Source organism: Lathyrus oleraceus, chromosome 7 (genome assembly GCF_024323335.1).
Source record: "Lathyrus oleraceus cultivar Zhongwan6 chromosome 7, CAAS_Psat_ZW6_1.0, whole genome shotgun sequence".
Classification (NCBI taxonomy): Eukaryota; Viridiplantae; Streptophyta; class Magnoliopsida; order Fabales; family Fabaceae; genus Lathyrus; species Lathyrus oleraceus.
Window position 1 is genome coordinate 526,594,012 of NC_066585.1, and position 144,179 is coordinate 526,738,190.

At 37.7% G+C, this 144,179-nt stretch overlaps 3 protein-coding genes across 3 annotated transcripts; 1 reads left to right on the forward strand and 2 right to left on the reverse strand.

Annotated features, from left to right (window-relative positions):
• The first annotated feature begins 2,411 nt into the window (after window positions 1–2,411).
• LOC127101013 (CASP-like protein 5B2) lies at window positions 2,412–6,437 on the forward strand. The gene is made up of 3 exons (XM_051038320.1): window positions 2,412–2,753; window positions 5,242–5,374; window positions 5,874–6,437. The coding sequence occupies exons 1-3, from the start codon at window positions 2,620–2,622 to the stop codon at window positions 6,072–6,074; spliced, it is 468 nt and encodes a 155-aa protein (XP_050894277.1). The 5' UTR covers window positions 2,412–2,619; the 3' UTR covers window positions 6,075–6,437.
• A 7,300-nt stretch (window positions 6,438–13,737) lies between these two features.
• On the reverse strand, window positions 13,738–97,452 carry LOC127104773 (uncharacterized). The gene is made up of 5 exons (XM_051041929.1): window positions 95,406–97,452; window positions 94,823–94,893; window positions 94,490–94,750; window positions 94,067–94,400; window positions 13,738–13,826 (listed from the first exon to the last, which is right to left on the reverse strand). The coding sequence occupies exons 1-5, from the start codon at window positions 97,096–97,098 to the stop codon at window positions 13,738–13,740; spliced, it is 2,448 nt and encodes an 815-aa protein (XP_050897886.1). The 5' UTR covers window positions 97,099–97,452.
• A 16,375-nt stretch (window positions 97,453–113,827) lies between these two features.
• On the reverse strand, window positions 113,828–115,325 carry LOC127104774 (uncharacterized). Its single transcript, XM_051041930.1, has 4 exons — window positions 115,019–115,325; window positions 114,840–114,929; window positions 114,502–114,512; window positions 113,828–114,415 (listed from the first exon to the last, which is right to left on the reverse strand). The coding sequence occupies exons 1-4, from the start codon at window positions 115,287–115,289 to the stop codon at window positions 113,828–113,830; spliced, it is 960 nt and encodes a 319-aa protein (XP_050897887.1). The 5' UTR covers window positions 115,290–115,325.
• Window positions 115,326–144,179: the final 28,854 nt, after the last annotated feature.

Consider the following 144,179-nt stretch of genomic DNA (forward strand, 5'->3'; position numbering starts at 1 on the left):
ACCATGAGCCCGCTCATCTGAGCTATGAACAAATCATTAGTCCCAACAAATAAAATTGAGACTCGTCTCTTTCACAACAACAACATATGATTCATGCACAATATAATGCACTACCACACTAACTCAATAACGGATTTATAATTCCACATCTAACTGTAAATAATAATATCAAAGTAGTCCACACAATTGGACTATCCACCGCAATCTCAATTATATGTTAATCACATAATTATCTCCTCACTAACACAACTCAACGTCATTAGATTAATCAAACAAAATTCATCAAAACACACCAACCAACAGCCAAACATTGATCGCACGACAAAGCAACACCAAAAGTCCAACTCAACATGCCATAATGCACCCACTAACACGATGACTGGTAGGTTGTCACCTGGGTGACGCCCGTCATCACCCTTTTTCTCTAATTGTCACCTCTGTCACTATCGGCAAAGCTTAATGCTTTCCTGGAGACCATGACCGTCTCCCTGTCAGACCGCTGATGTCCGTCAGCGTCTTAAGGCACATGATGACTAAGCCGTCACGCAGCTGACGCTCGTCAGCTCTGTTACAAAATCAGAATCACATTCTGCTATGGAGTTCAGTTCAAAACTCCGATTTTTCCACCCAGACCCTCCAATCGATCATAAGTATTAGAAAAATAACATGTTATCATTACAATATTATATACCATTTGATTAACACGTGATTTCATCAATTAATCACAAGTTTTAACACTTTATTCATCATATTCACGTCAACCATATGAACACAACTCATAGCATTTTTAGAAATACAAACATCTAATTTTCATGGTAAATCATCACACGAAATTCAAAATAATTACAACAATCACATCATGTTATCATAATAGTTTCATCCATATCATCAAACATTTAACATCGAAAGAAAATATGGAAAAAAAAATCTAATTGAGATTAAGGACTTCTCCATATCCATCATGTATTTAACATCATATTTAGAGTAATCCCCCTACCTTGAATTTGTAGCAACAACTCTAAGCTTTGACTATGCTGGTTTTCTCCCAAACCCTTGTTCTCACTTTGCCTCTTTTTCCAAAATAATATGCGGTGACCACTCTTAGAGTTTCTAATCCCTTTTTATTAAAAAAAATTAATCTTTTAATAATTGTACTTTGCCCTAACTTATTATAATTCTCACCACTTACCTTATTTTCCTCGTAGTTTCTATTTTCCATTTAATTTAATACTACTTAATTATCTAATTATTTAATTAAATAACTAATTACTTAATTATCTAATTATTTAATTAAATAACTAAATACTTTTCTACCAATCCAACATAGCATAAACATGTCAAAACATCAATACATCAATCAAATATATATAAAATTTATTTAATTAAATAAATAAAACATAAATTCACTTAAATAAATAATTTAAAGAAACAAGATGTTACAACTCTTCCTTACTTATAGAACTTTTGCCTTTGAAAATTATCTGAACTAAACAATTCTAGATAAGACTCTTTCATCCGACTCTCCAGCACCCGCGTCATGCTCCCACCGGCAGGTCCTCCCTAAATAACCTTCACCAAGACGATCTCTTTACCTCTTAGTCGTCTCACTTCTCGGTCATTGTTTCACATCAGTGATGCCTCCATAGTCAAGTTATCTCTCACTTGCACATCATCCATTTGAGCCACATGAGACGGATCTGAAACATACTTCCAAAGTTGAGACACATGAAGCACATCGTGAAGATTAGAAAGAGACGGTGGTAAAGTCGTTATGTAGGTCACTTCTCCTACTCGTTTTGTAATCTGATAAGGACCAATAAAACGTGGCGTGAGCTTTCGAGATTTCAAAGCACGACCAACATCAGTCACCAGAGTAACTCTCAAATATACATGATCTTCTCTTGGAATTCAAGTGTTTTTCTCCTCTTATCATAATAACTTTTCTAGTGGCTTTACAAAGTTTTCGTTTTTTCTTAGATTTGAAACAGAAAAGATAGGTGAAAAAAATACAAAAATTATCTTTGAAGCCACGCCTCCTATGAATAAGCAAGAGTTTGTAAATTTATATTTGATTCAACCAACAAAAATGAAGACTTTTTCACTCGATTTAGGCTCAAGAATTTTGAGGAAATGATATGAGCTCTTGAAAAAAAGTGAATAGTACTTGAATTTTCTAGACTAAAAAAAGAATAGTACTATAATTTTATTTTTCACTTTTGCCAAAATAGAAAATAACAATGTATCTTTCCTATAGAGAAAAAGGAAACAACCCACCCACTCCTACTTGCAGCAACAGGCCAACAAAAACAATTTAAAAACAAAACTTTCTCAATTACAATAAAAAACAAATAAAATGATGGAAAAAAACACTTCGATATTTTAACATTTATATCTAATTTATTTTGTATTATTTTCATATTAATTTATTTTAATTTATTCAAATACACAAAATAAAACGTAAAATTTCACATTTCTTCTCTCTCTGTCTCTCTCCAATGGATACAGAAAGCGGAAGAGAAAAATTCCCATAATCGAACAATTTCGAAAATTAGGGTTTCGTTTCTTTTTATTCCTCTTCATAAAAGCTACAGAAGAAAAATTTGAAGCAGAAGAAGGAGGATGATGAAGAGATTGTTGGGTGGACCTGGAACAGTGAGTGGATTCTTGTTGCGGTTTGGACAATGTGCATTTGGTGCTGCTTCCATCAGCGTCATGGTTACTTCTTTTGGCTTCTCTACCTATACCGCTTTTTGGTTAGTTTTCTTTCCTTCTTTTCTTCGTATTTTAAAGTAAAGATTGCATTTTTATGCTTGTTTCTGTTTTTATTTTCTTTGACTTGTTTTGAAATTAAGGTTTTTTTTTGGTTAGTTTTGGTGTTGGATCATTGTTTGTTTGCTCAAAGTGGTTATACTTATTTTCTTTGCTTTTGATGAGACTTGTATTGTAGGGCTTTAATTAGGGTTTGTTGGTTTCTGAAAATGAATAAAGGGTTGCATGAAAAGGATGTGACTGATGATCAATCAATGTTATTGCTAAACATAAGACAACGGATTACTAGGTATCCTTTCCACTTGAACCAGCGGGTTAAGAGAATAAAAAGTAAGACAACGATGTTCTATTCATTCCAAAATTTCCACTTTGTACTTTTCCAACTACTTAACCGAGGAGGTCTTTGTTAGGGAATTGAGTTATTGCCTTGGATAGAATTACCATTATGATATTTTTCAAGTTGAAAATGTCATGATTTTGTTAGTGATGGTAGCTTGGGAACATGTAAATGCCTGATTATCAGAATGAGTTCTGCATTGTAGTTTGCACATATGTTATGGGTGGACATTGACTCTCATCATGCATAGGTGACATACACCGAGTATGCGTGTGAAAAATGTTGATCATTTGTATCCGATTGCGGAAGCTGTGTAGATATGAGACAGAATGTTTATCAGTATGTTTTTCTGTTAAATATCACTGGTTGATGCGAAAATGTGGGCTTCTTAGTTGATGTTTTAAGGATTTTAATGGCTGCAATTTCCGTTGTCTACCCTATGTGATCAAGAAACTTTCGTGTATGTTTTGATGTGTATTGTGACGTGGACTAGGTTTTTTGCTCCTCTTTTCAGATGTTTCTATGGTTAAAAGTTGAAAGAAATGAATTACACACTACTGCCAAATAAAAAACCTATAGAGATGATTGTCAGAATGCATAAAGGAGATGCGTTTTTTAATCATTTTCAGACCTTAATTTGAAGAAAATATAATTAATCATGGAATCTACTTGTCAACTTTAGGACATATTTGTTGTTGTGTTCTGCAGTTTTAAAAATGGCTTTCTTGCATATTGTGTCACAGTAAGATCTTCACCACATTGTGTATGACATTTTTGGGCTATGTCATGACATGTTTATATGCTTCGAGTTTCCTGAGAAATTAATAGAGCTATTTAAGTCTGTTAGCATTTTAGATTCTTGGTGGTGTCAAAATGATTATTGGCCCATGGACTGACATCCGAACACTCTTGCTCACTGGGAAGTTCATCCAACCCTGTAAATAGGGCGGGCTGGGTTATGGTTTTGAGAGTGTCCCGGCTTTCATAGTGGATTCATCAAAATCCACTATGCTATAGTGCCATAGCACTTCAATTGCCGCTATTTGACAACATTGACTAATTCAAATCCTAATCTATGATTCTTATCCTAATAATAAATAGTTGGGTCTTATTCTTTGATTCTTCTAACATGTTGCAACTTGGGCTTTTGGTTTCCTTGAAGCGCCATTCTACAAGAATTGTGGCAGGCTCATATTGACAGTTCTAAATCCAATCTCTATTATGAATGCAAAGTATCTAACAGTATCTTCCCTATGTGTAATTTGGAGTATTTTAGATTTTCTCTTGAGATTAGTTAATATATTTCATTACATTTTTATGTTTTATTATATTACATACATATGTACATACACGGTAATGAGTCTAATATTGGTAACAAAAGCTCAAGTTTATATTTTGTTACAATCCCTTTGCTTTAAACCAGTGTTAATTTAAGTTTATATAGTTTCAATGTTATATTTTCTTTTTCCCCATCTAACGCTCTTTAATTTGGACATAATATCACCACAATACTATCCTATGTGACTTATCACTTATTCCACCAATATTCCTTTGTTGAGTTTTATAAAATCTGAAACACTATGGTAATAATGCCGTTGCTTCCGTGATCCTTTTATTTTAATCGGTTTCCAATTGCCTTTACTCTCTAAAGTTCTCTCTTCTTAAGTTAGAACATTTCTGTCTGCTACTTCTACAACCTCCTTGCAAATCTCTAGCCAGTTCATCCTCTTTTTCTTATCGGTTTCTGATTTGCTTGTTGCAGGGGCTATAAAATGAATTGTGTGCCTCCCCTGTTTTAAAACAGGACAAATTTGGTGACATTCATCTATTCTTCATGTACTTGTGTTTTTCGATTGCTGATTCCTTTCATTTTTGTTTCTCCCAAATATTCAAATGGCTCAATTTATATTTTGGGTGTTTAGACTTCTCGTTGTTGATCTCACATGCTCTGTTCTGAGTTTCTAATTCTAATGGCTCTTTTCTTTGGGAAAGAGAGAAGAAAAGAATGAATATATACTAAATTAATTGTCAAATGTTACAACTCAATGTCAAAATGTTTTCTTTTTTTATTGCCTAAATTAATTGTCATGTTTTTTCGGGAATGTAACTCTCGGATATTTGCATCCTTTTTTCAGCTATTTAACAGCATCAATGGGACTTCAGGTGCTTTGGAGCTTTGGACTTGCATGTCTTGATATTTATGCCTTGAGAAAAAAGAGAGACTTGCAAAATCCAATTCTTGTTAGCCTGTTTGTTGTTGGCGATTGGGTAATAGTCAGACCACTCTTTTTCCTATTTTCATGTGGATAACTAAGTTTACTTTATAAAATGAAACAACTCAAAAATATGCTTAACATAATAATACACATTATTCAATTGAACAAGTATTCAACTGGTTCTAATTTTTTGTTGGTAATTGCTAACTAGTAATCTATGAAGCACGGACACAGGTACAAACACCAGAAACACGACACTAACACTCACATGGCACTCACACGTAGAACCAATAGACACAGGTACAAACACCAGAAACACGACACTAACACTCACATGGCACTCACTCACATGGCACTCACACGTAGAACCAATAGAATATAACAACGCTTGTTGGTGTTATGTCATTCACCAACACGCGTCGAACACCGAATACGTCTTTAATCTGAAGTACAAATCTCATTTTACACCGTCAGTAACCTTTCTCATCTTCTTCTATGGCATTACATTTTTTATTTTGTGAAATCATTGTAGTGACTTATGCTATATACAGGTAACAGCCATTTTGTCACTAGCAGCTGCATGCTCATCAGCCGGAGTTGTAGTTTTATATACAAGAGACGTGGATATGTGCGTGATTCATAAGATAATCCCTTGCCACAGGTATCAGGTTTCTGTAGCCATGGCTTTCGTCACCTGGTTTCTTACCGCAATATCATCACATGTGATGTTTTGGATACTGGCCTCAGTCTAGCCTGTAGCCTGACTATCATACACATCACAGTTTCTTCGATATCTTCCTGACGCTGACGCGGGGGGCTAAATTTTCTTTACCGTCCCTTCTCGAAACTCTTGATAGGTGGTTGTTGAGGTGTCAGTTTAGTATTTCAGTTATCGTAGTGATCTCGCTGCAATTCAGTTCTTGGTTAAAAAAAAATCCCGCCTCAATCTAGTTGTAGAGTTTCGATTTAATTTTAGCTTTGGATATGATTCTGTGATTTTTTCTTTCTTAATGTAGGCAAATTATCTCACTCATGCTACATTTTTGCTGTTGTACATAATCTTGTTTAGTAATTTAGTATCCTGAAAACCTTAAAAAGAGATTGTGGAGCTCTCATTTCACTTGTGTATGATTTGAAATTCATGCTATTTACATGGTTAACTGTTACTAGTAGGGTTGATCATGGTACAATATAGTCAGAAAGCCGATCAAACTGAACCAAACTATAGTAAAAGGTCAGTCGAACCGAACCGTTTCAATAGATCTAAAACTGGATCGAACTAAAATCATTGATTTGGTATACCATTTCGAAACTCAGAACCTTATCATATCGTTGGAAGATATTTTTTTTTCAAGCCAAATCATTTGTTAAAGAACAAATCGATTTAATTTTTTCTTTTGATTTTTTTTAATAGAAGTTTTTAAATGTGTTTTTAACATTTTCTGTTTTTGATTTCGGTTCTGTTTTAGTTTATTTGTCATTTGGTTCGGTTTTTTATACAGTCCTATTTACTATATTTGCCATATAAATTATAATGTAGCTTGAGGGGGGTGACTAACATTTCTTTGTTAATTCAAAGGACTAATTCTCATTTTACAATTTTAAGGGATTATTTAAAAAAACCAGCATTATTTAATATTTTCATATTGGATTAGGTTTGATGTTACTTCAATGAATAAATAAATATTATGAGTGAGATTTCAATGAAAGGCATATGATAATAGAATGTTTTACACGCCATCTTTTATAAAGTAAACAAACAAACAATATTCTAAACAATTTTTTGTATGTAAATCTTGTTAGATGATAGTGATCAAAAACATTTTTTTGAGTTAAAATAGTATATTTAATAAAAGACAACTAATTACTCCTTGGGGGATTTGTCAAAGAGAAATTCTATATCATTGATCATTCCAAGAAAATGTCTTTTTAAAAAGGTGTAAGAAAATTTGTTGGTAATGATAAAAAACAAAATATTATATAGACTGGTGTTGAAATATATTTCACCTTTATTTTAATAAAATAAAGAGTAATGCTAATTGTGCCCCAAACTTGTGTCCTTGGGACACAAGTTAAGAAACCTAATTATAAAAAATTTATATTGGAAAAAACAATTAAAAAATTAATTTTATATTTTTATTAAAATCAAAACACAATTTCCAACATAACATTACCTTCTTTAGTTCTTCTTTAGTTCTTAACTTGTGCCCCTCTTTAGTTCTAGGGGCACAAGTTAGCTTAAAATAAAATAAATATGTTTGTAAACTTGTGGCTCCGATATGATTTTTTGTATTTTTATTTATTTTTCTTGCGTTTTAAGTTATTATATAAAAAAGAGAATTTAACTTGAAATTCATATCTACAATATAAAATCAACAACTTAACTCCTACCCATATTTGTATAGAGCAAAAGTTCTCAAATTTTGAACCCAAAAATTTGAATGTAAATAAAATCTAAAAAATACTCACCACCCCAAAAAAACCACGAATGCATAAAAATCAATCAAACCACTAACCATAATAAAGAAGCAATTAACATAACTTTTCATTGTTTCTATGATATCACACCTTTGATCAAGGAAACATATCCAATATATAACATTTTATGACCCTTTGGCCATGAAACACATACAATATTACCACAAGCATTCATAACCAATATTTACAATTGCACAATGCTAACAAACTACACCAAGCACCAACACAAACGTATGACTCCTTTTTTAGGTTAGTCACACACTTGAACATGCAAATCACAACACAAACATGAACACTTAAACATTATAAGAAGAAAAACAATAATCAAACAAACCACATTCATTCAAGCACCACAATACAAGAAGTCATGTTCATGTCGAAACCCTATGCGAATTGATAGAACGGCGACGCGGTGAACGGACATCATCGCCCGAAGAAGATTTTACGACTTTGGTAGGGTTTGAGGAAGACGAAGAAGAAGAAAAAACGGTTTGAAACCGACCGGAGTCACCGGCGGGAAGTTTCATGTAAGAATAAGAAGGTGAGTCACAAAACCAAGAACTTATATTAGTCCTTTCTTTGCCATTTTTGTATTGGACTACGGCTTTGTACACAAATGGAATAAGACCCTCCATTTTTTGATAGAGAAAGTGTTTTTGGTTTGGTTTGTGATTTGAATGAGTTGAATAAGGTGAGAGGAGAATAAGAAGGGTTGAAACTTTAAAGGTGTTTTTGGAGGGTAAGGGTATGAATGATGACGTGGAGTAATAGAATGTATTGGAGTATAACTCTTCACGCTAAGCCTAGGGAAGTTTCATTTTCAATGTTAACCTACAAGAAGATTTTGAAAGCTATGTTCAAACCACATTCATTGCCCACAATATATATTTAATGGGAAGAAAATCATTAGAGGATAGTTTTTGTGTTCATTCCATTGTTTTAAATGGTTTTGAGCTTTCAATACAAGATTGGTAGGTTTTGATATGATGTTTTTTCACATATAATTTTATTTTGATTTTATACTAGTGGCTAAGTAGTGACACTCATAGTTGGTTTTATTCTAAATTTATGTTAATTAATAATATATATATTTTTAGACAAAGTAATAATAACCATTAAATTTTTTCATATGAATATAAATATCATAGTTCGAGTTCAAATGATGATTTACAACTTATTAGTATCGATTTCTCACGAGACAATGATAATTCTTTCTAAAATCTAAAATGTAGATATATCTAAGTTATATTCCATATTTTTTTCTAGCCAAATAAACGGATAATATTTTACTTAAAAACTAAAATGAACTTGTATATAATACACTTTTTTAATCACAAACTGAGTACCACACCTGCTTCATCCAAATACCAACTCCACATACCCAGATAAAAAATAAGAAAAGTATTTCTCGAACACTTTTTTTACAGCAACAGCGATTAATTATATATAAAAATATGATTAATTCAATTGAAAAAATAATTAGTGTCATTTATTTAAAAAAATGTGATTAACCATTTCACTGTAAATTAAATTAATCTGTTGAACTTTTATATATATATATATATATATATAATATATTATATATATATATATATATATATATATATTATATAATATATATATATATATATATATATATATATATATATATATATATATATATATATATTATATATTTAAAAAAACTCTCACTGATCTAAGGCAATATCAAAAATAGGACTCATGTTAGCAAGATGCACATGAAAAGTATTAGATGTCAAGTCTATGGTTAGTGGATAATTTAGCATTAAATATGCCCATATATGTTCTATCAAACTATATTTTTTTAAAACTATTTCTTTTACAAAAAGATATCTGATATCGATGAATTTTGACTTTGTAGAATTCATATTGTTATTGGAGTAGAGCACAAATAAAATTGAGAAAATTACCCCTTTTTCACGCCATGCAACATACTTGGAACAATCCTTCTTCACAAGTTTCCGTTTCTTGCAAAAGAAGCATGCAGACTCCTTAGATTACTCATTTGCCTTCTTATTTTGAGAAAAGTTTTTCACATACTTCTTCCTTTTATTTTGTGAGCTAGTAGCCAAGTGAGCATTTTTAGTCATCTCTCTCATCATCTCTTTTTCCTCTTGCACAAAGTAAGATATAAGTTCATTTAGGGATCATTTGTTATTATGAGTATTGCAACTCACTCTGAATTGTCCAAAACTACTTCAAATGACTATTAAATTATTTGAATTGTCCAAAACTACTTCAAAGGACTATTAAATTATCCTAATTGTAAAATAAAGTGTTCGCAAGATTTAAGCTAAGAAATTAGACACATAATTGTCTTTATGTCATGTACACACCAACATAATAAACTAGTTCTACTCACACGGTATGAAATAAACTACTTATTAAAAATGAATAAACACATTTAATTTTTCTAAGGGTACATAAGTACGTGGAAAAAAATAAAATAAAACTAAATCCATGTTAATTCATTTTAGTTTATAACATAATTAAATAAAATCCAAATATTAATCATGGACATAATTTCCTAAATTAAAACAATATAAATGTATTGATATATTTGTGAAAGACCAGCATGGACAATACAAGGACCTGCCCCTATTAGGCACCCACCCAAAGGGTGACGCCTAGACATGACTTCCACTCGTTAAATGATCTGCCCTGATAGGAAAATGGGAATGATGACATGTATACAGTCCATAACTACATATGGAAGAAGTCATGACCATGATTCTCTAAGAAATAGGTAGTCAACAGGTTCCCTATTTCAGGTGAGATAATTACTACTTCTTAGGAGTTCCCCAAATCCAGGCTCATGAGCCCTAATAAATACCCCACCCTTAGGGTGGATGAGGACAACATGATATTAAAAAAAAACCTTAACATAGACTCTCATCCTTGCGAGCTTGCTATAACCACATAGAAAACACCTCCAAAATAGGCTCATCACCCCGGGAGCTTTCCCTAATACCCAAAATCACAAAAGCATATGGCCACCCCTATTAGCCTAAAGGTTCCACACATATATACTTTTTTAGCAAGTACAATGGAACCCACCGCGCCCCCGGTAAATCTAACCTGAGCCACACCTTCCATTATTACCACCAGTTTTACGCTCACCAAAGTCTCCACTCCTAGCCCTAACCGTCCCCAATCATGTTTTCTAGGAGGATACATTGCCCCGCACAGGAGGATACCGGAGGTAATAACGATCCTAACACCATGACGGAGATGCACACTACCATGGACGAGTTGCATTGTTAAAACTAAACTCTATAGGATAACATCCTTAACATTCAACAATGCCAGAAAGAGGCTACCACCAGATAAAAGATGGAAGTTCTGGATCCCCAACCACTCTCAAGTGAGATATAAGAAACACATGTACCTGGAGGTTTCAAGCCTTATTCCTTGCCAAAATTTGATGGATGTAGAGATCCTTACGAGCATGTTACCTAAATTAACAGTAGATAACCATCATCAGAGTGACCGATTCTCTGAAGGGCAATTTTTTATCTGGAACTTTCAAGGATGAAACCTTACGATGGTACATGGGCCTACCCCGAGCTTCTATATCTATTTACCAGGATCTGGTGAAGAAACTCATGTACCAGTTCATAACAAGTCGACATAGAAAGATGTCCATGACCAGTCTGTTTAACATTATGCAAGACCCTCAACGTCACTGAGAGAATACCTAGTCTGTTTCAACGAATCCACTATAAAAATCGTCTACCCTAACTAAGAAATGTTTGTAGGAGAATTTTAAAATGTTCTCAAAGTAGGGCACTTTAACGAGTTCCTCACCCAAAGGCCAGCATCTTCATTAGAAAAGGTGGTCACAAGGGCATATTGTCATTTAAAGGGAGAGAATAGTAATGTCACGAAGAAGTCATGTGACGTGAAAGAGCATGTTCTTAAGGCCGAAGGCTTACAACACCCTTAGAAGAGGAAATACACATCTCCTATTAGGTAAAATACGATGTTTAAGCGAGGTGGAAAAGCCTTTGAGAGCTTTACGCCCCTACACACTCGTCTCGAGCAAATTTAGCAGGTGGTTCTCCATTTTCATAATATCCCTACGCCCTTAGCTCCAAAAGCAGAAGTATTAGGGTCTGAGCCTAGATGATGATGTAAGTTCCACAAGGTTAAGGGACACCACACAAAAGATTGCTACCAGCTTAAAAAGGAGATATAACGCTTGATCCTGGAGGGTCACCTCAAGAAATATGTTAAAGGAGTCTCCTACCAAAGGTCAGGCGTGCTAGCTCTCGCGGGTGTGGCGACGTTGGAAGCCCCGAGTCTAGAAAGGGAAATGAGTTGTGCAAAGAATATGGCGATAAGACTCCGCACCACACCCTAAATACTATTGCATGAGGATTTGTTGGGGAGGAGAGAATAGTTCTTCCCGATGAAGATATGCTCGCGAGATATTAACTATAGAGGTTCTACCCACAGATTCAAAAGTAGGAGAGACCAAGGCACCAAAAGTCGAGATTGTTTTTTTTATAAAAATATGTTGCATGCATCCATCCTTACAACGACGACCCCATGGTCATCATCTTGAGGTGCGATGACAGAGAAATCAAAAGAGACTTGGTAGATAAAGGAAGCTCCACATATATCCTCTACAGGGACATATTTTAGAGGCTTAACCTTGATCCAAATGATCTAAAAGCTTTCAAAGGGTCACTGGTTGAGTTTTCTAGGGAGCAAGTACAAGTAAATGGTTACATAACACTAACCTTCGGGGTGAGAGAACAAGCCAAGGAGATAAATGTTAGGTATCTGGTCATAAAACCCCCCATCTTCCTATAATATGATCGTAGGGCGATGAAGACTTCTTAGAAAGTGTACCGATAGTGTCACAATAATAAAGTATCGAATCAATATGGACTACTTTTTAACAAGACAAACAATGTGCAATGCGTAGAAAATAGTAAAGGGGAAAGGGGTTCAAATTTCAAAGCAAAAATAAACAAAGAGTTCAAACATAATTATGGAAGCAACCAAGTTGTGTACAAAATCCTCTAGTTCTCTATTATTGATGTTTGATGCCTTACATGAATAATCTCATCAATATAATCCCACGACAAATTAGAAAAATTACTATAACCAATCCCTTGCAATATAGTTCACTAATCACTACTCGGAGCTTCCTATCCCTAGTCCACTAGCGTAAGTAGGATTAGGCGATGCAACAGAGCGTTAATTCACTAGCCACTACTTATGGTTTCTTATTCCTAGTTAACTAGCGTAAGCATGACAATTACCCTAGGTCCAACACATAGACTAATGGCCAGTATTCCCTATGTGCCCAAAATCAGATTAAAAGAGTGTCTCACATAAAAAGCATCATGACAAGAAACAATTAAATAAGATTATAAATTACAGCATTCATGCAAAGTCAAATAAACACATTGCCCAACAATATTGAAATAGGTTCATTAAAACACAATCTAACCTAGAGGAGTTTAGCTACTCATTATTCAAATTACAACACCATAAACAAATAAGAAGGTTGCATAAGAAATCCCTTGAAGAATTTACCTTCAATGGCTTCAAATACTCTCCAAAATCACTTCAGATGCTGCAAACCCTTTCCAAAATATGTAAAATTCAGAACCCTTGAAAAAGTATCAAACTTCCCCTTTTAAAACAGTCAAATGCGTCAGAAAAGCCTAGAAAACAACCCCATCGTGCGTGTGATTTTTCCATCACGTACATGATTTTTGAACACGCAGCATCGCACACGCGATACTTTCCATTACTTGCATGATTATTCCAGAAGCTAGATATTTCTTTTATCTTCATTTTGAAAAACCCTCCGTCTCAAAACGAGTCACGGAACTCCAAATATGATCAATTTATGGACAAACATCAAGATGTAAATTATGGTGAAAATTGCTCGTTTCTTCATAATTTCTTCCAGATTTCTTGAATTTGCTCTATTTCTTCGACTTCTTCATTTTCTTCATACTTCTTCATATGTAGCTCATCTTTAACTTTAAATTTCATTGAATTCATTACAAATACTTATAAAAGTCATGTAATGACAACTTGTCATTAGGCGACCAACTATCAACTAGTTGGGTGTTGCTCTGTTTATCATATATTTATGCATGAAATACGCGTTGTGTAATTGGCGGGTTGGAGTAGTCCAGGGTGACCAATAAATCTCTAGGAAATGCTATGTTAAAAGTCTAAAGTTGAAAAGAGTATGAACTCTAGTCGTGAACACCAAAAGAGTGACCCGAGAATTGATAAATGATTATTGTGTCATGTTTTTAGCTTATTTCCTTCCCGCTTTCTCGTGTGTTTTCATCATTTTAGTTCAATTTTATACCTTTTTATGTTATTTTGATGTTTTTAGCAAATAAGAGAGTAATGAACCTAACTGGAGTGAAAAAGACCAAGGATCGCCAAAAAGGAGCCCTCACCATACAAAATACCCATGTCCAACATAATTCAATTGTGTTAGCTGACATAGGTCGTGTTTGCCCAAAGTTGATGCACTATAACCGGGGATACACGGGCTGAACGTGTCCTTTGACACATGTCATGTTTCCTGACACGGCCAGGTGACACACCCGTGTTAAACCCAACGATAGTTACGAAATCATGAGTTTTTTAGGCGTTTTTGTGACTTTTGGACATCTGAAACTTCCTAAGACTTAATGCTAATGGTTCTTAATATTTTGCATGAAATTATATGTGATTATGAGTGATTAATTGATAGTTTTTGTATAAATAGTGCACTTGAGCTTGAGGAAAAAGGGAATGACTTGTTACTTCTATACACTTTTTAATTTCCAGCTTTCTTTTATTCAGGTTCTTTAATTAAAATTTCTTTACTTTATTTACTTTGCATGCTATACCTTTTACTTGCTTAATTGTTGTTTACCTCACTATGAGTGAGTAGTTTTACAAGGATAAAGGGTCGTGATAGTATATCTTATGACGATACCCGATTGATTTATTCGACATGAACTACGAGAACTATATGTATTTTTTAAATAATTCAAGCTCTTAAAAATATTTATGTCGATTGCAAAAGAAAAAGCAACCCATATATGGTCATAGAATAAAAGGATATGAGTCGATATCGGACCGCAAATTGCTAAACTATAGATTTGCGAGGTGAAGCTAGCGGAAATATACCCGAACATATCACACGCTCAAACATACAACAGAGTCGCCATCGAACTTTATTTATTCCAGAAGGAAAGGGAAAACATCGATAAAACCCGGGGGGAAGAGATATATTGGGTAAGGAAGTCGCTTATGCAAGGGGAAGGTATTAGCACCCCAAACATCCATGGTACTCCATGTGAATCGTTTTGATTGTTCTCGCTCGAATAGGTGTTATATCCAAAGATTATTTGCAAAAGAATGGGAAAAGGAAAGAGAATAGATAAAGTGCTCGGTTAGGATTGGGGCCCTCATGCCTACGTATCCTCATAGTGCAATGAGGAATTCAGAGCTTCGTAGTTCAAGGAACTAGAGGCAGGAGATGAAAAGAAGTGTGATCGAAGTATGGTCTGAACCAAAGAATTGTATGATTTGAACTCCAACAAGGGTGAAAAAATGAACCCAAGAGTAAGGTAACTATTACCAGTACGTGGGCTAGTAAGACCGCCACTATAGGGTAAAGCCAAAAAGACGAAGAAATAGGTGTTTGGGCACAGTCCCAAACATCTCTTGGCTCACAAGGTGACGCAAGAAGGAGCACAAAGGGGTAGTATATTTGACTCAAAGATAACTGGTATATCACATGGAGTGAAAGAAGGTAGAATATGAGTGTGTCGCGGGGATGAACGGAATGAAGTGACCAAAGTCACAGAATTGAATATGTGATAAGTGACTGGAGAAGTATTGTTTGAAATCAAAAGGTGAAAGTGTATTGGAATCCATAAGAGAAATGAGATTCGTACCATAGAGGGAAACAACTTTAACCGATGCGTGGACCAGTAGGACCGCCACTATAAGGTGATTAGCCAAAAAAGGAGGAATTAAGTGTTTGAGGGCGTAGCCCAAACAACTCTAGGTAGAAATGCGGACTTTTCCCTATACGTCCTAAAAGGGTATGCATGGAATTCCAAAGAAAGTGTATTTCGATGTCAAAGGAATAATATGTCACTGGGTGTACGATTTATGATCGAAGGTAGATAATGGATAATGAAAGATATGAATTATTCCCTAAGGCAAAGGAGGAATAATTAGAAGTATGCTCGCCATGAATTCACATCCTCATGCCTATGTATTCTCATTGTGCAATGAGAAAGTCAAAGCAATCGTAGTTCGGAACCACGAGAAATAGAGAGAGAGATATACAGTGGTGAAAAGTATAACTTGTACCAACAGAATGGTAACAAAAGGTATTTGTCTAAGCGGCAGGGGACTCACAAGACAAACCCAATTTCATAGGTTGATTGCAGTACTGTATAGTACCAGGAATAATGTATCACTGGATGGGGAACAAACAATTTGAGATCAAATGAGAATAGTATCTTGGATCCAAGAAAGAGATAAACTCTGAATCAGAGAGCAAGGTAGGCATTTACCGGTATGTGGGCTAGTAAGACCTCCATTATAGGGTAAAGTCAAAAAGAAAGACTGAACTAAGTGTTTGGGCATAGTCCTAAACAACTCTCGATTGATGAGATGGACTGTCGTTAAGACATCCTAAAAGGATAGACAATGAGTCCAAGGAGAAGTATGATTGATCTAAAAAAGATGGTATATATTGGATGAATGAAGAATTATCGATTGATGAATAAGGTAGATTGATAAATAAGATAGGAATAGATAAGGTAGCTCACGAAGAATCTGAATTCTCCTGCCTACGTATCCTTATAGTGCAATAAGGAAATCAGAGCTTTCGTAGTTTAGCCAACTAGGGCTGAAAGCAAGAACGATTGGAGGCAAAAAAATGATTGGATGATTGAATTGAAATGATTATAATGGAAAATGGGAAAATGAAAGACTTGACGGTTGATTGATAAGAATCACACTAAAGTCTACGAATAAGGGCGAGCGCTTTGAATATTTGGGGCCTACGCCCCATACGCAAAGTCGCTCTAGACGAGGATAGGAGAGACTCCGTCTCGTCATTCCCTATTACTTAAGGCTCGTAGCGCATGATACTTCTCTTGACTGACAAGTTGTTGGTGAAGAATCTTCGTTATTGATCCTTGTGTTGATGTTGATTTGTGTGAAGAAGACTTGGTAGTTTAATCGATTCGTATTGTACTAAAGTTTATGAATAAGGGCGAACGCTTTGAATATTTGGGGTATACGCCCCATACGCAAATTCGCTCTAGACGAGGATAAGAGATACTTCGTCTCGCCATTCCTTATTACTTAAGGCTCGTTTCGTACAACTTGAATCGTGTTTACCAAGTGTTGACCTTTGATTTATCTTGTATAATCCGCTGCTTGGTGTGACTGAGGATGCCTTGATTGAAGATCTTGACTTGAGGCTTCGAGCTCCACAACTTAGAATAAAAGTCTTATTAAGTGACCAAGGGTCTTTTGGTCACTCAATTTAGACTGTGGGATTATACAGGTTCAAAGGATTTAATTGATCAAAATTGTTTTTGATCAATTTAAATCATGGGGTTGAAATGATTTTGAATTTTAGGTTAGTCCTAATCTAATGGTTAGAGTTAATCAAGCTAATCTAAGGGTACATGTTATGATTAATTAAAATTTCTATGTTAAAATCCTAAGGGAGCATGTTGTGGTTAGTCAAACTTCTTGATTAAAATTCTATTTTAAATTCTATTCCTAAACAAGCATATTTTTATATGGCTACAAATGGCAAAGTAAACCCCTAAAGGGGCAAAATGGTCATTTTACATGAAACATCAATTATGGACAATGTTAAATTCTCATTAAAATTATAATTGGAGCCTAATATGGATTAAGTTCTAAAATTGATTTTAACCCTAATGGTGGAAACTAAACCAAATCTAAAAAGAAACACCTAAAAACTAATTAAGCCTTAATTTCCTTCTAATAAAAATATGATAATTAATCCTAAATTCCATTTAAATCCAAAAATCCTAAAAATTTGATTAACCTAAACAATCGTGATTAACAAAAATTAATCCTAATTAAATCTATAAAGGAATTAAATGTAATTAAAATCACACAAGTATTGGCGGTGTAATTCTAGAACTAGGTGTGTGGTTAGAGAATGGGCCTTAGGCCCAAGAATCTTCCTGCCAACAAACAAAAAATCCAATGTAGCAGCAGTTGGGGGTGTATGGGTTCACTGAGGTGATGTTGAAAGGAAAAGCTAGATGGGCCCAAATTGCAAGCCCAAATGCCAATGCCTGAAAAACTTCTTAACCAAAATTGAATTTGAACACTTCTGGTTGCGCGCCCTTATTTCCCACCATCTCCGACCAAAGGCCGTCACGGACCACCGTAGGCCACCGCACCTGAAATATTCTCCGACGACGGTGACGAGAATCAGATACCTCATTCGAATCATCTTCACCTCCTCAAACCGAATCCACTCTCCAATTCGAGCAGAACCAAGTTCAATGTTACAGATCTAATTATAGAATTCAAATAACTCTAGAGGCATGGATACAAATTAAATGGTGATGTCTAAGAGTCAGTGTCCTAATTGTTAGGGCTTTGAGTTGCCTTAAGCTATGCTTCAAAATGATAACATGGTTGCAGCGAAAGGGTGAAGAAAAACCTACCTTCGAAGCCGAGGATCGCTCCAGCGAGATGTTGAATCGGGGAAGAGGAAATAAGCAGAGGAAAATCACTTGATCAAAAGGTATGGCCTTGTATCTCCCTTTTTATGCTTTCACTGCTTCTTCTAATCAACTTCTTCTTCTTAAATTCAGTGATACTGTTGAACTGTGAGTGATGCAAGGTTAAGCTCACTCTTCTTGAAGCTTCAATGTGAAGCTCCAATGGAGTTTGAGGAGAGCTCTGAGTGAGAGAGGGAAAGAGGTTCGAAAATGATCGTAAATGATTGAAGGTGATGATTTCCAAGGGTCTCAAAATGATGGTCAAGATGTATATTTATAGTGGTTAGGCTTGGGATTAATGTGGCTTGAAATTAGTTATTGTCAGGTTATGAGTTAGCTTAAGAGTTAGTTGGAGTGAACTGAATGAGTTTACTTGGTTAACTCACTAAGTTGGAAGTTAGTTGGCTGGATTAGTTAATTGGTTAATTGATTGGTTTTGAGTGATTCCAATAGTGACTGGTTATAGCAGGTTGACCTTAAGTGGATTTGGCTTTGAAGTTTTGTCTATGACCTGTTATTTAATTGGCTTAGGTGCAAGGTATAACGAGTAGGTTTAAGTGTGACTTGTAACTGTAGATTAATTCTGATTATGCAGAGTATGTGAACCATTAGCCTTGAGGTGTCTGGTCATGATGTGATCTTATTTTTACCGTTATGATAAATTACCTTGCTTGCAAGATTGAATGGCTTGGATGAGGCTTGGTCTTGATGTCTGTTTTGGTGCCATTGTTTATGCAGCATAACTAGGTTGGCTTTTGCACATGCTGCATGACAAGTTTCCATTTGTCATTGACATTATCTTGGTAGGTTTGTACTGAATGTTGCAGGATTGGATTTCACTGATTCAAGATTGTTTTGACTCTTTTTGCACTGCCTGAATGGTGTTTGTGGTTATGTCATTGTAGAATCCATATGGTTGGCTGCAGTCTTTATTTGGCTTGTGCATTGATGATGTTGGCAGGGTGTCATGATATACTGCAGGTCATGTCAGCTGCAGGATCCCTATGGTTTTGCATTGCCCCGCCTAGGTCTGGAGGTTGCGCATCTGGTTTGGCTTCTTCTTTTTTGGGTATTAGTTTATGTGGTTATTGTGTTAACTCTATTTTTGAACTGCAAGGTGCATTGTAGAATTGGGTATGTTGCAGTAAACAGGTAGGGCCAATGTGTTGATGTAGGATCATGGTCCTGGCGTTGATACAAGTTATGGACTTGACATGGTGGTCCTGGTGCCAGCCCTTGCTGTATCATGTGGTAAGTTTTGGCTTTTGGTGAATTTTGAAAAATGGTTTCCAAGGTATTTAGGCAATGTTTATGGTTGTTTACTTGGGTTATTGGACCTTTGGCATGAGGTTTGGCTTGTGAAAGGCAAGGACCTTTGTTTTGATGCATTGCAGGATGATTTGCTGCAGAACTTGCATTGCCATCTGGAGGTATCTGTATGTTGCACTACTACATTGGTGTATTATGGATGTTGTGGGATGGACACCAATGGTTGACTTTTGAAACACATTTGTCGCAACGCGAAAAACAACCGGCGGAAAAAACAAGTTTACAGAGCCGCCACCGACGCTATTCATCCTATGACGGAAAGGAAGCACATGACTAACCTAAGAAATGGGAAAGGAACGGTCTTACGACCAGAGATTGCAAGGTACGGGAGTCGGTTACGCAATGGGAAGGTATTAACACCCCTCACGTCCGTCGTACTCGACGGGATCCACGCTCAAAAGAATAGGAAAAGGTTGCTGAATAACTGCTCAAAGAGAATGCACACACTGGAATAATAAACAGGTGAAAGAAGATGGAGGAAGTGGACTCGGCAGGCTGTCGCATCCTAGGCCTATGTAGTTTGTCAGAAACAAACATCAGAGTCGACGTAGTTCGGGGAAATGGGAAAAATGCTCGGTAGGATATCGCGTCCTATGCCTACGTATCTTCTCTATCCAGAGAAAGAATCAGAGCACCCGTAGCTCGGCTAACGCACGCCGAAACAAACACTAAAAAGAGACGCTGAGACGTCAAACGAAACACTCAACAAGGAAACAGAATGCCAATAAATGGACTTATATCCGACTCCAAACAAACAAATAGGAAACAAAATGCCAATAGATGGGCTTACATCTGACTCCAAACACACAAACCAGGAAACAGAATGCCAATAGTTGGACTTACATCCGACTCCAAACAATAGCACACGCTAACCAGCGAACACCAAAGCAAAAGGTTATCAGATCAACAAGCTAATAGGGAGTCTGGAACTCGAGCCTAATAATTGTCACACAAAACACACACAAAAAAAGAAAAAGGTTGCCCGGAGAGATCTCGCGCGATCTCCTGCCTACTTATCTCATCTGGTATGAGAATCAGGGCGACGTAGTTCCCCTTAACAGGGGAGAAACTCTCCTAACCAGAGACCAAGGGAATAACAAACTAAAAGGGAGACTGACTCGAGCCTAATAGTTGTCATGCAATCCACAATAGCCCTAGGTTGAGGTATCTAAACAGAACCTAACTCGCACAGGCAGCAAGTCAAAACGAACAGCAAATCAACATGTATGAAAAGCAAACACACAAGCAATCATCACACTCTATATACAAACAAGAGGCTCAGACAAAACGGTTGGGCTTTAGTCAAGAGGTCATATCAACCTCGACAAACAAGCAGAAACTATAGGGGTATGCTGAAGCTCTTAACCGCTAACATTGAGAGTTAGGGTGAAGCTGATGAAAGGTAATGAGGATGAGACCTTACAGCTCTTATCCCTGGCCTGGGTGAGCTTCAAATCAATGAAAGCATGGGGGTCCATAAAGAGGGACCCTATTCCAGTTGACCGACTCTATACAAGGATCTTGGGTTAGGTTCAAGAGCATCAACACGTAGTGCGAGCATAATGAACAACTCAACGACTAACAGGGGACTGACTACTAGTCCCTTCTATCTGTCAATTGCCTCTTCACTTAGGAGGACTTAACAAGTAACATGCCTCGACAAGGAGGTCTTTGGCACAAATATAAACAAACACAGACATTACCTCTTAAGGAGGACTTCAGCCAAACGCCTGCCAAAAAAGCGACAGGGCTTCCAGACTACATGGAGTTAGAAAGCTAAACTACCTCAGTGGTGTACCAACCACACTCCAAAGCAAAGCAAAGCAAGCTAATAGCGACTAATGTACCTGTACAAAAGCCAAACAATCAGTATTGTATTCAGAAAACCAAACAGACAACAGTGGAATCATCCAACAATAATACACAATGCAAGTCTCAAATGCAAGCACTCAAGTGAGTTCATCACATCAATGGACCTACAACACAACAATAGTTAGTAAACAAAGCAACTTGCATCTCAAATAATGAGCAAACCAACCATTAGTGCTAGATACCTGAAACACAAACACAATTGGTGAGTACAAACCACTAGTACAAAGACTAGGGTCAAAGGCAAGTCAAATGACCAAAACAGAAGTTAATATTACACATGAAGCATAATCATTCAAACAAGAAGAAGGCCTCAAAAGGACCAAAGCCAATTCATAAGGCAAAGCCATCACATGATCAAGATGAATCAAAGGAAAACAAAGTGATCAAAATTGGACATCAAACATAGAAAATCCATATTAAAACAGAAATGTATCCAATGATCATGAATTTTTTTATACAAGCTTATCATGTTAAGAATGAAGATCATACAAAAAAATCAACTCCAGAAGAGATCAAATGGCATATGAATGAAAATGTACAAATGTAACATACAAGTTGTGACACAAATTGTCACACTACATGTCCATGTATCCAAAACAGTGGTAGAACATGATAAAAATGCCAAACAAAAGCCAAAAAATCATGTTACATGTTAGGAACAAGCATGTCAAATTTCAAGCCAATTGGATAAACTATGGGCATTTCACAAGCAACTGAATTCAACATGTCAAAATGAACACAATGTCTAATCAAAAATCAACAAATAAAAATCCAGAAAGGCAAAATTCATGCAATCAATCCTACAAATAACTAGAGTTCAAAACAAGAATGTGAAAAAAACTTTGGATTAAATTGAACAATCCTACTATTTTTAATGAATTTTAGAAGTTGATGAAATAATATTGAAATAACATGAAAAATAGGAGGGAAATCATTATTCAAATAAAAATTGGAAACTGCAATCACCAGGACTTGAACCCACGCCATGCAGGTAAACAAAAGGCGCTCAAAATGAAATAACAGAAAGTGTAAATGCCAGGAATCGATCCCAGGCGCCTAAGGTAAAATGCGCTCAACAAAATAATTCACAAATTTGCAACATGCCAGAATCGAACCAGCGCATGGTAGGACAAGAATGAGTGCTAAAATAAAATTCAAACACAATGCGCGAGTGAAGGCTCGAACTCGCGTGTGGACTGTGTTTTGATCCAAAGCCAGGCAAAACCCTAGCTACAGTAGCAGGTGACGGCGAACGGCTGAAACAGCCGTCTTCTCCGGCCAGCCAGGCGGAGCGCCGCCACAAAATTTTCCAGAATCTTGCAAAATTTATATCATTGGAAAGCTCTCATCACGGACATCTCAAATATCACATTAGCTAAGCCTAATTCTCCATGGATCGTTCAAATCGAAGGCGAGAAGTTTCATGAACCAAACTTTAAATCACTCATACATGTTCATTTCTTAACCAAAATTAAATCTAATCATATCAGAATCATCAGCACAACAAGATCTACAAGATTATGTCAAGAAATTGGAGAAATAAGCTGGTCGAATTTCCACTTACTTGGAATGACAGTGCTTCAAATCCACGTGTTCAAGCCTCCAAATGATCCCTATCCACTCCAGTAATCTTGATTTGAAGCTTTGAGTAAGAATTAATGGTTGAAAGCACTTGTATCTTGCTCAATCTTCAAGTTCCATCACCATGTCCATGCACTTGAATAACTTCAAAACCAACTCAATTTCCACGAATGATGAATGATTCCTGCTCCAAATTCCATGAGGATGATGGATCTATGAAGAAATCTTGTGGTTGTGTGAAGAATTTTTGAAATTCAAGGAGAGAGAGTTTTGGAGGGAAAATGGAATTCTAGATCTAGAATTGTGATTATGCCAAATTCTGTTAGGATTAGGCTTTTATATGGTTCACTAATCACAATACTAATCACCATTAGGCTTGGTTAATCTTGATTAGTGAAAAATGAGGTGAAATGCAAAATTGGCAAATACACCTATGCATGGCTAAAGTGCACGTGAACAGTAGCATGTTAGGGCTTGAAATCACTTAAAATCATTCAACAAACACAATGGAAGTGGCATTTTGCACATATCTTGAACCAAATTCAAATTATGAATTTTCCCTCCAAAAAGCACATGTATGAACACATGATCATATGAACTTTTTTCATGCAATGCAATGGTTCATTTGGAAAGTATTGGTCAAAACAAGCATTTTGCAAAAAGAGTGGACCAAATTGGAGTTTTGAATCAAAAGTTATGCCATGTTGAACCTCCATGTACACTTTGTGATCATTTGGCCATAACTCCTCAACCAATCATCAGATGGACATGATATAGGACTTTTTGAAAAGAGGAGAGAAGGATATTCAACTTTCATGTTCACCAAAAATCCATTTGAAGCTTCTTTGATGTTGGAAAGTCAAGTTGAATATGGACCAAAACTTACCATTTTTGGAAACTTTCAATTATAGGTCACTTTCCATTTTTGGAAACTTTTGCCATGACTTCAAAATCTTCAAGATAGATGTTTGAAATGACAAATGAACCTCTTTTGAACATGATTGAGATGTTGAAACTCATTTCCCCACCTCCTAGCCCTCAGTTGACTGCACAGTTGACTTTTTGGTCCACAAATGACCTTGGAATGCCCTGATCAGCTTGAGTCTCAACCACTTGGGGAAATGGCTCAGAAATGAAACCCTAGCTCATATAAGCTTAATATAATGATCATGTGATCCACTTCTTCAGTAAATACCTTATCTCCTTGAGAATCCCTGGCTGGAAGAATGCAATTGATTAGGGTTGACCAGAGGTCAAAACCCTAATCCAGAGGAACTTGAACATGAACAATGAAGCCCTTGAGAGTGACATAACCATGATGATGGTGACATATCCTTGCAAATAAGATAATGCTCAAGATCTCTGAAGAGTCAGGAAACCCTAACTGAAGCTCATGCCCTCAGATGGCTGATCATCAATTCATGAAGACCCTCAGGCTTGAATCATGTACCTTCTCCCTCTTCTGAAAAAGACTTTGGAGGATGACTTTCTTATTTTCAGATGATATGCACTATGCAAATGCCTAATGTCCTAAAACATGAAATGCTATGTATCAAACTAGTCCCAAGAAGAGGAGGGCAAATTTTGAGGTGTTACAACATTGCATGATGTCCTAACCAAGTTTGTGGTTTGTGTTGCAGAATTTAACTTGGTTTTTCTTGGTGCAACATGGCATGTAGTGTAATGGCATTGTAGGTCCATTTGGCATATGTTCTACTTTAGGATGTTTCTTGCTTTTGGCTTGGTATGCTTCATTTAAAGATAGGTTCATGTGCATGACAGTAGCAGCTCGTATGTTGAACTGTTTTGGTCTAGTTTCATTGCTCAACAGTAAATTGGATGGTTTATGGCAGGTGGCAGCTGGTGTAGTGTTTGTTGCAGGATCTGGCTCATTTTGACTGCATCAGGTACTTATGTGTATTGCTCATGTTATCCTTGTTCTGACTTGGCTCCATGACATGCTTTTTGGTCTACAATAAGGTTTTGCTGGTGTGCATTGCAATACTGACTTGGTTAGGTTCATTGTATGCATTTATGACTTGATGTGCTTGGCATTTCATGCTTCTTTTGCAGCTTGGTCATGCATTGTTTTGTTGTTAGATTAAGGTTTGCAAGAAGGGATTTGGTAAATGCAAGGCAATCACCTCAAGGACCTAACTTGCAGTTTTGATTTGGCAAATGCAATGCAACTGGATTTTCATGGTAGAATAAGAGTTTACACCATGACCAAAATGGAGTTTCAAATAACAAGTGTTCAAAGACCAAGAATTTAGATTTGACCTTAGTATTAGGATCATGACTAGGACTTAGGGTTTTAGGCCAAAGAAAGGGTTTGGGTTGACTTTGGTCAAAGTTAACCAAAAAGTCAACTGTTGACCAAAGTCAACCTTTGGTCAACCTTCCCAAATTTGTAATTTTCACATTTTGGATATTATATGACTATGTAATGAATGAACTTGATAGATTTTGAATGAATTGACTAAGACAATGAGTTGAAAATGACATCCTTTTGTACATGTGTGCTTGATTTTGAAATGAATTGAACATGGGATGATTTGTAACATCATATTACATGGCTTATGAACAAATCTAGGACTTGACAACATAGAGCTACAATTTTGAATGAAACACCAACCAATGGACCAATAGGCATGACCTTGTACCAAGGTCATGAATGCACCAATAGTCAATTGACAAAACCACAAGACAATGGGACAAAAATGGATTGAATTCAAGACCAATGCCCAAATGAAACCACACCAAGATTAGACCATGTACCTTGGTGTCAATGAATGAAGAAAGGATGACATTAGGGTTATGGGCATCACTAGATGAAAAGTCAAGCTATCAAGTTCACCAAGGCCACTCCCTCATGAGGTTAGGGTTTCCATGGAGGCCTACCCCTCAAGCAAGTCTTTTGAATCAAACTAGATACTCCACAAACAATCCCTCAAATGTATGAGCCTTCATTAGGTTTCATCACCAAATCAATAGGAATTAGGGTTTTGGATGACTCTAGAGGTTGCTTAGATAGCCTCTTGTTGAATCCATACTTTCATCATCAAGCAATTAGGGTTTTGACCTCTCTTATGCTTTAACGGATGGTCAAACCATGCTTTTGAAATTTGATCCCAAGCTAGCTTCACAGGCCAAGGTCCCTGAGTCCATGGTGATCCACTAGTGTATACATGATGCATGTGAATGAGCTGTGAGTGTATGTAAATGATCCTCAAGTCAAGAAGTTGGATGGGAAGATGTGAAAAAATGGGGAGGAAAATTTTGGGGTACAACACGAGGCACACGCCGTGACAAGGTGATTCACTCTCGATTGAGAAAGTTGCTTAGTCATGCCAGATATACGTCTAGATACGCATGCCACGAAAGTGGGTGTCATACATATTTCTCTACTTTTCTATAATTTTCTTGGTTATTCTCGTGTTTGAATTCAGATAATCAATATGGTAAGTCTTGATAGATGATCATAACCTCATGCCCTGTTTTATTTATCTGTTGGATCTTATTTCAATTTGCAGTAAACCAATTAAAATTGTGACCGCTTTATCCAAACACCGTTAGGATAAGATTCAACACTCATATACATCTCCATGTGGGTTCAATCTTATTATACTACTTGCCATTTCCGTGCACTTGCAACTTGAAAACAACAAGAGTCAAACCATTAGAAGTGGCTCTGAAAGATGGAGAGGCTCATCCTCATAAGGGCGAGAAGATAGGAAAATGAAGACTCAATGGGAAAGTCTAAAAGTAATATCTTTTTATCGTTGTTTTTTGGTTTGTTATTTGGTTTTAAGCGTGTATTATACCTCTGCCGTTTGTAAGGATAATTTATCTTTATGGGGAAGCACTATTTTCCCTGGCTCCCAGTAATGGGGGTAAGGGTTTTTAACGAGGCTCCTCATTATGTTGTTTTGAGTTATTTGAATTTTCGTCTCCCCCTTATTTGTAGGAAACTATAGAAAAGATATTTGTACAAAACTGTCCCTGGAGGTAATAAAATGATGGATCCCTATGGAGGAATCCTTACTACCCTCAGAGCCGATAAAATGGTAGATCCTCATGGAGGAATACTTTCCACCCTTGGAGGTGATAAAATTTTGGATCCCCATTGAGGTATCCTTGTCTCATTTGGAGGCGATAAAATGATGGATCCTCAAGAAGGAATCCTTGCCATCCTTAGAGGCGATAAAATGTTGGATGCTTATGGAGAAATCCTTACCGCCCTTCGAGGTGACAAGAAATGTTGGATCCTCATGGAGTAATCTTTGCCTCCCTTTAAGGCGATTATGCATGCTAGATCCTCATGAAGGAATCCTTGTTGCCCTTGGAGGCGATAAAATACTGGATCCTCATGCAGGAATCCTTGTCGCCCTTAAAGGTGATAAAATGTTGGATCCTCATGGAGGATTCCTTTCTTCCCTTAGAGGCGATAAGAAATGTTGGATCCTCATGCAGGAATCCTTTCTATCCTTGGGGGAGATAAAACACTAGATCCTCGTGGCGGAATCCTTGCGGCCTTTTGAGGCGATCAAACATGTTGGATCTTCATGGAAGAATCCTTGCCGCCCTTCGAGGTGATAAGAAACATTGGATTTTCATAAGGGATCCTTATCGCCTTATGGGGAAATATTAGTGAAGGGCCAAAATAGGTCTCCTAAGTGATTATATGAAGTCACTTAAAGAACAATCCTAAGAAAATCACACGGTAAACAATAAAGGAAAAATAGATAAAGCAAATCACACAGGAAAGTAATAAAGGCAAAATAGCTAAAGCAAATATGCCTTAAGGGCGCAAAAGTTATGTTTTTACAAAAAGGACCACAAGGGAAAATATACAGAGAAAATCCACGAAGAGCCAAGAAAACAAAAATAATAAATCCTTCAAAGCTCAATGACCATCTTCCATGTTTACCTTCTCCAAGGGTACTTTATCTGAGTGAGGAGTCACTGACTCACCTCCCTCGACCGTCTTTCCATCCCGAGCTCCAACACATGAGGAAGACCTTGGCTGTTAGGAAGGGGACACCTCCTATCCATCCAGCAGTTGACCATTACGAATAACCTTGAATATATCCAAAAGGCTCAAATCTAGCGTAAGGTAGAAGAAGGGCACCCACTCCTTTGCATGCCTGAAGTAAGTATCCTTGAGATATGATGCCTCGCCCTCTAATTCCTTATTGGAGTGAAGGGCATATTAAAAAGACGACTTCAAGGTTTCCTCCGAGGCAACCGACTCATTTGCTTTAATATTGAAAATACCCAACTTAGCCCCCAATTTTTTTTTTCATTTTGTAAGGATTCAAGCAACTATTGTCCCTGGCATAACCGTTTTGTAACATTTAAGCTTTTCTCTCAGTTCATTTTTGACATGGTATCGCATCTCCCTATCGAAACGTTATAACATCAGTCCCATTAGCAAGTGATTCTCTTTCATATTAGATAACTCAAGGGGAGACTTAGTGCTGAGAGCCCTATGGTTGCCCTAAAACCCATCGAATAAATGGAGATGGGAGCAGTAAACTTGACAACGCCAAAAAAATGGTCATTCCATAAGTAAGGCTTGGGAGGAGAAACGTCGCCACCAATAGACTTCTAGACACCAGCCTCCTATGGGGTAGGCGAAACAACTTCACTCTCAGTAGCCATGGAAGAATCCTCTCAAGCTTCTAGGCCTAAGCACCTGATGAGTTAGGGGGTGTCCTTTGGCCTACCTTTTCGTCCTCTTAATAATCACACCCTCATGATGGATGTGAGGACTATAACGTCCCGATTTTATTTAAATTATTTTTCATAATTTAATTATGTGATAGTTGTGGTTGTGTGGTGTTGATTGGTATTTTGATGTATTGTGTACCCTTGGTGTGAGGTAGTTGCTTTAGAAATTAAGATGTTGGGGATTGTGTGAACAAAAGTGTAGAATAGTGGTGTGGTGAGTAAAACTAATTAATTATATTAGTTATTATTTAGTTAATTAGTTAATATTAGATGAATATTAATTTAATTAGAATGGGTTATTATTATTATTATTATTATTTAAGAAATTAGTGATAATATAATAAGTTAATAAAATAATAAGAAATATAAGGAAAATAGAAAAGGGGATTTAGGATAGAAACACATAGCACATATCATCTGGGAGAAGAGAGAAGAAACAGAAAAGAAGAGGCTAAGGCTCAAGGGGAGATTCACCATTGTTGAAAGTTAAAGAATCTATTGCTAGGAACTCTAAGGTAAGGATGAGGTTCTGATTATCTAAGGGTTAACATGATGATGGTGGGTAGATTAGGCCATGTAGGTTTTATGTTTTCTTCTCTATGTTCATGACCATCGTGATATTGTTAATTGTTAAATTGTGTAAATGATGAATTGTTGCTGTTAGAATCATGAAATTTGATTGGATTGGTTGTTGTCAATGTTGTGTGGATTGATGTTGTTTCAAGTCAGAGTCGAAACTGAGTTAAGAAGGTTTTCAGTGTAAATAAGTTGGGATTTCGAACTTTGGAAAAGTGATTTTCGGGTTATAAAGGTGATATAAACGATTTGGAAGAAAAATGGAGTTTTGGGATGAATTTTAGATGATTTTCATTTTGGAAAAGTTGCAAAAAAATGCTTCTGCAACAATATAGTCGGTTACCAGAATTGGAGTAACCGGTTACATTGGTTAAATAATACATTTCTGCGTAAATTTTGAGGGGTGTAACCGGTTAGTGGTTTTTGGGTAACCGGTTACCCTGTGTAAAAGAGGCCACACATGGGTTGGAATCAGGGGGTGTAATCGGTTACCAGTTTTTGGGTAACCGATTATTGTGTGTGTGTTGGCAGTAGGTTGCACTAATGGATGTAATGTAACCGGTTACTAGTTTTGGGGTAACCGGTTACACTGGGAGCAATTTCCTAAAAACTTTAAAAATTTATAACTTTTATTCTGAGTGTCCGATTTGAGTGTCGTTTGATGCGTTAGAAAGATGAAAGTATGTACTGTCATTTAAAGTTGGTTTCAGTACCTGAAATTGAATAGTTTTTGAGTGATAGTGTTGATATGTATTGTACTGTTTATGTGGAGGTCCAGAAAGAGGGACCCTATTCCACTTGACCGACTCTATATAAGGATCTTGGGTTAGGTTCAAGAGCATCAGCACGTAGTGCGAGCATAATGAACGACTCAACGACTAACAGGGGACTGGCTACTAGTCCCTTTTATCTGTCAATTGCCTCTTCACTTAGGAGGACTTAACAAGTAACATGCCTCGACAAGGAGGTCTTTGGCACAAATATAAACAAACACAGACATTGCCTCTTAAGGAGGACTTCAGCGAAACGCCTGCCAAAAAAGCGACAGGGCTTCCAGACTACATGGAGTTAGAAGGCTAAACTACCTCAGTGGTGTACCAACCACACTCCAAAGCAAAGCAAAGCAAGCTAATAGCGACTAATGTACCTGTACAAAAGCCAAACAATCAGTATTGTATTCAGAAAACCAAACAGACAACAGTGGAATCATCCAACAATAATACACAATGCAAGTCTCAAATGCAAGCACTCAAGTGAGTTCATCACATAAATGGACCTACAACACAACAATAGTTAGTAAATAAAGCAACTTGCATCTCAAATAATGAGCAAACCAACCATTAGTGCTAGATACCTGAAACACAAACACAATTGGTGAGTACAAACCACTAGTACAAAGACTAGGGTCAAAGGCAAGTCAAATGACCAAAACAGAAGTTAATATTACACATGAAGCATAATCATTCAAACAAGAAGAAGGCCTCAAAAGGACCAAAGCCAATTCATAAGGCAAAGCCATCACATGATCAAGATGAATCAAAGGCAAACAAAGTGATCAAAATTGGACATCAAACATAGAAAATCCATATTAAAACAGAAATGTATCCAATGATCATGAATTTTTTTATACAAGCTTATCATGTTAAGAATGAACATCATACAAAAAATCAACTCCAGAAGAGATCAAATGGCATATGAATGAAAATGTAGAAATGTAACATACAAGTTGTGACAGAAATTGTCACACTATATGTCCATGTATCCAAAATAGTGGTAGAACATGATAAAAATGCCAAACAAAAGCCAAAAAATCATGTTACATGTTAGGAACAAGCATGTCAAATTTCAAGCCAATTGGATAAACTATGGGCATTTCACAAGCAACTGAATTCAACATGTCAAAATGAACACAATGTCTAATCAAAAATCAACAAATAAAAATCCAGAAAGGCAAAATTCATGCAATCAATCCTACAAATAACTAGAGTTCAAAACAAGAATGTGAAAAAAACTTTGGATTAAATTGGACAATCCTACTATTTTTAATGAATTTTAGAAGTTGATGAAATAATATTGAAATAACATGAAAAATAGGAGGGAAATCATTATTCAAATAAAAATTGGAAACTGCAATCACCAGGACTTGAACCCACGCCATGCAGGTAAACAAAAGGCGCTCAAAATGAAATAACAGAAAGTGTAAATGCCAGGAATCGATCCCAGGCGCCTAAGGTAAAATGCGCTCAACAAAATAATTCACAAATTTGCAACATGCCAGAATCGAACCAGCGCATGGTAGGACAAGAATGAGCGCTAAAATAAAATTCAAACACAATGCGCGAGCGAAGGCTCGAACTCGCGTGTGGACTGTGTTTTGATCCAAAGCCAGGAAAAACCCTAGCTACAGTAACAAGCGGCGGCGAACGGCTGAAACAGCTGTCTTCTCCGGCCAGCCAGGCGGAGCGCCGCCACAAAATTTTCCAGAATCTTGCAAAATTTATATCATTGGAAAGCTCTCATCACGTACATCTCAAATATCACATTAGCTAAGCCTAATTCTCCATGGATCGTTCAAATCGAAGGCGAGAAGTTTCATGAACCAAACTTTAAATCACTCATACATGTTCATTTCTTAACCAAAATTAAATCTAATCATATCAGAATCATCAGCACAACAAGATCTACAAGATTATGTCAAGAAATTGGAGAAATAAGCTGGTCGAATTTCCACTTACTTGGAATGACAGTGCTTCAAATCCACGTGTTCAAGCCTCCAAATGATCCCTATCCACTCCAGTAATCTTGATTTGAAGCTTTGAGTAAGAATTAATGGTTGAAAGCACTTGGATCTTGCTCAATCTTCAAGTTCCATCACCATGTCCATGCACTTGAATAACTTCAAAACCAACTCAATTTCCACGAATGATGAATGATTCCTGCTCCAAATTCCATGAGGATGATGGATCTATGAAGAAATCTTGTGGTTGTGTGAAGAATTTTTGAAATTCAAGGAGAGAGAGTTTTGGAGGGAAAATGGAATTCTAGATCTAGAATTGTGATTATGCCAAATTCTGTTAGGATTAGGCTTTTATATGGTTCACTAATCACAATACTAATCACCATTAGGCTTGGTTAATCTTGATTAGTGAAAAATGAGGTGAAATGCAAAATTGGCAAATACACCTATGCATGGCTAAAGTGCACGTGAACAGTAGCATGTTAGGGCTTGAAATCACTTAAAATCATTCAACAAACACAATGGAAGTGGCATTTTGCACATATCTTGAACCAAATTCAAATTATGAATTTTCCCTCCAAAAAGCACATGTATGAACACATGATCATATGAACTTTTTTCATGCAATGCAATGGTTCATTTGGAAAGTATTGGTCAAAACAAGCATTTTGCTAAAAGAGTGGACCAAATTGGAGTTTTGAATCAAAAGTTATGCCATGTTGAACCTCCATGTACACTTTGTGATCATTTGGCCATAACTCCTCAACCAATCATCAGATGGACATGATATAGGACTTTTTGAAAAGAGGAGAGAAGGATATTCAACTTTCATGTTCACCAAAAATCCATTTGAAGCTTCTTTGATGTTGGAAAGTCAAGTTGAATATGGACCAAAACTTACCATTTTTGGAAACTTTCAATTATAGGTCACTTTCCATTTTTGGAAACTTTTGCCCTGACTTCAAAATCTTCAAGATAGATGTTTGAAATGACAAATGAACCTCTTTTGAACATGATTGAGATGTTGAAACTCATTTCCCCACCTCCTAGCCCTCAGTTGACTGCACAGTTGACTTTTTGGTCCACAAATGACCTTGGAATGCCCTGATCAGCTTGAGTCTCAACCACTTGGGGAAATGGCTCAGAAATGAAACCCTAGCTCATATAAGCTCAATATAATGATCATGTGATCCACTTCTTCAGTAAATACCTTATCTCCTTGAGAATCCCTGGCTGGAAGAATGCAATTGATTAGGGTTGACCAGAGGTCAAAACCCTAATCCAGAGGAACTTGAACATGAACAATGAAGCCCTTGAGAGTGACATAACCATGATGATGGTGACATATCCTTGCAAATAAGATAATGCTCAAGATCTATGAAGAGTCAGGAAACCCTAACTGAAGCTCATGCCCTCAGATGGCTGATCATCAATTCATGAAGACCCTCAGGCTTGAATCATGTACCTTCTCCCTCTTCTGAAAAAGACTTTGGAGGATGACTTTCTTATTTTCAGATGATATGCACTATGCAAATGCCTAATGTCCTAAAACATGAAATGCTATGTATCAAACTAGTCCTAAGAAGAGGAGGGCAAATTTTGAGGTGTTACAACATTGCATGATGTCCTAACCAAGTTTGTGGTTTGTGTTGCAGAATTTAACTTGGTTTTGCTTGGTGCAACATGGCATGTAGTGTAATGGCATTGTAGGTCCATTTGGCATATGTTCTACTGTAGGATGTTTCTTGCTTTTGGCTTGGTATGCTTCATTTAAAGATAGGTTCATATGCATGACATTAGCAGCTCGTATGTTGAACTGTTTTGGTCTAATTTCATTGCTCAACTGTAAATTGGATGGTTTATGGCAGGTGGCAGCTGGTGTAGTGTTTATTGCAGGATCTGGCTCATTTTGACTGCATCAGGTACTTATGTGTATTGCTCATGTTATCCTTGTTCTGACTTGGCTCCATGACATGCTTTTTGGTCTACAACAAGGTTTTGCTGGTGTGCATTGCAATACTGACTTGGTTAGGTTCATTGTATGCATTTATGACTTGATGTGCTTGGCATTTCATGCTTCTTTTGCAGCTTGGTCATGCATTGTTTTGTTGTTAGATTAAGGTTTGCAAGAAGGGATTTGGTAAATGCAAGGCAATCACCTCAAGGACCTAACTTGCAGTTTTGATTTGGCAAATGCAATGCAACTGGATTTTCATGGTAGAATAAGAGTTTACACCATGACCAAAATGGAGTTTCAAATAACAAGTGTTCAAAGACCAAGAATTTAGATTTGACCTTAGTATTAGGATCATGACTAGGACTTAGGGTTTTAGGCCAAAGAAAGGGTTTGGGTTGACTTTGGTCAAAGTTAACCAAAAAGTCAACTGTTTACCAAAGTCAACCTTTGGTCAACCTTCCCAAATTTGTAATTTTCACATTTTGGATATTATATGACTATGTAATGAATGAACTTGATAGATTTTGAATGATTTGACTAAGACAATGAGTTGAAAATGACATCCTTTTGTACATGTGTGCTTGATTTTGAAATGAATTGAACATGGCATGATTTGTAGCATCATATTACATGGCTTATGAACAAATCTAGGACTTGACAACATAGAGCTACAATTTTGAATGAAACACCAACCAATGGACCAATAGGCATGACCTTGTACCAAGGTCATGAATGCACCAATAGTCAATTGACAAAACCACAAGACAATGGGACAAAAATGGATTGAATTCAAGACCAATGCCCAAATGAAACCACACCAAGATTGGACCATGTACCTTGGTGTCAATGAATGAAGAAAGGATGACATTAGGGTTATGGGCATCACTAGATGAAAAGTTAAGCTATCAAGTTCACCAAGGCCACTCCCTCCTGAGGTTAGGGTTTCCATGGGGGCCTACCCCTCAAGCAAGTCTTTTGAATCAAACTAGATACTCCACAAACAATCCCTCAAATGTATGAGCCTTCATTAGGGTTCATCACCAAATCAATAGGAATTAGGGTTTTGGATGACTCTAGAGGTTGCTTAGATAGCCTCTTGTTGAATCCATACTTTCATCATCAAGCAATTAGGGTTTTGACCTCTCTTATGCTTTAACGGATGGTCAAACCATGCTTTTGAAATTTGATCTTTACCCAAGCTAGCTTCACAGGCCAAGGTCCCTGAGTCCATGGTGATCCACTAGTGTATACATGATGTATGTGAATGAGCTGTGAGTGTATGTAAATGATCCTCAAGTCAAGCAGTTGGATGGGAAGATGTGAAAAAATGGGGAGGAAAATTTTGGGGTACAACACGAGGCACACGCCGTGACAAGGTGATTCACTCTCGATTGAGAAAGTTGCTTAGTCATGCCAGATATACGTCTAGATACGCATGCCACGAAAGTGGGTGTCATACATATTTATCTACTTTTCTATAATTTTCTTGGTTATTCTCGTGTTTGAATTCAGATAATCAATATGGTAAGTCTTGATAGATGATTATAACCTCATGCCCTGTTTTATTTATCTGTTGGATCTTATTTCAATTTGCACTAAACCAATTAAAATTGTGACCGCTTTATCCAAACACCGTTAGGATAAGATTCAGTACTCATATACATCTCCATGTGGGTTCAATCTTATTATACTACTTGCCATTTCCGTGCACTTGCAACTTGAAAACAACAAGAGTCAAACCATTAGAAGTGGCTCTGAAAGATGAAGAGGCTTGTCCTCAGAAGGGCGAGAAGATAGGAAAATGAAGACTCAATGGGAAAATCTAAAAGTAATATTTTTTTTTCGTTGTTTTTTGGTTTGTTATTTGGTTTTAAGCGAGTATTATACCTCTGTCGTTTGTAAGGATAATTTATCTTTATGGGGAAGCACTATTTTCCCTGGCTCCCAGTAATGGGGGTAAGGGTTTTTAACGAGGCTCCTCATTATGTTGTTTTGAGTTATTTGAATTGTCGTCTCCCCCTTATTTGTAGGAAACTATAGGAAAGATATTTGTACAAAACTGTCCCTGGAGGTAATAAAATGATGGATCCTTATGGAGGAATCCTTACTACCCTCAGTGCCGATAAAATGCTAGATCCTCATGGAGGAATACTTTCCATCCTTGGAGGTAATAAAATTTTGGGTCCCCATTGAGGTATCCTTGTCTCCTTTGGAGGCGATAAAATGATGGATCCTTAAGGAGGAATCCTTGCCATCCTTAGAGGCGATAAAATGTTGGATGCTTATGGAGGAATCCTTACCGCCCTTCGAGGTGATAAGAAATGTTGGATCCTCATGGAGTAATCTTTGCCTCCCTTTAAGGCTATTATGCATGCTAGATCCTCATGAAGGAATCCTTGTTGCCCTTGGAGGCGATAAAATACTGGATCCTCATGCAGGAATCCTTGTCCCCTTAAAGGTGATAAAATGTTGGATCCTCATGGAGGATTCCTTTCTTCCCTTAGAGGCGATAAGAAATGTTGGATCCTCATGCAGGAATCCTTTCTATCCTTGGGGGAGATAAAACACTAGATCCTCGTGGCGGAATCCTTGTGGCCCTTTGAGGCGATCAAACATGTTGGATCTTCATGGAAGAAACGTCGCCACCAATAGAATTCTAGACACCAGCCTCTTATGGGGTAGGCGAAACAACTTCACTCTCAGTAGCCATGGAAGAATCCTCTCAAGCTTCTAGGCCTAAGCACCTGATGAGTTAGGGGGTGTCCTTTGGCCTACCTTTTCGTCCTCTTAATAATCACACCCTCATGATGGATGTGAGGACTATAACGTCCCGATTTTATTTAAATTATTTTTCATAATTTAATTATGTGATAGTTGTGGTTGTGTGGTGTTGATTTGTATTTTGATGTATTGGGTACCCTTGGTGTGAGGTAGTTGCTTTAGAAATTAAGATGTTGGGGATTGTGTGAACAAAAGTGTAGAATGGTTGTGTGGTGAGTAAAACTAATTAATTATATTAGTTATTATTTAGTTAATTAGTTAATATTAGATGAATATTAATTTAATTAGAATGGGTTATTATTATTATTATTATTATTATTATTATTATTATTATTATTATTATTTAAGAAATTAGTGATAATATAATAAGTTAATAAAATAATAAGAAATATAAGGAAAATAGAAAAGGGGATTTAGGATAGAAACACATAACACATATCATCTGGGAGAAGAGAGAAGAAACAGAGAAGAAGAGACTAGGGCTCAAGGGGAGATTCACCATTGTTGAAAGTTAAAGAATCTATTGCTAGGAACACTAAGGTAAGGATGAGGTTCTGATTATCTAAGGGTTAACATGATGATAGTGGGTAGATTAGGCCATGTAGGTTTTATGTTTTCTTCTCTATGTTCATGATCATCGTGATATTGTTAATTGTTAAATTGTGTAAATGATGAATTGTTGCTGTTAGAATCGTGAAATTTGATTGGATTGGTTGTTGTCAATGTTTTGGATTGATGTTGTTTCGAGTCAGAGTCGAAACTGAGTTAAGAAGGTTTTCAGTGTAAATAAGTTGGGATTTCGAACTTCGGAAAAGTGATTTTCGGGTTATAAAGGTGATATAAACGATTTGGAAGAAAAATGGAGTTTTGGTATGAATTTTAGATGATTTTCATTTTGGAAAAGTTGCAGAAAAATGCTTCTGTAACAATATAGTCGGTTACCAGAATTAGAGTAACCGGTTACACTGCTTAAATAATACATTTCTGCGTAAATTTTGAGGGGTGTAACCGGTTAGTGGTTTTTGGGTAACCGGTTACCCTGTGTAAAAGAGGCCACACATGGGTTGGAATCAGGGGGTGTAACCGGTTACCAGTTTTTGGGTAACCGATTATTGTGTGTGTGTTGGCAGTAGGTTGCACTAATGGATGTAATGTAACCGGTTACTAGTTTTGGGGTAACCGGTTACACTGGGAGCAATTTCCTAAAAATTTTAAAAATTTATAACTTTTATTCTGAGTGTCCGATTCGAGTGTCGTTTGATGCGTCAGAAAGATGAAAGTATGTACTGTCATTTAAAGTTGGTTTTAGTACCTGAAATTGAATATTTTTTGAGTGATAGTGTTGATATGCATTGTACTGTTTATGTGGTGGTATGACATAACCTTAAATGCCTTGTTGTTGCTTATTATGTTGTATGTTGGTGTTGTTGACTTGTATAACATGTGTTTAATACATGATGACCAATATTGGTGGTGTATATTAACTATGGAGGTGGGTCATTGCGCATGATGTTGTTGTTGCATGTATAATATGTTGCATGAATTCATGTTATTGGACAAATGGTCAGTCGTTGGTGAGCCTCAAATCTTATTGTGTGGATTGGGCCGGTAGATAATTTTGGAGGTGATGGAATTAGTGAGATGTTATCAGAGGTGATGGTAACAAATTGGTGACTTTGATCCTAGGAGGTGAGGATCGAAGTGGTGAACCTAAGTGTTCATGTATTGGTACCACATGCATTGAGTCGAGTTGTTGAGTCTCATTGCATTATACTTTGTTTGAATTTGTTATGGTGTTGGATGGTTGATTATGTTGTTATTATGCCAGATGGTTATTACGTGTGAATAGACGTTGTATGGATTATATGGAATTGTGTTATGGAATGGGTGATGTGCATGCGATAATCTGATGCTTACTTATTATCATGCTTTCCTTTATATAATTATGATATCTCACCCCTTCTGTTTGAATGTTTCCTTCACGTGGGTAACATGCAGATAATCCGTAATAGGAGCTCAGATGTGAGTGGAAGATAAAGTCTTCAGTTTATTTTTAGTGTCGGCATCTTCTCTGATGTGTAACATTGGGGGATTGGAACACTGTTTATTTCTTTATGTTTTAACATTTCTTATATGACATGTTATGTTGATGTTAAATATGTTGAGTTAACTATTTGTTATTGTTGTTCCATTGCTACTTAATAAAAGTTAACATTCAGACATGTGGTTATTACTACTATTTTTTTATAAATGTCAAATGCTACATGTCTTTTCAATTGAGCAGGTTGATTGTATGTTGTAGTGTAGCATCCTAAATTGCACGTTTAATTGTTTTAATTTGATAAATGTTTAAGTTTACACGGGGAAATTTTAGGGTGTTACAAGGGCTATCATTTTTCTACCGCACTATCTTGAGTTTGTGCCATCTTTTCTTCTACACCTCAAAAGAAATCTTAGCCATTTGATTTGCAAGACAACAAATAAAGGTCACACATTGCCAAAGAATACCTAAAAAAGCATCAAAGTATCTAATCTTAATCAAGTATTCATTAAAGGAGTAATCGTCCTCTTGCCACTGCTTAATCACTACACAAGACTCCATGATAACATATTTCTCTAGGAGGCGAGCCATTTTGGCCTCTCCAGATGTAAGGTACTTATAATCGTACCTAACGACCGCCATAGGGTTTTCCGTCCAGGCCAAATGGAAGAGTGGGGCGCCATGTACCCCGACAACGACTTGGTAACCCTCCCACCCTTTCACTCTTACAAACCCATCTTTCCATTTGTTGTAATGATTGTAGTAGGTTTTTAGTAGGGCTTTTCCCAAAAGGGAACCTAAGGTTACTCTTCCCATTTTAGAAGAAGGTAAAGAACATTCCTATAGTGGGAGGTACCTCAAATCCTTGACACATAATCTCCATTGCCTTAACAAAGCCGCAACTATTATGTGCTAGTTAAGAAGGCACAACATTAAACACCCTTATAACTTATTCTTTAAAAGGAGAATAAATTAGAAGAAACCTCACGTCCTTAACACTGGGAAGGTAGAATTAGAAGTAAAGGGAGTAGTAGTCAAGCCTTTAAAATGATTATCTCCTCGTCATCCTAAGAGGAGCCATTGACATGATGCCAAAAGGAGATTATTTTCTCCCCAATAGTGTAGAAAGACTAAATATATCGAGCCTTCTTGGTACTACGCCGAAAGCATCTAGTATCCATTTGTTTCCTTAGAACACATAAGACAAAAAGAAATCACTACTACCATGGTAATCACTACTGAAACTACTAGATCTTTGGATCTCCCAAAACTAAAAACTCCACGCCAGTCTAGGGATCTACAAAGTTTCCTTTTTTCTAAATCCCTAACCATTGTTATTATGAAAGGGAAAGAGAGAAGGAATTGATATTTGAAAGGCTCTTGAATTGAAAGAAGCAGAAATGTGCTTACAGATGGTTGTGCGAAGAAAATAAGTAAAGAAAATGAAAATGGAACAAATGAGTCCTTTTATAGGAGAGTTGAAGCTTCACTCAAAAGGATTTTATGCTTCCCCTAAAAAAGCTCAGAACAACCTTGAAACATGCAAGGACCAAGTCTATTTAACGTGTAAAGGGTAAATTATCATTACTATAGTAAAATGTAATCGAGTGTTTCCATCACTGATTGATGTTTAATATCCCTCAACTGACACTCAAGCTATATAAGAGACACTTGGAAGGGGATTGATGACTCACCCCTGACTGAGGGACTCACCCCTAACTGAGGGACTTGTCCATAACTAAGAGACTCACCCCTAACTACGAGACTCACCTCTAATTGAGAGACTCACCCCTAACTAAGGCACTCACTTGGAAGTAATGAAAGACTTAAATTATGGAGAAGGAGATTAATCATTTAGCCCTTTATGAGTTATCATGCTTGAGGGACTATGTAGTGATATATTTGTAAAAGACCTGCATGGACGATACAAGGACCTACCCCTGTTAGGTGTCTGCCTAAGGGGTAGTGCATATGCATGACTTCCACTCGTTAAATGGCCCACCCTAATAGGAGAATGGGAATGATGATGTGTATACGGTCCATAACCACGCATGGAAGAAGTCATGGCCATGATTCCCTAAGAAGTAGGTAGTCAACAGGCTCCGTAGTCATGGTTGGATGATTACTACTTCTTAGGAGTTCCCCAAATCCAGGCCCATGAGCCCGTATAAATACCTCACCCTTAGGATGGAGGAGAACAACCTGATATTCATCGAAAAATACCCTTGTAACAGATTTTCTCACCTTCGTGAGCTTGCTTTAATCCCATAAAAAATTTCTTCAAAATAGGGCTCCTCACTCTCGTGAGCTTGCCTTAGCACTCAAAATCACTAAAACCTTTAGCCATCACTATTAGGGGTCATACATCTATATAGTAGATACAATAAATATTGTATCTAATTAAACGAAGGAGGTATAATCAATTTTATATATTTGTTTGCGAAAAAAATTAATACAATAGTTATGAATTAAAATAAACAATCATTAATAGATCATTAAAAAATTGAACTGATATTGACAATTAAAGAGAATAATTAACAATAATAGTGACAAAATTAATCTAAATATTATGGTGGGTGGGGTGGGGTAGTTCAATTAATATGTGATAGTTGATATAAATGGATGTAGTGGGTTGTTCCATGATTCAATATTTGATGATAGTATTTATTTATATTTATGTATTAATGTAAATAATCGATATTATATTTGAAAACAGAATCAAATATAAATATTTATTTCAAAATATAAATTAGACTTACCCTATAAATGAATAATTTTTCAAATAAAAAAACTGAAATGATGATAACTTCTGAACATAATTTCTCATAGTTTATTTAATATTTTTTTCTTTCTTAAATGAATTTATTCACCAAATTTATTACACAAATAATTAAAATTAAAACTAAAACTAATAAAAAATATTCATTTATATTTTTGACGCGCATGTTTATTAAAAAAAAAGATATATAGAGAAAACAAAACAAGAATATATAGTACAAATACCCAAAATAAAAACGTTCATATTTAACCACACAAAAAATTGTAATTTACAATCTTATCATCGAAACCCATGAGAAATAAGCAACATTCATAATAGTAATTTTTTTCAACACAGTGGGGACATATATGAAAGGCAAAAAGAAATCGAAAAATGAAATATAAAATAAACACAAATTCAATTATATTTTATTTCGAAGGATACAATAAACTATACAAGAAGACAATCATCATGTAAAAAAAGAATACAAGTCAAAAATAACAATAATTTAGATACGACTGAAAGTATGTTTTATTAACAATCAAATATGTCATGCTCTGATACCATATGTTGAATTTAACTCAATAGAGATTAATGACATATACATGCTCAAGATATACTTTAGTGTGGAAATCCATCAGTCATATAAATTGCAAAAAATTGAAGGCATGACAATTTGATATTTAGAAGTATATGAATTTATTATGAAAAATATTGAGAAACAAGTGTGAGTTCTAAGTCTCATATTGATTAGAAAAATGGAGGTTGAACACTTTATAAGTGAGAGGATCCATATACATATCACCTTAGGATTTTGGATGAATATATGTGGTGTCTCTCTCACTTGTTTTTGTGAGTCTTTGACCTTTAGGTGAGTGTTTGACCTAATGTGTATGTTTCCCCCTCATGATGACTCATCAGTGGTATCAAAGTCTAGTTCGAGTAAGAGACCGACTCATTGTGTCGAAATTCTTCCTGACATGATAGTCAGACGACGTGTTCCGTTGAAGTGTCCATGATGAGATAATGATGTCTCTCAACAACGGTACAGGCACGTGGATAAAATAGTTTCCGCTTGAGGGAGAGTATAATGAATGAACTCACACTTGAGGGGGAGATTGTTGAAAAACAAGTGTGAGTTTTAAGTCCAACATTGCTTAAAAAAGTGGATATTGAACAATTTATAAGTGAGAGGACTCATACACCTATCACCTTAAGGTTTTGGATAAATATGTAGTCTCTCTCACTTGTTTGGATAAAAACCTTCAGGTGAATGTTTGACCCAATATTTATGTTTCTCTCTCATAATGATCCATCAAAAAGTCTTTTGACAATAATGATATAAATTTATAGACGAGCAAAAAATATTGAATGACTTATGTGGTTCTTTCTCAATTGATAGTTCTAATGCCTTCTTGAATTCTTTGCGAATGAGGAGAATAGATTATTTACTTACGTGCACTAGGGGAATAGAATATAGATAGATAGAGATAGAGATAGATAGATAGATAAATAGATAGATAGAAAGAGAGAGAAAGAGTCAATTGTAGTTCTCATTATTCTGAAATGTATCATTCTGATATTCACTCCTATTTGAACTCATATTCAATTAATTAATGTTTAAATAAAAAATGAATTAAATTTTTAAAATTTTATTTAATAACTTAATTGAGAACTGTTAATTTGATATATAATTAATATAAATATACATGCTAACATAATTATTATTGAAATATAATAATAAAATAATATTTTAATCATTGTAATTTAAAGAAGTCTTTATATATATATATATATATATATATATATATATATATATAATATATATATATATATATATATATATATATAATATATATAATATATATATATATATATATATATTATATATATATATATATATATATATTATATATAATATATATATATATTATTTGACGACATGTTTCAAATATGATTATTTCATGTGAGAAACCATTGAATAAAATGTCACATTAATGTCACATTCTTTAATAAATAAATAAAGTTTTAGTTTGAAACCATATATTAATTTCTTCCAAACTCCTAAGAAAAAGAATAAATTAAGTTTTGTGAGATGAGTTAGGTGAAGATGGAAAAGCAAAGGGCTTCGTGGTGTCAAACTAAAGTCTAAAAACGTGTAATTTCCCTTCTTGAACTTAACTTGCAAAACAACAAACAAAACAATGTGCAAGTAACATCAACTTTTGTACTCCACTCACAACTTATGCATATTTTATCCCTTTCAATGTACTTTCCTCATATGTAAGGAATAGGATGTTGAATTTATCCACTCAATTTCTTTGAGGATAGTATAGAGTGATTATAAAATTTTATGTTTAATTTTGATATATCAAATAGAAACAAATAAAAGTGAAAACAACTAATCAACCAACACACCCTAAGACAATTCTTTCTATCTATTATGTCACATAAATTATGGTTTCTATTTTAGGTGTCATTGAACCAGTATAACTTAGGTTTTAATTACTTTTCAGTAAAATCTGAAATTATCATAACTCCATTTTTTTTAAAAATTAGAGGTATAAGGCTCTAATAAAACTTATTATATATCAATATTTATAAAGTGTATAGATAAGTTATATACAAAGCATGTAATAAATAAATCCAATTAATGTTCATTATTGTGAGAAATTTTAGTCTTGTCAAAAAGGAGCGAGGGTCAAAAAAAAAAGTTAACTTTTTTTTGGGAAGAAAATACATAAGGTTTTGACAAAAGAGGTAAATCAACATAATGGATAGTTTGTATAATGAGTGGTAAAATAGATGGATTGGATGAATATGGATTGGATCGTTAATGGATGGATCAAAATAATCCATTAGTCCATTAACAATCAACTAAAAGTTTTTTAAAAATATACAATCCAATCCATTCATTAAGAATAAAATCCATCTAATCCATCCATTATCATATTTTTAGTGGATGGATATCCATTCATCCATTTTTTTTTGAAAAAAATCACTTATTTTTTGATTTTTTTTTCTTTTGAATTTTTTTTTCAAAAAGTTTTTTATTTTTTATAATAAAACAATATCAGATTATTTTGAGAAAAATCATTTTTTTTTCAAAAAAAATTATATTTTTGTATTTTCGAAAAAAATAATTTAATTTTTTTTTTGGAAAAAAATAATTTTTTTATATTCGTAAAAAAAAAAAATCGAAAATAAAATTAAATTTTGGTATTTTTTTAAAAAAATTGGTTTTTTTTTGAAAAAAAATTTTATTTTTTATTTAAAGAAAATGATATTTGAAAAAATTTATTTTTTTAAAATTAGATAAAAAAATCCATTGGATCATTAAAATGTGTTGGATGGATTGGATAATCCATGTTTATAAATAGATGGATTTAATTCAATCCATTAACTTAATTTTTATGTAGTGGATGGATTGGATGAATTTTTTGATGGATGGATTGGATGAATTTTGTCTTAATGGATCCAATTGCCACCCCTAGTTTGTAGTACAAGGTTTTATGAAATCACAAGCTCATTCAACATTCTATTTGTATGCGTAGTGGAGAAAGTAAAACTTTCGGACACGTAATACGTGTTGACTAACATTTGACGGAATATCATCCAAAGAACAAAAGTTCAATAGAATATCAATTGATGAAGAACCTTTTTTGAGAGGTGTGCTGATTTTCTACATATGATTTGCAGAGACTAGTCTAACGAAATACCTTCCACAATTTTACCCTATCATTTTCTTATAAATAAGAGTTATTATGAATACAAAATATGTTGATAGTTAAAATTTGAAGACTACTCCTATTTATTCATTTTTCGCCAATTTTTTCACATTCATTAATTTTTTTCTTCTAATTCTTGTGTTCAGTCTTCTCTATTCTTGTTATTGTAACTACTATAGTGAAAACATTGTAAAATTTATCTGGTTAGGATGATTTCAGTATTAATCGATCTTTTCTGCAATTCTTTAAAATTTTATTAAAAAGTTACAAAAACATAAGCGGTTAGAAGTAAAAGCTCTTAAAATTAATCTAAATTATGCGACTCTTTTTTGAATATTTTCTTATTCTCAGAGAACATGCTTAGGAATTGAGATTCTACAAAAAATATAGAACCATTTACATGCTTTAATGATAATGTCTAGTTTTGATGCTTCTATCAGAGTACTTCATTGATCATGCTCAAATCAAACTCTCGTTCTCAATCCTCAAGATGGATAATTGAAAAGACATTGATCCTACTTATATCTATTGAAATTTTCTCTTTTTTTTACATACTCACTCAATTGATAAAAGATATCACTCAATCAACATGCGAAAGCAATTTTACCATAAGCTTGAACAACTTTTGAATAATCTATCAAATAAAAATTATCATACACACTTCTGAGATCTTAAAGGTTGTAACTTGACTTGGATTATGGTATGAAAAGTTTGGAAAAATAGGCTTAAGTCTAAGAGTTAGACACTAAATCCTTTCCTTTATCCGGTTTATCAAATACATTCTTTCTTTTACCACAACCAACACTTTAAGGGATGATCCTAAACTTATAGATATTTGTCTTTATTTTAAACAGTAACCATTTGTGTCATTTATATATTTTTATGTATTTTGTTTTTTCTCAATGCATACCACTTTTCACAATATTGTTCATTTATTAGCATTTCCTTTTAAGACACCTCAAACTTATAACATTGATATTCAATGAGAAATTCTAAACTCATAATTTTACCTTGATTATGAATTTTCTCATTACTACCTAATTCCCAAAAGATAAAGGTAATTACAAGTGTTTTGGCCAATGTCATATAATTTTGTTTGTAACTTAAATAAAGGAAAAAGACTCAACGAGGTTAGCCAGAAATATTATAACAATAAAATAGGGGTAGTCATAAGGGGATCTAGGTACGATATTTTTTGCCTTAGTGGTTAACAAATCGACAATTAACTATAGAGAAAAAGTGGAAGTTTTAAAAAATTTCAAATGCTTGAATACTCTCGTATTTGAAACAATAGTAAAGAAATGAATATATGACATAAACTTTACTCGTTTAGGTATCTAGAAACCGAACATAATTTGAGTTAGACTTTAATCTCTAGTCATTATCATTCTCTTATTCTTTTGAATTTCCGTCAATACATTAGGAATCACATTTGACATCTAATCTATTTTACAATCAAACTCTTATCTATCATTTGTTGAGTAAAATAGATATATAACTTTAAACCTAAAAATGAAATAAACGATAAGGGAATAAGAATTTAGAGAAATTTAAAATCGAAACAAGCGATAAGGAAATAAAAAAGTATAGAAGAATAAGAATGGAATAAGCAATAAGGAGAACTAGAACAAATAAGAATTGTCTGCATGAAACTCCTGAATCATATTTGATCAAGAGATGATCATTGATAAGGTCATGGGAAAAATCCGACACTCTCTTGCTCGTCTTAATCGAATTCAACTCTACTCTAAGCTTTGCTTGCATTTTCCTCACATCCATGTCCTTCAAAACAAACATCCTTAGGAACATTTGTTTCATGGTAAAATTCATAAAAGGAATATTTAAAATAAAAAAGAATGAGCAAAGAATAATAATGATATTTAGATCTATTTATAACATTTCATAATAATGTGACGCATCTCCTTCTTAATGAATTGCACTTAGTTTTGTAACAATAATCTTTAAATACTAGTTAACGAAGCTTTTTTCTCTTTAGTTTATTCTCCTCTACTCACAATCCTCTCCATTATTTTCTTTCTTTTCTTCACTTTTTTTTATTTGGTTAACTATTCTCTCTTTTTCTTCAACTTAATCTTTATTCTCAATCTCAACTTTTTCTGTTGACTTCCTTCTCTGACGCCTAATACTCATAAAGTAGATATCTTACTTCTTCTAAAATTGATAACATAACATATTTCGTTGCCTTCATAACCTCCATTAATTTGAACGAATACTTATTTCAATAACTTCCCAAGTTGAGTCTCTATGTTTGTGATGGAAGCTTCATTATTTTTTAGGCAATATCTTGAATAATTTTAATGGCTTCAAAACTTTCACGCGTTATCTACATAATTTTAGTCAATGTTTACTCCATATTTTAAGGTTTCCTTAGTTGTTCTTGTTAATTCTAGTGCCGTTGAGGTTACTATTGATGATGAAATTTTGTTCCTCAGGGGACATAAGTCAAATACGATGTCCTAGACAACTAGTTCGACAAGTTAAACTAGAATCACCATAAATAATACAGATTCAATTGTACAAGATGATGGAGCAGAAAAGCAATAAAGAACACAATAATTGGTAACCCAATCTGATGCAACAACGCCTACGTCTAGAGGTTTGATTTTCAACCCAAGAAATAAAATTCACTATTAGTAGCTTAGCACATTTAGTCTTACAAGCAATAATAAACCATATATTATTCAATGACTCTTCCTAACACTATCCAATGACTTTCTATTTACGACTCCCCCTAAATATGAGAACCCCTCTCACTTTCTCTAAATCACTAATCCCTAGTGTTTGGTGTTTAACCCAATTATCAATGTTGAGTATTACAACTTAACTAGACAGACCTTTTATGTTAAGTTACTGAAACATAAAGGTGCACATAAAGTAATAACAAGGGATCTAAACCCTAACACTCTAAATCTTCAGCGAATATTTCTTTCTTTCCAATGTAGGTCTTGAGCTCCTTATATAGAAAAAGTATTATGAGCTTTTCTCCTTATGGATCTATATTTAATTTCACCCAGAATATTTTCATAATCAGTTGGATATTATTTGCTCCATAAATATCTCCAACAAAAAGACATGACTTGGTTTAATTTAAATTCAAATTGAAATCACATTTAAACTTGATTTGATCTTCAGAGTTGTCCAACAAATCATATAACCATATTTCTAAATAAAAACAATAAAAATCTAATTGAATCTTCAACACAAGATCTGTCTAAAACGCAACAATCTAGATTGTTGAGCAAGGACCAAATTTTGTACCGATATATTGTGACATCGCGTCCATCATGTGTCCCTTCTGCACCAGAAAATCATCTTGAAGTGCAAGTTCATCACGCTCAAGCTATTGTGGATATTCTGAATCTCAGGAGCTAAAGACCTCAAGGTTCAAATGCAAGATCAAGACTTCAAGTCAACCTCAGCCAAGCATAGCTAGCGAAGTTGACTACTGCTTAAGCACTGCAAAGGTATCAACACTTGACGATTATAGTTCAGATTGTGTGGCACGAGCCTTAAGAAATAGAGAAGGAATGAGATTGGAGAATTCCATTAACTCATTCTGAATATTTTTGGGTACGGGACGCTTGACCCAATTGTTTATTGTATTCACCTCTATTCATAGACTTTAGCACAATTTGGATTACGTGATTGTCAAGTCTTCTTCTACAACAAGTGAAACTACATCAATAAGATCAACACGAAGGATCTCCTATCAACAACTTGTTAATTTTGATTCGATTTGTGCGCTATGAGCCTTAAGCAACAAAGAATGATGAGAATGGAGGATTCATATCCTTGTCTAGAATATCCTTGGGTACGGGACGCATGACCCAGTTGCTCAAGGTATTTGCCTTTGTTCATAGACTTTAGTGCAATTTGAATCACTCAATTGAAAAGTCTTCTTCTTCAAGCAAGTATCAAGCTTTCAACACTCCAATGGTGGAGCATCTTTTGATATTGGTAACTTGTGGTTGTACACCCACCTTCAATAAATTCTTTGCCCTGAGAGTCATGGACTATGGCACTTATTCTTTTCCTTGTAAGATGGTAAACTTTGGCTATTAAATTCAGTTTTTTGCCTTGGTAGTCATAGACTCTGGCATCTATCTCTTTTACCTTGTAAGGTAATAAACCTCGACACTTGATCCTTGCCTTGAGAGTCATAGACTCTGGCATCTGTTTCTCTTTGCCTTGTAAGGTGATAAACCTTGGCAGTTCAATTCCTTGACATCATCAGTTTTAAACTCTGATAGTGATACCTTGCCTAGAAGGTTGTGAACCTTGACACTCCTTTTCAGCCTTGAAGGGTAATGCACTCTGGAAAATCAATCTCGTTCCCTTTTATTTTAGCCGTAGTAGGCTGAACTACGATTGCTCTGATTTTATCATTGCACGATGAGAATAGTAGGCACGAGGGTTCGAATCCTCCGCGAGCATACTTATTTATTGGTATGGACTCTGGCACTTATTCTTTTCCTTGTAAGGTGGAAAACTTTGGCTATTCAATTCAGTTTTCTGCCTTGGTAGTCATAGACTCTGGCATCTATCTCTTTTACCTTGTAAGGTAATAAACCTCGGCACTTGATCCTTGCCTTGAGAGTCATAGACTCTGGAATCTGTTTCTCTTCGCCTTGTAAGGTGATAAACCTTGGAAGTTCAATTCCTTGACATCATCAGTTTTAAACTCTGATAGTGATACCTTGCCTAAAAGGTTGTGAACCTTGACACTCCTTTTCAGCCTTGAAGGGTAATGCACCCTGGCAAATCAATCTCGTTCCCTTTTGTTTTAGCCGTAGTAGGCTGAACTACAATTGCTCTAATTTTATCATTGCACGATGAGAATACGTAGGCATGAGGGTTCAAATCCTCCGCGAACATACTTATTTATTATTCTTCCTTCCGCCTTAGGGCGCCATCCATATCTTTCATGATCCATTATCTACCTTCGATCATAAACCATTCACCTAGTGACATATAGTTTCTTTGAAACCGAAGCACACTTCCTTTGGAATTCCACATATACCCTTTTAGGACCAAATAATGACGAATCCGCATTTTACCTAGAGTTGTTTGGCTCATAACCAGACATTTAATTCCTTCATTTTTTGGCTAAGGCTCAGTTTCCCTCTACGGTACAAATTCCATCTCTCTTATGGATTCTAATACACCTTGACTTTTAGGTTTTAAGTATACTTATTCAGTCACTTGTTTCCAAACCCTTCACTTCTGTGACTTTGGTCATTCATTTCATCATCTTTATGATGCATTCATATTCTACCTTCATTAACTTCATGTGATATACCTGTTCTTTGAGCCAAATACACTATCTTTTTGAGCTCCATCTTGTGTCACCTTGTGAACCAAGAGCTGTTTGGCTCGTACCCAAACACTTAATTCTCCTTGTTTTCAGCTATACCATATAGTGGCAAACGCTTTCGGCTAGTCCACATATTGGTCAACTCCAGTTTTACTCTTGGGTTCATATTTTCACCCCTTGTTGGAGTTCAAATCAGATTATTCTTTGGTTTAGACCATACTTTGATCACAAGTCCTTTCATCTCCCACCACTAGTTCTTTGAACCACGGAGCTCTGAATTCCTCATTGCACCATGAGGATACGGAGGCATGAGGGCCCCAATCCTCACCGAGCACTTTATTTATTTCTTTTCTTTTTCCTTTATTCATTCTTTTGCGATTAATCTTTAGATAACACCCATTCGAGCAAGAACAATCAAAATGGTTCCCATGGAGTACCATGGATGTAAGGGGTGCTAATACCTTCCCCTTGCATAACCAACTTCCTTACCCAACATATCTCTTTCCCCCGGGTTTTATCGATGTTTTCCTTTCCTTCGAGAATAAATAAAGTTCAATGGAGACTCTGTTGTATGTTTGAGCGTGCGATGCGTTCGAGTATATTTCCGCTAGCTTCACTGGGGGTAATGCTTTTATGCAAGATGTTACATATGGAGAAGCTCATGGTAACACCTTTCATGTTGTATTTGGTGATTCATCTTCCATCATGACTATACTTCAGAATATGCAGTTGAGGAAAGATGAGCGTTATGAGGAAGATTGTAGAAGGCGAAATTCCTTTGAGGCTGCTCAAGTGGAGAGATTATGTCTGATGCAAGAGCACATGACTTCATAGGATGCAAATTTTGAAGCCTTTGCTTCTTATGTGACGAAAAGTCTTGTGTCTATGCACAATGAGATAGATGCAAATCATGCAACTATGATTGCTAGGATTAACCAAATGATCTCGGCCCAAAATGACAATCATTATCATTATGCTCAATTTTACTAGAAATGTGTGATTTCTTGGATTATCATTATGGTAATGATGGGCAAGGATGACATAGAGGAGTGAGACCAATGCCTAAGGTCCTTGGAGGATGATGAAATGTTGCAGAGTTGTGTTGTTGTTTCTTTGAGTCTCATGTCTTGTGGAGCACTTCTTTAAGTCATACTTTGAGTCATCATACATTATTCTTTTGATTGGTTTGTTTTGCTATTTGTTATGTCTTGACAATGTTACTATTTGTTTGAATGTGAGACAATGGTTTTACTTTGTGTATTTCCTTGGATGACAATTGTGTAATGTTATTATATTTCTATTTATGTTGTGTTCATTTCCATTGTGTATCTTCATGCATGTGAGTGCAAGTTTTTATCTTTGCAATCGCCTCTGTATGGTATGTTGTATATGTGATACATTATATCTATGTGATACTACTAAGAGCTTGCTTTGTCTCTTTTTTATTTTGTCAAAGGGGGAGAAGAATATGCAACTATGAAGATATGATGCATACATTCAGGGGGATCCTTCATGAAGACACGAAACACATCGTCTCAAGTTTTGCCATCATTAAAAAGGGGGAGTATGTGAGTGCAACTTTCCGTTAGATGTATTTTGTATGATGCCAAAACTAGGATACTTTATGTATATTGGAGGGTATCCTGTAAGTCTATTTGTGCATGTTAGAATTAGGAAGCATAACAACATGTTGGAAAAGGTTTAGGAAAGATTCATGCATCAAAGAAAAGGTTTTATACATCAAAAAATCATTTTATGTGAAAAACAATTATGTGCCGATACATACGCATTATAGGTCGACACATAGACATATATTTTCTCTACAGGTTGACACATCCGTTTTACAGGTTGACTCATGTACTTGCATTTTTAAAGCATGTAGGCTTTGTTTGAGTGTCGTCTTTATAGGTCGGCACATAACTTGTACATGTCGACGCATGGCTTCTACAGGTCGGCACATGAATCGTATTTGTCGACACATGACTTACATAGGTTGACACTTACATTAAAAATCTTGAAAATTTGCATTGTTTTCTATTCCTTTTGCTTCATACTTGCTTACATATATATACTTGATACAAGCATCATTTTATAGTAAGGTTTCTAGTGTAATCCTACATGGAACTAGGGTTTCAAAGAATTCTCATCATCTTCAACCTTATTCTATGCATACACACAAATAAATTACACATAATTATTCTTTGTTTGGATGCCATCTATAATTAGGGTTGATAACGTCCAATTTAGGTTGATTGAATTGTAAATTGGGTTGAGATCTTTGACGGTTTCAAATAAGAAAATTGAGTTGGGGTTTTCCTTCAAGATCAAATTGGGATTTGAAGCTTTTGGACAAGATTATGCAATTTGGATCCGATCGAGTGAAGGCTTTGAAGAACAAAAGGTTCTTGCAAAGGAGTAGCAAACTTAAGGGTTTATTTTTCATTCAAAACACTTATAAATATCTAAACCTTTTCACAAACAAATTAAAAGAAAAAGACTATCTAGGTGAAATGCCCAGTCATAATCCATAGTATTAGGCCCAAGTGGTAATCACTTGTAATTCATGAATACTCGTATTTCAATTCTAAAGCATGCTCAAACAAATCAAACTTATTTTCCGCCCATGCGCGACTTCGAAAACCCTTTTTCAGAAACGAGTATGCTTTATCCATATCGACGTGAAACAAACAAATGCTTCCTCCTTCAAGAGCGAGCAACAAGCAAAGGTTTAACCACTCGATATGTCTAAAACGTCACTCCTTAAAAGCAACCAACAAATAGTTATTTTCTAGAAAGAACTAAGTAGCCTTGAGTTCTCTATCGCACCTAGAGATACGTAGGAGCAGGATTTTAAAATATTGTCAGACACAACAATAAAAAACCCCAAAACTCTTTTATTTCTTTTCTTACACTCAATAAGTTGAAGAAAATAATTAACACACTAACCTTCAATCACAAATTCAACTAAAAGGTTTCCGTTGAGTACAACGGACATGAGGGGTGATAATACCTTTCCCTTGCTTAATCAACTCCCAAACTTGAATTTGGTTGCGACAACCATTTTCTTTTTCTCTTAAGGGTTTTAGCAATATTTTCCCTTTCCTTCTTTTGGAATAAATAAAGTTCGGTGGTGTCACGGTGAGAATAAGATATCAAGCTATTGTATTAACTTAAATCACAAAACATTTAATGTTCACCATTGAACTTTAATTTACCCAAGGGAAAGGGAATAGATCGAATAAAACCCTAATTGTGCAATGTAAAAACAATGCGAAGAGATCTAAGGTTCAGGGGTTGGTTATACTAAGGGAAGATATTATCATCCTAAGTATCTATAGTATCCTATAGGAACCTTTTGAAAGTATTTGTGTTATGTTATTATTTGTTTGATATTGTTTGGAAATGATTTATTGGGAAGGACCTAAAGGTTTTATTAAGTTTGCTCGCCAAAACTTCACGGTCATGTGCCTACGTATCCTTATAAGGATGGAATAAGAGCAACCGTAGTTCGCCTAACTAAGGGGGAAATAACAATTGATAATGATCAAGGTTCCAAAGGGGGAAGTAAGTTTTCATAAAAAACACACTTACAAGAGTTACAAACTCTTACTTAAATCTAAGTTGAAAGTGAGAATGACTCTAACAAGGTCAAGGGGAACTAGGAATTTCTAAACTACCTATGACATTAAGTCAATAAAGAGGTCTTTCCCTGGATTTGGGCAAAAAGGTAAACAAAAGATAAGCAAGATGTTCAAGCATGACATCCACAAAGATAAGCAAATGATAAATAAAGATGTTAAAGCATGACATCAAAGGTAAACAAATGGTAAAGAAAGATGTTCAAGCATGACATCCAAAAAGATAAGCAAATGAAGAATATGTTCAAGCATGACATCAACAAAGACAAGCATATGATAAAGAATATGTTCAATCATGACATCAACAAAGATGAACAAATGCTGAAGAAGATGTTAAAGCATGACATCAACAAGGACAAACAAGGATGAAGAAGATGTTCAAACATGACATCCACAAAGATAAGCAAATGAAGAAGATGTTCAAGCATGACATCAACAAAGATAAGCACATGATAAAGAAGATGTTCAAGCATGACATCTACAAAGATAAGCAAATGAAGAAGATGTGCATACATGACATCAATACAAAGATATGGAAGCATGATCATAAACATATCAAGCATGGTATGTAAACACATATGTACAACATGTGAACATGAACAAAGATACAAGAACATCAATCAAAGATGTATAAAGTTAACATGAATATGAATGGCATGGATATATCATCATGAAGAAACAAAGATGAATGACATAACAATGAAAGAACATGTATATGGATGTCATAATAAGTATGAATGAACATGCATATTCATGAAGTAAGACATGGTTTAAACATAACATCAACTTAATCAATAAAACAAGTTAAGGTATTCAAGACACATATGTTAAGGTTTAAAATGATCACAATCAAAGGTTCAACATCATACAAAGGTTTGAACATGTAAGCATACAAGTCATACAAAGACATGTTATCACAAGTTTAAAGCCTTTGCAAACCCATAAAAAAAGACAAACACAAGGGCACAAATGCATACAAAGGTTCAACAAGACATGAAAGAATGACATGTGAATCATGGATCAATGGCAAAATAAACACACAAAAGTTCATGGCATAGTAACAAAAGTTCAAAGCACATAAACATGTAAACATACATTAAAGTAAGTCAAAATTACGTCAAAACCAAGAGGCACATATTAACAACACCAAACAAAGTTCATATATGATGACATCATTCATAAAAGTCATGGTGATCAAGAAAAATTAAAGTATCAACCAAAGAAGGTAATTTGAAATCCTAAAACAATCCTAAAAATATACCAACTTTAGACAAGCATAAGTATGTGAAAAATAAATTAATTCTGGAATTTATTTTCACAATCATAAAATAGACACAATTATGAACACATATCAAAAAGAGTGGCTCAAAAAGGCTTCGGGATCATCAAGTTATGAGCCTTTGAAGTTATGAAAAATAACAAAAATAAATAGGCAAAAAAACAATGAATAAAATTGGGTCTGGGGCAAGGGGGATTCGAACCCAAACCTCTTGCACACACAAAGCCTTAGCACGCACACTCTAATCATCGGAGCAGTGATATATCAATTAATTCATTTACAAACATTAATATATTTAATAAAAAGGTTCCAAAAATTGGAAAATTACACCAACTCATCATCTTCTTCCTTGTGTTCTTGCATGTTTCTTTCAATTTCTTTTCAATTTTTTTCTCAAACTTCCAACATCCATAACTCTCAATTTTCCATGAAATTAAAAATCGTAAAAACCTAAATTGCTCTATTTTTAGAAAGAAATCTAATGGTATCATTATCTCATCCTAAAACTCAATGTACAAAGAGTTCCAAGGGAAAAACCAAAACTTCTCTTTTAATTTTCTAACAATAAAATCTCAATGTATGAGCATTGTATAATGTATACAATAGCAAACATACAACAAACACACTATGTACTACATTTTTACTTCAATAAATATTCAAGAGTGATGCATGCACAAGAGTTTTCAAGTGTAAGTGTACTTACCCATTGGAGAAAGTCCAATGCTTCTTCTTAGATACTACAGAGATAAGAGAGAGATTCTACCAGCCTTGTTGATCCTTGAGGATAGTGTTTGAACAATGAGAATGGCCAGAAACAACTTGTATTATGTCACATAAATGTTTTTGTAAAATGAATAAGTGAAATGATGAATGATAAATTAGAGGATACATAACTTGTTCAAGTGATTAAACAAGCTCTAAATGGTGTCTAGAGATGATTTGTGGTGTTTGTTTGGAAGATACACGCGGGGGAATAAGTTTGGTTAGAGAACTTGTAAAAGTAGTGTGTTTTTGCAAATTCTAATGGAATGAGAGTTTGATGAAATGTTGATGGGTAATTGTTGTATGTTTTGAGGCTTAAGGGATCCCTCTATTTATAGGGAAAAAGTGGAAATTGGAACTGGTTAGAAACAAAAGTTGTGAAGTTATGGTTTTGGTTGAGAATGAATGAGAAGTTTTCATGAATTGTGGAGTTTCAATGAGTTTGTCATGTTTCCCTAGCCTCTACAAGGTTTATTCTGATCACTTAAGATTGTTTGTGATCTTTACGGACAAGTTTCAAGGGTGAAAGAGTGAGTTGTTGGCATAAAGCTTACTTTATCAAAATAGTAATGTGACCTTTTGCAAATTCCATAACTTCACAACTTTCATTTAGATTTATAGAAACATGTGATTATGGATAGATTTATACAAAAGAGGACCCGCAATCAAGAGATTTTCACATTTGAAATGGTTTTCCTCCAAGAATTCATCATGAACATGACTTAAAATTTTCTAAGTGTTTCAACTTGAGACACCAACTTTATGGCCTCATAACTCAAAATCCTTGCACTTTTAGGAAATCAACCCTATAGGACAAAGTTGAAGTATGAAACAAGAGATTTTATTTGTGCTTTATAGCAAAGAAAATGGATGCTTGTATTGGAAGTTATTTCTTGAGAAAGTAGTGCACTTGAACATGAAATTTGGATACTTAGTGAAATTTTCAATGTTTTCATGATTGCCCTTTTTGCAAGTAACCTCATTTCTCTTGATTTTTCTTGATCAAATTCATCAATTAAACATATACTCATGAAATTTAACTTGAAAAGTTCACATTTGATCGTAAATCTCAAAAGTCAAAGGGTTGACTTTGCAATGCATTGGTTGTGTATCAAATGAATTTGAATTTCTTGATCTTTAATGAATTCAAACTCTTGAGCCAATTGAACATAATGGATGGGATATAAGGATGTACTTAAGTGTGTTGAGTCATGTATTGATCAAAATTCTTAGATGATATTGAATGTTGCTGAGAAACCTTAATTGGTGAGCCAAATGAAAGTGAAGCTTGATGCACTTGTGATTAAGCCACAATACACTTGTTTGTTGATGGAGAGAGATCTATTGAGTGTATGAGAACTTTATTTATTGATGATCAATCCAAAACTTTGACTAATAAATCCTTTGAGCTCTTTGAGGGAAACTCTAATTTACAGATGAAACAAACCGGGCATATCTTGATCTTGAGGTTAGCTATGCATGAATGATGTCTAGGATGCAAATGATTATGAAACCTAGGGGTAAAATTTGGGGTGTGATAGGTGGCAACTCTATTCGAATCATTTTTCATGAGCGTGCGAGCGCCTCATGAAGGATCACATTTTTTGAGATGTGACAATTGACGTCTCTGCTGGGGATCATAGCTCAAAGCTAGAGAGAGTCAAGCCTAATTTAGTTCGATTTGCGATGTTTTTTAGCTTTGTTTATTCGATTTCTTCTATCTTTCTCCTTTGTGTATATCTTATGTTTTGCTTTATTATTATCCTATATTTGTTGCTTGCTTGGGTCCCATGAGCTCTTAATATGTATACTCTGATTTCTTCGAACACTGTGGGAAAGACTCTCTACCTGAATCTAAAGGAAAAACATAAGATAGGGTGATGGTTGAGTAGTGCAGATACCGAGATGTTTTTCTTGTATGGGTCGGAACGAGAACCTCACTTAGAGTAGATTCTTTTGAGAATGTTATCACCCGACTAGTAATTTGCCATAAGCTTTGATGTTTTCATTAGGATCCGTGACTTTAAGGACCTTTATAGAACATTGACCGTTTGGCCAACTAAGAATGATGGTTGCAGAGTGCGGGTCCCTGAGATATTTTTCTCATAAGGGATGACACGAGAACCTCACTCAGAGTATATTCCCTCAAAGGAGTTGACGCTCGGCAAGCAATTTGCCGTAAGAGGAAAACATTCTTGTGAATCTGTGACTTTGGGAACCTTGGTAAATCCTAGATCATTCTGGTGAGAACCCTATGTGACTAAAGCAACCAGATCTATTCGTCATCTGTACTCCAGACCTTTGAAACCTTATCGCTTAAAAATAAAAAAAACATATGCATAAGCATGGTATTGGATTTTGGTATATATAAAATAACAAAAATCCATGCATTTGCATCTCATCAGCATGCATGCATATCATTTTCTAAAACAACAAAATAACTCATTCCACCTTCTTGTAACACCTCAAAATTTGCCCTCCTCTCTTGGGAACTAGCTTAACATATTGCATATCATTTTAGGTCATTAGGCATTGCATATTGCATATCATGTGGTCACATTGTGCAAGTCATCCTCCTAAGTCTTGATCAGAAGATGGAGAGGTTATGTGCAAGCTAGGTCAACTTCATGATTTTATTTAAAATGCCTAGAGATGTTGATTTGAGCTGAAATTTTGTGTGGATGATCATTGATATGTCAAGATAACATATGAATTTTTCTGGAATTTTTGGTTGGATTTTCTAATTGATTGATAATTTTCTTCTCTGTATGCTCATTTTGTGACATTGTGTGACACATGTTGGCATTTTGCTTGTGAAATTCTCATATGGTATTGGATAAAGATGAAATTTGGTATGAGCATTTTAGACACATTATAGGACATCATGGTTTTGATCCCATTCATTTCTAATATGTTGTCACTGTTTTATGATTTATTGAAGATGATGCTTGTTTGGATGCCTTGAATTGGTTTGTATAATTGTGTCTGGACTTCTTGATTTTCATTGACCTACTTTCTTTTGTCCAATTGAGCTGAAAATTGACATGCTATACATTGAATGGGTCCTGTTTAGGTGTGAATTTTTGTGAAACTAATTGAATTGATTTGGTATGCTTTTGAGTGAGATAGTTCTGTTTGGTCATTTGGAGTTGCAAATTGCATGTTTGATGTTAAATTGTGCATGAAATGATAATGGTGATTGATATGAGCATGGGATCAATTGCATTTGCTTTTAATTTGTTTGAATGTGATTTTGGTTGGTTTGCACTTTTTGTTTTGATTTTTTTATCCCCTTTGGACCCTAGGCTTGGCCTAGTGGTCTAGTTTCTCACATTTGGTGTGGATTTTCAGGTTAAAAGTGCAAAAGGCTTACGGGAAAAAGTGCAAGTTGATTAAATTGAGTTTTGTTTGATGTTGTGAACTAACATTGGCTTTATGTTGTAGGTTTGATGCTTGAGCTTGGGCTCATGGCTTGCACTTATGTGCATTAACTTGTGTTGTCTATATAGATTGACTTTTGTTGTTTATTGTTGGTTTGTCTGAGTACTGATGATACTTGATTGATTTCAGGTACATTTAGTCGCTTACAGTTCTTTAAGAACTTGCTTGCTGTTGCTTGGTTTTTAAACCAGTTGAGGTAGAATCTCTATACTTCATGTAGTCTGGAAGACCTGGCCTGTTACCTGGCCAGGCAACTGTCTGAAGTCCTCCTTAAGAGGCGATGTTTGTGATTGTTTACTTTTGTGCCAAGCAGGTGAAGACCTCTATGAGGCAATTGGCGGAACCCAAGGGATATGCAATCTATCCCCCGTTATTCTGTTGAGTCGTCCCTCTGCTCACACCACTGTGTAGATGCATTGGGACACAAACCCAAGATCTTGTACTTTGTACAGTTGTGTCAGAGTCTTTGAGCGTAGAAGGGTCCCTCCATTCTGGACCCACGCTCCTTTGTCTAAAGCTCTCCCTGGACAGGGATAAGAGCTGTGAAGTCTAATATTCACTCACCTTTCATCAGCTTCACCTTAGCCCCTCAATGGCAAGGTTAAGAGCTAACTCTGCCTTGTACAGATGACTTGCCTCGGCAGTCCACCCTTGTATGAGCCTCACTTGACTGGATATAGTGTGTGCTTTGTGAATATTTGTTTGCTCTGTTTGCTTGTATGCTTGTATGCTTGCTTTCTTCCTAGATAGGATTAGCTTGCTGTTGCGCAAGTAGGTAGAAACCACAACATAGGGCAATGATGCATGATAACACTAGGCTCGAGTCCAGCTCCCTAGTAGTGTGTCTCCCCTTGGTTTCTGGCTAGAATTTCTTTCCCTTTCAGGGGAACTACATCGCCCTGATCCTCGTTCCAGACGAGGTATGTAGGCAGGAGACCGTGCGAGGTCTCTCCGGGCACTTTTTTTTTCTTTTTGTGTGTTTACTTGTTATCTTCTTGTGTGTCAGGATATGGACGTAAGCCCAGCGATTGGCTGTCCGTATCCTGATTGTGTGTTTGGTTCGGATGCCGATGTAAGTCCAGTGATTGGCAGTCGGGCTCCACGTTTTCCCTTTTGTGTGTGTTTTGGTTCGGATGCTGATGTAAGTCCAGTGATTGGCCTTCAGGCTCCCAGTTTGCCTGTGTTTGTGTTTGTTTGTTTGGCGTGCGTGAGCCGAACTACGGCAGCTCTGATTCTCGTTCCAGACGAGATACGTAGGCATAGGATGCAATGTCCTATCGAGCTCTCTTCCTCTTAACCCCACCCGTGTTGTCTTCGGTGCGTGTGTGTGTGTGTGGTGTTTTAGCAACCTTTTCTTTTCTTAGAGCGTGGATCCCGTCGAGTACGACGGACGTGAGGGGTGCTAATACCTTCCCCTTGCGTAACCGACTCCCTTACCCTTTCTCTTTGGTCGCGAGACCATGCTTTTTCCAGGTTTCTCTGAGCATTTCCTTTCCCTATCTTGGGATAAATAACGCGCAGTGGCGGCTCTGTGTTGTTTTTTTGTTTCAGCCCGCCGGTTGTTTTTCGCGGATGCGACAGCTGGCGACTCTGCTGGGGAAACCATAGATGTTGACCTGTGCTGGTCCATCTTCCCTAAGCGAGTCTCTCCTAGCGTTCTAGGATAGTTTAGGTCGCTTGTGCCGCTTCATTTATTGCAGTTATTATTCTAACAGTGTATATATTTGCATAAATATTTGCATGCATCATACTATCATGTTGCCGTCCTCTGTGCAGGTGGTTCCTCTGTTTGGGGTGGGTGTTCTGAGTGGGGGCTAAAACCCAGGCCCGAGTATACACCTAGGACTAGTGTGGTCTCATGTCGCCTCCTTCATGTTAGGTCAATATGTACCTGGCGGCGTGATGTACCACAAGCCGGACGAGGTTCATTTGATAGTGCTTTCCTCTGTGGGGTACTCCACTTTGGCTTAGTTACTTCATCTGAACTGTTGACTCTGGTGACCGATCATTTCCCGGATCTTTGGTTTAGACGATCTTAAGGGAGCTACAATGGCACACCCGAAAGGGCAAACCCATTGAGTATCTTTGCCCGATTGTCGAGACTAGTATCCGCCTTAGGGTGACCTGATTAGAATTTACCTGTGAGGGGAGGGTGATTCTTTCAGATGCATGTTCAGATGGTGACATTGATGATGACTATTGATTCAATAATGGATCAGAGTCCTATTTATAAGTCGGATTTATGGTCATTTATTGCCGAGACGCCGGAGTGCTGTCCGAGTTATTTATCAGTGGGGATCCGTTTATTTCAGGATTCCCCGGGCCGATTCAAAGATTATCGGGTATATGCTCAGAGATTGTTTGGTGATGATGATGGTGTATCATTCAGTTCCGTTTATTTCGGAACCCTTGAGTTGGATTTGTGGTTACATGTTCCCTCAGATGGTTGTGATCAGTTCAAAGATCAGAGGCTTCTGTACAGTTGATGATCAGATGACTTGGAGGATGGCCCATTGCATTCATTCATCTGCATCATTCTCATTTTGCATTCATCTGCACCAAACCTACGTCTAGCCATATGGGGAGTGTTATGGATTGAGAATCTGGTTGAGAGACATCTGGATGTCAAAATGTTATTGGTGAAATATTATCTGTCTCGATGAAACCAGAATCAAAGGACGGAATGTTCCTCATATGAATAGACGTTGCATTCATGCATATTAACCTGTTTGCTGTTTTGTAGGGGTCAGGTTCTAACGTGCTTGACTGTTTCAGGAACCATTGCTCGCGCTCGTAGAGTTGTACCCTTGCACTCAACCCGTCCTCACCGATACTTCACCAGACGCAATACTCCAAGACTAATGGATCTCTCAAACACAGATATCCTCGAGCTGAAGGACAAGATGACTGAGCTGATCAACATCATGCAGGGTTTTGCAGTTGGTCAGAAAGCTCTGGCTGATAAGGTCGAGAAGCTCGAGCGAGCTTCAGCTGCTAACAGTGTTGTTAACCTGGATGGTGTCTCCAACCAGGGGCTAGGTGGATTCAGGGACGGTGAAAAAAGAGCAACCGTAGGTATGGTGAACAACAATGCTGGTGGACTTGGTGCTGCTACTGGTGGTGGGCCCGGTCTGGGGCATAATCTGAAGGATAGTCTGTTCCCGCCTTTCTTTAGGGTCGATAATGACAGGGAGGAGGACAGAGAGGCTGATCAGTTCTCTATGCTGAATGAGCCATTCGGTCAATATGGTGTTCAACCACAAAGCAAAGAAATTCAGTTATTGGCAGAGAAGGTAAGGGCTCTGGAAAGCCATGCTACTCCGGGATTTGTCAATATGTCAAACATGGGGCTAGTTGAGGGGATTGTGATCCCACAGAAGTTCAAAGCGCCTGCATTTGACAAATATAATGGAAGTTCCTGTCCAGAAACTCACCTCCAGGCTTTCGTCCGCAAGATCTCTGCGTATACAACAGATCAGAAGCTGTGGATGTATTTCTTCCAAGACAGTCTGTCTGGAGGATCCTTGGAATGGTATACCAAGCTGAAATCTTCTGATATCAAGAGCTGGCAAGATCTTGGCGATGCCTTCTTTAAACAGTATCAGTTCAACGCTGATATGGCTCCGAGTCGTACCCAGCTGCAGGGTATGTCTCAGAAGAATAACGAGGGGTTTAAAGAATATGCCCAACGATGGAGAGAGTTGGCTGTCAGAGTGCAACCTCCACTGGTGGACAGAGAGATGTCTGATCTCTTCATGGGTACCCTGCAGGGGGTTTTTGCTGAAAGAATGGTAGGTTGTCCCGTCACCAACTTTGCAGACATTGTGGTGGCTGGTGAGAGAATTGAAAGTTGGCTAAGAATGGGGAAGATCCAGGGTGGTAATGCTTCGTCATCAGGATCGAAGAGGCCCTTCGAAAATGGCCAAAGGAAGAATGAGGGAGAATCAAGTGCTGTGTATGCCCAGAGAGGACACGGTAGGGATCGTTACTACCAGCACATTGCTGCGGTAACCACCCCTGCTGGTAATCAGTCAGTACGACAGCAACGTCAGCCACCTCAACAGAGAGCTGGGTACCAGGTGAGAGGAAAAGGGGTTGATCGCCATTTTGACAAGCCGCCTGTGACATACGTTGTTCTGTTCAAAAAGCTGATGGATCTTGGGTTGGTGCAGCCGAGGGCGATGGTTCCGATGAGATCAGATCAGAGGCCTCCTAATTATGATGAGAACGCTCAGTGCGAATTTCATTCTGGAACACCGGGGCATAACATTGAGGGCTGTAGAGCATTCAAGAATGTTGTCCAGGATCTGGTAGACTCCAAGGCTATCAATTTTGCATCGTCACCGAATGTTAATGCTAATCCCATGCCGGCACATGGTCAGGCGAGGGTGAGTGCAATTGCTGAAGATTTGGATTACGCCTATGCGGTAGGTGAAAGGACTGACAGTGACTGCGAGTTTGATGGTTGGATAAAGCCGTGCGTGCCAGGGATGGAGATCCAGAACTGGAGGGCCTAAAAAGATCAGCACTGTCACTCATTCGGAAGAGTAATGATTTCTGTTTTCAGTTTTATTTGCATGAAAGCCATACGTGTTTCCCGACACGTACTGGTTCATTGTAAGGACCACCTCATGTTCATAATTTGCAACATTTCTGCATCATTAATAAATGGATGTTTTTCAGTCAAAAAACGGTGTTCCCTGTTTTTCATTTATTTTTGCAGTTTAAAAAACAAATAAAAATGGCAATGTTTATTTTCATTTTTCCCCTTTTGATTTGTCTCGTTCCGATATCGAAACAAAATAATTCTCCGGATCTCATTGATAACGATTTGGTTACCCCTCATATGACTTCGACAAACCGATCTATCATGCCGAAGAAGAAGGCGAAGAAGATTGTGATCTGCTGGAATTAGCCAGGTTGTTAAAACAAGAGGAGAAGGTGATTCAGCCGCACGAGGAGCGATGCAAGATTGTTACTCCAAGCACCGCCGAGGTCAGGAAGGAAGTGAAATTGGGGCCGCTTCAGAGGCGAGTCGCGAGCAGAATGGTAGCCCTGTTGAAGGAGCATATGGATACCTTCGCCTGGTCGTGTCAGGATATGCCAGGGTCGGATATCGGTGTCGTTGCGCGCAAGCTACCACGGAAAGGAGACTGTCCTCTAGAGAAGCAGAACGCCGGTGCCACGTATCAGAGTGACTTGGCTTCATGATATGATTCATCGTGGGATCCAATGCTATGTTGATGACATGATAGCAAAGTCCCACACAGAAGAGGGGCATCTGGCAGATCTGGCCAAGCTGAGTGGACCAGTTGAGATAATTCAGACTGAGGTTGAATTCAAATAAGTGCACTATCAGAGTGCGAGCCGGTAAGCTGATGGGGTTCATTGTGGGGAAGGAATAGGGGTTGATCCTGCAAAAAAAGAAGAAGAAGCAATAATAGAAATGCTTGAACCGTGAATGGAAAGAGAGGTTCGTGGTCTCCTAGGTAGATTGAACTACCTGTCATGGTTCACATCTCACCTAACAGCCACGTGGGAACCCATTCAAGAAAAAAAATCAAACGGTCAGGTGAAATATTGATTTCCAAGGGGCATTAAAAAAAAATAAAAGAAAAATTTGCAGGAACCTCTGATTCTGATACCTCCTGTGGAGGGAGCAATTGTTAATCTGGTACTTGACGGTCTTCGAGGGGTCTACGAGGTGTATTGGGTCAGCATGACGGGTCTTGTCGAAAAGAGCATGCAATTTACCTTAGCAAAAAGTTTATCGACTGTGAAACAATACATTCACTGTTCGAGAAAACTTGATGTACTTTGGCATAGGCTGCTCGCCGACTGAGACAGTATATGCTGGTTCATACCACTTTGTGGATTTCGAGATGGATCTGATCAGGTAGATTTTTGAAGAGCCAGCATCGGCCGGACAGGTTGCGAGAGTGCAAAAGAAGGATGACTGATTTGTGATACTCTTAGAAAGCAATCGAGGGGAGTGTATTGTCTGATTACCTCGTCCAACAACCCGTGGAGGATTATCAACCGATAAAGCTTGAGTTCCCTGATGAGGACATCTCGAGGTGCTCCAATCGAAAGATTGAGAGTAACCGATCCCGGAGGAGGGGCCTGACCCTGAATCCGAACGGATTCTGATGTCTGATGGGGTTAATGTGGACGAGTTAGTGCTTTGGTTACGCCAAAGGGATCCCATGTTCCCTTCGTTTCCCGGATAGCATTTGAATGCGCCAGCAAGGGTGGCTGAGTACGAAGCTTGTATCCCGGGTACCGAATCTCGAGGCACACATCTATTGGGGCAACTCCTTTCTCGTTAGTATATGGAAGGGAAGCCGTGCTACCGGTTGAGGTTCAAATTCCCTCCTTGAGAGTCCTGATGGACGTGAAATTGCAAGAGGCTGAATGGGTAAGGACCCGGTATGAAGAGTTGAGCCTGATAGAGGAAAAGAGGCTAGCAGCCATCTGTCATGGGCAGTTATACCAGCAGCGGATGAAGCGTGCTTTTGACAAAAAGGTGCGACCTCGGGTGTATCACGTAGGTGATATGGTGCTGAAAAGGATCCTTCCTCCTCAAAACGATCGTAGGGGCAAATGGATACCGAATTATGAAGGCCCATTCATGGTCAAGAAGGTTTTCTCTGGCGGAGCCTTGTTGCTAACGACCATGGATGGCGAGGATTTTCCATCCCCTGTGAATGCGGACGCAGTTAAAAAATACTTCGTATAATTGACCCGATGGACGAAAAGAACAAAATAGTCCAGGAAAAAATGGGCATCCTGGCGAACCAAAAAAACAGAAAAAAAGGTTCGGGCAAAAATTAGGGATAAAATGAAAAAACTGTACACCCGGCAAGTCGAAAACCTGAAAGGGCGACTTGGGCAAAAAGGGGTATCCCGGTGGACTGAAAACCCGAAAGGGCGGTCCAGGCAAAAGGGGGATTGAAACGAATAACTGCGTCTAGCATGATCGTTTGCGCTTTGGTTAAAGCATCATGGATAATACCCGGTAGGGATCAATCAGAAACGTCTTGTTCAGAAGGCAGAAAGCACGGAGAGTCTGAGGACATATGGGGTGTAACCGAGTTGGAACTCGATGAGATTACGGGTTTCACATTGCCATTAGGATAGATTTTTCCTTTTGTGCAATTGCCTCTTTTCAGGAATTGCTTCCTTTGTATTGCTCATTTGAGCGACATTTTTTCAACCAATAAAATGCATATTCAGTCAAATAATTTTGTTTTTGTTTTCATTATCGCTTTGATTGCAAAAACATCCGGATATTTTTGATAAAGAATTTTGCATTTTAAGACATACAGGTCCCTTCCAATGCATGTTTATAAGATTGAAAGCTTGAAATCTTATTTGGAGGGTTGAGTGACCCAAGTGTTGAAATCTTGACACGCTGTTAGATGCCCAAAAGTGCTTATTTGAGCTATCATATGTGGGCATCTTTCACTCTTTTTCCTTGCTAAAATTGTCAAAACCACATTTGTTTTACATGGAATGCATTACATTGATAAACAAGCTTGGTGCCTTTGATTTGTGTGTTATTGTGCAGGAAAGACATGAACTAATTGAAAATGAAGACACAAGAAAATTGGCAAAGGAACCAAAGAATACAAGCATTTCATCAGCCTGCTCGCTAGGCGAGGCTGTGGCGAAGCATTGGTTCGCTAGGCGAGTTCCAGGCGAAAAGCCCCAGTAAATTGACAAATTAATTCGCCAGGCGAGCTGAAGGCGAAGGTGGTAGCGAGTTCATTCTGTTTTGGTGAAAAACGCAGCCAGCACTCACTCGCTAGGCGAAGCTCTAGCGAGTCCCCAGCGAGCATTCCAGTAGCAAAACCTCTCAACCTCGCTGGGGCGAAGGTTGAAGCGTGTCCTTCGCTAGGCGAAGGTATGTTCGCTAGGCGAACATGACAGTTCAGCAGGCCCTGTTTTCTCTGGGCGCAGGGGCCTTATGTGCCCATATTAGACCCTCGCTAGGCGAGCCATTCTGCTCGCCTAGCGAACATGACAGCCCAGCAGTGGTCTATAAGTAGCAGGTGCCACTTTTGAGCACCATACCTTAGTTTTACCAACTTTTTCCACTTTTGTACTTTCTTCTAGATATTTTTGCAGCATTGTTCTTGGGATCTTTATGCCCTAATTTTCATTTCTCTTCATCTTAGAACCATCTTCTACAAAAAGAAGGTGGATTCCCATCCAACTTCGATTATTCGACTTGGATGTTGATCAACCTTCTTTCCTTACTTGCCGACCAAGCTACCATGAAAATGAGTAGCTAAGTCATCCATTTGTCAAGGTTAGATGTAGGTGATTACTAGCTTTGTGTGTAAATGTAAGGATCCTCATATGTAAACTCTTTAATGGTAAATATATGATGAAAACTTTGTTTCTATTTAAAACTCTTTGTGTTGGTTTATGATCGAGAGATGTTTACCGACTCTTGACCTAGGTTTTCATCCAAACTTGTTTGTTAGCTAGAGATAGTAATGAATGATTTTGTTCACCATAAGGTTGAACCAAAAAGTTGTCATTTTGATAGATTGTGTTCGAGAGAAACAATGGATCAAAATGGCAAAACTCACAATGTGTGTTCGAGAGAAACATATTGAGAGGACTTTGTGAAATTATTTATCATCTAAAGGAGTTTATAAGATTGTTGACCAAGCAAATACATGCAAAGTGATCATTGAAACCTAACTTTGACAATATTTCTCATTTAATCAAACCATAACTTTTACCGCAATTTATTACTTTTTATGCAAGATAACTTGATTAAAACCGAAACCCTATTGTTACATTGAGCTACGATTAATACAACCATCGAACGGCGGTGATATCTTACAATCCCTGTGGATACGATAACAAAAACCCGACACGAAATATACTTTCAACAAAATGGCGCCGTTGCCGGGGATTGTAAATTGATATTGCGAGCATCGCAATGGTTGTTTAAGTTTTAGCTTGTGAATTTTTGACTTGTGCTTGTAATTTGTTTGGTTTAGTGTGCAGCTTACGTTTTATGCGAGGGCAAATCCCTGTGGACGAACTTCTTTTTGATCCTGAGATCGAGAGAACCGCAAGGAGGCTCAATAGCAAAACGAGACGTAGGAGGCAACAGGCTAGACAACGCCAAGAGCAAGGAGAAGGTTCTTCAACCACAAATCCACACCCATTCATACCAAACATGGAGCCACAACCACCACCACCTATTTCTACTCCATGTATCAATAGTCCAAGGAACACCGCTCAGTTTGCCAACCACACAGGAAGGCAAGCTGAGATGAAAACGGGAACTCTGAATTTATTATATGGGAGTCCATTCACCGGAATGGACCATGAAGACCCATTTGCTTTTCTCACAAAATTTTATGAGATAACATTGGCTGCCGGAGTGGATCAGGCTCAGGAGCTTCCGTTGTTCAGACGTTTATTTCCCCACGCTTTGCTCGGTAAAGCAAAGGATTGGTATCTCGATCAAACACCAGCCGTAATGACAGACTGGAACGTGTTAGAAGAGAAATTCATTGAAAGATTTTTCTCCCATAACCGATTCATGGAATCAAAGACGGCCATCTCGGTGTTTTCTCAAGGAACCAGTGAATCTTTAAATGAAGCGTGGGAGAGATTCAAGTCCATGCTTAGGAAATGTAAAGGGCATGGATTTGATGAATTGACTCAAATCCATATCTTCAGAAATGGACTTCAACCAAACTGCAAGACGTTGTTGGATGCCACCTTGGGTGGCTCGTTGATGTCAAAAAGTGCCGAAGAAGCCACAAACATTATCAATCGAATGGCTCTAAATGATCTTCAGAGTCAAAGTCGTCGAAATTCTTTGAAGAAGGCGGGAGTGCTTGAGTTAGGGACGAATGATGCCATCCTTGCCCAAAACAAGCTCATCTCACAACAAGTGGAACTCTTAACGCAACAAATCAAAGAGTTAAGAGAACCGTCAAAAGCTAAACAAATAGCTTGTTGTGAACTTTGTAAAGGTGAACATGACACCGGATTTTGTCCACCTCCCGGTTTTGACGAAGTAAACTACATGGCCAATCAACGGGACTATCAACCGAGACAACAACAACCTTATCAACCGCACCCTCAACAACAACAACAACAACAATTCCAAGGGAACCAAGGGTTCCAACCTAGAAGCAACTATTATCATAACCAAGGTTATGGAGGTGGTTCTTCTAGCCGTCAAAACCCTCCCCAAAATCCGTATCAATCTCAACAACCGCCGGTCGTCAATTCTAAATTGGAAGAGACATTGACGCAATTCATGCAAATGTCAATGGCCAATCAAAAGAGTAATGACGCGGCCATAAAAAATCTCGAGACTCAGGTTGGGCAACTTGCCAAGCAACTCGCTGAACAACAAACCGGTCCTTCTTTTTCGGCTAATACGCAAACAAATCCTAAGGAGCATTGTAAGGCGATTATGACGAGAAGTGGGAGGGAGTTGGGTAGTGAGAATGAAAAAAGAGTTGAGAGTGAACAAAGAGAGAAAGAGAAAGAAATTGAGGAGGAAATAGTGGAGGAAAATGTTGATGGTGAAATAGGAGTGTGGAGTGATGAGGAAGAAGTTGAAAAGAATAGAAATAATGGTGAAGTTAAAAAAGAAAAAGGTGTGGAGATTGAGGAAAATAAAAGTGATGAGGTAATAAGGGAGGTAGTGAAAAAGCCTAGATGGAAGAGTGCTAGAATTGCAAAGGGAAAGAAGGTAGTGAGCGCTACTCCTATCCAAAACCTTCCTTACCCTCATGCTCCTTCCAAAAGGGAAAATGAACGGCATTACGCCCGGTTCATGGATATTTTTAAACAATTGCAAATCAACATTCCGTTTGCCGAAGCCTTGGAACAAATGCCCAAGTATGCCAAATTCATGAAGGACATACTAACCAAAAAGCGGAGGTATACGGAACCGGAGACCATCGTCCTTGATGTGAGCTGTAGTGCCATTATTCAAAGGACGCTTCCTAAGAAAGAGGTTAATCCGGGAAGAGTTACATTGCCGGTTAAAATTGGTGACGTTTATGTCGGGAAAGGACTTATTGACTTGGGGTCGAGCATTAATCTTATACCTTTGTCAATTATCAAGAGGCTTGGCAACATCGAGATTAAGTCCATCCGAATGACGTTGCAATTGGCGGATAAGTCGACGACCCATCCTCATGGCGTAGCCCAAGATGTTTTGGTGAAGGTCGACAAATTCTTTTTCCCGGTGGATTTTATTGTAATTGATATGGAGGAAGATGATGATGCTCCGCTCATCTTGGGCCGACCATTCATGAAGACCGCAAGAATGATGATAGATGATGACGGTTTAATGAAGGTGCGTGTTCAAAATGAGGAAGTCACATTTGATCTATTCGAGGCGATGAAGCATTCCAAGGATAGAAATGATAGCTTTCGCATCGATGTGATCGAAGACGCTATTATGGAGGTTTCAAAGCATATTCATGAGATATCTCCTATGGAGTTAGCTCTTGACGACTCATTGGAGGTTTTCACTGTTGAAGAGGAGCTAGCTCTTGAGGAATGCTTAAAGGAACTTGATAGTTTGGAAGACCTACAACCGTGGGAAGTAGAGGAAGAAAACTTGAAGAAGGAGGTCATTGACGAGAAAGCGCCAATTGAATTAAAAGAGTTACCTTCGACTTTGAAATATGTGTTTCTAGATGAGACCGAGGCAAAGCCGGTCATCATAAGCAACCTTTTGACAAAAGAAGAAGAAGCCCGTCTAATCATTGTGCTAAAAACCAATCAAGAAGCTATGGGTTGGACTCTTTCCGATCTAAAAGGAATTAGTCCATCCTATTGTATGCACAAGATTTTGATGGAGGAAGATTTTAAGCCGGTGGCTCAACCACAACGCCGCTTAAATCCTACGATGAAGGAGGTTGTAAGAAAGGAAGTGGTGAAGCTATTGGATGCGGGAATGATTTACCCGATCTCGGATAGTCCGTGGGTTAGTCCCGTGCACGTGGTTCCGAAGAAGGGTGGAATGACCGTAATCCGAAATGACAAAGACAAATTGATCCCGACTAAAGTTGCCACGGGGTGAAGAATGTGTATAGATTATAGACGGTTGAATACCGCGACTCGAAAGGACCATTTTCCACTCCCATTTATGGATCAAATGCTCGAAAGACTATCGGGCCAACAATACTATTGTTTTTTGGACGGCTACTCCGGGTATAACCAAATTGCGGTTGACCCGGTTGATCATGAGAAGACGGCTTTCACGTGTCCGTTTGGAGTGTTCGCATACAGAAAAATGCCCTTTGGGCTGTGCAATGCACCGGCGACCTTCCAACGATGTGTCCAAGCCATTTTTGCCGATCTGATAGAGAAAACAATGGAAGTCTTCATGGATGACTTCTCGGTATTTGGTGGGACGTTTAGTCTATGCTTGGCAAATTTGAAGACGGTGTTGGAAAGGTGTGTGAAGACCAATTTGGTGCTGAATTGGGAAAAGTGTCACTTCATGGTGACCGAGGGGATCGTGCTAGGCCACAAAGTCTCTAGAAGGGGGCTTGAAGTGGATAGAGCTAAGGTTGAAGTAATTGAAAAATTACCCCCTCCGGTGAATGTGAAGGGCATCCGTAGCTTTTTGGGGCACGCGGGGTTCTACCGGCGCTTCATCAAGGACTTCTCAAAGGTGGCTAAGCCTTTGAGCAATTTGCTCGCCAAGGACCAGGTATTTCTCTTCACCGAAGATTGTTTGCAAGCTTTTGAGGTTTTAAAAGAAAAATTGGTTACCGCTCCAATAATAGTCGCTCCCGATTGGAATGAAAATTTGAACTAATGTGTGACGCGAGTGACTATGCTGTTGGAGCGGTACTTGGCCAAAGAAAAGACAAAACTTTTCATGCGATACATTATGCGAGTAAGGTTCTTAACGAGGCTCAAATAAATTATGCCACAACGGAAAAAGAACTACTCGCAATAGTGTATGCGCTAGAAAAGTTTAGGTCTTATCTTATAGGGTCTAAAGTCGTTGTGTATACCGATCACGCGGCGATTAAATATCTGCTAACCAAACCAGATTCGAAGCAAAGGCTCATCCGTTGGATCCTCTTGTTACAAGAATTCGATGTGGAAATCAAAGACAAGAAGGGGTCGGAAAACTTGGTAGCGGATCATTTATCCCGATTAGTGAACGTGGAGGTTACCGCGTCTGAAAAAGAAATCCGGGAAGAATTTCCTGATGAAAAATTGTTTAAGGTTCAAGTTAGGCCGTGGTTTGCAGACTTTGCAAACCACAAGGCTAGTGGTTTTGTGCCTGCCGACCTAACTTCGAACCAAAAGAGGAAGTTCCTTTCGGATGCGAAGTATTATGTTTGGGATGACCCATACTTGTTTAAGTTGGGTAGCGATAACCTGTTAAGGAGATGCGTAACTGGTGATGAAGCCCAGAGCATCCTTTGGCATTGTCACAACTCGCCTTATGGCGGACATTATAATGGGGTTAGAACGGCCACTAAAATTCTTCAATCGGGATTTTATTGGCCAACTATTTTCAAAGACGCACATACCCATGCGCAAAGTTGTGACAGTTGCCAAAGAAGCGGTGGGATAGGTAAGAGAGATGAGATGCCTCTCCAAAATATCCAAGAAGTGGAAGTGTTTGATTGTTGGGGCATAGATTTCGTAGGACCTTTCCCACCCTCTTATGGGAATGAGTACATGCTTGTTGCTGTCGATTATGTCTCTAAGTGGGTTGAGGCGATTGCCTCACCTCGGGCGGATGCCAAAACGGTGATAAAATTTTTAAAGAAAAACATATTTTCCCGTTTTGGAACCCCCCGAGTGTTGATAAGTGACGGAGGGTCACACTTTTGCAATGCACCTTTGGAAACAATTCTAAAACATTATGGTGTATCGCATAGGGTGACAACTCCGTACCACCCTCAGGCTAACGGGCAAGCGGAGGTCTCTAATCGAGAGATTAAGAGAATCCTAGGAAAAACCGTGTCTAATTCTAAGAAAGAGTGGTCCCAAAAATTGGACGAAGCATTATGGGCCTACCGTACGGCCTTTAAAGCTCCAATTGGCCTAACTCCCTTTCAATTGGTATTTGGTAAAACTTGCCATTTGCCGGTTGAATTGGAGCACAAGGCCTTGTGGGCCCTAAAGTTTTTAAATTTTGAACATGAGTTGGCCGGTAACAAAAGGAAAGTACAACTACTTGAGTTGGAGGAGATGCGCAATGCCGCATACCACTCAAGTTGGTTGTACAAGGAAAAAGCAAAGAAGTATCACGACAAGAAGATCCGTAACAAAGAATTTGTGCCCGGACAATTGGTCCTATTGTTCAACTCCCGGGTGAAGTTGTTTCCCGGGAAGTTGAAATCAAAATGGTCCGGGCCATTTCGGGTGAAAGAAGTAAAAGAGTACGGGGCCATTGTCATTGAAGACATGGACAAGAAAGATAGTTGGACCGTGAATGGCCAACAATTGAAAGTGTATCTCGGCGGTCATGTGGATCGCGAGAGTTGTGCTCAGCCGCTCGATGCTCCTCTGTGAGCATCGCACCGTCGAGCTTAGCCGACGTTAAACAAGCGCTAGTTGGGAGGCACCCCAACATTGTAAGTATTTACTGTTTTATGTTTTATGTTGTATTGAGTACACTGTGCTAAACCCATGCTGGATGACTTGCAAGTGCTGCATTTGCCAATGAACTTGCTGTCACACTCGCTAGCAGCTCGCTAGGCGAGGCAGTAGCGAGCACGCTCGCTAGCTGCTCGCTAGGCGAGGCAGCAGCGAGCGCTGCAGTACTGTTTACTATTTAAATCTCAGCAGGGCCATTTTGCCCCAAACCTTCAAAAAAATTTCTGAACGGCTCTGCTGAGGAATTTGTGCTAGGCTTCTCAAACTCTCTCATTTGCATCTTTATCACCAACACTTGCTCTTTTCGGTCGATTGCAAACTCTTCTCACTTCACATTTCCAAATCCGTGTAACTAAGGTTTGCCCTACTACATTTTTCTTTTTGTTTGAACTCTTAATTTCCAAATGTGAATGGCAAATAGGATGAGTGTGGTATGGGAACATTGAGGTTGCATGTGGTATTTTGGAGTTTGCAATTTTTTTTGAGATTTAGGTTTTCAAATTGGGGATTTAGTTTTACTTTAGGTTTTGCATGCAATTAGGCAATCCCCAATAGCATAGAACGATTAATTGCCATGAGAAATCATTAGGTTCTGATGTGGGAACCATTAGAGTATGGGTGTTGGGGGAAAAATCTTTGAAAATGCAAAAAACCCCAAAACCCGTAAGGTTCGCTAGCACTCGCTAGGCGAACCTGGGGCGAGCGTTCGCTGCCACTTCGCTAGGCGAAGCAGCAGCGAGCAAGGCAGTCTTTTGAATTATGCTTTGATGGCTAATCTGTTTGTTGGTGTGTGTTGTTTCTTTGTATATTTTGCAGATGGAGTCAAGATCTGGAGCGGGTAAGAAAAGAAAGGGAGCAACTACATCTCGGACAGTTCCTATCCAGTTTGACCAAGACAAGTTTGTCGGTCCGAAGCAGGCCGCCAGATACATCGCTCTGGAGAAGCGGAAGATACTTCCAGAGAAGCGCTTTCTGATCAACCCACAGGGCACTTACAGAAATTTCGCCGGGTTGATAGACGCAAAGAAGTGGGATAAGTTGATTAGTCCCTTAGAGCATTACGACATTGCGACAGTGCGGGAGTTTTATGCTAACGCACTGCCCGACGACGACGAGCCCTTTACTTGGGTTTCTAAAATGGTCGGGCGTCCAATTCCATTTGACCGGGATGCTATCAACCGAATCCTTGGGGAACCGCTCCAGCTGGGAGCTGACCAGAGAGACCAATACCACACCGACCTAAGGCTTCACCGAGATGTTCCTGCCATTACCGCCGCCCTGCTTTTACCTGGGAAATCTGTTGAGCCGAACCCATCTGGGGTTCCAGTGAGGTATCACCGGGAGGACATGACTCCCATGGCTCAGCTGATACTGCTCTTGGTTTTGACCAACATCCAGCCTAAATCACACACCTCTACTGTGCCGATCCCAGTGGCACATTTGGTCCATTCCATCCTCACCAATGTCGAGATAGATGTGGCGAGGATAATCGCAAATGAGCTGAAGTCCGTGGTCGAGAGCGGACTTAAGTCGGGGGCTCGTGTTAATTGTCCCCTGGCTTTCCCGTGTTTGATCATGAGCTTATGCGTTCAAGCAAGGGTGAGACTTCCGTCTCGTGGGCAGGTAAGGATCCCGTCACCTATCGATGATCGGTATGTGGCTAAATATTGTAGAGCAAAGACTACCGGTGGCAGTGCAGCCTCAGGAAGTACTCGGGCTTCTGATGGTCCTAGTGCTTCTACTCCCGGACTTGATCCCTACCTCCGAGCAGTGTGTGACTACAGTTTTGAGTGGATGGCGGCATCCCAGAGAGCTATGATTGATATGCACAACAGTATGCAGAGGTTGGAACTGCAAGGTAATGACCCCTCCGGTGCTCGAGCAGTGTTGGCGCGTGAGCAGTTTATGCTTAACGCTAACTGGCCTGTGGACAGGCCTGTCTATGGTGAGGGGGTGGACGCTGATGCTGATGATGATGATGTTGATGATGAGGCTACCGGTTCTGAGGCCGGTAGCGAGGAGGAGTCTTGAGCCCTTAGTGGGTTAAGTTTTTGTGTGTTTTCAGTTTTTATGTTATTTCTATTTGTATTTTCGGATTTTGTATCTTGATTTTGGTGTTGTACTATTGGGGTGTTTTGTCCCCCATGAACAAATTTATATTTTCAGTTAATGTTATTTATTTATGTTTTTAATTTTGTGTGTTTAATAAATTTTTGGTTGATTGAGTGGCAAACCCTTCTAGATTGGTTGCTCCTCAAGAAGTACCCAATGAAGGTGCATCCGAGCTTGGATGGCAATGATAAGAATAAACAAGTGAATGAAGCTAAGGTACATGGTTACCTTCGGCTAGAATTTTAGAATGCATTAGGAACTTTACTCTTTTTGGTAAATTGAATATTGTCTTTTTGCAACATAATTGAATGAATGTTTCATCTAGAACTTAAAACCACAAATTGTGAGGAAACCTCCATTGTACACTTAAATGCTGGATTCTAATAAGTTTTGTTGATTCATGTGATTCATTCTTTGTCTTTTATTATTGTGAAATTGTGGAAGCAATTAGAAATGATCAAGGCACTTGTTTTCTTTCGAGCACAACTACATCCAAAAACAACTTACCTGTGAGCAGAGAGAGTATTTGTTAACCCCTTTGAGCCTAAACAGTTGAATCTCGGCTTGAAATAAAGCGAGATCTCAAAAATCTTTTTTTTACAACCCGGAAAATCTTGATTATTGTTCTTTTGCCGTAAAAAGTTAAGAGCATTCACTTAGGGTGTGGAAGAAATAAGTTGGGGAGAACGAAAAAGAATTGGTAAGTACCACAACTCTTGAAAAAGAAAAGAAAAACCGAGCAAGCAGAGAAAAATATATGTATAGAAGATATAGAAAAGAAACATCTGTTTTGTATATTTGATGTGAAAGAAAAGAACAAAAATAGAAAAAATGAAAATGAATGCTTGCTTGGAAGAAAAATAGTGAAAAATAAAAATTGAGTTGTGGAATATGTGTTGTGAAGGTTTCAAATAAGAAACAAATGAAACAAAGTCGAGTAGTGTGAATAATACTGTGAATGTCTCTTTTGCATCGGCACTTTCGTTTCGATGGCCTTAGAAATGACCCTTGTTTGTTAACCTAACCAAGCTTCAACCGAAAAGCCCTTAGTGATCTTTATGCTTCCACAGTACCATTTTTAATTGTTAGACATTGTATGAATCTATTTGATTTCTTCATTATTTGTTAGAGAGTGAGATTAGTCCCGCGGTTGCAAACGCGCAAAATCTTCATTCCTTATTCGAAGAGGAGAGATAGGATGATTCATTCAGAATAGTATTGTTGTAGATAGATAAATATTTTGCATTGCTATTTAAGTTTTAGTTCTTATGTATTATTTTATTCGAACCGTTGGGAACTTGTATTTGCTGATTTCGCTTGTGTTTGAGCCGTTTATCCAACTTCGGAGAAACCAGTTTCTTAAAGCAAATCCTCTTGTCCTTCAAGAGGCATACTTTGCTTGAGGACAAGCAAGAATCTAGTTGGGGAGAGTTGTTAGATGCCCAAAAGTGCTTATTTGAGCTATCATATGTGGGCATCTTTCACTCTTTTTCCTTGCTAATATTGTCAAAACCACATTTGTTTTACATGGAATGCATTACATTGATAAACAAGCTTGGTGCCTTTGATTTGTGTGTTATTGTGCAGGAAAGACATGAACTAATTGAAAATGAAGACACAAGAAAATTGGCAAAGGAACCAAAGAATACAAGCATTTCATCAGCCTGCTCGCTAGGCGAGGCTGTGGCGAAGCATTGGTTCGCTAGGCGAGTTCCAGGCGAAAAGCCCCAGTAAATTGACAAATTAATTCGCCAGGCGAGCTGAAGGCGAAGGTGGTAGCGAGTTCATTCTGTTTTGGTGAAAAACGCAGCCAGCACTCACTCGCTAGGCGAAGCTCTAGCGAGTCCCCAGCGAGCATTCCAGTAGCAAAACCTCTCAACCTCGCTGGGGCGAAGGTTGAAGCGTGTCCTTCGCTAGGCGAAGGTATGTTCGCTAGGCGAACATGACAGTTCAGCAGGCCCTGTTTTCTCTGGGCGCAGGGGCCTTATGTGCCCATATTAGACCCTCGCTAGGCGAGCCATTCTGCTCGCCTAGCGAACATGACAGCCCAGCAGTGGTCTATAAGTAGCAGGTGCCACTTTTGAGCACCATACCTTAGTTTTACCAACTTTTTCCACTTTTGTACTTTCTTCTAGATATTTTTGCAGCATTGTTCTTGGGATCTTTATGCCCTAATTTTCATTTCTCTTCATCTTAGAACCATCTTCTACAAAAAGAAGGTGGATTCCCATCCAACTTCGATTATCCGACTTGGATGTTGATCAACCTTCTTTCCTTACTTGCCGACCAAGCTACCATGAAAATGAGTAGCTAAGTCATCCATTTGTCAAGGTTAGATGTAGGTGATTACTAGCTTTGTGTGTAAATGTAAGGATCCTCATATGTAAACTCTTTAATGGTAAATATATGATGAAAACTTTGTTTCTATTTAAAACTCTTTGTGTTGGTTTATGATCGAGAGATGTTTACCGACTCTTGACCTAGGTTTTCATCCAAACTTGTTTGTTAGCTAGAGATAGTAATGAATGATTTTGTTCACCATAAGGTTGAACCAAAAAGTTGTCATTTTGATAGATTGTGTTCGAGAGAAACAATGGATCAAAATGGCAAAACTCACAATGTGTGTTCGAGAGAAACATATTGAGAGGACTTTGTGAAATTATTTATCATCTAAAGAAGTTTATAAGATTGTTGACCAAGCAAATACATGCAAAGTGATCATTGAAACCTAACTTTGACAATATTTCTCATTTAATCAAACCATAACTTTTACCGCAATTTATTACTTTTTATGCAAGATAACTTGATTAAAACCGAAACCCTATTGTTACATTGAGCTACGATTAATACAACCATCGAACGGCGGTGATATCTTACAATCCCTGTGGATACGATAACAAAAACCCGACATGAAATATACTTTCAACACACGCCTGGGGCATGGTTTTATCTAACGGTCTCTTTTGCAGGTGTTGTTAGGTATTTTCACTCACTTGCAGGTTGTGATGTGGAGGCTGTTGACAAAACAAATCCCCATGGAGTCCAATCAGGGATGAGTGAATGGATAGTGAAGGGATGACGAAGAGACGTTGAGACGTACGACGATCCTTGAGAAATAATCAAGAAGACTCTTCAAAATCGGAAGATTGGAAAGTCTGTAGAAATTCCCCGCAGAGTCCAATCAGGGACAGGCGAGTTGAAGGAACGGTGAGGAGACGACGAGAGACGTACGACGATCCTGGAAATTAATCAAGAAGACTCTTCAAAGTCGGAAAATTGAAAAGTCTGTATAATCCCCAGGAGTTCGCTCTCCGTCGAGCGCAGAGCGATTGGGAATACAAGATGATGGAGCAGAAAAGGTCCAGACGAGTCTGGGAATTCTCAAAAGTGGAGAGCTGATACGAGATTGGGAGGTGGATACCATGGTTCGATGAGTCGACGGGTGTTCTGTACCAACTTTTCTCATTTCCCCAGCTATATCCCCAAGCAGAATTAGAGGACTAACTCCCCAGCAGATCCAAGGTCTATGGTTCCCCTAGCCGAGTCAGGATGGTTATCCCCGACAGGTTTAAAACGGTGTTTCCTCAGCAGCCAAGCCTGAAGGTTGCTATTCCCCGAGTGGAGCGGGTTTCAATGAAATATATCTCCAGCAGTGTTCATCCTACCAGTGGATTGGATGAGTTTCCGAAGCAGACTGATATCTGCATCCCCAGCTGGGTTGATTCTATCTATGGATTGCATGGGTTGTCCCCAGCGGAGTGGCATTTGCTTCCCTAGCAGGGTCAGGATGGTTATCCCCAGCAGGTGTCAGATCGGTGCTTCCCCGGTCGCCAGGCCTGGAGGTGGCTGTTTCCCGGCAGAGTATTTGTGAACATTTCCCCGGTGAAGTCGACAGGTATCTGTGAGGGTTCTCCAAGCAGAGTCGGGATTGATATCCCCAGCAAGTCGAAGACCGTTGTATCCCCACAGAGTGTTGGTGGTTATTATCCCCAGCAGTTTCCCGAGCGGATTGGGTGCAAAGGAGGTTCTTCCCCAGCAAGGGTTACCTTTTCCCAGCAGCAGTGCTATTCCCCAGCAGGGTGGTGATCGGAGTATTGTCGAGTTCCTTTCGGCAGAGTGCCTTGTGCTCCCCAGAGGAGTCCCTTGAGGGGGATACTTTTTATGCATTCATCATGTAGAATAAGCATAGCATATTGCATAAAAGAAAAAATAAATCGCGTAGCATTTCCATAATTATGGAGCATTACGCAGAAAAAGTCATGTATCATTGCAAGCATAGGCTAGTCTCAAGCCGTGGATACCGTCTTGAGGTGGTTTCGACAGAAGTTGGAAGATGTTACTCTGATGGGTTTAGCATCATGACGTCAGATCAGCAATATTCCCCAGTAGTGCGATGTTGGAGGAAACTTTTCCGTCGGACAGAGATAGAAATGTTACGCGATCAGCGCGACTCGAGCCGTGGTTGCCGCTTGAGATTTGGTTTTTCCGTACAGTGAAGACGATACTCCGAGGAGTTCAGTATTGTGAGTTTGGAGCAACAGTATTTCCCAGTCATCAGTAAGTGTCTGGTCAAGTTTTTTTTTTTTTGGTGTCAGTAAACATCATCATTCGATGTTCAGTAAACGTCGAGTTATTTCCCGATCATTGTTTGATGCCTGTAAACATCATTGTTTGATGCCTGTAAACATCATTGTTTGATGTCCTGTCAACATCCTTGTTTGATGTCTTGTCAACATCCTTGTTTGATGTCTTGTCAACATCCTTGTGTGATGTCCTGTCAACATCCTTGTTTGATGCCTGTCAACATCATTGTTTGATGTCCTGTCAACATCATTGTTCGATGTCCTGTCAACATCATTGTTTGATGCCTGTAAACATCATTGTTTGATGCCTGTAAACATCATTGTTTGATGCCTGTCAACATCATTGTTTGTCCTGTCAACATCATTGTTTGATGCCTGTAAACATCATCGTTCGATGTCCAGTAAACGTCGCGTTTTCTCCCAGTCATCAGTAAGTGTCTGGTCGAGTTTTCTTTGGTGTCAGTAAACATCATCGTTCGATGTCACGTAAACGTCGAGTTTCTTCCCAGTCATCAGTCAGTGTCTGGTGGAAGGTGTACCCTCTGATATGTCGCCCTCAGAGTGGTGATTGGTGTTATTTCCGACGTTGTCAGCGGAATTATCACAAGGAAACAAGATGTCGGGGTTCAAAGGCAGTGATCAAGGATCACTGGTGCGGAAGAAAATTTTTCGGGGTTCAAGAAAATCAAAAAGAAATATAATCCCCAGCGGATGTGGTATTCAGGCCATGGTTATCCCCGTGTTACCATTTATTTTGGTATCCAGGTCGACTTTACTGTTTCGGTGATCAGGCCGACTTTCTCCGTTCCAGACGGGTCTTGCTTCGAGATTGTGTTCTTCGCCGATTCCGACAGGCGTGGTTAATTATTTTCCCATCAGAGTGCAAATTGTTCGTCTGTTCTTGGTATTCAATCACTCTTCATCCTGATCATCTGAAAGCCGGGGCTATTCATATCGACAGGTTCACAGTGGATTGAATAGGGGCAGCTGTAACACCTCAAAATTTGCACTCCTCTCTTGGGAACTAGCTTAACATATTGCATATCATTTTAGGTCATTAGGCATTGCATATTGCATATCATGTGGTCACATTGTGCAAGTCATCCTCCTAAGTCTTGATCAGAAGATGGAGAGGTTATGTGCAAGCTAGGTCAACTTCATGATTTTATTTAAAATGCCTAGAGATGTTGATTTGAGCTGAAATTTTGTGTGGATGATCATTGATATGTCAAGATAACATGTGAATTTTTCTGGAATTTTTGGTTGCATTTTCTAATTGATTGATAATTTTCTTCTCTGTATGCTCATTTTGTGACATTGTGTGACACATGTTGGCATTTTGCTTGTGAAATTCTCATATGGTATTGGATAAAGATGAAATTTGGTATGAGCATTCTAGACACATTATAGGAAATCATGGTTTTGATCCCATTCATTTCTAATATGTTGTCACTGTTTTATGATTTATTGAAGATGATGCTTGTTTGGATGCCTTGAATTGGTTTGTATAATTGTGTCTGGAATTCTTGATTTTCATTGACCTACTTTATTTTGTCCAATTGAGCTGAAAATTGACATGCTATACATTGAATGGGTCCTGTTTAGGTGTGAATTTTTGTGAAATTAATTGAATTGATTTGGTATGCTTTTGAGTGAGATAGTTCTGTTTGGTCATTTGGAGTTACAAATTGCATGTTTGATGTTAAATTGTGCATGAAATGATAATGGTGATTGATATGAGCATGGGATCAATTGCATTTGCTTTTAATTTGTTTGAATGTGATTTTGGTTGGTTTGCACTTTCTATTTTGATTTTTTTATCCCCTTTGGACCCTAGGCTTGGCCTAGTGGTCTAGTTTCTCACATTTGGTGTGGATTTTCAGGTTAAAAGTGCAAAAGGCTTACGGGAAAAAGTGCAAGTTGATTAAATTGAGTTTTGTTTGATGTTGTGAACTAACATTGGCTTTATGTTGTAGGTTTGATGCTTGAGCTTGGGCTCATGGCTTGCATTTATGTGCATTAACTTGTGTTGTCTGTATAGATTGACTTTTGCTGTTTATTGTTGGTTTGTCTGAGTACTGATGATACTTGATTGATTTCAGGTACATTTTAGTCGCTTACAGTTCTTTAAGAACTTGCTTGCCGTTGCTTGGTTTTTAAACCAGTTGAGGTAGAATCTCTATACTTCATGTAGTCTGGAAGACCTGGCCTGTTACCTGGCCAGGCAACTGTCTGAAGTCCTCCTTAAGAGGCGATGTTTGTGATTGTTTACTTTTGTGCCAAGCAGGTGAAGACCTCTATGAGGCAATTGGCGGAACCCAAGGGATATGCAATCTATCCCCCATTATTCTGTTGAGTCGTCCCTCTGCTCACACCACTGTGTAGATGCATTGGGACACAAACCCAAGATCTTGTACTTTGTACAGTTGTGTCAGAGTCTTTGAGCGTAGAAGGGTCCCTCCATTCTAGACCCACGCTCCTTTGTCTAAAGCTCTCCCTGGACAGGGATAAGAGCTGTGAAGTCTAATCTTCACTCACCTTTCATCAGCTTCACCTTAGCCCCTCAATGGCAAGGTTAAGAGCTAACTCTGCCTTGTACAGATGACTTGCCTCGGCAGTCCACCCTTGTATGAGCCTCACTTGACTGGATATAGTGTGTGCTTTGTGAATATTTGTTTGCTCTGTTTGCTTGTATGCTTGTATGCTTGCTTTCTTCCTGGATAGGATTAGCTTGCTGTTGCGCAAGTAGGTAGAAACCACAACATAGGGCAATGATGCATGATAACACTAGGCTCGAGTCCAGCTCCCTAGTAGTGTGTCTCCCCTTGGTTTCTGGCTAGAATTTCTTTCCCTTTCAGGGGAACTACATCGCCCTGATCCTCGTTCCAGACGAGGTATGTAGGTGTATACGTGCGTTTTCGACGCCATGAGATTTGGTGTAAGAAATGATTTTTTCGACAAATGATGACATGGGTTGAAACGATTTGATTAATAAGTATGGTTCGACACTTCGACAAAATGGAAGTTTCGTCATTTCGACAAAGATGTTTGCACCTAGGAAAAGCACTTTTGACAGATAGGGAGAACATTGCAGTATGTTGATAATTCGACAAAAATCCTGAAGGAAAACGTCATTTCGACTTAAAAGTAAATTTGAATTTAAAAGGTTGTGACGTTTGGCAGAAGACGCGTGGAAGCATCTGGCGAAAGGAGGAGAGCCATGTGTCATAGTTTTAGGATTTAGTCGTTAATAACAGTTATGTTATTTGTGTATATATAGGGTAGTTATTATCTAAAAAAGTGTGTGAAGAATTACTTATACAAAATTCCTGAAAACACTCAAAGTACCCGTGTGAGAGAAAAGAGTCATATTTGGAAAATGTATGTGTAAACAAACACCAATTCCTTCAAAGTTTATTTTATAAAGTTCAAAGTTCTTTACAAATCTCTTTTATGTTTTCCAGTCATTTATCTTTCTGCACTTTATCCTTTTCGACACTTTACATTTCGTCAGTTATTTTCCGCCATTTACTTTATCTTGTTAAATTTACATCCACTTAACATTGTAATCAAAATATTTCGACGTAAAACACTTAGAGAACAGAAATGAAAGATATGAAAGTGATTTTAGACATCTTCAAGACCATCTAGATTTTGCACATGTCCTAGGATTTGTGTGGTTGATCCTGCAAGTAACCCAATTCTACAAGTTTTGGTAAACCAGAGGTTGTTCGCCAAAATTCACAGCGAACAAATTGGCACACCCAGTGGGACTGTGCAAAAATTTAGAAAGTTAGATAATCGCTAGTCAAAATCTGTCCTTCATTTGTATGAGACTGAGAAGCGGTAAATTAGCCGTATCCGAAGTAGAAATACCTAAAAGAACAAGAGTAAGGAAAATGGCGAACCAGCCAAATAATCCTAACGAATCCATCCCAGTATCTAACCCTGTCCCTTCAACAGAAGGCAATATAGGATCGGTCCCTGTGTCAGAGGCTGTACCTTCGTCAGCGGGGTCGATACCAGCGGTTTCGATGTCACAAAACGCGCCTAGTTCGTCCTTCAGGGCACAACAAATGCCCATTGGGACACCCCCCCCTGTGGGAAACACTTCTAGGCCTTTTGTAACGAATTTCACCATGCCTCCGCCTGGTAGGGAACAACCCTTCGGAATGCCAACTTCGGTGATGGCAAATTTACATAACTCCCCGTTAATATATTCAGACTCGATGGCCAACGTGTCTTCACCCTTACAAGGGTCAGGATATGGTGGAAACGTGAGTAGACTGAATCAACAACCACTTTACGTGCCGCCGATAACAAATAATTCGGCGCAAGTGATTAGACAGCAGATGGACGAGAGTAATCATGATATGGTCCAAATGTTGACGCAACAAATGGGAGCGGTGTTTAATCCACTCATACAGAACACCACTCAAACAAACCAAGCGTTGGCAGCGCAAATGACGCGCATTGCTGATTTCTTTGGAGTCCCTCAAACTCGACACAGAGAACAAGTGGTTCATAACCCAGCGGTAGCGGTCCAAGAAGAACCTACGATAAACCAGATACCGTTAGACAATCCTCAAACGAACGTCAGAAACCGAGAGGATGTAGTCGAACAGCCTCGTGTCGAAATCCCCATTCCACAAGAGCCTAGAAGGATAGTAATCCAGAGAGGCCAGGACGCGGATGTTGTATTGCAACAACGGATGCGGTATAATAATCCGCCTGTCGAAAATAATTTGGCAGCCATGGTCGAAACGATAATGGCACAAAATGGGATGAACATGGGTTTACAAAGGCCTAGTTACGCATCCCCACTATCAGAATATATTCTGCAAGAAGAATTGCCACCAAGGTGGAAAGTCCCTAAGTTCACAAAGTTCTCAGGGGACACTAGTGAGTCCACTATAGAACATGTGGCACGTTACCTGATCGAGGCAGGGGAGATAGCCCGTAACGAAAATTTGAAAATAAAATATTTCCCTAGTTCCTTAACAAAAAACGCGTTTACTTGGTTTACATCTTTGCCTGCAAACTCAGTATACACGTGGACCCAATTAGAAAGGCTGTTCCATGAACAATTCTACATGGGACAAACAAAAATAAGTCTGAAAGAATTAGCCAGTGTCAAGAGAAAACACTCAGAACCAATAGATGATTATTTAAATAGGTTCAGATTGCTAAAGGCTAGATGTTTCACCCCAGTGCCAGAACATGAGTTGGTCGAAATGGCCGCAGGGGGACTAGACTATTCTATAAGGAAGAAACTAGATACCCAGTATCTGAGGGATATGGCACAATTAGCGGATAGAGTGAGACAGGTCGAAAGGTTAAGGGACGAAAAATTCAGGGCAAATAAGAATAAAAAAGAGAGGGTAGCCTACGTAGGGGTTCGCCAAGATGATGAGTTCGACGAACACGAACCAAGTAGCTTCGACGAACAAGAAATCGACCTAGCAGAACTAAAACAAGGGCCACCTTATTCGTGCAAAGTACTAACTCCGTCGAACGGAAACCCAGTCGAAACCAACGATAAGTTCCCCAAAAAGACTTATACGTTCGACATTACCAAATGTGACGAAATCTTCGATCTGTTGGTTAAAGATGGTCAATTAATAAAACCACCAGGCGCTAAAGAACCGCCTATGGAACAACAGAAAAAGAGAGGTTTTTGTAAATACCATAATTTTCTGGGCCATAAGACGTCTCGTTGTTTCCTTTTCAGGGATCTCGTTCAAAATGCTATCCGGGACGGAAGGCTGAAGTTTGGTGACAAACCAAAACAACAGATGAAGATCGACTCGAATCCTATGCAAGCAGTCGAAGCCCACTACGCTGAACCATCCGTCGTAAACATGGTGGAGGCCGAAGTTGCTCCTGATGGCAATTTGGAAATGGTGGAAGCCCCTGGAAGCTTCGACGCAAATGTCAACATGGTCGAGATTACTGATGATCTCGCAAGCCAGAAAAGAATAGAAACTACTGAAGGTTTCGACAAGAAGGACGGTGACAATGCTGTCGAGAATGTGGAGTTTCGACAAGAGGAGAATTGGGACCGCTTGGGACAGCCAAGTGGGAAATATGATTTTCTTGTGAAGTACAACGCGCCGGCAAGCTCTCAGATCGACATCAACACAATCCAACCAAGCGGTTGGGGAGATGCCTCTTCAGAAAACAATGAGGAGACAGTCGACGCAATTGAGCATGCCCCTAATACGAAGGGGAGGGTTACTGAAGACCCATCGATTGAAAACAAGGCTGCTGAAGGCCTTGATTCTAACAAAGCAAAGAAAGGTGATATCGCCAACTGCGTCAACACCATGGGGCCTTTCAGTGAAGAGGTCACAAAAATCAAAGCGGAAGCCGCTAACGGTCCTTCGAAGCCCATGATCAGTGGGATTCTGCGTAGGACAATGGAAGACCCCAGAAGGAATTGGAACAAATGCTGTTGCAAACATGGTCCCAGGACCATATCTTGGTGCTGTTGCCCAGATAAAGAGTTCGACCAGACACCAAAAGGCGTCGAAGGCGAAGAAGAGAGGCTCATCAGGAAGATGAACGAATTAAGCATCGCCGACGAACAAAATGTTGGGGTAAATATGGTAGAAATATCTCAGAAGGACCAGGTCGAAGAGGGCGAAGAGCGTCGTCAGAAAGAGTACCAAAGGCTGGCGTACCCTAGAGAGGAGGAAAACTTAATGGAATTCATCAAGAGGTGCCAAAGGATGAAAACCGAAGTGATGTTGTGCCCACGCTGCAGCGCAGTCTTCGACAGGAAGGCAGCAACCAACCTGGAAGCGGTGGATAAGACCAAAAGGAAAGAGAATTGGGGAACAGTGAGATATGACCCAAGGAGAAGTGATCACCACCAGTGGAGGCACGGAGAGAGACGCCAGAACACCTATAAACCATCTGACAAAGCGACGGACGACAAATGGGTTCAACCCATTAGGGACGCCCAGGGGCAGAAGAAATGGGGAAAGTTCGAGGTTCAGAGAGGCGCGTCGATGGAGGGCAAGAAGGAAATGGAAAAACACAAGCCAAGACCATACCCGTCAGAGAATTACAAAGGCAAAAATCCCATGTCCAGGTCCCAATGGAGGAGGTTCTAAAGGCAGAAGAGGGCAGAAATAGAGATGGCGAAAAAGAACATGAATGGTCCAAACGAAGCAGAATCTAGCAACAATTGTCAGACAAGGAGCAGGAAAGAGACTCCCCTCCAGATCAATCCTAGCAGAGTTGTCGAATCGGTGGCGTCGAAAGAGAAGATGCAGGAAGATGATGAAGTAACCGACAGTTTTAACTCTGACTCAGAGGCATCCTTCAACGTGATTTGCAACGTGGTCTCTGTTCTCCCTAGAGACTATGATAGAGTCATGGAAATTGAGGATGAAGGAGACGAAATGGAGGAAGAAACAATGGCACACAAGCCCGTCTGCTACTATGTGATGAACAACGGATGCGTCGAAGAGCAGAACGCTTTTTTCGAAAGACCAGACGACTCCATGAAAGCGCATTTGAAACCTCTGTTTATAAAAGGAAAGGTGGAAAATGTCGGCGTGAATAAGATACTGGTGGACGGGGGAGCGGCAGTGAATTTGATGCCCCACTACATGCTGAAGAAGATTGGAAAAGACGATTCGGACGCGAAGCCTCACAACATGGTGCTGTCGAATTACGAAGGGAAGATAGGGACAACTATGGGAGTCATCCAAGTGAACTTAACTGTAGGAACCATAACAAGACCTACAATGTTCATAGTCATCGCTTCGAAAGCCAACTACAACCTGCTGCTTGGTAGGGAATGGATTCACGACGTAGGAGCTGTACCCTCTTCAATGCACCAGCGGATAGCCATATGGAGGCCAGATGGAATCGTCGAAAACATCGAGGCTGACCAAAGCTACTTCATGACCGAGGTAAACACTGTCAACAGCCAAAGCTTCGACAAAAACCTGGCTCATATACCTCCCTGCAGCCCGGCAGAATTCGACTTGAAGACGACAGACAATGCCTATTGCTCCATGTACCTACATCCAACGCATGGTTTCCAGTGGGATAAAGAAGTGATTGGCGAAACTTACATATGGGGAACCACTCATATAGCGCCGACGGGATGGGGTAGTGAATTTGACGATGACGAGTGAACAATCAGCGATCGAAAAGATTACGGCTTACATGGCCGAAAACAAACTAAAAGAGGCCCTTGAGGCTGAGGTAAAAAATATGGCTGTCGAAGCCAACCAAGAGAACTCCAACAAACAATGTCCTCAAGAAGACGTTGCGGAAGATCATGTCACCAACCAAATGGGCGGATGGCAACACCAAAGCTTGACGCCATTTACGACGACGAACCTCTGGGGTTCGAAAAAGATCCAGTGTCAACTAACGAGAAGATGGTGGCGCGGGATCCTTTAGAAGAGATAAACATAGGAGCGGGGGCAGAACATAGACCAACGTACATAAGCGCAAAAATGGACCCCCGGTTCAAGGTCGAAATAGTCCAGTTGCTGAAAGAATTCAAAGATTGCTTCGCATGGGATTATGACGAAATGCCTGGTCTTGACAGAAGTCTGGTCGAAATGCAGTTGCCAATAATGGAAGGGAAGAAGCCAGTAAAGCAGACTCCGAGACGCTTCGCACCAGAAATCCTGTCGAAAATAAAAGAAGAGGTCGAAAGACTTCTAAGATGCAAGTTCATCCGCACAACCAGGTATGTCGAATGGATTGCAAATATTGTTCCAGTAATTAAGAAAAATGGCAAACTTAGGGTATGTATTGATTTTCGAGACTTAAACTCGGCTACCCAAAGGATGAATATCCTATGCCAGTGGCAGAAATGCTCATAGATTCTGCAGCCGGCCATGAGTACTTAAGTATGCTAGACGGATACTCTGGCTATAACCAAATTTTTATCGCTGAAGAAGACGTTCCTAAAACGGCTTTCCGTTGTCCTGGAGCCATAGGAACGTACGAATGGGTAGTAATGCCTTTTGGTTTAAAGAACGCTGGAGCGACTTACCAACGTGCCATGAATTCCATCTTTCATGATTTCATCGAAACTTTCATGCAAGTGTATATTGACGACATTGTGATTAAGTCTGTTTCAGGAAAAAATCATATAGATCATCTTCGACAATCCTTTGAAAGGATGAGGAAGTTTGGTTTGAAAATGAACCCACTTAAATGTGCTTTTGGTGTGCAGGCGGGTGATTTCTTAGGCTTTGTGGTCCATAAGAAGGGGATCGAAATAAACGAAAATAAAGCCAAGGCCATAATGGAAGGGAAAGCGGCATCAACCAAAAAGGGGTTGCAGTCTCTGCTAGGGAAAATCAACTTTCTCAGAAGATTCATCTCCAACCTCAGTGGGAAGACACAAGCTTTCTCTCCTCTACTTCGACTAAAGAAAGAAGACTTCGCATGGGGGCAAGAACAGCAAGCGGCTTTCGATAAAATCAAGGAGTACCTGGCTAATCCCCCAATCCTGATGTCTCCTTGCAGAAAAAGAAATATGAGATTGTACATTTCGGCATCATACAAAACATTAGGAAGTATGTTGTGTCAAGAAGATGAGAATGGCGTCGAAAGGGCCATTTATTATCTCAGTAGAGTCCTGAACGATGCCGAAACTAGATATAGCATTATAGAAAAGTTATGCCTGTGTGTATATTTCTCTTGTATCAAACTAAAGCATTATATAAAACCTGTCGATGTATATATTTCTTCCCATTTCGACGTAATAAAGTATATGTTATCTAAATCTATTTTACATAGTCGAATTGGAAAGTGGGCTTTAGCTTTAACAGAATACTCCTTGAAATATCTGCCTTTAAAAGCAGTGAAAGGATAAGTGGTCGCTGATTTCATAGCGGACCACTCTATAAACGAAGACGTGGAATACGTCGAACTGGAGCCTTGGAAACTGTACTTCGACGGTTCCAGTCATAAAAACGGAACGGGCGTTGGGATGTTGATTATTTCTCCTGAAAAAATTCCAACAAAATTCAAGTACAAAGTTGAAAGTCTGTGTTCAAATAATGAAGCAGAATACGAAGCTTTGATCGCTGGACTTGAAATCTTGTTGAAATTGGGGGCAACGAGAGTCGAAATAATGGGTGATTCCGAACTGGTAATAAAGCAGTTGACGAAAGAGTATAAGTGCGTGAAAGAAAATTTAATCATGTACTTTGTAATAGCCAATAGACTTCTCAAAGCATTCGACAACGTCGTCTTCAGGCACATTCCCAGGTTGAAGAATCAAGAAGCGAATGATCTTGCTCAACTAGCGTCCGGATACAAAGTGTCGAAGGAAAAGTTAGAAGAAGCCATTGAAGTCAGAGGAAGAGTCGTGTCCACCAAGTTGTCCCCATCAGATCTAGAGTCAATAAGATTAGGATACGGTGACGAAGAAAACTTCGAGATATTCAACATAGATGATTCAGGAATAACAGACTGGAGAAAGCCTGTCAAGGATTATCTACAAGACCCAAATCAGAAAGCGGAAAGAAAGGTAAAATACAGAGCTTTGAGTTACGTACTTTTGGGAAATGAATTGTTCAAAAAGACTGCAGAAGGAGTTTTGTTGAAATGCCTGAGTGAGGACGAAGCCTACATAGCCTTGTCGAATGTACACAGTGGAGCGTGTGGCGCGCACCAAGCAGGTCACAAAATGAAGTGGCTTTTATTTCGACAAGGAATGTATTGGCCAACAATGCTGAAAGATTGTGTCGAATTCGCAAAAGGTTGTCAGGAATGTCAAGTACATGCAGGCATACCTCATGTCCCTGCAAGTGAGTTGCACTCAATTATAAAACCTTGGCCATTCAGAGGATGGGCGTTGGACTTGATCGGGGAGATTCGACCAGCTTCCTCAAAAGGGCAAAGGTACATTTTGGTTGGGATAGACTATTTCACAAAATGGACCGAAGCCATACCATTGGCGAATGTGGATCAAGAAGCAGTCATAGACTTTATCCAAAAATACATAATCTACAGATTTGGGATACCTGAGACAATAACAACAGATCAAGGATCTGTGTTCACCGGTAAAAACATGCAGAAGTTTGCACAAGAAACAGGTTTTAAGCTCCTTACTTCGACACCTTACTACGCTCAAGCAAATGGGCAAGTTGAAGCAGCCAACAAGGTAGTGATAAACTTGATTAAGAAGCATGTGGGGAAAAAGCCTAGAAATTGGCATAAGACTTTGGATCAAGCCTTGTGGGCTTGTCGAACGTCCCCCAAAGAGGCAACGAATTCGACTCCATTCAAGTTGACTTACGGACACGATGCAGTTTTGCCAGTCGAAATATATCTGCAATCAGTCAGAGTGCAAAGGCATCATGAAATCCCATCAGATACATATTGGAGTATGATGATGGACGAACTAGTTGATTTAGACGAAGAAAGGCTGCGCGCGCTAGACCTAATAAGAAGACAAAAGGAGAGAGTCGAAAGATTTTACAACAAGAAAGTAAGATTCAAGACCTTCTTAATAGGTGATCTTGTGTGGAAAGTAATCCTTCCTATGGATCGAAAGGATAAATTAATGGGAAAGTGGTCTCCTAAATGGGAGGGACCTTTCCAGGTCTTAAGAACATTTTCAAACGGCGCGTATGAAATAGAAGAAATAGAGAAGGATAAGAGAATCCTAAGAATAAATGGCAAGTATTTGAAAAAATATAAGCCTATATTGCAAGAAGTAAAAGTAGTAACAAAATAAGTGCAAAACATAATTGTGATAAGATGGGCCAAATAAAAATGGCATTCAAAAGTTATTACAAAGAAAGCCTCAAAGGGCTGAGAGTTGCTAAATAAATTCGACTAAAAATTAAAATTGGCAAAAGTTTCCTTCAAAGTGGCGAACTTCTGCCTCTGGAGTTGGAGTCGATGATCACAAAGACTTTTGTGAGTAGAGAGAGTCTCAATCTCCTGACTAAGTTGATGGGCTTTCTCTGCATGTCGAATACCCACCCTCAATTCTTCGTCAATCTCGCTCTGCTTGGGTTGCTGAATGGATGCCTTACGTTTCTCCTCTTGAGAGATCTTTTCTTGAAGTGCTGCTATCTGTGTTTTCCATTTTTGAATATTGTCATTGCAAGCAGCAACTTCTTCAACATACGTTTCAGAGAGCTTTTGCAATTTTGAAACTTTGTCAGTCGAAGTCGAAACGGCATCCCATTCAGCAGTTTGAGTTTCAGACTTGGAGGAGATTTGAGCGGTAAGATCCCTTTGACGATGGAGATCTGCAGTGGCCAAGTCAATGAGAGTCATCAACTCCATCACGAAACTTCCAATCTCAGCAGAAGTTTCCAAAACATTCACTTGCTTCAAGATTTTCTTAAGACCAATTTGAGCAAGGGAATTCTCTTCCAAGACTTTAAACAAATCGACATCAAGGATTTTCGTTTTGATCTTGGTCAGGAGGCTGCCAAGTGATGGTGCTTCAGAAGTTGCCCCAGAAGTGGTCGAACTACTCTGCGAAGAATCCTGAAAATTAAAACGGGTGCTAAGCATGGCTTTCAGATACTCCAAAGGTCTTTGCACTTTGAGATTTTCAAGCTCCTCGCGAGAGAAACTGGTCGAACCAGTGAATTTGCCACTCCCTTGGGCCCGGTCAGAAGCAGGTGGAGTGTTTCGCGTCGAAATACGCTCAACCTCTGTTCGTTTCGACTGGTTGTCCCCATCTCTGGCAGCTCCATCTTCAGGATCATCTTCGACTACAACCTCCATTTCAATATCATCACCCTGAGGTGCAACATGCAATCCTGGATGAGGAGGAGATTCATCTTCAGAGGCGTCACCCACTGTAGTGTCGAATTCTTCTACGGTTTGCATATCATGGTCACTTGTGGGGACATCTTCCTCTGGGGCTGTTTCCTCCAAAATTTTCTCAGGCGTTTTTTCGACAGCCACTTGTTCCTAAAAATAAATTCTAAGATTTAGAAGAAAAGATGTAGGAAAGGTAAACATATGCTGTCGAAATAAAAAAAAAAAAAAAAAAAATTTACCTCAGGAATTTCAGTATTAAAACCGGATTTCCCACTCCCCATATCTCTCGACTGAGGCTTGGCAGGAGAAGTACTGGCAGAATCCTTCCTGATTGGGTTAACAATGGACCTTTGGGAAGAGACCTTCGTGAGTTTCTTTTTCTTCTGAGGGGGAGGGATTAACTCTGGAGATTCATCACCAGACTCTTCACTAGGGACTTTATCCTCTTTTCTCTCCTCTTCACTCTTCTTCTTTTGGATTGTTGAGGGTTTTCGACTTACCTAGTCATACAGGCCAAAGCCAGTTAGTTTTGAATAATGGAAGGAAAATAATAAGAAAAAAAAGTGTTGTACCTTTGTCGAAGGCTTCTTAGCAGTACTGGGCGACGCTTCGACAACAGCTTTCTTAGCAGGGATCTTCACGGCTAAGGAAAGAAAGAAAATTCAGAAACAAATATAAGAGATACATGATAAGACAGTTAGAATAACAGAAAGAAAAATCATATTTTTCTGTGAACACCTTCAAGAATGGTATCTTCCACGCGAACGTGTTCTATTCCAATATGAAGGTGTCCTGGATATTCGCCCAGATGATACTTAGTCGGAACCACACGCTCAGCAGGTTTTTGATACTTTTGACGAAGAATTTTCATAAAATCCCCACAAAGGAACTAGTCTGGAAGTGGAAAACCAAACGCCACCCCAAAGTCAGCAGTTGGCAAAGGAGGAAACTTTGGTGGATGACAATTGAAAGCCAGGTCATAGCGCGCCTCTGGTGAAAGATTGGAAGGCAATGACAGTTTTTTAAACTTCTCTATCAATTTACGTTTTAATTCGGCCGCTGCTTCGCATATGGTTCGACTAAGATCATCAGGTCTATACGCAGTTTCAAAATATTTTTGAAATTTCTGTATTTCCTTAATATGTCGTGGAATACCTTTTTTGGTCCGATCCTGCACAAAAGCGAAAGCATTTGTCAAATGTGTAGCAAAAGCAGCTACGTCAAAAAATTTGTTGGAATAATAATCCTTCCACCATTCATCAAACTCAGGAGTGCATAAGAATGATGGTCGAAAAATAACTGGTCGAATGTCGAGAGAAGCATCAGCTAGTTTCTTCGACAGCTCTTTGCCTTCGTCTTCAGTGTGAAGGGAGTTATAAAAGATGATGGACCCCTTTTTGGGGAATATAGGTTGAGGTTTGATTTGGATTAGACCAAATTGTCTAGAAACAAGGTTGGGTTGATAAACTATCAAAGCAATTTGGTTTTTAGTGGTGTTACGATAAGAAAAAAGGAGCCTAGGGGTCAAGAACGATTCCCAAACATTCAGAAATGTGTTTTCGTCCTTCTGCATCTCCAAGGGCAGTTGTTGGGTAAACCACTTAGGTCCGGTTTTTCTATCAGCAAAAGGTGCCATGGTCGAAGTAAATTGATGACTTTTAGCAAACATCATAACATAGCTTTTAAAAGCTTGTCGAAGGCTGATTCCTTCATCAGTTGGCGTTAGTAGCACTAATCTTGGCCATTCGACAGTCCTATTGTTTACTTCTTCTTCATCTATTTCTGGTGCTACAGGAAGACTAGCTTCAAAGGTGGCATTGAGCCATAGTTGCAAGAGCCAAAAAGGTCCTGATAAGTTGATTTTCCCTTGGGATTTGGTGTTCTTTAAGAAATGTACGCTCTCGCTCAGAGATTCATAGAGATTCGCCAGAATCATTTCGCTCAAACATAGTTTCGTGCCTGCATGAAGCTGATTGGCTATGGTGATAAATCTCTTGGCAACTTGAAGAGAGCGAGAACAGAACACATATTTGGACAGCCATAGTGTCAAAAAGGCTATATGTTCGACATCTAAAACTTCAGTGGTACTCTTATCATGGTAATAGGACATGAATAAGGAGTAGGGTGCAAGGCTAGTCTCGAAAGCAATGGTATCTTCACTTAAGACAGTAGGGTCGAAATCTATACCATTGGGGTGAAGACCAACAATGGCTGCTGCGTCGAAAAGGGTAGGCGTAACCATCCCACAAGGAAGGTGAAAGGTGTTGTAAGTACTATCCCAAAAGTAGAGAGAAGCCAAAAGCATGTTTGGGCAGATATTGGGTCCTACTCTCGACAACTGGATAAGGTCGAAAATGCCTACTTCTTTCCAAAAAGACCCTTTAACTTTTTCGATTTTATCTAACCAAGATACGTAGTCAGAAGGATCTTTCGACCATGGGCAGGTTCTAAATATCCTGGGAAAATTCAAATAGGTTAAGTCCAACTCTCCAATATCCGTCGAACTCGATGAATCTTTTTGTTCTACAACTTTCTCTTTAGGCTGAGGTTTTCTTCCAGCGCCTATGGGTTTTGTGTGAAAGTAAGATGGAAAAAATTCTCTTAAACGCTCTGGTTTAATCTCTGGATTTGGAAGGGGACCTAACATAGCGTGATAATTTCCAGAAATAAGAACAGGGATTAGTACCTGAGATTTATAGATGCAGTCTTTTTCCTTTTCATTTGGAGGTTCCGGAACATACTGTTGATTTCCAATGGTCATTGGCCCTTTTAAATCATGCACAGGAGGAAAAGATGAGTCTTGTTTCTTCTTGGAGTGTTTACTGCTTAAGGGTTTTTGAGGCGCCATTGCTGGAAAAAAAAACTGAAGAAGATTTCTCAGAAAATGTGAAAAGCTTGAGAAATGGGTATGAAAAAAGGAAATCTGAAACGTAAAAGGGTTTAAAGAAAAGGTTTATGGGTATTTATAGGAAGAAGATGTTGAAACGTTTTAGATGTAATGGTGTTAGTGGGACACGTGGCCATTTCTGATGGAAATGATAAAGAGGTGGAAGTTGAAAAGAAACCATGATGTGAGGAAATGATGGAAGTAGATTGTGAACGTGGGCTAGACGTGACATTGTGGAGAAAGTGTAATGATGAACCTGCATTGGGAATTGAGATTATCAGACTTGCATTTAATGAAGATTAAATGACATGGCATCAAAACACTGATTGACAACAAATGACTGTTTCTCCAAAACAACGGTCGAAACGTCTTTGCTGGGGGGCAATTTGTATACGTGCGTTTTCGACGCCATGAGATTTGGTGTAAGAAATGATTTTTTCGACAAATGATGACATGGGTTGAAACGATTTGATTAATAAGTATGGTTCGACACTTCGACAAAATGGAAGTTTCGTCATTTCGACAAAGATGTTTGCACCTAGGAAAAGCACTTTTGACAGATAGGGAGAACATTGCAGTATGTTGATAATTCGACAAAAATCCTGAAGGAAAACGTCATTTCGACTTAAAAGTAAATTTGAATTTAAAAGGTTGTGACGTTTGGCAGAAGACGCGTGGAAGCATCTGGCGAAAGGAGGAGAGCCATGTGTCATAGTTTTAGGATTTAGTCGTTAATAACAGTTATGTTATTTGTGTATATATAGGGTAGTTATTATCTAAAAAAGTGTGTGAAGAATTACTTATACAAAATTCCTGAAAACACTAAAAGTACCCGTGTGAGAGAAAAGAGTCATATTTGGAAAATGTATGTGTAAACAAACACCAATTCCTTCAAAGTTTATTTTATAAAGTTCAAAGTTCTTTACAAATCTCTTTTATGTTTTCCAGTCATTTATCTTTCTGCACTTTATCCTTTTCGACACTTTACATTTCGTCAGTTATTTTCCGCCATTTACTTTATCTTGTTAAATTTACATCCACTTAACATTGTAATCAACATATTTCGACGTAAAACACTTAGAGAACAGAAATGAAAGATATGAAAGTGATTTTAGACATCTTCAAGACCATCTAGATTTTGCACATGTCCTAGGATTTGTGTGGTTGATCCTGCAAGTAACCCAATTCTACAAGTTTTGGTAAACCAGAGGTTGTTCGCCAAAATTCACAGCGAACAGTAGGCAGGAGACCGTGCGAGGTCTCTCCGGGCACTTTTTTTTTTCTTTTTGTGTGTTTACTTGTTATCTTCTTGTGTGTCAGGATATGGACGTAAGCCCAGCGATTGGCTGTCCGTATCCTGATAGTGTGTTTGGTTCGGATGCCGATGTAAGTCCAGTGATTGGCAGTCGGGCTCCACGTTTGCCCTTTTGTGTGTGTTTTGGTTCGGATGCTGATGTAAGTCCAGTGATTGGCCTTCAGGCTCCCAGTTTGCCTGTGTTTGTGTTTGTTTGTTTGGCGTGCGTGAGCCAAACTACGGCAGCTCTGATTCTCGTTCCAGACGAGATATGTAGGCATAGGATGCGATGTCCTATCGAGCTCTCTTCCTCTTAACCCCACCCGTGTTGTCTTCGGTGCGTGTGTGTGTGTGTGGTGTTTTAGCAACCTTTTCTTTTCTTAGAGCGTGGATCCCGTCGAGTACGACGGACGTGAGGGGTGCTAATACCTTCCCCTTGCGTAACCGACTCCGTTACCCTTTCTCTTTGGTCGCGAGACCATGCTTTTTCCAGGTTTCTCTGAGCGTTTCCTTTCCCTATCTTGGGATAAATAACGCGCAGTGGCGGCTCTGTGTTGTTTTTTGTTTCAGCCCGCCGGTTGTTTTTCGCGGATGCGACACTTCTGCCCATAAACATCAGTTGATTTCTCGACTACTCATATCAGACTTGAAGTAGTTTTTGAAGGATCACGGACCCATGGGATCAAAGCTAGGTTGTATTAAGATAAGATGTTAACCTGATGAAAAACCAGCTTAACCAACTCATGGAGGCAATGATAGTTTTGGCAAAGAGAGAGGACAACATGCAACTACCTGCCGTCACTGAGAATGCCATTCCACCTCAAGTAAATGTTCATGCTCAACCTTAGCCTGTACGAATCCCAATTATGAATTCTGCTATACAAGAGCGTTACACTGTCCAAGATGGGCATTCCTTGCCTCATGATGCTATTGAGTATCATGGGTTTGAATTCACCATGCCAAACTCCCTAGGGGAAAACCCGGTGGTGAAAACCAAGGACCCACAAGATGTTGAGATTGTTGAAAGATGTCGTGTTTTGGAAGAGAGGTTTAAAGCCATAGGGGGCACGATGCCTATGGGGTCGACGCTTCTGACTTGTGCTTAGTGCCAGGCATGGTAATGCCTCCAAAGTTCAAGACACTGGATTTCAAGAAGTATAAAGGGATTAGTTGTCCAAAGACTCATTTGACGATGCACTGTCAGAAGATGGTTGTGTACTCTCGCAGTGACAAGTTTCTCATCCACTATTTTCAAGACAGACTCAGTGGAGCATCAATGGAATGGTATATGCAACTAGAATTAAGTCACTTCCACACCTGGAAAGACTTAGCTAAGGCATTTATGAATCATTGCCAATACAATAGAGATGCGGCTCCAAATCATACTCAATTGCGAAATCTTACTCAGAAGAGCACTGAGTCGTTCAAAGATGGAGAGAGTTGGCTACTCGGGTTCAATCACCAATGCTGGATATGGAGCTAACTGATATGTTTATTAGTACATTGGCAAAGCCCATACTTCGAAAGTATGATAAGCAGTGCATCGTCAGCCTTCTCTGACCTGGTGACAATTGTGGAATGCATCGAGAGTGGCCTTAAAAGCGGAAGAATCCAAGGCGTCTCAAGTATCCAAACTAGTGAGAGTGAATCGCTTAGCGATGCCTAAAAGTAAGAGGAGGATGAAGTTAATGTAATATGGGAAACTCACCAAGCTCCATAAGCTCCATCTCAGGTGCTTTATTATCAACATCTATATGCAACAGTTATTCAATGCCAGCAACCACTACCTCCCGGTCCATAGTATCAACAATCGTGGCAAGGTCCACTGAATCATCAAACTCAAGTTCTGCATGAATTTCGACATCAAAATCAGCATGATCAAAATCTATACAATCAACGTCAGCGTTGGAATCAACGCAGACCTCCAAATCGGCAAGAAATAGAGACTCGCCAGATTAACCCAATTCCAATGACATACAATCAATTGTGGTATCAGTTGGTCCAAAGCTCGTTGATAACTCCTAGAGAAACTAAACCCACAAAGTTTCCATTTCCTCCTTGGTACAACTCAGATGTCTAACGTGAATTTCATGATGGAGTAGTGGGGTACTCAATCGAAGAGTGCAAAGTCTTCGAAAAAGAGGTACAAGATATGATCGACAAAGGGAAGTTGACTTTCAATGGCCCCAATATGGTGAACGATGTAACACCCTTCTAAAATACCCCAAATATTTAATTAAAATAACAACATATAAATCAGAGTAATCATGCAATTAAGGGTGTCACACATTTATTTCGCACCATTCGTCATACTATTTAGTCATGCTCATTATTTAACTCAAAACATAAAGTATTGCACAATACGCAGCGGATAGAGATCAAATCGATCATTCAAAACATGTAACATACTACATGTAAACTGGTTCAACAAACATCAACAACACAATTAAAATGTTCCCTCCCGATGTTACATCTATCAGAGCATGACCCACTAAGGAGACTACACTAGACTCCAAGCATTAGCTTCTACTCAATCACTGCTCGCTACCTGAAAAATAGTTGTAAGGGTGAGTTCCTCAATCGATATAATAAGCATTATAGAATATAATGTCATGTTAAGTAATTTAACACGTTAATCACCCTAATCGTATCACACATTCAGTAACGGCACATCAGCTCAAATATCATACTCAATATCAACACAATTCATACTCATGCTCAATGCCAACACAACACACGTATAACATTGGAATACATCCATTCATATTATACACTACACATATATTATGCAATGAGACTCCATGCATGCGGTACCGACTATTCGTGAACATATAGTTCAACTTCACCGACCAAATCTAGGTACGACTACCAAGCTCACTAGTCCCACTCATTTGAGACCTAGTGACTCACATCACTAATTCCTCACCATGGGAATTAGCTACCACCCCAAGGGCCATGCTATGCACGCTAATTCACCTAGCATGCAACATCAAAAACAGTCCAAATGACTAACATCACTAATTCCTCACCATGGGAATTAGCTACCACCATAAAGGCCACATTATGCACGCTAATCACCTAGCAATGCAACATCACAACAATAATCCACAATGGACCGATGCTCACTCTCTAAGCCATAAAACAATCCATTCACAACACATGCATAACATACTCATTCACAACATTATGCATACCATCATACATTATCAACACATGTATCAACACATCATATCATGTCAAATAATTAAACACAGTATTAGCACACTCTACTAATACCTATACTACTCAAAACAGCGGGAAATAATCCCTACTATATCACACACCGATATAGGCAACCATCAATTAGGCACACAACATTTTAATTAACAATTTTTCCACTCTGCAACAGTGTTAACCGGTTAACGCCCTGGGTTAACCGGTTAACGCAGCACAAACACGCTTCCTGCCCAAAACTTAACAGTGTTAACCGGTTAACGCCCTGGGTTAACCGGTTAACGCAGCACAAACAGCCATATCTCAGCATTCACAACAGTGTTAACCGGTTAACACCCTGGATTAACCGGTTAACGCAGACAAAACAGCAATTGTTCAAAATACAGAACAGTGTTAACCGGTTAACACCCTGGGTTAACCGGTTAACGCAAGACAGAAGCTGTTCCTGCGCTAACACAAGGCAGAATGCAGAATTCTCCGCATTTTCCGCCGTTGGAGGACTTCCGGACCTCCGATTCCAATTCCGTAAAAAGCTATACGTTCGGAAATTCACAACTAACCCAAACACAGATTCAATTACAGCCTAAACACAGTTTATCCAACATAATTTTTCCAGCATTCGTAATCCCAATTAGGGTCAATTCAACGGCTTATCACTACCCATTACATGCTAACCCATAATACCCATTAAACGACGATAAACCCCCCTTACCTGAGTTAATCCGGCAATCTCTAAGCTCCAAGCTTTTCTCTTCTCCAACCTTTGCCCTTGCTCTTCCTCTTTGCCCTTTCTCCACTTTCCACTTTTCAGCCGCTTCTCTGTTTCACGTAAAACTCTTTTTACCAAATGGGATTCTTTTTCCTTACTTCACACTTATATATTTTCAAATAATTATTATTCCAAAATAATAATAATAATAATCCAATAATTCCAATTATTTAACTAAATTAATAAATATAATATTAATTTAAATCAAATAATTATCTTATTTTTTATTGGGGTGTTACAAATGGTCCATTACCCTTATGAGCGCGAAGAATCCAGGAGGTACTTCCTAGATAAGTCAAGCAAAAAGGATCGTCTTCAATGCTGGAAATCATTTGACTATTTTAGCATTTCATTTGTGATTTCCGTTGCATGTCGAACATTTATTTTCTTTTAAGCAGTGTCATTTTCTTTTAATGGAAATATTAATGAAGTGATCATGCATTTTCTGAATCAATCATGTCGTATTCATTCATTTTTCATTTATATCAAAAACAAAACAAAAAATATTTCTCTCATTAATTTTCTTTATTAAACTGTTGTTTTAGCAAAGATTACAGGGAGAATGATGAAAATAAAATACCCAAAATTGCTGACAAGTATACTTTCGAATTAAACTTTGCTGATGATGTAAGACATTTTTTCACTTCATAAACACCAAAAATATAAGGAAGATAATCCCTAATCAACCCGTTTGAGCCTAGAAATTGATATTTCTTTCTGAACGAAAAAACCATTAATCTGAACTAGAGGCGTGGTAGTTGTTTGGTTAATTTGTCTATGCATTCAAATTCCAAGAGAAAGCATCCCATATGAGGTTCAACCGCATCCTCTCTTTGCATGCACCACACAATGTCGAAGAGATAGTGAAAATTCAAAAGCTCACAATGGTTGTTTCTCTTGAACCATCAAAACATGGCAGTCACAACCCATTTCAATAAAAATCAAGTGAACAAATGTCGTACAAGTTGTTCTCAGAAATAAAAAAAAAGAATAAGAAAAAATAAAAAGAAAGCCTGCTAAGTCGAAAATCTAAAAGATGACATAGGAAAAAATTAAGGCATCCCATTAGACTAATAACTCAAAAGAAACAGTCCAGGAAAAAATTAGGGATAAGAAGAAAATCGAGATGAAGGATCACCAAAAATCCTTAAACAAAAGAAAGAACAAGAACAAAATTGTATGACTACAAAAAAAAGTAGGTGATTGTCACCTCAAGAAAAAACATCATTGGTTCCCGCACCATAACATTTTTACCTTCAAAATCTTTTTTGGAGCTTGAATGTGTGGGTTGAATTAACTAAACCTAGGACTGGATTTCATCAAAGAGAATGGGGTTGGTTAAAGTTAAATTTTGAGCCTTATATCCTTTTGTTTAAAAAAACTGTGAACTACGACACATTACAAGATGCAAAAGACATAATTGAAGTAAGGTTTCTTTTGAAAGCATACGTAACAAGGTTGCGTTAACTTGACTCCTAGATATTTGTTAATGATTTGTGTTGATATCAAGTTCCCGCATCATCTTTCACACTTTGAATAAACTAATGACCCATTCATTATACATCACATCATTTTAATATTGACGTTGATTTCAAAACTTGCATAAACATTGCATTAAAATTACCATTTTTGAATAAACAATTGTATTTGCAATTCAAAGCTTAGCATCAAGGAAGTTCCAACAATGAACAATCAGTGAGGAATTCAATTATTCGTAGAGAACCCAAGCTAGGGCAAACCATCTAAGGAACCTATTAACCAGGGACACGCATTCAAAAGACACTGTGATCAGGGGCAAATCCCTTCAAAAAAATCAATCAGCATGGGGAAGTTGTTTCAAGATTCAGTAAATCTAGAGCAAATCACTTTAAGACCTAGACTAAGGCGAGCTACCATAAAGATCACAGTGAAGCCCACTCTCCAAATGTCATTAAATCATAGCAAACCATTCCAATATATGGTTAATTCGGGGCACACCACTTCAAAAGTTCAAACACTGAGGCAAGCCACCTCAAGATTAGGTCATGTAAAGCTACTTATAAGCTCGTATTAGGGTGAATCTCTTCAAAGACCCAACAGACTGGGGCGAAAAGGCAAGTCCTTCCATAATTTCAACTTGCTAAAGCAAGAATCCTACAATGCAACAACAATTTTTGAGTTTGAAACGAGTGTTGAGAAATCATGATGGAATCACCTTTCATCAAATGACATTTTACCTCGACAAAGAAACCTTGCTGCAAAGGAATGTTTCCTTCCAACCCACCATATAGGATTGTTGGAAACCTCAATTATCTTCATAAATCATCCCCATGCATTAATCATGTCGCTTTGCTCTAGCACCATGCCATGCATCACATTCATCTGGCATATTCCCATAACATGGAGCCTTGTTAAGCGAACATGAAAAATAAAACTCCAACCTTGCTTGGTATCTCTCAAAGACCAAATCTTATTGGGACGCATACATGTGTTGATCAATCGTGACATGTCATGCATCATTGCATGTGTAACTATACCCACAAGTATGGAACACTACACTGAGTAACCGTAACATTTCATGCATAAAACAAAATGTATAGAACAAAACATAATCAATCATAAAGCATATTATAAACCATGTTTCATCTGCTTACGAAGACAATCCTTATCACTACAGTCAGCTACTTTATGCTTTTCAAAGTGAATCTCGGCAGTAGATTTTGTGGTTAATATTGGTAGTAGATTTCCCAATCAAACCTCGTCAGAAGGTATTTCTTTCAAAGAGAATCTTGACAGCAGATTCCCTGGTAAATCTTGGTAGTAGATTTCCCAGCAAACCTCGGAAGAAGGTATATTTCCCCAATAGAATCTCGGTAGTAGATTCCTTGGTAAATCTCGACAATAAATTTCCTAATAGACCTCAACAATAGGTATTTCCCATGTAAACCTCGATAATATGTATCTCCTAGCGAGTCTCGACAGTAGATTACTTAGTGAGTTTCTTTTGAATCTTCCACGGGGAACCTCGACAATAGTCTTCCCCAGTGGAATTTCTTTAGAAGGTTTTTCTCAATGAATATACATCATTATCCGATCATCCCACCAGAGCATACATGCATAAGACTCAACCAGATTCAACGACCTTTCAAGGAAGTTTGGTTTAATCCTCCACAGAATCAAGAGTTATTCTCATAGGAGACTTAGTTCTTTTTCTTCAGTGCAAGTTGCAAAAGTTGTTCAAAATTCATGACAGTAGGGGTGTTAGACATAATATGAAGAGGTTGCTTCCCCCTCTGTACCCATAAAAGAGGAGAAATCAGCAGATAAGGTAGTCGAAGACGATGAGATGGAGATAGATAACTTTGATTCAGGGTATGAACCAGAGTTAGACATAATTTTTCATATGATATTTGTGTTGCCGTTGGAGTATGACACAATCACAGAAGTAATTGAGGAGGAATGTCTCGATGAAGAACTTTCCACCCACAAACCTCTATGCTATTACGTGATGAATGATTCTTTAGTGAATGAAGACTGTGTCATTTTTGAAAGGACAGACATGGCCATGCAACAACTTCTGAAGCATTTCTACATAAGGTCTATGGTAAATGGCGTGGGGATCAACAAGGTGTTGATCAACTATGGGGCATGTGTTAATGTTATGCCTCAATCCCTCTTGGGAAAAATAGGCAAATCTGCCATGGTTTGGCCTGTAACAACATGATACTGTCTGACTACGAGGGCAAGACCAGCAAACCCATATGGGTAATCTAAGTCGGCGTAATTGTGGGAACCACCACAAGACCAACACTATTTGTGGTAGTGTAGACTAAAGCGAACTACAATATGCTATTAGGAAGAGAATAGTTGCATGGAGTAGGGTGTGTACCCTCATCGATACATACGAGGATCACTGTCTAGAAGCCTGATGGGGTTGTCGAAACCATCAAGAAGGATAAGAGTTTATTCAGAGTAGATGTCAATCACATAGACAAACTCAACTTTGACCGAAAATTGGCTAACATTCAGCCATGTAGGCCTGTTGGAGGCGGGTATAATTTTTAAGGGGGTGAAGTGAGCTACACGGTGAACCTACACCCTCAATACGGGTTTACCTGGGAGTAAAAAACTGCCAGAGGGTACAACCGATGGTTATCATGATTGTGTCAGATGTGTTAACTCGGATTTCGGTCTATGTGGCAGAAAATAGAATATTGGCGGCCTCAGAGGCCGAATCTCAACAATTAATGGTTTTCAAAACCTTTAGGCTTTCGAATTCTTGGGCACATAAATATGACTTTTCCGGCCAAACAACAACTTCAAAAAGCTAGAGTTTAGATTGCATTTATGATGATGAGCCTTTGGGGTTTGAGAAGGACCCAATAACCTCGACCAGGAAAATGCAGACGCATGATCCTTTGGAAGAGGTAGACTTGGGAGATGGGACGACAAAGAGGCCGACATACATTAGTGAAAAAGTTGACCCACACCTGAAAGCAGAAGTAATCAAAGTATTGAGAGAATTCAGAGATTGTTTTGCTTGGGACTATGATGAAATGACCTGGCTCAGCCATGAACTAGTCAAACTAAAGCTATCGATCAGATCTGATAAGAAGCTAGTGAACATGACCCCTTGGAGGTTCCCGTCTAAAATCATGTCGAAGATCAAAGCTGAGATTAAAAGTTTGTTCCGGAACAAGTTTATCAGACCTTCCAGGTATGTCAAATGGCTTTCTAATATTGTTCCAGTTATTAAGAAAAGCGGTACCCTTGGAGTTTGTATGTACTTTAGAGAATTTAATCCCACTACACCTAAAGACGAATATCAAATGTCAGTGGCTGATGTTGGTTGATTCTGCAGTTGAATTCGAATACCTATGTCTCCTTGATGGATACTCTATTTACAACCAGATTTTCATTGCAGTGGAAGACATAGTGAAAAGAATGTTTCGATGCCAAGGGGCCTTAGGCACATAAGAATGGGTAGTGATGCTTTTTGGTCTAAAGAATGCTGGTGTTACTTACCATAGAGTAATGAACTTAACGTTTCATGATTTCATCAAAACATTCATGCAAGTGTACATCTATGATATCATTATCAAATCTTCATCCAAGGATGGTCATCTAGACCATCTTCGACGATCGTTCGGAAGGATGAGGAAATATGGGATTAAAATGAACCCATTAAAGTGTTCTTTTTATGTTCATGCATGATATTTTCTTGGCTTTGTAGTCCATAATAATGGCATAAAGATAAAATCAAACAATACAAAAGCCACACAAAATACTGAGTCTCTGACTAACAAGAAACAATTGTAGTCCTTGTTAGGAAAAATGAACTTTCTGAGGATATTTATTTCAAATCTAAGTGGCAAGACAAAAGTATTATCACCGCTATTACGATTAAAGAAAGGAGAAGATTTTAGATGGGGACCGGAACAACAACAAGTCTTCGATGAGATTAAGAGGTATATGTCGAAACCTTCAATGTTGTTACCTCCCATAAGGAACAAATCCATGAAGTTGTATGTTTCTGCATCTGACTCGACAATTGGGAGTATGTTAACCCAAGAAGACGGGGATGGCATCGAAAGAGCCATTTATTATTTCAGTAGAATCATGAACGATGTTGAGACTAGATATACTATGGTATAAAAATTGTGTTTATCTGTATACTTTTCTTGCACCAAACTAAAACATTACATAAAATCTTCAGATATGTTTGTTTATTCACACTTCGACATGATTAAGCACATGTTTTCGAAATCAATTTTACATAGTAGAGTTGGAAAATAGGCACTTGCCCTAACCAAATATTCTTTAACTTATGTGTCTTTAAAGGCCAAATTATTGTTGATTTCGTAGTAGATCACACAATAATGGAAATAGCAAAAAACTATGTTGAGTTCCCGACATGGAAACTATATTTTGATGGTTCCACCCATTCTAAAGGAACTTGCGTAGGGATTTTCATTATGTCCCTAGAAGGAATCCCTACTAAATATAAGTTCAAAATCAATGGTTATTGTTCCAATAATGAGGCTGAATAAGAAACCTTGATTACAAGTCTTTCTATACTATTGGACTTGGGAGCAACCAAAGTCAAGATCAAAGTGACTCTGAATTGGTAATCAAGTAATTAACAAAGGAATACAAATGTATTAAAGACAACTTGGCAATGTACTTCGACAAGGAAAATTCAATGCTTAAACGATTCGAAATAGTGGATTTTGAACACGTGCCACGAATATGCAACCAAGAGGCCAATGATTTGGACCAAGTAGGTTCAGGTTACAAGGTGGCTAAGAAAAAATAAAAAGCTTGATTGAAGTAAAAGGCAAATTAGCGTCATCCTACTAGAGTTGTCAACGCCAAAATTGGCGGGGGCAGAAGAGTTACCGAATTTTGTGAAATTTTTGAAACGTTTGCCATCGACAACATAACAGGTGGCGATTGGCGAAGAGATATTGTCGAGTTCCTTAGAAATCCGACAGGAACGATAGATTGAAAAACAAAATACATGGCGTTAAGGTATGTCATCATTGGAAACGAGTTGTTCAAAAATAATCCACAAGAGGTGTTTCTCAAATGAATTAGCCAAAGCTAAGCCTATTTGGAAATTTCCGACACTCACAGCGGATCTTATGGCGCTCACCAAGCAGGCCACAAAATGAAGTGGTTGTCATGTCGACAAGGGGTATACTGGCTCACTATGTTGAAAGATTGCATTGAGTTTTCTCGAGGATGTCAAGAATTCCAAAAGCATGGAGGGATATAACATGTGCTTGCCAGCGAATTACATTAGACTATTAAGCCATATCCATTTCAAGGATGGGCGTTAGGCATAATAGGAGAGATCAAGTCGACGTCATCTAAAAGCCATAGATATGTCCTCGTGGGCCTTGATTACTTTATAAAATGGGTCGATGCGGTACCTTTGACCAATATCGACCAAGACACGGTGATCGACTTCATACAAAGTCACATCATGTGTAGATATGGGACTCCTGAAACCATGACAAATGGCCAAGGTTCAGTCTTTGTCGGCAAAAAGGTGATGGAATTTGCTAAAGAGACATGGATTAAATTCATGACATCGACTCCCTACTATGCTCAAGCTAATTCCCAAGTGGAGGATGCGAAAAAAGTCATTATGAACTTAATAAAAAAGAACATAGGCAGAAAGCCAAGGAGTTGGAAGACAACTCTGAATCAAGAACTTTGGGCTTGCAGAACTTCGCCTAAAGAGGCCACCAATGCTCCACGCTTTTGAATCACGTTTAGCCAAGATGCAGTTCTACCTACAGAGATATGCTTTTAGTCGGTAAGAGTCCAAAGGCAAAAATAATCCCATATGACCATTTTTTGAGCATGATGATAGATGAGTTGGTCGACCTTGATGAAGAAAGATTATCTGTTTCAGATGCCTTGATGAGGAAAAATAAGAGAATAGTTGAGACTTATAATAAAAAGGTTAGGTCCAAAGTTTTATCTATTGGAGAGTATGTTTGGAAGTTTATCATCCTCTCGATAAGAAGGATAAAACTTTGGGAAAATGGTCTCCCAATTGGAAAGGACCCTTCAGAGTCAATCAAGTGTTTTCCAACAATGCGTACGAAATAAAAGAGTTAAATTCTGACAATCGAATGCTACGAATAAATGGAAAATATCTAAAGCACTATAGGCATATGCTTCAAGAAGTCAATATCACAAAAAAGTAGCACTTGTAATGTCATTAATGTGGATGAGACGACGATGTTACAAATTAGTGAAATTACAAACTGCCGAAAAAAGTAGGCCAAAAGCTTGGGAATGCCAATACAGAACAAAAAGAAAGGGTTATTATTCATACAAAGTTCAACTTAGAATTTCAATTATAGAATTTATTTTGCCCTTCAACTCCTCAAAGCGAGCTTCGATACGGACGAGAGTCCGGTCGATCTGTCGGTCCCCTTTATGACTCTTAGGATACCTTAAATTACAAACTTCATTTTTCCCCTCAACCTCAAGGATATACAAGCCTTGTTTCTTCATGCCTATCAAGACTTTCTTCGACCCCTTTATGAATCTTAGGATACTTTGTTCTCCTTTGAAAACATATCCTTTCTTGTCAAATTCACCAAGATCAAATTTCTCTTCAGATCAGGTACATACCTAAAACTAGTCAACAAATTTATTGACTCATCATGGAGCTTGAATCTCATAGATCAATTCTTGTAATTTTCAGGCTTTGCTGTTTCTCAACAACACTAATCCACCATCTTGATAACATAATTCCTCAAACATATATTTGTTTGGAGTCACGGGTCAAGTGAAACTTGCATCCATGATCTATTCCTTGCAATAATTATTGCTCGAAACTACCAGGACATAAGTCAATTCAAAATTATCTTGAATAATGGCTGCATTTCCATTATCCTTACCACCATGATCTTTCAGGAATGCAGGGCACACCTTTCTTGTATGACCCTCATTCTTACAGTGGCAACACCTAATTCCATGAGCATCACCACCATAAGACTTCTTTTGACCTTTACCATTCTTCTTCTTAAACCTTCCATCTTTCTTCAATAATTTCCCTTTAACGGGAAAACCTCCACCAATAGACGATGACTTGTGCTCATTTCATTCGTTCAAATCCTTAGAGGACAAGGCTGATTGAACTTCTTAAAAGGTTGGAATCTCTTCCATACAAGAGAGTTTCTTTGAAATGAGCATGTGACTTAGGTAAAGAACACAATAATAATAACACTTGATCTTCATCATCGATACTAACCTCGATATTTTACAGATCATGAATCATCTTGTTGAGTGTATCCAATTGCTCCGTCAAGACTCTATCTTCAATCATCTTAAATGAATATAGAGTCTGTTTCAGGTACAAATGATTTATCAGGGATTTATTCATGTATAACCCTTCGAGTTTGCTCCACACACCCGTTGTCGCCTTCTCCTTTGAGACCTATCAGAGAACCTTATCACCAAGGCTCAATATGATGGCATTGCGGGCTTTCTCGATCATCGTTGTCTTCTCCTTCTCTGATAGCGTAAAATCATCATCTATATTCCTTTTAATGCTTCTAACAAACCATGCTGAACCAGAAGAGCTTGCATGTTCAAGCACCATAAACTGAAATCATTCACTTCGATGAATTTCTCAATCTCATACTTTTTTAACAGCATCTTGAATCCTCACTTACCACACAAGTTTGTTATAGCAAATGATACCAATTAACGATGTAAATATATGAGAAAGAGAGAATTTCTTGAACAATCAAGAAAATGATTCAATGCACAAAGAGAGAGAGAGAGAGAGAGAGAGAGAGAGAGAGAGAGAGAGAGAGAGAGAGAGAGAGAGAGAGAGAGAGAGAGAGAGAGAGAGAGAGAGAGAGAGAGAGAGAGAGAGAGAGAGAGAGAGAGAGATAGAGAGAGAGAGAGAGAGAGAGAGAGAATTGGTTGTAACAATTTTTTCTATTCACTTTCTCAATTAGGGTTAACAAATTACAAGTGGATAACAACCATACACCATTTACAACTGAAATCATTCACACCAATGAATATTTGAATCTCATATTTTATTGACGATATCTTGTCCACGCTCATAGCATCAGTTTGTTCTCACAAAGGTTGTACCAAAAATGAATAAAATTATGAGAAAGATTGGGTGCTAGAACAATTGCATGCTAGAACATTCTTCGATTACAATTGCATGCTAGAATATTCTTCGATTACAACACACACATTTTTGACTTCTCTATGCTTGAACAGACTTCGACTACAACATGCACAACTCTGTCAAAATATAAAATTATCTCTATCAAGACTAGAGTTCGATCCAAAATACCACAATATTCTTTCTTTGTCTTAAAAAGGGATCTAAGGTAGAACAAAGACTTTTATGCTTTTTATAGGAATGTTTTATTGATCTTTGGAATTGTTAGTATAGAGTGTTTATGTCTTATTTGTGGGTTAGAACATGCCTCATCTTATCTTTGTTTGTCTTGCCTTATTAAATGATCATTTTGTATAAAGATTCTCTTTTTCTGTATAAATATATCTTTCTTTTGAGAAACAAAGAGTTTAAGCATTACTCAATTTGAAAAATAATAAATGTAAACTCAAACAAACATAAAATAAAATAAAACTCAATGCTATAATTCTCCAATTGTAGTCTCAAGTGGATTGAAAAATGATTATTAATTATGATTATGACTTGATAACTATATCAAGAAAATGAGTCATTTTCTATATACTTCGAATACTAGTGGTCTTTTTGGCATAGCATGCTATTTGCTTGTAATGTTTACTAACATCGACACTATCAAAGACGCACGTAATGTAAACTTGTGTTATTATAAAGCTTTTGTTGCATCTAGTTTTGTCTGTGTTGTTTTATTAAATCCATAAATGTTAAGATATACTTAATTAACATTATACGTTGCGGACAGCATTTCATCAAAACTGTATGTTTCATCGATCCATTTAATTAAATGCTAATTCGATAGCATATAACCAATTTAATATCTTTAAGAAGAAATGAGATCTCTTTCAATAGATCATTATCTTTGTGTAAAAACAGTCAATTTTAAGAAGCAAAAGAAACCAACTAAGTAATCCAATATACACACAGAAAAAGACAGCAATATTATAATAACAATAGTATAAATTAGGATATTCAAATCCAAATCAATTCAAATAACAATTGCAAATTAATTAAAAAACAAAAAATTATTGGTTGTGTTTAGATATCATTTTATAAAAACTATACGATTTAGATTGAATTTTAGATTATTTAATCGATCCAAATTAAATCGAATTATATATATATATATATATATATATATATATATATTAATAAAAAATTATATTTATATTTTGCATATTAAAAAAGCGATCCAAATTCAATTGCATAAAATTAAATCAGATTAGATTAGATTTTTTAATCTATCATCTAAATCAAATTAAACTACAAATAAATTTATCTTTACATCAAATGATATTTTACTTCAAAATTGATTCAAGTCGCACCACACCCTTGACAAAAATTGAGTAAAATTAGAATTGATCGGGTGAATTGCAATTTTAAACTATATAATGCTTATGCACTTCCTCTAGAAATTTCTCTGGCTTCTTTTCTATTTTCAATTAATAAAAAAGGTACGGGAGATTAAGCATATATATATATACTCCCTCCGGTCTCATATGTAAGAAAAAAAAAAAAAATTTGGAGTCTCAAATATAAGCAAAAATTAATTACAATGGTTACAATTAAATATACCATTCCAATTTTACCCTCAAATTTAGTTTTTCAATATTCATGTTTATTCCTATAATAACTCCACTTTTTACACTTCCAAAAGAGCATTTATTCTGAAACGTTGCATTTGTTATCATTGGCTTTTGAAAAGTCATATCCTATTATAAATGGTGCAGTATCATCTTGTACAAAACTCCATGAGTCTTGTTCTAGGCCTAGCGACTGCTACTAAAAACATGACTTTTCCAATAAAATTTTTATTTTTGCATGTGCGATATGGCTCATCCTCATTTTCAAGAAGGTAGTAGTTAGCTGATTTTTTGGTCATGTAGAACCATTTTTCATCTATGTGGACGATATTATGCATAGACTTAAACTCCGGATCATGAGGAAGACTAGTTTCTTCAAGCATGGACAAGCAAAATCTAAGACGATCTTTCATATTGCTATCTTTCATTTGTGGCTTTAGAGCATTTGAATGCCGACGCAAAGTCCCATCCTTTACAAACTTAAACAATGCTGTTTTGCTAATGCCCAAGGCAAATGCGAGGCTCTGAAGAGTGCTACGTTTAGCTAACGAAATATCCCGCACTTTTTCAATATCTACCGCAACTCTTTTCCGACCACAATTTTTTGTTCTTTTATGAGACGCATCACCTGTTTGAGATACTTGCTTCCAAATTCGATAAATAACATCGATGGATACCGAGTATTTGGATGCCAACCATATAACAGTTCCGGATTTTAGTTTTCCACCACAACTATTCTTTATCAATAATTGAGCAATTATTTTCCGTTGATCATTGTTTAAAATGATCTTTTTTTCCTAAAAGTTTCAGGTTCATGTTGAACCATTGTGGACACTGCATGAAAAAATTGAAAATAATTAAGAAACAAGTATATGCTGCTACGCTGCTACTGTCTCATGTTTGTTACTACATGTTCTTATTGGCAAACAAAATATGGCTCTGTAATGAATAGAAAACAAATGATGACACTCCATTTATATTAATTTATGCATGTCTCATGTTTGTTGCTAATGCATGACTCATGCATGTTTTATATTTATAAACAAAATATGGCAATGTAGTAATGAATAGAAAACAAAAAGTAATGATATGATATGAAAAAAGATGACACAGTAATGATATGAACAAACAAAAATATAATGATATGATAAAAAATCTTACTAGCTGCAATACTTTCAGTTTCTCCATCACTTTCATATTGATTAAATTCAGTCTCCTCTCCATCTTCTTCATTTGGAATAAATTCACTCTCTGCAATTTTATAAAACAGTATTAAAAGTGAAAAAAATTAATTAAGTTGTTCAAAAATTATCTAACATAAAAGTATTAGAGCATATTACCTTCTTCCATGACATGAACTTCATTTGAATATAAAGCATCAACATCAATGTCCTCATTAATATTAAAAATACCATGTTCAAAATCATTTTCACAATTGAACATATTAGCTTCTTCCATGTATTCTTCATTTGATGAACTACCATGTAGGTCCTTAAAAGACAAGTTAAAATTACTTGAAGAAGGATCATTTAGATTAATGGATGGTGCTATGTTGCATTCCATCATTTCATGATCAATATATGGAGTGTTTAGATCAATATTAAGAGGCATTTTTATGAGAACCAAAAGATAATGATACAGGAAATGTAAAATTTTGGCTATGAAAATGAGAACCAAAAGTTTTAGTATTTATAGAACTCACTATGAAAATGTTAAATTTCTACAGGGCGGGACCATGGAAATTTAGGCGGGTGGAGAATACAGTAAATGGACTAAGAAGTGTTGTTTTTAGGCGGGACAAATTTCTACAGGAAATTTTAGTAAGAGTAAGTGGAATATATAACCACTAAATGACTAACCATTAAATGGTATTAATAAAAATTGACTAACCATTAAATGGTTATAATAAAAACATTAATTTATTTCTAAATTAAAAAATAAGGGTAAATATGGAAAAAATGTATATTTTCCATTACTTAAATGAATATATAGCCACTTTCTTAAAGGGTGAGCTTTTTTTTTTTTGCTTACATATGAGACCGGAGGGAGTATATATATATATATATATATATATATATATATATATATATATATATATATATATATATATATATATATATATATATATATATATATATATATATAATATATATATATATATATATATATATATATATATATATATATATATATTATATATCTATATATATATATATATATATATATATTATATATTTTCTATTTTCAATTAATAAAAAAGGTACGGGAGATAAATATATATATATTATATATATATATTATATATATATATATATATATATATTATATATATATATATTAAGGAAGAGATTAAATTTGCATACACTATTATAAAAATATTTTTGGGTAACACTATATTACTAAGACCCTTTTGTCAACTGTAATATATCATTTTAGTGTCTAATTTTTATTTATTTTATTAAAATATTTTTCATCATGGTTCTTAATAACAACTATGATGAGGCATCACTTTTAACCACGGTTGGAATTTCAACCGTGGTGAAAAGTGGCGTCAGATCCTGGGTTCAAATACCAACACCAATATTGTTGGTTTTTTACTTACTTTTAAGTCACTTTTTACCGGGGTTGAAATTCCAACCGTAGTGAAAAGTGACGTCTAGTAATGAGTTCGAATCCCAACTCCAATATTTTTTATTCTATACTTATTTTTAAGTCACTTTACACCACAATTGAAATTCTAACCGTAGTGAAAAGTAACGCCTTTTTTTTAAGATATATAATATTTTTAGTTCATTCACTTTTACCCTAGACGTACTTAGATAGACTTCATCTTCTACGTTCAAACTTCTTTCATTTACGAAACATTATTCCTCCACTAAACCAAACTTAAAAACATCATTCTTCCATAAACGAAACTAAAAAACATTTCTTCCATTAACGAGTTTCGGAACTACATCATCTCTTCTTCAAAATAACCCATGCATGAAAAGCATGGATTCAACTTAGCAACGTTAGTTGTTGTTGTTGTGTGAGGTAAAATGTTATTGTTTAACGACTCTATTTATTTATTTTGTTCTTGTTGTTCTTGTTATTTTTCTTATTGTTGTTGTTGTTGTTGTTGTTGTCGTTGTTCTTGTTGTTGTTGTTCTTGTTGTTGTTCTTATTGTTGTTATTATTGTTGTTGATGATGGTATTATTCTTGTTGTTCTTGTTATTGTTCTTGTTGGTGTTGTTCTTCTTGTTGTTGTTGTTGTTGTTGTTGTTGTTCTTGTTATTGTCGTTTTTCTTGTTGTTCTTGTTGTTGTTATTGTTGTTGTTATTGTTGTTATTGTTATTGTTGTTATTGTTGTTCTTATTATTGTTCTTATTGTTCTTGTTGTTCTTATGTTAAAAATACTTAATATTATATATTGTGATAAAAGATATCAATGCAATCAGGCAAAATATGTGGCGAAAATAAAAAAAAAATATTGACAGACCTTTCACCACGGGTATTTAAAAAACCTATGGTTATAGGTAGCGTGCGTTCTAGTTTTCTACCACTGACACTAGACCGTGATTGTAAATAACTCACATACAATCACACCCTACCTAACAACGATTAGCAACCGTTATTATACGTCAATGCTCAACTTCATAAGAATACCCAAACGCAAGGATTTGCTTTTTAATTCTCTCTGCAATTAGAGAAGAACCAATAAAGAAGCAAGATTCTACACAGATCTTTTAGTGTCAACACACCTTTCCTAATCAATATTTGAAATGCCATTTAAATGTACAATTGAATTCCTTGAAAGTAATAATCCCTAACCAGGACAAAGCTTTAAGTACCTTAGAACTCTGCAAATTGTATTGTCATGCACAATGGAAAGGTATGATAAGAACTAGCATAATTATTTGGTGATGAATGTGATATAAAGTATAGTGTTATTAATGTGTATGAGTCTTCCAATGAGTCTTCTATAATATGAGATGTCTTCAAAATGGAAACTATCATCATGACAAAGTTTGATTGATCAATTAGATGATGTGGTGGAAGGTTTTGAGCAAAGTAGGCTTAAGTAAGTCAAGAGATCAATGGATTATTTTCTTTGACACATATATTCCTTGTATAGAGTGTTCTACCTCCAAGCCTTAAATATTTTAGAGCGCCAAGATCTTTAATTTTGAATACCTGATGCAAATCATCTTTCCTATGTTATAATTCAGATAAGGAATTGCATGCGAAAATCATATCATTAACATATATAAGCAAAACTTTAAATGATGAATCCTTTCCTTTAACAAAAAAAGAGTGATACTAGGTTTCTTGTTTGTAACCATGATGAATGATAAGAGAGTCTAGTTTCTCATACCATTGTATGCTTACCTATTTAAGACCATGTGGAGATTTAATCAATTTGCACACTTGATTTGGTTTTGAAGGTTGGACATCGGGTGGAATAGTCATGTATATATCTTCATTTCATGTCATTCACCATGTAGGAATGCATTATTTACATCAAGATGATCTATATTCTAATTATGATTTGATGCTAGAGCTAAAACAAGTCTGACTGTGGCGAGTTTGGCAACTGGTGTATAAGTATCTTAGTAGTCCAATCAGTCCATATGGTTATATACTTTGGCAACTAACCCTGCCTTTAATATCTCTATTTTTCATATGACTTGTATTTGATCTTATATATCCATATGCAACCTATTGGTTTAACATTATCAACCAGTTCCCAAGTGCCAGTTTTATCAAGAGCGTCAAGCTTGATTCCAACATTTAAACTTGCTTGCCTCATTATATGATTTAGGTTCAATGTGAGTGCTTATTGAAAGACTAAAATGTCATTGAGAAGGAGAAAAATTAGAATAAGAAATAAAATTTGAAAGGGGATATAGAGTACCTAAATATGATTGATTTGGTGTATCATTCACAGAAGCACATGCACATTCTTTGAGATATGAAGATTGGTGATCTACTCTTGATGATACACAAGGAATATGAGGTGAATCGCAAGATTTATCATAAAGAGTAACATAATTAGTTCAATCCAATGTAGGATTAATTTGGGAAGGAATTGGTGAATCAGGAATAGAAAATTGGGTATATTTGCATTTGACTTGTTATGCAAGTAACTGAAATATTCCCAATTATGTGTAGTCGGGGAAATTTAAATATGGTATGGTAGTTTGTTTTCATGAAATGAGACATTTTTAGATATGGATATTTCTTGTGAATTAAGATTTAATAGAACCAAACCTTTGGGACCAACCAGATAACCTTAAAACAAGGACTTTGTTGCTATGTATGCAAGCTTTGTTATATGGTTTTGTAAAGTTAAAGCATGGAAAAGGGAACCAAAATCTTTTATTTGACTCATATCATATAGGGAATCGTGAAGACTTTGATAAGGTGAAAATTAAGCAAAAGGGTGTTTACACTACTGATAATGAAATTAGTATGCATATTGTCATACCCCAAAAATTTCCTTACTTTTTTCAATTTTGCCTGGCTTATTGCTCAATGCATCTACATATCCACATGCCCTAATCATCCATCATAACATATTCATTTACAACTGCATTTTCAAATAAGTTGTTGGTGTAAGCCCTAGAAGACAATACTTTTGGTACTTGTATCAGATTATTTATTAATAATAAAAGGCTTTTTCTTTATTATGTTTGTTTAATAAAGTCCATAGAATAGCTAGTCCGTTTAATGTATCAAGTGTGACTTAATCATGAGATCCTATTAAACATTAGGAAACTATTCTTAAAGTATCTGTAGTCGAGCTTTGTTGTAAAGTGGGATAACATTAAAGCCTTAAGACTATTATGTATATAGACTGATGATCACATCTCATGGATCATGGATAAGGAGTTATCAAGTCTTAAACATATGTATGAATATTAAGAGTAATATTTATACTGGATTGACCCGCTATGAGAATACTATATAGAATGTTATGCAAAGTGACATAAGTTATTCTCATGATGATAGTGGTGTATACCGCCCTTCGACCTGAAACCACTATGGTCCCTAGATGTAGGGTCGAGTGCCTTATTGCTGATCAAACGTTGTCCGTAGCTGGATGACTATAAAGACAATTGATGGGTACTCCACGAAGCATGCTGAGGGACATGAGTGACCTATATGGAATTTGCCCATCCTGTGTAACATGATAAATGTCTAAGGGCCCAATATTGAACTGAACAAGGATGACACGGTCTATGCCTTGTGTTCAATATAGACATAAGGGAAAAAGGGTAATTGTACACATAAGTATTATCACAAAATAATTTGTCATATCACATGACATTTTCGTGTCTTGGGTAGCAGTGATGTGTTGCTAGATATCACTCATAGTTTATTATGTTAAATACGTGATTTAATATAATTACCAATGTTGCGAGAATCTACAGGGTCACACACAAAAGGAAGGATTGATGAGAGATAAAGTAAATAAGGAACACCGTAAGGTAAGGTGCACTTAAGTGAATTTTAGAACATCGTAAGGTACAGTGCACTTAAGTAGAATACAAAATATGGTAAGGTACCACATGCTTAAGTGATTTTGGTATATCATAAGATATGAGCCACATACACTTAAGTGGGCTTTTTAGCTTACAACCCACACAAGTGGTTCTATAAATAGAACCCTTGTGCAGAAGCATTTGTGCATATGAAATTCCGTTTCTCTCTCTCTCTCTCTCACTCACTCTCACACACACACACACACACACACACACACACACACACACACACACACACTCAAAGCCTTCATTTGTAGCAGCTAACACTGAGATTGAAGGAATCCGTTCGTGTGGACTGAGTAAAGGCGTTGTCACCATTCAACGTTCGTGATCACTCCTTAGATCTCCACCAAAGGTTTCAATCACCACAAGAGATAATGATTCTATCACTGATCATGCCCATTCGTAAGGATCACTAAAGGAGAAATTTTTAATTTCCGCTGCATTTTGGATCACTCTTCTCCTACATAAGCATCATTGATTCAAAGGGTCTTGCTATTTATGATATAAAGATAGTGGACCAAGCTTATGTATTTTGGCACAACAGTGATTTTTGGTTCATTTCTTATGGATCAATATTGATGGAAACCTAGTTCTTGATCTTTGGCGCTTATGGATCATATGGTTTACATCATGATATTGGATTTTATCATGAAACCCTAATCCTTCGTACGATCTTTGATTATAGTTAATTTGCATCATGGTATGGTTGGTTTTGAAAGTCATTTCTAATTTTGACTCTTGGAGATCATATTCATACAAAGTCGTACTTAGTAATTGTTATTGGTTGATTCATGCACTCAAGGCAAGGTCTTTGAAATTCACATGTTCAGTTATTCAATTTTGGAAAGAAAGCATTGTTGCTTGAGAAACAGGTTACAATCATTCAAAAAGGAGTCATTCTCATTACATAAACACTAAAGCATGTTACAAAATCCAAATCATGAAAATACATACAAAAACTAAACTATTGACCTACAATTGACTTTAGTCAACTGTTGACCAAAGTCAACCACAAATCCTAACCCTAAATTCTACACTTTCTTCACTATCTTCATTCTTGTGAGTCTCCAAAAGTCTTCACGGTTTTGATTCTTTGACCAAACCTTAATGAGAAAGTTATACCATTCTATGTCAAGCCAAGGTCATGAGTGCACCAACCCTACAAGAGCCAATTTCAACATGTTAACATCATGCATTTAACCAAGCATCTAAGTCCAAACATATCATCAATATGCAAAATGAATACCGATTCACAAGTTCAAAAACATTCACTAACATCCACATTAACAACTAACTACTATAACTGCAATTTAACATTTTAGCCAAGCTAGTCACACCTTAACATAAACACTAATTCACGCTGAATTTAATAGATCCTAATTGATTGAATTGCCAATTAACCACTAATAGAATTCCAACTAATTATCATAACACAACCTGCATAACATACTTTCAATGCAATAACACAGTCCTAGCATCCAACCTTTTCAATTAACTCAAGAGGCTACCACAAATTAACATAAAAACAAAGAGCTCACTTAACATCCAATGGATAACAATCCCAATTCAATTAATTTCAACATTAACACATTAACATGGCTACTTGATCAATTAACATCAGTCAAGGAAAAAGTGAACGTCTAACTAACATAACCTTTCGATTCAGTTTAATATCAGTAGGGCTATTGCACTAAGCTAGTTGTTTTAACATATTAACTAACTAATTGCTTCACAACTAACAACTATGTTAATCATGAGCTAACTATCTTAACTTCAACCTATTTCACTCAAACCAACTTCACTAAATTTCATCTTCAAACTAACAACTACTAACATAACAACCTCTAATTCTAACTCCATTCATTATAACTAACTTTCACTTCAACTCACTGACATAATTTCAACTGAACTAACATAAACTTACCACATTCAAAACTAATTACAATTGACAAACTAACATAACTAACAATTAACATAATTCATATTGACAGAGTTATCAAGCCTAATAAACTTTACTCTTAGAAGTTAACAAATGTTAACTGACCTAATAGAACTATCGTAATTGCAAATTTCGGTTAGCATCATCACCACCTATAAATCCTAATCATCACCAATCTTGGGGGGGGGGGGGGGGGGGGGGGGGGGTTATAGAACTTGACAACATCTTGTAAGCACTTGTATCTCTTCAGAGTGAGAGTGTGTTGATTCCAGAATCTGATGATGTCACACATTAATGCTTTAGAGTCAGAACTTGTTAGCAAAAGCTACACACTGGATAAAAACCATTAGTGTACACAATTGTTATTTAAGAAACAATGCATTGTTATCATCAAAACTAAAGACCAGATGCATAATCAAATCCTGTTCTTACAATGTTGTGTTATGTGCTCTTATTTTTCCAAGCTTCAAAGACCTCTTTATATATGAAAGAATAGATTTGTTAGAGGGTGAAGTTGGAATATCCTCAATATAATAGTTGTATGAAGTTCACTTCATTTTACAACATTAAAGTGACACTTGCAATAGAGAGTTGGTGAGGATGATGGGACATGAGGAACTTTGTAGGTACGGAGTACAATCCTCTTCGTTAGAAAGTAGAGTTTTATTTTATACTTTTGTCACATCAATTAGTCGTTGACTTTTGGATATAAACTTCTAGTTAGATGCTTCGTATTAAAGTTGATGAAGCTTGAGTAGAGTTCAGAACCCGTCTTCAGAACCTGGTGAGAATGAGACTTCAGAGTCTATGGAGTTCAGAGTTCTGAGACTTCATATGCTTGTATTATCATAGTCTATATTAGAGTCTTTATGGATAGTTTCTTTTCATAAGTGTTGACTTGGCAATCTAGATGCCTGACTTCCTTATAAACATGCTTTTGATTGATCCTTTGGTTCAGAGTGCTTCTATAGTTCAGATTCTGGTCGTCTTCAGAGTTATAATCTGTTTTCTATTATCTGTGCACTTATCAAAATAGTTAGAGTAAAAATTATTCTTTACACTTTGCTATCATAAAAACTTAAGGATAGTTGTAGAACCAAACTTGTTCTAACAATCTCCCCCTTTTTTATGATGCCAAATCCATCTATTTTGATGAACAATTTTTACTTGGATAATCACATCTATAAAACATCAGAGGTAGGTTTATAAGCTCCCCTTGAGTTTTATACTTATCAAAAAATTTCTCAGCTTCTTCAGAGTGAGATTTGTAAACCCCCCCTTAGTGGAGACTAGAAAAAGTTTGAAGTTTAGAAAAATAATCAACATGATATTAGCATGTTTGGGATTTATTATGGTCTCAAGGTATATCAAAATCGCGTTCTTTTTCTCCCCCTTTGTTATCAATCAAAAATATTAAGATAAACAATATAGCTTAAAAACGAAGAAATGCATTCAGAAAATAAAAATAACTTCATTAATAATTGAAAAGATGCAAAAGAAGAAAAAAAACGAAATAAGAGAAATGAGAAACTATGGGTTAGAGGTCCAACATTATACGTGTCTTCATCTTTGAGACTCCAGTGGGTCTCTAGAGCCTAAGTTAACCCAACATCCTGCATTTTCTTCACTATTTCTTCTTGGTGGAAGAGTTCACAAAGAACTCGTCCAAAAGGAATGAGTAAAGCCATTGTCTCATGAGAGGCAATTATCTTTGACTTCATACAGTTGAAAATAGTAAGGGGGTTAACTTTAATCTTATACATAATGAAGAAGAGAGGATACTTGTCATCATAACTGAGTGTGTGCAGATCATTTTCCTGTGGCTGAATATTTGACACCAAAGTTTGATACTAGTTTTTTGCCTTGGGAAGGAGGGATGAGACACTTACAATATTATTTGAAGTGGCAAGGATCTTCTTAGGAATGTCTTCGATGAAGGGACTTGTCCTATTTTACATGTCCATACAGACACCATTCTCCTTGCACTGGATTATTTTAGCAATCAGAGCAGGAGTGATGATAATAGAAATACCGAAGACATTGGACTGAATACTTGAAGCATCCTGCCCTAGCTGTTTAAAAGACACATTTGTCCAAAATTCTCTCACAAGAGTTGGATAGATGGGTACGTCGATCATGTCAAAGTATTTTTCCCATTTCTGAGAAGAGACAACGCTAGAAAGATCAAGACCTTGACTTTTGAGCTCAACAAAGTCAAAGAATTTCTTATGTGAGATAAATAGAGGACATGTTACACCACATATAGTGTTGTAATACATTTTTGGTTTTAGAAAGAGATGAAGGAAAATAAAACTTTCAGAAAAGGGTTTGAACAAATGCAAAATGTGATGATGAGAGAAAGTTGAAGAGATGTTTAAATAGGGAGGGAAAAAGAGTTAAAAAGATTAAGGAAGGAGTAGGGGGAGAGTTGAACTGAAAAGAGACTCAGTAGTTACCAAGGAAAACTGCAGTAGTAAGATACGTTTTTAACAAGACACGCAACAAGACACACTTTTCAGAAGACATTATTATATAATACTGAAAAAGAATAAAAAATAAAAACTTTAAAAAGATTTTGTAAAATATGTAGCATAATAAAATCAATTTGTAGGAAAATAGTGATAATTAGGCTTAAATGATCAATAACATCTCTTCAGATCTCTAGTTGGTCCAATTACGAGCAATCAAATCTTGAAAAGGTGTGTTTTGAAGATCAAACTCTCTCCCTCCCTCCCTCTAAGGATGTCAACAAGACTATTTGTAAGCATAAGGATGTTGAGAAGAAACCTAAAGATGATATGTCTAAATCCTCTGAAAGTGCCAAGATACACGCTAGAAAAAGATTGGACTATATATTGATTTTTGATTGCGTTTGTGTTGTAGCTGACAATTCTGCAGGTTTTGTGACAAAGTTGGATTGCATGATTTCTGAAACATATGTGGGATTTATAACATCCAGTATATAATAGGAAGCTAAAGTTATGCCACAAGTTTTGCTACATTTTATGGACAGTAGCTGCACCATAATTCATGTCTCAGACTCCTAGTAATGTAGAACACAAGAGAATCGCATTCATTAACAAAAAGTATGCATGTTTTCTTTCAAAAAACAAACTCAAAAGACACGATTCACTTAGTATTACATGATAGTCCATAATTTCACACCAGCGGACAAACCTAAATTAGTGTGTTGTTAGACAAGCAAGGGCATTTTCTTTTACAATCATCCTGTTCTAACTTCTAACACAAATACCACATGTATAGACAACATGTAATTCTTTAATAGAACTGCTCACATTGTTAGCTTAATAGGACAATCCAATTAATTTTTGATATATACTAAGTGGGTTCATGCTTCATACAAGTTATAATACTAGAACGTTAACAAAGAAAGAAATCATAACAGTAAAACGAAATAGTATATTTGTCAAGCATAATGAACAATAGTTACTTCTTATCGATAATTGGCGATTTTTAGATTATGAGATGAAGAGATTAAGGGTTCGTTTGAATCACTTTTGTTTTTTAATATTAAAAAAGTGTTTTACAAATCAGTTTTAAGAAGGTGTTTTTGGAAAGAAAATAAAATAAAAATTTGTTTGATAATAATATTTTTAAAAACTGTTTTTAAATTAGAAAATTAGAAAATTTGTTAAATATTTATTTGGTACTTAAATTTTTTTGAAATATTTTTAGTTATATTATAACTACTTGAATAATTATATTAAAATGAATAAATATTTTTTATTTTATTAATAATTATAATATTTAAAAATAATTAGGTAAATAAAAAAATTAATAACTAATTTATCTTATTAAATGACAAAGGAAAAATGAGGTGAGTGTATGCATCAAATTATGAAGTAGCCAGTTAGTGGTGAGAGATAAAAAAATAAAACAAAGTAAAAAGTTCAGTTAGATTGAAAAAATAAAACAAAGTAAATTAGTTAACTACAATCCTACCATTAATAAAAACAGTGAGTTTTCCGTGTGTTTTGAAATTTATAAGCAAAATTAAAAACAAAAACATTTTTAAACTGTTTTAGTTTTTTAGATTTTAAAATTGAAAAATTGAAATTAATTTCTAAATACTGTTTTAAAAAACAAGTCTATCATACAGGTTTTTAAATTTTTAGGACCTGTTTGAAATGCATCTTAAAAACTCTTTTTTAGTTTTTGAAAATTTAAAATTTAAAAACTTGTTTGAATATAATGTTTTGCAAAAGTATTTTTAAAAACTCTTTTCTATTTTTCAGTTTTTAAAAACAAAAAAGTGAAACAGTTTAGTTGTGTTTTGCTTCTTACTTTTTAGTTTTTAGTATTATAAAACTTGAAGAAAAAACATAAAAATTTATAATTTTTATTAATAGTATTAATGTAATTTTAATAATTTTTATATTTTAAAAATAAAATAGAAAAATATTTGAAAAAGTATGATATTTCTTATGCTCTTTTTATGTATAAGTAACCTTTTCAAATATGTTTATTTATTTTATTTAATTTTTTTTGTGTTTTTTAATTATTTTAACTATATAATTTTTTTTTCTATTAAACGTGGAATCCTATTTTTTACTTTTTTTTTTCTTATTATTATTACAAACAAGTGTATGTGATTTATAAAATTAAAAATTGATTTAACCCAATTATTTGTATTCGATCAAATATCAATTAATTTTCTTAAGTTTGTAATATTTTATACAATAAAATAGATTTTAAAAGTAAATGACAAAATATGCATTTTTATTCTCTTCTTAAAATACTATTAAAAGATTAGATTATCAAACAAGTTTTTTCATTTTCATATTTTCAAAACAGTTTTTAAAAATTAGTTTATCAAACAAATTTTTTGTTAATTTTCTTCTTAAAAATAGTTTTTTAAAATAGATTTGAAAAACAAATTTTAAAAACTTAAATTGAAAAGTGTTTCAAACAAACCCTATATTTGAAATTCAAAAAACTATTTTCAAAAAGTATTTCAAAAAGGGCCTAAGTAATTTGCAGCGAGTAAAAGAAAATGATTCCAGGAGTTGAAGAAGATGAAGCCGTTTTTTATTATCAAGAGGAAGTGATTTAGATTAGGGTAAAGGCTTCAATCAAGAACAAAACTAATTTGAGATTATAAAGTATGAAATTGAAATTGTTGAATTATTATAGGATAATAAAGTTAGAATTTTGTTTGTTGAGTCACACGTGATATTTATCCAATGGCAAATGGTGACAAGCTAATCATAGGTAAATATAATATTTAGTGGGATTATTAAAAGTGTGTGTCACAATAGGTTTGTGTCTTATAACTTTGATATGATTATAAATATTATAAGTTAAATTTGGGTAAAAGTTTGGTGTAATAAGAATGTGAGATCATTATAATAAAAGTTTTATTGTTAATGGAATTCTCAAGGAGAAATTCTTGAGGACCGGACTATGTCACATGATTTAAAGCTGAACAAATATAATTTCTAATGTATTATTTCATTTCTCTTATCTCTTTAAATTTTAGTTATATATTCTTCTATGCCTAATCTTTATTTCATTTTTTCCTTAAAATAAATCAAGTAAAAAAAAAAAGTTATAAAAATATTTTTATTACAATTCACCTTCTATGACAAGAAACCTCATTTTTAATATATGTATAATGCCCCATTTTATTTGCATTTATGTTTAACTCTAGGTGTATATAACAGATTTCAAAGTAATAATTCTGATATATTATTCATTGATCAAGGTACTATATATACACAAAAGAGTCCCTATAATTCCTCTTCTATTAAGGGAATGACAGCTGCACACAATAATCACATAGTTGTACAAATAAATTATTTACAGCACAAATATATTCATACTTAATTTAGCTATTAATATCTTTGATTTATCTTAACACCCCCACTCAAGTTGGTGCATGGATATCACACATTCCCAACTTGAATAAAGACTCATCAAACACCTTACTTGCCACTCCTTTAGTGAGAACATCTGCTAACTGAAATTCAGATCTTACAAAAGGAAAAGAAATTATTCCGGCTTCAAGTTTCTCTTTGATAAAATGTCTATCGAATTCTACATGTTTCGTTCTATCATGTTGCACAGGATTGTGAGCAATTGCAATTGCTGATGTATTGTCACAATACAAAGTCATAGTCTCCCTTGGTTCAAAACCCAAATCTGATAGAACATTTCGTATCCATAAAAGTTCACAAACTCCCAGTGCCATGCCTCTAAACTCAGCTTCAACACTAGACCTTGCTACTACCGGTTGTTTTTTACTCCTCCAAGTCACAAGATTCCCCCTACAAATGTAAAGTAACCAGAGGTAGACCTTCTATCATTTCTTGAACCTGCCCAATCAGCGTCGGTATACCCTTCTACCTTCAAGTTTCCATGATTTGAGAATAAAATTCCTTTTCTAGGAGTGGACTTCAAATATCTCAAGATCCTTTCAACAACATCCATATGAGCTTTCCGTGGATCATGCATAAATTGACTAACGACATTTACTGCATATGTAATATCTGGCCGTGTATGAGACAAGTAAATTAGTTTGCCCACCAACCTCTGGTATTTCCCTTTGTCTATGCTGGCTGAATTTTGGCATTGACATAACATATGATTTTGTTCAATTGGGGTATCAACAAGTTTACACCCAAGCAGTCCAGTTTCAGATAGTAAATCAAGAGTATACTTTCTCTGGCATAAAAAAATACCATGTTTAGATCTAGCTACTTCAATACCCAAGAAATATTTGAGGTTTCCAAGTTGCTTCATCTCAAATTCAGAAGCGGGGTATTTTTGCAAACTAGACATCTCATCTTGGTCATTCCCTGTAACAATCATATCATCTACATAAATGATCAAAGTTGTAATTTTACCTCCTCCTTTCTTCAAAAATAAGGTGTGATCAGAGTTACTTGCTTTATAACCAAAAGCCTTCATAGACTTAGTAAACCTACCAAACCATGCTCTTGGAGATTGTTTTAATCCATATAGAGCCTTTCTTAACTTGCAAACCTTCATCTCATTTGAATCTATCATACCTGGTGGTAAATCCATATAAATTTCTTCTAAAATTTCTCCATGTAGGAAAGCATTTTTCACATCAAATTGTAGAAGAGGCCAATCTTGGTTTGCTGCTAGTGACAAAAGTATTCTCACAGTGTTGAGCTTGGCTACCGGAGCAAATGTCTCTTGATAATCTACACCGTAAGATTGAGTGTAACCTTTAGCCACTAGTCGTGTTTTATACCTCTCAATAGTTCCATCAGCTTTGTGTTTAATTGTATAAACCCATCTGCACCCCACAGTTTTCTTCCCTTTTGGTAACGTCACAAGATCCCAAGTGTTGTTTTTTTCTAAAGCTGCCATCTCCACAACCATTGCTTCAGTCCATCTAGGATCTGCTAAAGCTTCTTGCACATTACTAGGAATAGAAATTGAGGATAATTGAGATACAAATGATGCATATGACTTAGATAACTTGTGAGATGACACATAATTACCAATGGGATATTTAACTTTGGATTGAAGGTCTGGTTATCTAATGGGAGGTTGACCACGGTTATAACGAGGTGGAAGATTATATTGGACAATAGTGGATTCAGTGTTAGGTGTGTTGGTGGTCTCATGGAAACTAGGGTCAATTTCATGACCAATTTCATGAGAAAAGGAATCAACTTCAGAATGAACATTAGTACCTACTTCATTTATAATTGTATTATCAGGAATAGAATTAGGAAATACCTCTGGAGAGTCAATTTGATCTTGTGGAGAAGATTGAACTAGTTGATTATGGTCAGGGGAAACTATATTATCTAAAGGTGATGTGTCCATATTTGAGATTGATTCATTACCTGCAGAATGATCCTCACAAGATAATTTATCTTCACAAAATAAGTCAAACACGCTAACATCATGGTGTTGCACTTCACTTTCATTCCCCCCTTGAAGTGTAGAATCAACATAGAAAAAGTTATCTTCATGAAAAGTTACATCCATAGAAATATAAATTTTTTTAGATGATGGATGATAAGCACGATAACCTTTTTGAGTTGATCCATACCTAACAAAGACACATTTAAGAGCTCGTTTTTCAAGTTTTGTACGTTGATGTGGGTGTAAGTGAACATATATAACACATCCAAAAACATGAGGTAGTAAATGAACGATGGAAGGGAGAACGTGATGATCAGATAAAACATCTAAAGGTCTTCTAAAGTTATGCACACTAGAAGGGGTTCGGTTAATTAAGTAAACTGCAGAATTCACAGCCTCGCCCCACAAATGAGATGGAACATTACCATCAATTAGGAGTGTTCTTGTAACTTCTAATATGTGTCTATTTTTCCTCTCGGCCACTCCATTTTGTTGGGGGGAATAAGGACATGTTGTTTGATGCAAAATGCCCTTAGAGTTCAAAAAATCTTTTAATTCTTTCTTAAAATATTCCCCTCCATTGTCTGATCTAATTACCTTAATACATGTGTCAAATTGTGTTACAATCATTTGATGAAAGGAGCGAAACACATCATACACATCACTTTTATGTTGTAGCAAATATACCCAGGTTACCCGTGTACAATCATCAACAAAACTAATAAACCATTTTTTCCATTATGTGTAGATTGTGGAGCAGGACCCCAAACATCAGTGTGTACTAAAGAGAAAGGAAAGTCAGTTTTCTTATTACTTAAGGGAAAAATAGCACGATGACTTTTTGCCATAACACAAGTTTCACAAAGAAAATCTGAAATATTGCATTTATGAAATAACGATGGAAACAATTTTTTTAGATAACTAAAAGAGGGATGCCCCAATCGTCTATGCCATAGCCAATTTTTTATTTTATTTTGATCTTGTATGTGATCACTTGCAAGATGAACCAATGCTCCTTTATGGATTTGTGAAACTTTTTCAAGATAATACAACCCTTCACTATATCTACCATTGCCAATCTTCTCCTTGGTATGTATATCCTGAAAAACACAGTGGGTTGGATAAAACACAGCGACACATGAATGTGATTAGGTTAATTTACTGACAGAGATAAGATTGAAATTCAAGGTAGGAACAAATAAGACATTAGGTATTGATAGGGAGGGTGATAGAGTCACTGTACCAACACCTTCAATGGGAGATTCCACTCCATTGGCAGTAATAATAACAGTTTTATGACAGTTAGGAGAGAAATTAGTAAACATGTGTTGATCACAAGTCATATGATCAGTAGCACCTGTATCGATTATCCAATCGCTATTTCTAATAATAAAGAAAGATTATGAGCAGAGTTAGACATACCTGACTTGGTTACGAAGCCGGCAGCAGTAGAAAGATGAGTCTTGTTGTTTTCTGTCTTATTATTCAAAGTAGTTTTTCCCTTTGGATGCTACTCCGAGTAGCCATGGAGCTTAAAACATGTCTCCATGACATGATTATCTCCATTACAGTGATTACACTTGCGGATTTCTTTCTTCGGATACTTCTTGACAGCCAAGGCGGAACCATTCGAAGACTCACCGCTTAGCATAGCTTCTTGGCGATTTGCCTCTGCACATACAATTGCATAAACTGATTGAACATTAGGAAGCGGAGTGGTAGCCAAAACACGACCACGAACTCCATCCAAATGTGAATCCAAACCAGCCAAAAAAACATAAACTCGTTGAGAATTAACCATCTTATTGTATTTCTCAATATCTTTAGTGCATTCCATGGTACAATTATTAATACTATCGTACTCTTTCCATAGCCTCTGCAATTTTCCAAAGTATGTAATAACAGATCCACCATTTTTTTGAGTAGAGATTACCTCACGATGCAATTGGTAAGCTCTTGATGCATATTGGTTGACGGAGTACGTTTGTTTCGCAGTTTCCCAAATTTCCTTCGCCATAGCTAAGCGAATGAAAAGAGATCTGATTTCTTTGGTCATGGAGTCAAGAAGCCAAGACTTGACCAAGCAATTTTCATCTTCCCATGCTTCATATTCATCGGGTTTATCTTTTGCCGGTGCAGTCTTTGTTCCGGTAACGTAACCCCATCGTTTTCTGCCTCTGATTTTGTTCTGTGCATTCAACGACCATTCGACGTAGTTAGTGCCGTCAAGCCGTTCTGGGGTGAGTGCATCGTTGAATTGGACAGCAGCAGAAGTTCCAGAATTCTCTGATTTGTTTTTATCAGAAGCCATCAGAAATTACTAAGAAATAAAAACCACCGTTTCTTATATTGAAAGAGAGACGGTGTTGGCTCTGATACCATATAACAGACTTCAAAGTAATAATTCTGATATATTATTCATTGATCAAGGTACTATATATACACAAAAGAGTCCCTATAATTCCTCTTCTATTAAGGGAATGACAGCTGCACACAATAATCACATAGTTGTACAAATAAATTATTTACAGCACAAATATATTCATACTTAATTTAGCTAATAATATCTTTGATTTATCTTAACAATTGGTACTAAAACACATTTTCATTAGAGGTTTCTAAGTCGCATAATTTTCACTTGACCTTATAAATGACGCGGTGGTGAATTTGAAGTCATTTATATTTTGGTTGGTAGATTATGTATTTAGCCGACTTAAAAATAATAATAAATTATAGGATGGTGTTCTGATTGCAAATGAGATTGTGGGTTTAGCTATTAGAGATAATAAGGAGTGTGTGATGTTCAAAGTTGATTTCGAGAAAGCGTATGACTGTGTAAATTTGAATTTTCTTCACTTTATGTTGTTAAAAATGGGGTTTGGGAAAACTTGGATCAACTTCTTTTCATGATCTATTTATTATCAGTAAACGCGAAGATGATTTTGTGGCTAACATGGGTCGATGACATAACAACTGGAGTTGGAGTGATTTTGGAACACCTGATTGTATGAAGAATTCTGTAAATCTCATAGTTGCGGAAATGAAGGCTCAGCTGGTTGGATATTATCCTAATTCCGTTGAGAAGGATGTAGTTCTATGGTGTGGCGGTGATGAAGTTGTATACACTACTTGAGATGGCTACCAACAGTTAAGTGAAGAGCCACTTTTTGATATTGGTTAACGGAAGTCGTTGTAAGGATTTTGAAGTGGGTAGATGATTAAGGCAGGGAGATCCTCTATCTTCATTTCTGTTTGTGTTAGTTGTTGAAGGGTTAACGAGTTTGATCAACGCGGCTACGAAAAGTGTTGCTTTCGAAGGTTTTACAGTGGATGAGGGATGTACAATGGAAATCATCTGATTTATGGATGAACTCTTATCATAGGAGGAGGGGGATGGAAGAACTTATGGAGTATTAAAGTTGTTCTTAGAGATTTTGAACTAGTTTCAGGTATGTGGGTAAACTTCCATAAGAACAGGCTTATAAGCATCAATGTCAGTAAACATTTACTGGGAGTTGCTTCAATTTTTCTGTCATGTAAGATTGAGGAATCTGGATTTATGTTTTTGGGTATACCTATTGGATCCAATCCTAGAAGGATAAAAATGCAGGATCCCGTTATTGATAAATTTAGTTCTAAATTGGTTTTGTGGAAAAGGAGGTTTTTATCTTTTGCAGGAAGAGTTACTCTAATTAATTCTATTCTCAACAACCTACCTATATGTAGCGGGGTATTCGTTACCATTGGAGATATTGACTAAATCCAAGGTAAATCATACAAGTCGAGTCGCCACCACACTTCTATTTATCCAAAGGAATGGTTAGAAAGCGAACAAAAACCTAAAAGTTTTATCGAATAAAAAACTAGTAAAAATGTCAGAGATCTGGGTAAGGGGGTTGGTTATGCAATGGGAAGGTGTTAGGCATCCAAAGCATCCTAGGTACTCCTAGGGAGCCCTTTTCACATTTGTTGCAAAGGTTGTTGTTGTTTTTTTGAAAATTTATTTGTGCAAACACGATTGAAGGGATGAGAAAAGCGTGTATGTTTATCTAATGTACTACTTACTAAAAGAAGGGTCAAGAGAAAATGACTCGCACGGATGTTGCATCCACTGCATACGTATCTCATATGAATCTGAGAATCAGAGTCTTCGTAGCTCGGCTACCTATGGGTTAAAGAGAAGTGTGCTCGCTAAGACATCACGTCTTATGCCTACGTATCTCATCTGGGATGAAAATCAGAGCAAAACGTAGTTCGACCACCTATGGGGTAAGGGTTGTGTTTTGGGGTGAACGACGTTACTACACAATCTACCGGATGCTCGACCTTTGGAGACTTACTCACCTGTAGTATAAGGAGATAACATGTTCTTAGGAGAAGAAAAATCAATGAGTTTGGGGTGTTTAGGAATGCTCATGCAAAAAGGCAGTCCTAGATGAAGGAACCGCGCTACCTTAAATGACATGCCACGAGAGGCTATACGAAACCTAAGAAATCGGTAACATGTGGGAAAAGTAAAGGGATCGAGAGATCTACCGTACGGATAAAGATCCGAAGTAACAACAATTAGATAAATAAGAAACCCAAAGACTCTTCCAAGCTAAACACCATCAAAGAAAGTGAGTCAGTACAGGTAATCGGAATAAACCTCCAGGTGGTATCCCACAAATAAAGTGGAAAACCAGGTAAGCCATCTCTGGAAGAGTCATATGAGCCCTCACAAAACAAAACTCAACAAACAGGTTAGAGAAACAAGATAGGGTAATCAAGAGTTTCCCCCAAATCAAAATGTAACCACATGAATCATGCCATTAAAATTCACAAAAAGCTCACAAAAAGCAACCAAGGGTAGGAGGCCTAAACCTCTTGTCAAACACATGCATCAAAAGGGTATCAAATTCACCCATAATACCTCATACATTCAGAGCATTCAAATTAAATGCATAAAGTAATGGGAATAAGGCAAACCTGACTAGAGAGATTGAATGAAATTGAATTGCCCGGTTGGGTTTGCAAAGCAATCTGAGGGTTTATATGAGAGGGAATTGGTTCTTTGCCGATGAGTTCCCTTCAGTCTCTGGAGGTTGCTCTGAACTCTGTTAGCTCTTCTCTCACTATCTTTTCCCTGCCAGGGTAATAGGAATAGAATTCCCTTTTTTCACTGAAACTCTGAATTTATAACCTGATTTTTGTGGACCTGTGGGCTCAAATGAGAGAGGCCCAAGTCCAAATTTTTCTGTTATATTTATTTATTATTTATTATTATTTTAAACACGTGGGCTTCGCCTAGCGAGCATGACAGTTCAAGAAATTCCTCTGAGCGTAGGTGATTCTGGTGGCTTTTCTTGGGACTCGCTAGGCGACCCATTCTGCTCGCCTAGCGAGCATGACAGCTCATGAACAAACTTTTGCTCCTTCAAGATTAACGTTTTGACTGACGAATAGACCCCATTTGAACCTGTTGGAAGTATCTCAAGCCATTCCCTTGTGTTGACTGATCATCTAAATAGAACCCACAAAGTGTCTTGGATGATACTCAAGCTTCAAACAAAAGATGTTAGTGACACATTTTTGTGCTTTTGGTTAGTAAACAAAAGTAAGAGAAACAATGATGTATAATTCAAGCATGCTTGGTGATCTCAAACCAATCACAAGGAGTCCCACCCAAAGGCAAAGGGAACCAAGATGCTAAAGATCCTTGAGGCAATGCAAATGCAATGTTATGATGCCATGAGGGATCTTAGGGTCAAAATTGGGGTCTTACAGATGCCCCTATTTAAGGTCATTCTAGCCGGAGAAGTGAAGGTTAAAATCTTCGTCTCGACGGGGTAGAATGGGCTTAAATAATAACAAAGAGACGAATTTTGGTCCCTAAGAGACCTCATGATGCAAATGTAGGTATGAAAAATGGTAGCACTCTGTGGAGATATGTGTCCACAAAAGCAAAGAAATCAGAAGCCACTGATAATCCATATGAGCAATTCACTCCATGGGACCAAGACCCTGGGGACTCTCCTGGGGATAGAAAAGGGATAAAAATGCGCGAGCAGGTCACGACTCAAAGCGTGGGGAACAGAATTCCAAAGGGAAAGATCCAATGGAAAGACTCGAGCTGACTCGAAGATGCATGTATTGGGGAATATGCCAATACAGCAAAAAACTATCCACAACGGATACTTCGGATAAAATCCGGATGAAAACAATCCACTAAGGGACTTCGCTGGGGATGTCCACAAGGACACTCCTGGGGAAGCAGCGGGACGAGGTATTACCGGTTACTGGGTAATAAGCTCAAGGAGACATGTGATCTGAACGCCAGGTATGAGGGTGAGAGATACAACATGCTCAGGAAGAGATGAATATCCAAGACCGGTATAAGGGTGAGAGATATCAAAACTTCAAAACGTCTGAGGAAAACCTAAAAGGTATACTTCAACTCAGGGATTCTGACTCCACAGGGGACAAAAAGTCATAATAGGGAGCAGAGAGGAAGGAACACCAGGGATACCGGTTACTGGGCATATAATAGGTGACCAACCAAGGCGTGAATTGGGGAATATTCCCAAAACACTCATCATCCAAAAGAGGGCTAAAAGCAAACTCGATTACAGGATGGATATTCGACTCCACAAAGGGGATACGAATCTTACTCAACTGGGGAAGAACAAAAGGCTTCAGACCCGAGAGTGCATGAGATATACTATCTATTACCGTCAGAACGTAGATAATATACTCGCATGGACGATTATCCACAACCGGTTACTGGGTTAATAAAGGATAAATCGACCGAAAAGAAAAGGCATCGGGATACCGAAACTAGGTATATAATGATGACCAATTCAGGGAGAAACAATCGTTACCAACAACAACAAGGTAGACGAGAGATGACCCGCTGGGGATAAATTGCGTAATCAGGGCAATTATCCAAGCAGATGAGGGGATATCATCACCGAATATTGGATGAAGATAACTGTCACCAATTAAAGATGAGCAAAAATAGTTACTCTGCAAAAGGGAAGAAATAGGGTTTACAACTACCGGTATGAGGGTAGAGAAACACAGACTCCGCCGGGGATAATAATTACTAATTATTGAGCAATTATTCATTTACCACGGGGAAACAGGAAAAGAGTCTCAAGAGACCGATCTAGGATCAAACTAGATAGGCACACCAAATCAAGACTTGTCCCGGTGAGGATATAACTCAATGGGGAAAACCATCCCAATATATGTGTTGGGAAGGAACAAAAACAATCAACATCCACGAGGATATAACCCGGTGGGGAATATGGAAGAAAGGATAGACGCTTTCTGCTTATGGAGCTGACTCTATATGGAGAGATCAGACACACACATCTGCTCGGGGAAGTATATCACCAAATAGCAGGAGACAACAAACAACGATATATGGCAAAGAATGCAACATGAATATCTGAATGTTATAATTATGCATGAATATGCGTGGTTTATGTATGATGTATGCTGACAGACAGACATATCTAACACAACCAGGTCCAGGAATCAACCACCCGGTACTACATCTCAAGAGAGAAAGCCAAGTTCACCGGGAGTATCCAATCTGCTGGGGATCAGAGATACCAGGAAGCAAAGAACTCTGCAGGGGATGAATCATCAATCATTCCAGCTGGGGACGAGAGTTATCACAGACAAGGTCCACCACACCAACAACTCTACTGGGGAATCTATCCGAGGAGATAAAGGATTTATCGGGATCAACCACCAAATACCGCTCTTGCCCAAAGAGATCCAAGCTGCTGAGGAAGAAAGATTGCTACTCTGCTGAAGGGAAGAGAGGTGACTCTCAACAAGCAATCCACTTGGTAGGATAAACCACAAGGGGTTCCGGAGGGAGGAGATACAGTCATGCCAGGAATATGGACAAAAATCTTACCCTGTTGGGGATCGTACCACCCTTGGGAGAGCACTGAGGATCTCCTAAGTATCCTTTCGTCATTGTGAATGTTCACTTTGTTTAAAAACAAATTATAAAAAATTTGATCGTTTAAAACAATGATATTTTCTTAATCAAAACATGCAAAACATTTGTTGAATAGAAACAGATAAGAGTGCCAATAATTGGATAAAAGGCTCAAATTTATTTGATAGAATGGTAGTCTGCGAATGGCAAGACTCCATAGATCTTTACAAATTTGAAATTGGTGATATATATTGGAAAAGGGCTACATTGAACATAATGACCATTTCTCCACCAATTCTGAATCCGATGTATTTGAAGCTTTGGTTGATAATGAGCAAGGATCTCTGACGGACGACAGTTGTAGAACAAAGTCTTGTCAGGATGCAGTTACTTGCCAAATCCCTAATTTTTGCCTAGATTGCCCCAGGATGAGGTACTCAATCTAGCGGGATACATATATCATTATTATATATTTTTTGTGTCTCTAACTTTTGCCTGGATCGCCCTTTCGGGTTTTCAATCCACCGAGACGCTCATTTTTGCCTAAGCCGCCCTTTCGGGTTTTCAACTTAGCGAGCTATTCAGTTTTTATTTTTTTAGGCGAAGTATTTCTTGACTGCATCTGAATTCACAGGACGAGTGAAATCCTCCCCATCCATAGTTGTAAGTATCAAAGCACCGCCTGAAAAGGCTCTCTTAACAACATACGGACCCTCATAGTTTGGAGTCCACTTGCCCCTGGAATCGGGCGCGAAAGACAAAACTTTCTTGAGCACAAGGTCACCTTCTCGGAACACACGAGGCTTGACCTTCTTATCAAAAGCTTTCTTCATTCTCTGCTGATATAACTGACCGTGGCACATGGCAGTCAATCTCTTCTCTTCAATCAAGTTCAGCTGGTCATAACGACTCTGAACCCATTCAGCATCAGTCAACTTGGCTTCCATCAAGACTCTCATTGATGGGATCTCCACCTCTACAGGGAATACAGCCTCCAATCTTGACTTAGCGATCATATCGTCAACGTACACCTCAATCTCCTTGTGCATCATGTCATGGAACAAGGTAGTCATAGCTCGTTGATACGTGGCTCCGGCGTTCTTCAAACCGAAGGGCATCACTCGATAACAGAATGTTCCCCAAGGTGTGATGAATGTTGTCTTCTCCATATCCTCGGGTGCCATTTTAATCTGATTATATCCGGAAAATCCATCCATAAACGAGAAGACATTGAATTTAGCTGTATTATCTACCAACATATCAATATGTGGTAGAGGGAAATCATCTTTCGGACTAGCTTTATTCAAGTCTCTATAGTCCACACACATCCGGACTTTTCCATCTTTCTTAGGCACGGGCACAATATTGGCCACCCATTGAGGATATGTAGAAGTCACCAGAAACCCCGCATCAATTTGCTTCTGAACTTCCTCTTTGATCTTCACTGCCATATCAGGATGAGTTCTTCTGAGCTTCTGCTTTACAGGCATGCACTCAGGCTTTAGAGGTAGGAAATGTTGCACAATATCAGTATCTAGACCAGGCATGTCTTCATATGACCAGGCAAAGACGTCAACATATTCTCGTAGCAACTTAATCAACCCCTTCTTAACAGATTCTTCCAGAAGTGCCCCAATCTTTACCTCTCGCACACAATCTTCAGACCCCAAGTTGACTGTTTCCAGATTCTCAAGATGCGGCTGAATGATCTTCTCTTCATGCTCAAGTAGCCGGGTGATCTCATCAGGAATCTCTTCAACATCATCTTCCTCTGCCTCAAATACAGGGAATTCAAAATTGGGAGATGGTGTTGGGTCATTATGTTCAATGGGTTTAGAAATCAACCTGCATAATGATTTTGGATATGAAAAGATTTAGAATTCAAACAAGGCAAATCATTATGCAGATGAAAAGATTGATTTTATTCCATTTTGAGGTTTTTATGTGATCACCAATTTCATGCAAAAGCGAAAAGGGAAAATAAATGGAAAAACCAAACATTTAACATGAATTTATTGAATGAAAATATCATTGTATTTATGCGCCAACAATGTCATCACTCCTCCTTTTGGCATGGGAGAAGGGTTTTTAAACAAAGTGATCATTACGTTGACTTATGGACAACTGTTGGAATATCCACAGCGACCCAATTGTTGCAGACCCCTCCAGGGATGATGAAATTGCCAGAATCCTTTGTATCTTCTTCTAAAACGGCAGCAGCCTCCTCATCTAGACCAGTGTGGATGAAACCTCCACTCTTGAATAACCTTTGCTTGTTGAAAGTACCAGAAGAAAAACCTATGCCAGCCCGGGACTCGTTGTCTTCTAACTCAATCATTTTTCCTAAACCAGTGGTTGCACCACGCTCAATGGCCAACTTTGCATCTTTGTAGGAAGCAAATGAAGGAGTTCTCTTCTCAATAGGCTCAGCAATAGATAAAGCTTGGAAAGGAGTTCCAATTCAACCTCAGCATCTATATAAGAGAAGGAAGACAAATGGCTAACCAGGAGAGCCCTTTCTCCCCCTACCACCACCAGCTTCTTGTTTTTCACGAATTTCAATTTCTGGTGTAGGGTGGACGTCACGGCGCCTGCCTCGTGAATCCATGGTCTGCCTAAGAGACAACTATACGATGGGTGAATGTCCATAACCTGGAAGGTAATCTGGAAATCACTTGGTCCGATCTTGATTGGGAGATCAACTTCCCCAATCACAGTTTTGCGAGACCCATCGAAAGCCTTCACAACTACTCCACTCTGCCTCATGGGAGGCCCTTGATATGATAGCTTTGAGAGAGTGGACTTTGGCAATACGTTCAATGATGACCCGTGTCCACCAGCACATTGGACATGGCGTCGTCTTTGCAATTCATAGATATATGTAATGCCAAGTTGTGGTCTCTTCCCTCCTCAGGGAGATCAGAGTCACAAAAGCTCAGGTTGTTACAAGCAGTAATGTTTGCAACAATGCTATCGAATTGCTCCAAAGTGACATCGTGATCCACATATGCCACATCCAACACCTTCTGCAGAGCCTCTCGGTGTGGTTCTGAATTTAAGAGTAAGGATAACACAGATATTTTGGATGGCGTTTGTAGAAGTTGGTCTACAACATTGTACTCGCTCCTTTTGATGAGTCTCAGCATCTCATCACAGTCTTCTTTCACATTGCCACTCGGGCCAACAGAAGTAGGAGTTTTCAGTACGGAGGAGGGCTTAACAGCAAGTGCCGGATTCGGAGAATTCACAGCGTTCCCGATCGGGCGTTCAACAAAATCAGCATTAATTTGAGGCTTCGGCGGTGCTGAAAATACACGGCCACTACGGGTCAAACCGCTAACATCGGCAATATTCACAACAGAAGAAGAGGGCAAGGACACCTCTTTCCCATTCTCTACTGCTACGGCGTTGTAGCGATAGGGAACTGCCTTTTCAGAGGAGTAAGGCACAGGACCAGCAGGCTTAATGATCAGAGCGGGAGAAGCCTTCTGCTTGCTACCATTGTACTTGATGATAACAGGCTCGGGTATCCGGAACACTGGGGAATCACATTGACCTCAGGCTCATTTTCATCAACATTCCTGTTTTGAAGGATCTCAATGACTCCTTCGTCCAGCATTTCCTGAACATCCTTGCGCACCTGGCAACAACCCAATCGGTTAACAGAGCAGACTCGGCATCTATCATGGTCATGCTCATAATGACTGTAGTCACACAACAAACGATGCATCTGGACCAGAGACTGTTGAATATGACTGACATATTTGACCTTGTATTTTCCAGGGCAACCCTGGACCATGTTGACAGATTTCCCATGTTCGGGCAATGGGTTCTTCTTCACATTAGGGCCTACGTCCTCAAAACATAAAATACCACACCTCACAAGGTCTTGAACCTTGGTCTTCAAAGGGTAACAATTCTCCACGTCGTGGCCGGGAGCACCAGAATGGTAAACACAATGTAACTCAGGCTTATACCACCACTGGGGGTTAGCAGGTATAGCCGGTGGGTCTCTCGGAGTAATCAGCTTCCTTTCTATCAAAGAGGGATATAACTCTGCGTACGTCATAGGAATAGGATCGAAGGTGACCCTTTTCCTCTCGTAACTCGTGCTGGTTTGATTACTGTTTCGAGGCTGGTAGGCCTGCTGCTGCGGTCGGTGCTGTTGTTGCTGATATTGTTGAGGTGGTTGCTGATTGTTACTATGTTGCTGATACTGTTGATTGTCTCTGAAAACAGGTGCTATATGAGCCACCTGGTGCTGGTTACTGGCGGGACGCACAGTCTTCCTCCTCACAGAGGGTCTTCTTGGTTTCTCATGGGAGATCACAGCATGTGCCTCTCCATCTTTCTTCTTTGCAAACGCCCATAACGTTTGGCAGAAGAGCCTTCTTCTCTGGTTAACCGTCCTTCACGGACCCCTTCTTCTAGACGCATCCCCATATTCACCATCTCGGTGAAGTCAGAAGGAGCGCTAGCAATCATCCGCTCATAATAAAAAGAACTTAAAGTCTTCAAAAAGATCTTAGTCATCTCTTTCTCTTCTAGCGGAGGCACGATCTGTGCTGCCACCTCTCGCCACCTCTGGGCGTACTCCTTAAATGTTTCTTTATCCTTCTGGGACATGGCTCTCAATTGATCTCTATCGGGAGCCATATCCACGTTGTACTTGTACTGCTTGACGAAGGCTTCGCCGAGATCATTGAAGGATCGGATGTTCGCGCTGTCTAAACCCATGTACCAACGCAAAGCGGCACCGGACAGACTGTCCTGAAAGTAGTGGATGAGTAGTTGGTCATTATCGGTTTGAGTCGACATCTTCCTGGCATACATGACCAGGTGGCTGAGAGGACAAGTATTTACTTTATACTTTTCAAATCAGGGACCTTGAATTTCACAGGGATCTTCACATTTGGAACCAAGCAGAGTTCGGCAGCAGACTTGCCGAAAAGATCCTTCCCTCTGAGAGTTTTCAATTCCTTGCGAAGCTCAAGAAATTGATCGTTCATAGCATCCATCTTCTCATAAACATCTGGACCCTCAGACGGCTCAGAATGATAGATGGTGTCGTCTACCCTGGGCAAAGTATGCACGACAGGAGGAGGAACGACAAGGACCGGGCTAGATGCCGGCAGAGAAGCAAAGGTAGGAACAGGACCCTCAGGCATGAAATTGGGAGGCATCCCCCACGGGAACCCGGTTGGCATGGCTGTTGGAACAAAGTGTGCACTGGCAGCGGGCACAGTAGAGGAGACAATCTCGGAGATAACTGTCCTCTGGGGAGGAGTTGAAGGTGTCGGAGAAGACTGGCTCTGGGCAGCCATGAGTGACTCCATTAGGGCAGTCAATCTGGCCACTTCCTCTTTCAGCTCGCGGTTCTCTTGCTCTAAGTGATCCATCAGTCTTGAAATGTTGGCTCTAGTGTAGTACCGGTGAGTCAGCTTGTCTTCAAAATAAATGAAGGACACAGAGTTAGACCACAGGGCAAGGGACCGGAAACAAAACCTGCTTATGCATATGATGCATGCAATGCTTGTGCATATGATTTGTTTTTTATTTCAAAGGAACTTTAGAGTTTTATTTGCAAATTCTGGAAATATTAAGCATTTTATCACATATGGAAATATCTCATCAAATAATATCAGGAAAAATAAGTGCAGCATCGTCAATCATATACAAGAGAAAAGGAAAATAATCATCCTATGGATCCCTAGAAACAATCATCTAAAGCTCGGGACACAGGAAGATAAGATGCGCGAAGCCTCTTCACCTCCCTCTCGTAGGCTGCCTCCATATCGGCCTTCTCTTTGGCGAGTCGATCATACTTCCTCTTCCAGAACTTAGAAGACTGAGGAAGTAGAGAAGTCCATACATCATCAGGGTCATCAATAACCTGATGCTCAAGAAACTCAATCAACGCATCCTTCTCCTTAATCTGCTGAAGCAACTCTTCACGTTCACGGATCCAGGCACGTGAACGGTCTTCGTCTCTCAACTCCTCTACTCCTTGATTAGGGAGGGTTGAAGGCCCAACCATAATCATAGGTGTAGGTCTCGGATACTCGTAAGGCATGAGATACTCAGACGCCCTCTTCCTAACCCAAACAGTGTAAGGCTCCAAAGCGATGCAATTCTTAGGACCCAACTCTTTCCTTCCTTTCCTATGAATCTTGCGCCAAGCGCGGACCATCCTAGCTTTCAAGCCTTGGGGATCTTTACCATCCTGAAA

Bases quoted from the DNA above. Each gene is read 5' to 3' on its own strand.
- LOC127101013 (XM_051038320.1), top strand. From the start codon at position 2,620: ATGATGAAGAGATTGTTGGGTGGACCTGGAACAGTGAGTGGATTCTTG. The intron at 2,754-5,241 runs GTTAGTTTTCTT...TCCTTTTTTCAG, and splicing joins TCTACCTATACCGCTTTTTG to CTATTTAACAGCATCAATGG. The intron at 5,375-5,873 runs GTAATAGTCAGA...TGCTATATACAG, and splicing joins TGTTTGTTGTTGGCGATTGG to GTAACAGCCATTTTGTCACT.
- LOC127104773 (XM_051041929.1), bottom strand. From the start codon at position 97,098: ATGGCGCCTCAAAAACCCTTAAGCAGTAAACACTCCAAGAAGAAACAA. The intron at 94,401-94,489 runs GTAAATTTTTTT...ATTTATTTTTAG, and splicing joins TTAATACTGAAATTCCTGAG to GAACAAGTGGCTGTCGAAAA. The intron at 13,827-94,066 runs GTTCGACCAGTT...TGAAATTTAAAG, and splicing joins AGGGAGTGGCAAATTCACTG to TTAAAGATGAGCTACATATG.
- LOC127104774 (XM_051041930.1), bottom strand. From the start codon at position 115,289: ATGCCTCTTAATATTGATCTAAACACTCCATATATTGATCATGAAATG. The intron at 114,930-115,018 runs GTAATATGCTCT...ATAAAATTGCAG, and splicing joins AGTTCATGTCATGGAAGAAG to AGAGTGAATTTATTCCAAAT.